General features: G+C 40.0%; 2 protein-coding genes across 7 annotated transcripts; one reads left to right on the top strand and one right to left on the bottom strand.

Moving 5' to 3' along the window:
* Window positions 1–12,535: 12,535 nt before the first annotated feature.
* On the bottom strand, window positions 12,536–99,308 carry ATL2 (atlastin GTPase 2). 6 transcript variants are annotated; one of them, XM_081067873.1, is made up of 14 exons: window positions 65,383–65,524; window positions 42,379–42,623; window positions 28,618–28,752; window positions 28,026–28,130; window positions 24,945–24,995; window positions 24,579–24,635; window positions 23,080–23,172; window positions 20,881–21,019; window positions 19,949–20,076; window positions 18,775–18,831; window positions 17,771–17,842; window positions 16,683–17,114; window positions 15,159–15,173; window positions 12,551–15,060 (listed from the first exon to the last, which is right to left on the bottom strand). In XM_081067873.1, the coding sequence occupies exons 1-14, from the start codon at window positions 65,498–65,500 to the stop codon at window positions 14,953–14,955; spliced, it is 1,755 nt and encodes a 584-aa protein (XP_080923999.1). In that variant the 5' UTR covers window positions 65,501–65,524; the 3' UTR covers window positions 12,551–14,952. The 6 variants fall into 6 exon arrangements, 5 of the variants coding, with proteins under 5 accessions (XP_080924000.1, XP_080924001.1, XP_080923999.1 ...); XR_013994569.1 differs by lacking the exon at window positions 15,159–15,173 and having other exon boundaries at window positions 12,555–14,572; window positions 14,828–15,060; window positions 16,679–17,114; XM_081067876.1 differs by lacking the exon at window positions 65,383–65,524 and adding an exon at window positions 99,296–99,308 and having other exon boundaries at window positions 12,562–14,572.
* Window positions 38,650–39,697, top strand: LOC308505516 (heterogeneous nuclear ribonucleoprotein A1-like; the record flags this gene model as incomplete). Its single annotated transcript, XM_081067877.1, has 1 exon — window positions 38,650–39,697. The coding sequence occupies one exon, from the start codon at window positions 38,650–38,652 to the stop codon at window positions 39,610–39,612; it is 963 nt and encodes a 320-aa protein (XP_080924003.1). The 3' UTR covers window positions 39,613–39,697.
* Window positions 99,309–133,793: the final 34,485 nt, after the last annotated feature.

The following is a 133,793-nucleotide window of genomic DNA, read 5'->3' as shown; positions in this document are numbered from 1 at the left end:
GAGTATGAGTGGGGATGCAATCGATTGTAACTGCGAGGAATACAGAAGCGCACGGGCACACTTGGCATTGCAGCTATAGAACAATACAGGATAAAAGAACTCTTGTCTTATCACGTGCATTTTTCTCTATGAGATTTATGAGGCGAAAGCATCAGGGCAGAATCTGAGCAGAAAAAGGATTTTAACAATCCAATGAGAAAGAAGGTATAAAATAGCCCCTCAACTTACCAGAGAAACGTGGTAGAGTTGTTTGGCAGAGCTACTTCAGATTTGTGGTAATGCAATTTAAGGTACTTTAGTCAACAGGATTCTGTTATTTTTTTCTATTCCGCTGTTGGATTATAGGTGCAAGTAATCAGAGGTAGGCTTATAAACAGAGTTGAAGTATTTCCAGGTGAGTACCACAGAAGGGCCAAGGATATGTATAAAGCAATGGTTGTAGTGCTGACCACTGCATCTAAACTGAGTAAAAAGGGAAGTGAGATGGAGTGGGATGGGGGTGGGGGTGACATGTATGAAAAAGTAGTAGGGCTAAAGGATGAGGTATTGATAAGATTAGAGAATTGCTGGAAAGAGAATATTTGAGTAAATGAGTGAAAAAGATTAAAGTGATAGCTGTTGAAAATCTAGATTTGGAAGGGTATGACATAAGTAGGTGGACATAGAATGAAAAAAATGTCACTGGAGGTGAAAAAAAATCAAGGGATGGGATGGGTCATTTATGTGGAGTCAATGTTGCCAAGAACACCACAGGAGGAGCAAAAGGAAAAAGACTGGAAGCCAAGTGTTACGGTGATCAATGAAGGAGGGGAGAGCCACAAAGAGATCAGCGGATTGCTCACAGTTAAGTTGGGATGATGACTCTAAAGAAACTGTTTTGTCTGTTCAATACAAAAAAAAATTTGAAATCAGCAATGGAACCCCAGGACATCCAACACTCTGTTAAGACCAGAAGAACGTAAGATGTGGAAGAAAACCAGCCTTGAGAGGACTGCAGCGGAGACACTCTACCTGGGGAGTGGAAGAGGACACCAGGTTTCAGCTAAGGTGAGAAATGAAGAGAAAACACAGAGGGAGATAAGGTTTTAGGCCAATTTGCTAATACCAGAGAGTAGATGGTAGAGACCACAGAGGGAGGGGTGGAATGGCAGAGAAGGGTTGAAGATGGAGTTCGAGTAGGTAGTGGTTTTAAGACCCAGGTGCACAACAGAATCACCAGGGGAACTTCTAAAATACCGAGGGAGGGGCCCAGAATACCTGAAACACAATCTCCAGGGTTGGCTGAGGTGCCGTGATCCTGATACACAGAGTTGAGAACCCCCAGATTAAGTGATATACGAAGCAGACTGGAGATAAGTGGCTTAGTTTTCTGATGGTGAATGGGTGAAAGGAGTTGTGAGGCATGATGGGATTGGTCCCAGAAGCATTGTTGGTGGAACAAGTATTCTCAAGTACTGTTAAAGAAGGTGGTGGTACAAGACTTCCAGAGGGCACAGATTCTACTTCTAGGAGTTTAACCTATCTCCTGGTTATTAACAGAGATGTGCATAAAGATGTAGTTACAAGGTTATCCATTGCTGCATTATTAACACGTCAAAGTGGAAATGTCAAATATTCAGCATTGTGAAACTAGATAAATTATAACAAAATTAATGCAGCCATTAAAAAACTTAAAATATGACTTACTATCATGAAAAAAGGCTCATGATATATTAAATTAAAAATACAGGTTAAAAAAACATGCATAGCATGGTACCAAACTCAAATATATACTTATTTTTACACACTAACACAGATAAGAGACTGGAAGGAAATCTTAAAAATAGATATCAGCGTTCATCTTTGACAAGTTCAAAGAACTAAGAGTAACTGTTTTTATACTTGAAAAATTTTTTGCACACATTTTATATTGTGGGACAGATTTTTGGAGGGTTGTTTTTTTTGGGGGGTGTAGGGTGCTTATTTTAAAGAAAGGGATTTATAATACAGTCCCAATTCCCACTGTTTATAAGTGGAATTTAGGATGTCTGACCCAATCTGTTTCTAGCGATAGGAGCATGACATGGGCTTTGAAGTATTAAGAAAAAGTATCCAAAACTTGGAAATAAGCAAAAGACAGTAGAGTATGTCCTTTCAAAGTCATACTGAGGCAATAACATGCCTGCCAAGGATATTTCTTAATTCAGGGCAGTGGATTACTCAAAATGTAATCCAAAGACTCCTGGGAGTTCCCAAGACACTTGGGCGATCCTGTAAGGTCCTCCCTTTTCAAGTAGGTACATAACTGTGTGAGGCCAGCTTGTCTTCATATACTTCAACGAAAGCAATATGTTGTAACATATGAATGTAGAAACTGATGTGAGAATCCAGCTGTCCTCTGATAAGCCAAATTAAGTGTTCTATTGGCAAAACTGTAAAACAATGCCTATTCTCAAAATATTTATATCTGAAGCTATTTCTCATTAAAAATGTTGACATATATAATGGGGCTTATTTTTAAACTAATATTTAAACATTTTGTTTTAATTTCTAACAACGTAACTATTGATAGACCATTTGAGGTCCTCAGTTTTTAAGTGTAAAGGGGTCCTGAGACCAGAAGTGTGAGACTCGCTGATCTCGGTATGCTTGACTGCTATTTACTGTAAAGGGCTCAGATCACTCCGCATACTCGTTTCAAAACGACCTTCCTGGTGGATTACATAACTCCTGTCTCCTCCAATTCTGCTTTGAACCAGCTTTGCCACGTTATTGGTTTCCTCATTAAGGAGGCGAATAAATTTGATTTATGTACATTTGTATGATGGTTGTTTTTTTGAAGATTCTACTTTGACAGGAGGTATAATCCCTGCTGATCTATAGATACATACGACTTAGCCCTAAGGTTCTTTTCTCTGCATTCAAAGGCGGGTGAAAAAATAAGGAACACTAGGAAAAGTCCCATCATTTTTAAACATTTCCCTAATGAAATGAAGTAAGATTGCAATGATCAGCTGTTTGTTGTTTGTTCCTAACTAGTTTGTTCCTCAAGGAAAGTATTTTCTTTTTCCTTTTTAAAGTAATTTGATTTAATTTACTTAAGAAAACTTAACATTATATTGGTAAACAAAGGAATAAACAAATCCCAAACATATAAAATCTTTGATAATTTAGTTAGGCATCGAAAGCAAGACTATTATACAGGTTGCATCATGCCACATATACCCAAGCTGACACAGCTATATTTTATTTTTAAAATGTTCAACTGAAAATCATGTTTAAAATATTAGTCCCCACATGCTTCTATTTTTATATTAATTCTTTCATAGTACACCACCTACTCTAAAGTCTTTAACAAATACAGTTAATGGAATAAGGAACCAATATTCACCACTTTTTTTCATTTACCTTTTTATGTCCTATACGATATACGAATGTGGGCCCCCCTCAATATTTCCAATGCAAATAGAGAAACCAAATTCATTCTGTTCTCTGACAAAAGTGCTGAAATTTTTCCTTTTTTCTATAGCAGTAAACTTGAAACAATCTCTGTTGATGTGGTGAGAAAGTAAAGGAAAGTATTTTAAAGGACAGAACCAATCCAAAGCTTGTGAAGCTGAGTGGCAGTTTTTTTTTTGTTTTTTTTTTTTTAATTAATTTTATTGGGGTGACAATTGTTAGTAAATTTACATAGATTTCAGGTGTACAATTCTGTATTACATCGTCTATAAATCCCATTGTGTGTTCACCACCCAGAGTCAGTTCTCCTTCCATCACCATATATTTGATCCCCTTTACCCTCATCACCCACCCCCCACCCCCTTACCCTCTGGTAACCACTAAATTATTGTCTGTGTCTATGAGTTTTTGTTTCTCATTTGTTTGTCTTGTTCTTTTTGGTTTATATACCACATATCAGTGAAATCATAGGGTTCTCTGCTTTTTCTGTCTGACTTGTTTCACTTAGCATTATTCTCTCGAGATCCATCCATGTTGTCACAAATGTTCCTATATCATCTTTCCTTAACGCCGAATAGTATTCCATTGTGTATATGTACCACAACTTCTTTATCCATTCATCTATCGAAGGACATTTTGGTTGTTTCCATGTCTTAGCCACCGTAAACAAAGCTGCAATGAACATTGGCGTACACGTGTCTCTATAGAGAAATGCTTTTATATTTTTGGGGTAGATACCCAGGAGAGCGATTGCTGGGTCATATGGTAATTCTATTCGTAATTTCTTGAGGAACCTCCACACTGCCTTCCATAGCGGCTGCACCAGTCTGCATTCCCACCAACAGTGTATGAGAGTTCCTTTTTCTCCTGAGTGGCAGTTTTTGAAGAATGTCTAATGTTAAAAATGGGGCTTTAAATTTGGGAGACAATATTCACTTTAATATGGAAGAGTATATTTTTCATCAATCATCAACATCTGTCCTTCCCAACACAGGCTCCACCTTCCTCTCAGGTAAAAGAATGCAACACAAAAATTTCAGCTCTCTGCAGAAAGCTTTCCTAGTCAGAAAAGTATAAAAACAGCAGGAGAAATCTTTAATCCTATTACCTACTAGGAATGTGCCTTTTAAAACATGCACTCCACGTGATTCTGGTTAAAAAAATAAAACCACATTTTGAGAAACTCTCCCAGATTACTAAGATTACTGCTTAACTGTTTGTTCTCTTCCATTTTTCTAAGGATCACCCACACATGCACCCTTAACATCTAAACGCCAAGTAAGGCACTTCACAACTCACTGGTCTGTCTTCACAACTTTCTCTTCCACCACATCCATCTCTGCCCTACAACCACCCTACATACACTGGAGCCAAAACTGGGCCACCTCTGTGGTCCTCCTTATTGACCTCCTTCTCTCTTCCTTCCTCTGACTGGATAGGACTATTTATTCGTCACAGCAGTGTAATAGGGCAGGCGAGATATGGCTATGCGGACTCTAAAGCCAGTAGACCTGGGTTCCAATCCCAGAGGGCATTCCCTTTGGTAGACGGGGACAAACTGCCTAAGCATCAGCTGACTCCTCTATCAAAACTAAGGTAAAAGTACCCACCCCAAGGGTATTGCACCAGCATTGGCAGCATCTAGTCTAGATGTTAAATGCATTCATTTGAGGGGGGAGAGGTTCTCCTGTAAAACTTTAATTCTTCCCAGAATTCACTGCTCTCTCCTCTGTTCTAATCAATGGTAGCATTCTTAGAGATACACAAATGAATATAGTAAAAACTCATCTCACTGTACAAACCTGTGAACCCAATTCTGGAAGAACTTAAGAGCAGATACTTAAGAAGTTGCATCAGATCAAATCAGTAGTTCTAAAGATAATCCAGATCCACAAGGGTAGCCTACTCTCACCCTAGCTGTTATTCTTCCAGATATATTTTTAGTTAATGATCATGTTCGTTAGCATTTTGAGGCCAAGGGGAGAAAAATGAAACCTTTAGGAGCCCGCCAAATCACCATCTAACTCACCTACAGTAGATGGTCTATGTCTAAGTATGGAAGATGAGTGGAGGGGGTGAAGTTGACCATTCCAGCCTATGTTAAAGTACTTTTTTCGCGCATTTATCATGCACAAAAATATTAGGTAAAGTGAAAGGTTAAAACCTGCATAAATTATATATTTTATCTTTCCAAGGAGCTTACTTCAGTTAAAAAAAAGAACTTAGTGACACACCGATTTTTTTCCAGACAAAACATCAATGACCACCTGTTGTGCGGGGTGTCCGGCAGGGCGGCCTGCGGGGTCTCTGCTCCCACTCCCCACATAAGAACGCAGGACATGGTGAGGCCAAAAAGGAACACCCACAGAGACATAGGTAGGGAAGTCATACCACTATGGTCTCACTGGAGGCTGGGTCTACACGACGTGCCACCTGCTGTCCGCTTTGCTGCCAACCGACCAACTCTCCTCGACTCTCCTTACTCTCCTTCAGTCTCCTCCTTCACTCTCCTCGGCTCCCCTCCGTAGCCGCGGCAGTTATATCAGTGACCAATGGCTTAATGGCCACAGCTGATGGCCAACCAGCCACAGCTGACGGCCATCCACTATCTGAGCCAGCACCTCTCCACATGAGGCCAAGAGCCTGGAAACTGCTTTCTGGGGCTCTGTCGCCACACCACCACCCTCCAAAATTCATTTATTCTCTTCAGGAAGCAAAGGGTGTAAGATTAAAAGTCGGAATGAGTTGAAAGATAGATGCATTTTTCACAAATATCACCCCCATAAAAGGGATTCAGAGGAATGTCTACCAGGGTTTAGATAAACATTCTCATCCCATCCTCCTAACAACCGGAGATAGATGTTATCTCTCTTTTATATATAAAGAAACTAAGGCTTAGCTGTTGCATAAATGCTTGGCCAAGTTAACAAAGCTTCGAAGTGGTGGTGCTGGGATCAAAGCTCAGTTTTAACTCCAAGGTCCATCTCCTTTTCCCAGAATTGAAATTTAAGTATTCTTCCAGTTCTAGGTAACACAAGTTTTTACGTAGTCTTCACATTTTGTGACTGGGAAGTCTAAACTGACATTTTGTTGACCTCTTTCTTGCTGTGAGTGGCTATAGATCCATTTTCCTCCAAAATAACTATGTTATTTACCATATAAATTTATTCCTCAGAAAGTTAAAATATTTTCTAGGAGGGTGACCCACCCTCCTGTCCACTCCAACCCCACCCCACCCCACCCCATCCCACCCCAGTTGGTTATGGACACGCTTCAGAAAGTAGTTATCAGACTATCAGCGAAATAGAGCTAGTAAATGGAGTCTTAAGACTCATAAAATTGAAAATGCAAATTTTCTATTCCGGTACCTGCTTCCCAAACACTTTCACATTTTATAATCTGATTCTCTCACCAATCCCATAGTAGAGGGGAAATTGTCATTAAAAAAAAAAAAAAAAAAAAACTTAGCAATGATCCAAGGTCTAGTGTCCTCTCCTCAAAACCTCATCTACCCTCAGAAGTATCAAAGCAAACGTGAGCATTAAGGAATTACTTAATGGCCTAGAAAATTGTCCATATGAAAAAAATGCCACATACAGGGTAATCCTATTTTGTGTAAGATAGAAGAGTATCTTTTACACATATATAGACATGCCAATAAGCACAGGAAAGATTTCAATAGCAAACACACCAAATAATAGTTATCTCTGAGGTGTACAATCAAAAGGGCTGGCAAATTGTCACTGCTTGCTTCAACAGAATTTGTTTTTAATGTAATAGTATGGGTGATTCTTGCCTTCTTTCAGCATTAAAGAAGCACGGTTTTGTCCAGCTTTTAGTGTTTTTGAGAATGCAGTCAAGATAGAGTTTTCATCTTGAGTTGGGGACATTACTCATCTTTGTCTGAAACTTCATCTGATTCAAACCCCTGGGAGGTGTGTGGTAGATAGAGTCCTGGGTTTGCAAGCCTGAGATACTTGAGACACCTTTTTTGGATAAAATGGTTTCCTACCTATCTCACAGGGATGTTGTATGAAAAGCGCTAATATATGTGGAAATGCTTTACTGAGCTACACAAAGGCTGTAATTCCCTAAGCCTTTTTATACACACGTTTAGGTACTTCTGACCTGGTCTGCTAGCTTTGACTCTGAAGAGCCCCCATCACAAACCTACGAGAACATATTAGGAGTCTGTATTGCACTCAAGTATGTCAAGGGTAGATCAATTCCTCAGTCTAAACTCCAGCAAACTGCAAATCTAAAGGAAAGGAAAAATTCCTAGGATCTGCTCTACGACTTAGGAAGAAAAAAGTGACAATTCTCTCTCTCCTGTTTGGAGAAGCCCTAATTTAGCTTTGTTTGTCCAGGAGCCAACTGGAAGATTCTTCAAAGTTAAGCTCTCTCTATGACAGAGGTTCCAGACTGAATCTAAGTAACAATCATTTAATTGGTAAACCTTGGCCAAGTGAGAAGATGGCTGCCAGAAGCACAGCTGCCAGCTCTCCACGCTGATTTTAATCATCACTCACAACTATGACAAAACAGGGAGAAAAACTTAAGTGCACAAATCAATTCTAGTCAAAGTATGGGAATTCAGGCCATGAATGAAAAACTGCTGAAAGTATGTGCAACAGATGCAAGCAACCCGTGCTAGCGTGCCGCATTTCCCCGAAAGTAAGGCCGAGCCGGACCGTCAGCTCTAATGCGTCTTTTGGAACAAAAAATTAATATAAGACTCGGTATATTATATTATATTATATTATATTATATTATATTATATTATTACATTATATTACATTATATTATTATACTATAAGACAAGGTCTTATATTATATTGAAATAAGAGTGAGTCTTATATTAATTTTTGCTCCAAAAGACACATTAGAGCTGATGGTCTGACTGGGTCTTATTTTGGAGGAAACACAGTGTAAGCAAAGCATCTAGTCTAAATGGCCCAATTCCCTAGTTAAAAGACTATGCAACTGCTGAAAAAGACTTTCTGAAAGGCCATTTTGCATATTTATATGGTGGATCACTAACCGCAACATCACAGCATTTTCTGAAATTTTATGGTATATTTTTAATAGGTCCTTAACCAAGACAAAATTTTAAAATTCCATAATAATGAAACAATGTAACTAATACCAAAGCACTCATACCTACAGCAAGGGTGAAGTCGCCAGATGTAAAATAACTAAAACTAGCCCAGCTCAAAGTTCTCTAAAAATGTAACCCTTGAAAGTGAAATACTGCTGAGTGTCCGTATTCCGGGTTTTGTGGAGGTGTTTAGGATTGTTAAGTGCTATGGGACACGGGTTCTGTGAACCCTAGTGACAGTCTGGGCATGTACTGTGGACAGTCAAGGGGACACTTCTGCTCCAATGTGGGGGTGATTAGGGTATCACCCCATGTGCTCTGGGGCAAGGATCTGCGGGCAACAGACCAAGCTCAGCCATTGCCTTAGGAGCTTCTAGACAGTATAAGGATTTATAAAACTTATTTATAACAAGAGAGTTCCAGTCAAAATGGCGCAGTAGGTAAATGGTATGCTTACCTTCTGTCATGGCCACATCAAAATTACAACTAAACTATAAAAACGCCATCATTGAGAATCACCTAAAATCTTGCTGAACCGAAGCCCTACAACTAAGGACATGCAAAAGAAGCCACCTCGAAATGGGTAAGATGGGCAGAGACCGGAATGGGCTGGTCCCACACCCACATTTGACCATTAAATATCAGGAGGGATATCTCAGCTGTGGAGATTCCCCCCAGACGAGCAAGAGGTCCCAGCCCCACCCCAGCCCAGTGTTCCAGTGCCAGGGAGAGGTCTCCATAATTTATGGTTGTGAATAGCAGCAGATTATGACTGAGTGAGTGACACGAAGAGCAGCTGAAGTCCCAGCTGCTCCTCCTTAACGGACCGCACAAGGATTTATTCACTGACAGAATCACTGGCTCTGAGCTCCAGCACTGGGGCAGCAGCTGGAAAAGTGGCAGGAACAAATGGTGGGGATCTGAGTTGTCTGGCTTGGGACAGCGGCTGGACAGACAGCTTTCTCCTGGATGGAAGAGCTGGCAGAGGCCATTGTTTAAGTCCTCCCTCTTCCCAGCATGCATATGCAGGCAGCCACCATATCTGAGTCTCAGCAGTTCATTCACCACGCCCTGGTGAGACCCTGACCTGCCCACTTTTCGGGCACACCCAAGCTGCTTCCCGTGGCTTTTTTATATAAACCACCTGCCTTAGCTCATGCTGCAGAATTACCTAGAGCCTCTCAAAGGTTCTCGGAACCCAGACAAGCAGCACCTGGCTTGAGCATGTCCTGTACCTCTGGCTGAGCAGCCCTAAGCTCGGCACTAGCCACAACCAGCCATGGTTCACAGCTTGGCCTATTGAAGCACTTACAGGCATGGCACAGATAGCAGCAATCTGCAGATTTCTTTGTGGCTCCTGCCAGGTGGCCCTGGGTGAGGCATGGGCTGCAGCTGAACTTGATCTGCAGCAGATCCCCTCCAAGGTGGTCCTCGGGCTGGTGCCCCCAGTGGCCAGCTTAGAAATGAGCTGGAGCATCACCCAGCCGACTCCAAGAACCACACACCCAAGGGGCAGATTGGGCAGGCACCAGAGCCCTGCTGAAGAAGATTCTGCTCTGTAGGGTCAGCCTCTGCACAACTCCTCCAACTCAGTCACAGCCAGTCCTCACAACCAATGAGCCCAAGGATCAATCCCTCCCATTGATGGGCAAATAGCAATCAAGGCTCAACTACAAGAGGGCACACGCAACCCACACAAGGGACACATCTGGAGTGCGAGGCTCAGATGATCAGAAAGGCTGCGCCAATAAGCCCCACAGCACACCTACTACATAAGGCCACTCTATTAAGACCAGAAGACCTAGCAACCCTACCTAATATATAGAAACAAACTCAGGGAAGGAGCCAAAATGGGGAGACAAAGAAACATGTCCCAAATAAAAGAACAAAGCTCCAGAAAAAGAACTAAACAAAATGGAGACAAGCAAAGTACCAGATGCAGAGTTCCAAACACTGGTTATAAGGATGCTCAATGATCTCAGGGAGAACTTCAACCAAGATATAGGAAACAAAAATGGAGATACAAAACAGTTAAGAAGCAGTCAGAAATAAAGAATACCATAACGGAAATAAAGAATACATTATAGGGAATCAACAGATTAGATGAAGCAGAGGATTGAAATTAGCAATATAGAAGGTAGCAGAAATCACCCAATCAGAAGAGCAAAAAGAAAAAAGAATCCAAAAAGAATCTTAGAATCCAACTGAGGAGAGTTTAAGGGGCCTCTGGGACAACATCAAATGTACCAACATTCAGATCATAGGGGTACCAGAAGGAGGAGAGAGCAAGGAATTGGAAACCTATTTGAAGAAATAATGACAGAAAACTTCCCTAACCTGACAAAAGAAATACATATACAAGCCCAGGAAGCACAGAATCCCAAACAAGATGAATCCAAAGAGGCAAACACTGGTACATTGTAATTAAAATGACAAAGGTTAAAGACAGAGAAAATCTTAAAAGCAGCAAGAGAAAAGCAGTTAGTTACCTACAAGGCTGTCAGCTGATTTCTCAACAGAAACTTTGCCGGAAGGAATTGGCAAGAAATATTCAGTGATGAAAAGTAAGGACCTACAGCCAATATACTCTACCCATCAAAACTATCATTTAGAATCGAAACACAGAATGAGCTTCCCAGAAAAAACTGAAGTTCACCACCACCAAACCAATATTACAAGGAATCTTAGAGGGACTTAAGATGAAAAAAAAAATGAATAAAATGGCAATAACTACATACCTGTGAAAAATTACTTTCAAGGTAAAGGGATTAAATGCTCCAATTAAGATAGGAGGGCTCAATGGATAAGAAAACAAGGCCCACACATATGTTACCTACAAGAGACGCGCTTCAGATCAAAAGTGCCTCTTATAAGACTCAGTCTTATATTAATTTTTGCTCCAAAAGACACACTAGAACTGATTGCCCGGCTATGTCTTATTTTCAGGGAAACGCGGTATACAATGGAATATTACTCAGCCATAAAAAGGATTTTTTTTTCCATCTGTGACAACGTGGATGGACCTAGAAGGTACTATGCTGAGTGTAGAAAATCAGACAGTGAAAGACGAATGTCATATTTCACTTATAAGTGGAATCTAAAGAACACAATAAACACGAAACAGAAATCAACTCATCGATAGGGATTAAGAAGTACAAATTGATTGTTACAGACATGGGGATGTAGGGTATAGCATAAGGTATAGCATAAGGTATAGCATAAGGGTATAGTCAATAATATTGTAATAACTACGTATGGTGTCAGACGGGTACTAGATCTATGGGGTGATAGGAAGGAGGTTTGGGGGACAGGGCGAAAAAGGTGAAAGGATTAAGAAATACAAATTGGTAGCTACAAAATAGTCATGGGGATGTAAAGTATAGGGAATATAATCAATAATATGGTAACTATGTATAGTGCCAGGTGAGTATTAGTTGGGGGGATCACTTCCTAAATTATATAGACGTCTAACCATTATGTTATACACTCGAAACTAATGTAAAATAATATTGAATGTCAACTAATTGAAAAATGTAAAAAGGGAGGAAGATCAATATTATGATAGCAAGGCACAGTGTCAGATGATTGCTGGACTTACCATGGTGATCACTTCTTTGGCACAGGGAATATAATCAATAATGTGGTAATAACTGTATAGTGCTAGGTGTGTACTGTTGAATAACTGATGTACACCTGAAACTAATATTGTATGTTAGCTATGTTTTAATAAAAATCTTTCAAAACAAAGTGAAATACTGCTATTCAGTTCTACAAATAAATAAGAGTATTTTCACTGAAGCAAGGATGATCAGCTATCTTCATGAGAAATACATAAGGAATGCTCAATAGCAGGGTCACAAATGATTGTCCTTTCCACAAAAGTAATTTATCTAATTAGGAAAACAGTTTGCCATTGAGTATTTCTTTTTAAAAACCGACCTTGTAATATAGATGACTAAAATATTGTACCACAGAAAATATACTAACACCAAAGTTATTCAGTCAACAGTTTTGAGTTAGTCTTTAATTCCCTTTTATTGCTTCTTGCTTAACAATGTACAGAATCTTCCAGCTAAAACCTAAGTGCTTTCTTGGAATCCTTTATAGAAGTATATCTTCTCTGGAGAAAACTCACGCTTTCCAACAAGAAATACTAAGAAATCCAACGGTCTAGATTTCACAACTCTTTAGTTAAAAAAAAAAAAAAGCTATGTCTTTAATTTCAGAAAAATTGCTATTATACAACAAACTTTTTATTTTTTCATTCATAAAAACAGTCCACAGCATTCATAAACAGGGTGGTAGAAGAAATAAAAAGACACACTTTTCAGGTGGATTTTTTAAGTTTAAGAACAGATGAGTTGGTAGCAATTTAATACAGACGGAAACAAATACAATCCATATAAAAACAGGAATTAAAAGGGGGAAAAGAGATATATCAACCAAAGCAAATTTAGAGCTTTCAGGCATGCAACTCAACATCTGAATTTTCTTCACTTAAAAACCAAACCAGGTGCTTTAATAGGTGTTCAAAAAGAAAGCTACAAAAGTATTGCAAAAATGTTAGCCTTACATATACCACACACACAAAAAGAAAGAAATTAATAAATCCCCAGCTATACCTAGGCTAATCACAAATTTTCCCTAAAAAAGACAGACAAATAAAAATAACTTTTTACAAGCTTAGCTATGAGGTACAGTACCTTAGAGCTCTCACTTGGGTGTTTCCTGCTCATGCTCTTTTCAGTATAAACAAATATGATTTATGTAATGAAATACATACTTGAAGAATTCCTTAAAAAAGAATCACAAGTTTCATTGTATATATACAACAAATTTTTAATTATGTACTGAAAATAAATTACAGGAAATAAAAACTTTAAAATGCAACAGAGGACAAAGTCACGATAAACATTCCCATTGGATTCCCTTGGGGGGTGAGATTGCAGTGTTCAAGATAAATATCACAAATATATCAAAAACTTCAAATTGTCTATGCATTCACACACTGACATGAGCCACAAACATTCCTTCACAGGGACTGTACTTATTAGCCTACCACAGAACCAGATTTTGCCATAAACTACAAAACTTTTAATACAAAATTGTTATTTATATATTTATAATTCATATACATGCCCTATCTGTGATTTTAGAAAATAAAAACTACACAATGTACAGACACTCTTAACTCATAGCTGTAGGCAACAATTTTGGATGGAATTTCTCCCCCAATAAAATTAATGGCATATTTTATGTACATAAAGGCTAAACTGCATAATGACAGTTCAGTTTCCCAGATATGCATCTCCTTTTAGGGCAGGTTTATAAATTTGAAAAGGCAAGACAAATGTACACCTCAGAATCACTTTCTTAGCTACAAGAGTTGTCCTGTGATTTCTGTGAAGTTTCTGACACATGCATTTATGTAATACTGGTATTGAAGGCAGTAAAGCAATATATACTTTAAATGTAGTGGCTCAATAAAGGCTTCATTGTCATTCCAATCTGATTCTTGATACAGTGATTCATACCTTCTCCAAAAATTAAAATTTCAATGGGACACTGTGCTAGAGACTCTAAATAGATTTCTTAAAATATATCCCTGAAATATCCTTTTACATAAGACAAATTTCACTAACATTAGATTAAAAAGGAAAAAAAAAAGAATTAAACATGGCACAAATGTGCATGATAAACTAATGCTCCTTAGCCAATCTTCACGCCTTAGGAGCCGTGAACAGAAATCTTAAAACCAACAAACAATTTTCACACTCTGTGGCAGCCATCTGTGAAGCCAGTTATACTAAACTACTTCTACAGTTGATTGTAAACTTTGGTTTATTTTTATTTGAGTTCTCATTGTACAGCAAGCATGAAAAAAAGGGAGAGTGGAGTCCATGAGGAGATGAACTGTCAGTCTGTCTTTAATCGGGCATGATGAGACACCTGGTCAGTCAGGCCTGCTTTGATAGAGTTTGTTACAGACTGCCTTATGTTTTCCTCCATCAAATTATCACCCAGGGGCTTCAATACCTGTGGTATGAGAAATGTGCAAAACAAATAAAAACATGAGGTAAAAAAAGAGTTACATATAAAAATAGATATAAAAATTCAATTCAAAGCAATGAAGAAAATAACCAGGAATGTGGGAAATAAAAAGATGCTTCTCCCAAAAAATGTTATGATGCTACAAATAATGCAGTTAAGACATTTTATATGCAACAAAAATCACTTTCCTCTTATTCAAACCATTTACAATTCCTATGAGATGGATGTGCAATTCCATACCCTATATGCAGCATCAAATCTGGTATGTATACAGCATTTATGCAGACCGGCCCAGACGGTCCTGCTTATTGTCCTACATGTATAAGTGTGAACACTTCAGATAGAGAAAAAGTTTAAAATACTGTCTAATTTTTCTTCTTGTTATTGTTGGATGACAGTCTCTGTCGCTGTGCTGATGAAAGAGCACGATGAACCATTCGACGTCTAGTAACTTCAAACAGTTTGGAAAACACCTAAAACATGGAGTGATTTGTTAGGAGAATGACTCAGAGTGCCTTGAAGTTAAAAGAGTTTAAGACTACAAGAATTTGAGACTTTGTAGGTTTCTCACCTTCCTGGGACTCCTCTGAAGCAAAAGAAAAGAGAAATGCAAAAAAATTTAGACAAGGTTTGTTGACACAGCACAGATCTTCTCTGACTAGTGACCATCTTACCTCAACTATACTTAAAATAATTTCACACCCTTAGTGTATTCCACTTAATTGTTTTGTAATAATGGAACCTCTAAAATCCTAGAATCAATGCTGCACAGATGACTGATTTTCAGCAGAAGACATCACACAATTATTGAAATTCATGTTACAGAAAATTAGTTAATAGTCCAAAATTTTCAAGTGGATAGTATTTTTTTTAAAGTGAGGTTGTGATAGCTTTTCATCCACCTTCTATTAGAAGATATCAAAGGAATATGAAGAGTATGAATTTTGAGATAAAAATTTAACGAATATCCAAACACAAGCTTCCAAATCAGATCTGGACAAATAAGCATTTCTCTAAAGAATATGTACAAAATCCAAATTAATATAGTGTGCGTCACTTTGTAAAATAACAATGACATTATTATAAGAAAAGTCAACATCCAATTAACTTTCTTTAAAAAATGGCTTACTTCATCAGTCTTTGAATTTAAAACCAAAACCAACATGAACTTGCATATTCTACATTGTCAGATAAGCCCAAAACTTCACGGGCCCAGAATGGTATCTGAAAATGCCTATAATACTGTCCATCAGTAATAACTGTAGCTTTCATTCTGGTCCTTGACATGATGTTCAAGTATTTCACGATGATCATTTAATGACAATTCCTTAAATGGAATTTTCTGAACACAGGCAATTAATTCCAACACACACAGGTGGCCAATATACAACATGGCTTTCCTTAGTAGATACTTGTCAGGCCCGACTTTTGGTTTCTGGTTTGAGGTAAAAGATTATGATGTGAATTCTGGTTGAAGTAAAAGAGCATGATTAAGAGAAGTTAGTTCTGTTTGTAGCACTTTGCTTTGTTCATTAGCATTTCCATAGTACAGAGGTCAAACCAAGTTTTTTTTGCTGTAAGCAATCCTTCTAGGACTGTTCCTTGTAGTTCGTATAACAGTAAATCACTACTATCTTCACAGAAGGCAACGATCACCCAAATACCATCTAATATATAAGCATGCATCGCTTCTTGCCAATATTAGTAAGAAACTTCTTTTGCTTTTCTAAAGCACCGTACTTCCGATCTTCTTTTCCTTACCTTTGTAACTCTTTCACCGATATTTTCTTCTCTCAAAGAAAAAAAATCCTTAGAGACTTGCCCTGCCCGTTGTCTGGTATGGTCAGACCTATGATTAAGAATCTATCCAAAGGATAGATTTAAGCAAACCAAAGCACTCTATAATTACAATTTTAAAGAAAAAACACTCTCCTGTTCATACTTTATATCCAGATTATACATCCAAACAAAACAGAAAACATCCTTTTGACATTCCTCATATAAAGGAAAAGTAGATGTGCAAATACTGTGTGCAGGGGAGAGGGAACCACAGGGATGAAATTAGTCACTGAAAAACCGAAAGACAGATACCAACCTGTTCCCATAGTGTTTCAGCAATCTGATCAATCATTGTTCCAATTTCTCTGAACTCCCCAGAGTATTTAACATATGCCCAAGTACAAAGAGAAGTCAGTGCCAACCCCATGACAAGGTTACACAAGACGGCTATGGAGTTCAGGCCGATGAAGCCAGTCAGTCCTGAGATTATATACATAGCAAACATGACTGCAAACAGCGTGGCAGGGGTACGAGCAGCATAGAAGATATTTTTGCCATCATTGTGCTTTATAAAATTTGCATAGGTTTCTTCGATTTCAGCCTCCAGCTGGTCCTGATAACGACGGCAGAATTCATCTCCACCCATTTTTTTTACTGAACGAAACTGTTTAATCGCCACTTCCTTGAGGTCCAGGTGTTTTCGCTCCAGATCCGAAGGCGCAATGTAAGGCTTGTCCCCGCCACATACCTGTACAGACACGATTACAGTGGGACAGATTACATGCTAGAAACAACTCTCACTCAAAAGCTCCCTTCTCATAGTTTTCAGTCTCAAAAAGTCAAACCACTATCGGTTCAGTTTTAAACTTGTTCATAATACCTACACACATAATTATAACCTATTTATTTCTTACATGTTTAACTGACTCAGGCAAAATAAATTTCCAAATATGACTAACACAAGTAAAGACAAAAAAATTACACTGCAATCTGTACCTGACTTCACTTGACCCATCAATACATCGTAAGAGTACAAAAGGCTGCTGGCAAGAGAGTGAGTAAAAGATAACATAAAAAAGGTACTTTGATGTTCAACTTAGCGAACTCAGCATAGAAATTGCTACTGGCCTTCACCTAATGTTACTTACATCACAAACTACTAATAACAGCTCAACCATGTGTCAGAAAATATTTCAGTATGGCTTGTATAATAACTTATCACCCATATGCTACACTCGAACTATGTGAATTATTTTCTTACTTTATTGCCAGCAGAGATGATACACGGAAATCAGGGAATGATGTAACGTAACAGTACATAAGGAGCACAAATTAGTTCACTTATTTTAAATATAAAAATCTTCTATCTTACTCTAGTGTCAAATTTAAGTTTTATTTACAAACCTGTTCCATACTTTTGCAATAAATCTCTCTTGCTCCTGCTACTGCAGCAAGATTATTAGCTTCAGCTGTTGCCTAAAAAATAAAATACGTACCAATTTTATGCAAAACAATACCTGATGACTCTATAAATTCTGATTAAAACAATAAGTTAATATACAATGAACACATCAGAAAATGAACCAGAGAATATATTACCAATTTCCAGCTCTCCTTTCCAATGGGAGGGAACACCAGTATAAAGGATATAAAAATTGCTTCTAATAGGACTGCCTGCCTAATTTTGCTTTGCTTAGGTTTGTTAAAATGGGTTTGCAGAATACCACATATGCTCAGGAAATTACAGAGAATTAAATAGATACCATCCTAAAACATCTCCAGATGTAAAGAATCAAGAATTATCCATGTGGTTCTCTCTCTCATAATCAGTATTACACAAGAGACATTTTTAAAACCACAAACAGCTCACTGGGTGAAATTTATGTGAAAATACTGCTTAATCCACTATAAACCTGAGAAATTGCCCAATGTGACAAATCTTTAAAAACATGAATTAAGCTAAAATAACACTGTCCCAAAAAACCGTATTTTTTACAAAGCAAGGACCCATATTCATTAGGAACAGCTCTAAATCATTAATACCAAGGGAAAATCAGCCTTATTTCAAACAACATTCACTGTCAAAGACTCAGAGAACAGAAGAAGCTTGGTTCAGAGAGGCCCATATTAAGCTATCTTCTGCAAAGAAGTTTTCCTACACTTTTCGAACAACTGAAGAGAAGGTACCGAGGATTCTTATTTCTTCTGGTGGCCTAGATGTGTGCAAGGTCTGTAATCTATAGTTACAAAACAAATCATATAAAAAGTTCAGGACCCATGCTACGCTTTGCCTTAAATATCTAAAATGTATTCGCATGCAAAGAAGCACCACCCCATTCCCAGCATTTATCTCTAAAGCAAAGATGTTCCTCCTTCCTAAATAAATATATGTACAATGCACACACTACCTGAAGCATGGACTTCGGATGTGGAAGTTCCTCTCCTTGATAAATTTTAATGTAAGCCTAAAAATACAGACGACTCATTAGACTGGTAGGTTATGCAATTTGGCTCTACATCCCCAAAGAAAAAACAATCATTAAATATAAAAATGATTCTCACTATTAGAAGGAAAGTCTAGGCTTTAAAAATCATCTACTTTCATGCCAACAAAATTAACCCTGAACTCAATATTATTAAATGTCTGTGTTGCCAAATAGTGTCCTACAGAAACAATTCTAAATATAATTCCAACTTGCATAAAAGTTGTACCTCATATTTAGAAGTCATATATAAAATGTCATCTACTTTATGAAAAGAAATCCATACTTCTCCCCTACTGCCAAGGTTTCAACTAAATGTTAGAAAACTTTTTAATTCAGTATTTTACTTTGACCAGCTTAAATTATATTTCATTTCAAGAAAAAAAATTACATAATTGTGGTTTAAGAGTAAGAAGGCAAGATGGGAGTTTTTAGTTAAGTCCATATAGGAACTTTCAGCTGAACTTTCTCCTGACTCTAAATTAAATTCATAATTAAACAAAGATAGTATGAAAATAACCAAGTGTCCTTAAAATGACCAAAAACACATTGCTGGTTAACTGTATTTTCCTTCTACCTATCCATAACTACAATGAATAAATATAATCTTCCGTAAGGGTCTTGCTCTGGCAATCAAACTATAAAGACTAGAGATGAGCAGAGGAAAAAACATGTATGAATAATTTACTTGAGCTCAGAAACTAGTTTTGATACTTTTAGCTGCTCTTATCAAGTCCTCAAAACTCTGAGAGAAGGCTTTTGTAAGAATCAGACATGCAGAATTATGATCCCAATACCTATTATCATTCACAAATGATAGAGCTGTATTACAATAATATGGTAAATGGTTTTTCTTTCCATATCAGAGCTGGTGAACAAGTAGGATAATTCTGTAAACAAAATCACTGTGTAGAAGATACAAGTTGTCTGCTAATCTTAAATATCCTTAAATATTGATACACCCAATTTGAGGCAGAAAAATAAATCATAAATTTTACTCTTTTGCTTTAGATAAGAAATTTCTTGTACATATAAATGAGTTTTAAGTCAGCTATATTTCTAACTTAGACAAAGTCATTTAATATAAGAGTTTTCCTACCTTAAAGTATTCTACAAGATCTCTACAAGTGACTTTAGATCCACTTATCTCTTTTTCTACCAAATTTTCAGGGGCAAGCAACAATGGAACCAGATTTCGAAGCTCTCGTTTAAAGTCTTCATCAATATCTAGTGGACACGAAATTAGTCAACATGTTAGTCAAAAAAAAAAAAAAGCAAAGAAGTCCCCATTGGTAAGAGTTCGTAAAATTCTGTTTCATGAAATAAGAGTTCACAGCATCTATTACTAAAGTAGATTCATTTTAAAAACGTATCCAAACACGTCATTATCTCCTGGAAAAACATACATCCCCCCTCCACTCTACTACCCCATTTCTCCTTATCCCCCAAGAATTATCTTCACTCAAATAATAAATAAAACAAATTGTGGACTACCCAAACAAATCCCACGTTAAGTATTAACTAACCTACCCTTTTCGATGGCAAATAATTCATGAAATTGTATTAAATTTTAATACTAGATTTTGTTTTTCCAGCCATACTGTAAATTTCATCAAACCTCAAGCCTTTTACCACCATGCTCTAAATAATCCGAAAACACACACAAAAATTATACTATCACCCCTGAAACAGAGGCTTAAATCTGATTACATCAATAAAATAACTGGTGAAGCTTTTCAGCAGAAAGTAATCAGATGAAACATTGAAATGTTCTCAGCCTTCAGAACTTTTAAGACATTGGTGCTGAGCAGCAGACCACATTAGAACACGTTAATCAATATGCTAGCTGTTTGGGGAAAAAAAACAATGAAAAACTAGAAAGACCAGAGAGCTTTACAATCACAGCATTAACAATGCATCTAAATGTCCTCCAGTACAAGACAGAAAATGTAAGGAATCATGTATTTTTATAAAAAAACTTTCAGCCCCTAAAAAATAAGTTCTGATTTTAGCAAGAATGGGAATTCCCACCTTTCAATCTCCCATCAAAACTAGGATTAGTTGCAACTTTAAGACCAGGATGTGGTAAAAGGAAGCAACCAAGATTTGAGAAACAATTGTGAATGTGCTTCCTTACATTCTGTAGTTCTTCGTGTTGATTTTGTTTTACCTGAGGGCAGAAGGAGACAGAGTGAAGGTGCAAACAGGAGAAAAAAAATTTTTTTAAGAAAACATACTCACATGCATACACACTTAACTCAAATGCTATTCCAGATAGGTGTTTTTTGACAATATAAATTTTTACTAAAGACCCATTTCTCACCATTTTGGTAAGACCTCACTTTTTCTTAACCCAGAAAAGATGTTCATTACCATGTTAGCTGCCAAGGATATGAAAAAATAGTAATAATCACAATATCCTACACCAAAATAACAAGTTGTGGTTGTTATTTATAAACCAGATAATAAATTAAAAATTTGCCTTTAAAGTACTTATAATGGCGAAAAGAAAAACAAAGTATTAATTTGCCTACAAATAAAAAGGTCAGCCCCTGAGCAAAATAAAGTGAAACACTCCAGTGCAGTTCAAAGAAACTTAGAATTTATTAGGATTTTAGCACTCACTCCAAATGATTATTTGTGATTAAACTGTGTAGTTATCAGTGTTTTGGGAAGAGATATTGCTATGTATTTTTGGAAGAAAACCCTAAATTTAGATTTTTAATAACTACTTATCCCAATATACTCTCTCAAAGACACTTCTCAAAAACTATTCTAAAAACACACATGCAAAACATACACCATTCATAATCAACAAAACCTGGAAACTACCTAAATCTCCACCAAGAGGAGAAAGGAAAAATTGTCTATTCACACAATGGAATACTGCATAGCAGTAAAAATAAACAAAAACTACATGCAACAATATGGATTAATCTCAGAAACATAATATTGGGCAAAAACAGCTAGACACAAACAAGTACGTACTGTGATTTCTTTCATAAAAAATACGAAAACAGCCTGTCAGAGGTCAGGATAACAGCAGAGGGTTTATGGGGTGGGAAGGGGTCGGTGGATGGAGGGTAGTGCTTCTGGGTACTGGTTACATGACTATGTTTAATTTGTACAAATTCATCAAGCTGCACACTTATGATTTGAGCACTTTTCTTTATCACTTCAATAAGACATTAAAAAACCTTCTTGTCTTTGCAGTACATAATTCCGAGTTTAGTCTATGACTGAAGCGCTTTATGCTAATTTCTTCTAAAGAAACCAGAGAAAACTCTTGATGACTGAAATTATCTCTGACAGCAGGGTCTAGAAATACCTTTCAAATAATCCAAGAATGAGGAATTGGTTTTAATCTTATTTTAGGAATAATAAAACTATATTGTACCCCAAGTCTTTGAACATGGTTGTGAAACTAAATGCATCATTGCACAGGCAAACAAAATTTTCTTAACCAAGAGAGAGCCCTCTTACTTATGCATAAAGGGACCTTTATGTTTCTTTTGTGTATGTGAGTGGATGCGTAGTATCTGATCTGAGTGTTCCCCAAGTACTTCCATGGGAAGGTGGCTTTAGGAACGTAGGATCATGTTGGTGAGATTATTTCCCAGGAATGTCTGGTGTGGCATATTGCATGGGACTGGAGTCTAGATATTTGGGTTCTAGTCCCAGTTATCAATAATTAGTTAAGTGACCAAAATGCAAGTCATTTTTCTTGGTTCCAGTGTCACTGTATGTATATAAGACTGAACTAGATGATGTTTAAGATCGCTTTTCTAGCTCTAATGCTGTCATTCTGAGATAGTATTCCTTGGGGAGAGGGTCTCACATCATCCAATGCATGCACACTTTATTTATTACCCAGGCTCTCCCAAACGTTCAGAAACTCAGCTGGGCCAGAAAGAGACATGCACACCATCTACGTAGGTCCAAAGGTTAGTCTCCTTCAAACTTTTATCCTTTGAATATTGATTTACTGAGGGGGCAGTTGACTCTGGAGAGAACTATTTGTCCCTTCATTTCTATTTGAGGGCTTTGTCCTCTTTGGCGGGAGTGCTACCAATGTACTTTTCATCAATTATGTATGGAGTCATCTGGGCTACTTGGGATACTCAATTTATTCCAATGACAGAGCTTGGTAGTCTACGCAGCAGTGCAGGCAGCCCACTCCTTTACCTGGCTTGGTGCTTATGCTCTCTTCTCTAAGAAATGGGGGCTTACCTGCAATCTCTTTTCAAGGAATTGTTTTCCACCTTCCAAACCATATGCATGTTCATAAGGATAACTCCAATCTCGAATCAAAAACATTAATGTCTATACACAGAAAAAAAATCATTTCTTATAAAATTTTACAAAAAATCACTACTTGAACAATTAAAGCCTCCCTAACTCCCCTAAACAATCTTTATCAAAAGATATAGTAACAAAATGGTTAATACTGTTCATAGCTATATCAAGGACCCACCTAAACCAACAACACCCCCAACCCCTATACCACGCAACTGCCTCCATTTGCAAACCTCACTATGTATAAAGTGTCATCACAGGAATACAGGACTTTTTTTAATAAACAAAAGGCCTATCAGGGCATACACATCACAATTTTAAGTCAAAATTGTATAACTAGAAGACCAGCTAACCTAATTTTCACAGAATTTTTTTGTTCCTATATCCTTAGGTGTCTCAACGGCAGCCCTGCTGACATTCTGGTACTTACGCATGGCTGCCCTGTGCACTGTTGGATGCTGACAGCCCTGCTGGCACATTAGAGGCCAGTAGCATTAACCTCTCCCCACCCCAAAAACTGTGACAGGCAAAATTGTCTCCAGACATTGGCAAAAGTCCTCTTAGGGGCAGAATTACCCCAGTTCAGAAAAACTAAAATAGGCCAAGTAGAATATATTTCACCCTTATACACAAAAATGAAGCCATAACCTGCCCAGATATTTCATAAAAGTGATTCTTTGAGCCAGACAAGGCTGAGGCAGAATCAATGCAAACTCACTCATGCTAAAAATCACCAGCAATACTATCACACAGGAAGGACTTCACCCTGACTAGCACACAGGGTGGAGTCATTCTCACCTACTGTAACACAACTGACCAAATAGCACTAATGTCAACTGATAAATTAGCTTTGTTCTTTTAATCTGTCATGAAAGGACTCCAAGAAGCAAGCAAAGCTTCTAAAGTAACTCCACCCAAGTTAATTTCTGACTTTATATTCTATACCTAGCATTTAAAAGGAATAAAAAACATGGGGATAGAGGACTTGGAGAAGGAGGAGAAATATAATAAATTCTGGAATTTTCTATATGAAACCAAAATAAAGAATAACAGGACTAACCTCAACTTGTAATATACCATAAAAAACTAATTTTGAAGTAGTTTATCATGTTAAAAGAAATTTAAGTGACTGTCTTGTTTTGGAATTAAGTAACATCTAATTAAGAGAAACAGTATTAAGCTCTTAATCTAAGTATTAAGAATCAATACATATTCATTTGTTCTATCTCCTATCCTGCTAGCCTACTACTGATAATAAGTTGGTGATGACATTACCATAAATTAGTATCAACTAAATTAGCATTTAGCTAATTTCGCTGAATCTGTTGCTAAAAATGAGTTTATTGTAATATCCTCGTGTCTTCAGCTACAAGATGAGGTGGTATGATAACTTTGCACAGGTAACTTAAAAAAATGATAAAATATTTATTTACCTGAAATGGTTTCTGGTAGATTTCTTCCATTGCAAGCCTGCCATACTCTGTAAATAACTATTAAATCAAGTTATTTAAAATAATGGCCCCAGAGAGATTGAAAGACATCTGTAAAGCTGTTCCATATCAGACTACTAGATGTCAGAGCCTTCAAAATCATTTGAAAGGCAAGCATTAATTTTTCTAACTGACTGGGTATATATTAAAATTTAATTAATAATAAGTTTAATAAAAAGCTAAGTCATATCAGTTTGAAATCATACAATATTCAATCTTATAATATTATAGGCTTCTAGATATAAAGTCAAAATAAAGTAGGAATTAAATTTTCAATACTTTGATATACATTCTCTGAGACATTCGTACCTGCAAGTGTTGAAGATCATCTTCTTGAATATTCTGAGACAAATTATATACCTGTTAAAACAAAATGTCAAAAGACAAAATTTTTATTAGCATTTTATTTTCAAAACCCAGTTATGTATAACTTTACTTGTGGAAATAAATAATGGCCATTTTATACCTCAGCACAAATGAATCACTTAGCCACTATCTTAAACAATGGTACATGAAAAGGATACTTTTTTTTTCTTTAACAGCCAGGATAAAATATTAAGAGGGAAGCAGTGGTGGTAAACTGTAAAAATCATGAATACAAGCATATGGAGTGGCAAACGTTAAGAAAAAAAGTGCATTATGTAGTTTCTTTTTCTCCTTCTCAAAGTTACTTTAATGTTATGAAATGGTCACTTTTTAAAAAAAAGTGAAGTTTCCACAATTATTTTTCTAAGTCAATGAATATGAGGAGCACAGCTTTAAAAGATAAATTCCTTCCTTATACAATCACAGTATATACCAGGGGTGCCAAAAAAACGTATACACATGACTTGTATTCATCTTTTGTTACCTGTATATATTGAGTGTTACAATTTTAACACGATTTTTTTTCTTTCTTAAAATGTGTGTACATTTTTTTGGCACCCTCTATAGTTTATAGTTATTCAGTGGGTGTCTCGACTATCATCAATTCTAATATGGTTCTCTTTTTAGTTAAGTAAACTCATCAGTCTAAATAATTTAACATGGAAATTTTACTGGCCTGTGGTAATTGAAAAAAAATAACAGTAGGTGGCACTCTTGCCCTTTCCAGAATTTTTAATGAAGCTTTCCAAGGCACAAACACCAGAGCTGATAATATAAAGACTAAGTACTCTCAAGAAAGGAAAATTGGAGGAAAGATTCACCGGGTCCAGTTCTTGATTCAGGTCTTCAAAAGGTGACCTAGGCCTTCAAAAGTGGGTGTCCACTTTTGAAGATGTCACCTCTACTAAGAAATAACTTACGTCTAAGAAAATAGGGTTATTCCAAAGATAGAACAATTTGTTCTAATAGCAAATAAGTGTTAATCTAGTTGAATCACTAGGTCAAGAATATAAACAGCCAATATAGGTCAACAAAATTAAAATGATATTCTCAGCTGACTAACTCTAAAAAGGGTACTTAAAAAGTAATTAATGACTGAAGTGATTGAACTCTAAATTTAAACTTAAAACCTGAAAGCACGACTAATCTATTTTTACCACATGGGCCCTAGTTTTTAGAAGAGGTCCAGATCCTTTCATTGTCAAGGCCAGGTTGCAAACAGCAATGAGAGAAGACTATTTGTTTATTTAGACCATTAGTAGTATTTAGCATACTGTGCTGTACTAATAGATGGTCAATAATTATTTGTTGAAAAAAATAAATAACGAGGATCAATTTGTCATTGATTTATCAGCCAGATAGTTTATGTAAGGAAGGTGTAAGAAATCTAGCCTCAAAGATCAGGAAGAAAGCAATAAATTAAATACATACATACCGATATACATACATACTTTAAATTTTTTTTTAATTATTTATAGTTCACCAAGCACTTTTTTATGCAATTATGTCCTTTAGAGCTCAATCTGACTGCACACCACAACCACAAGTGAGAAAGGCAAAATAGGTAAACCCCTCATTTTATAGATAAGAAAGTAGCTGAGTGGCCGGCCTTAAGTGGTTGTCCAAAACCAGGCCTCCTACTATCACAAACTTGAATAAACAAGAGAACACCAAGGTACAAGTTTTAGGACAGAGCACTCCCACATTATAATTTAAGGCAAGCCACAGAGCTAGCTAATCTGAAGGGCTATAATGAGATAATATAAACACAAAGATGTGGCTTCTGCTTGCCTTAAAAGAGCGGCAGTTCTGCCATCTTGTAAGAGCAGAGAAAAAGAGGTAGAACAAAATGGAAAAAAAGAGACTTTGAGAGTCCCCAATCATATCATTTAATTGACAGTGACAGATATCCCAGCTCTACAGTAAACAGAAGTCAGGCTGAAAATACTCTCCTTTTATCTCATAATATCCCAAACTTCTTTCCACTCTGATAGCTAGATATCTCAAATTGAAAAAGGATGGGAATGGGAACTTAACAGAGACTGGTCATATGTTCCAGAAATTACTGGAAAGCACTACAAAACTTCCAAAACACTGTGACAGTATCACTAATAATCCACCACCAAGAAGAAACATTTCTTATGTCAGGAAGAGCACATACTTTTTTTTACATTTGCAAATATACTTCTGGATACATCATCACCAGCTGGGCCTAACCATCATACTTCAATAATTCATTTTTCATCCAGAAGTATTAACCACAGACAATCTCAGAAAAAAGAAAGTAAAGAAATTTTTTTAATGAAATGTGTTTTAATTCAGTCAAATTATCTACATTATACAGAAAAGAAATGGCCTACCCTGAAGAGAGTGAACTTTATTGAACACCAGACACAATTAGATAAGGTATAAAATAAGTGGAAAACAGAAAGGATTTTACCCTTTTCTAAATGAAACAGGTGTTATAAGTCCTTAGTTTATTATAAAAACATCATTTAGGTTTCCAAAGTTAAATATGAATTGATTCTTAATTCTTACTGTAATTAATTCTTATAAATTCATATTTAACTCCACCCCCATTAATTCAAATAATCAAGTACTAGTTGCCATACACATCAAGTAGAAAACTAATTACTTGGATTTTTTTGTTTGTTTGGTTGGTTGGTTGGTTGGCTTAGCCAAAAACAAAGATATATTCTACCCCTTATTGTATCTGGCAACCACATGACTAAATTCAATTAAGGATAACATGCAATAATACCTTTTCCTTTTTTAAAAAAAGCATTAGACGCTATGATGAAAAACCAAAGGGACTGGCTATTGGTTTATTGCTCCCTGAGTAAGCATTCAAAGTATGAAATTTCACATTGTGAGCCAGAACAAGCATGAAATATAAATGACCAATAAGAAATGTAAATAGCTCTAATTTTATCCTTTTTTTCCTTCAATCAAAAGCCATTTTGAGAAAAAACAGAGGTATTAGGTTTATCTGAACTGATCATGCCAGTCACCTCGTTATCTCACCTGGACAGAGCTGGTCATAGTGCTGAGAGCAAACACTGTTGCACAGTCTTTGATAGTTGACTGGCTATCAAAGGCACCTTGGGTATCCATTAGCAGCACAGCCACCTAGGAATAAAAGTTTAAAATACTTTGTAAAATATTCTCCAATAGTGACTAAAAACATCAAATGTAAAATGATAAATGTCAAAATTAGTAATTAAGTCATGAAAAGTACTCTAAGTGCAACATCTCAAACATTTTGACATAATAATCTATATACTGTGTTTCCCCAAAAATAAGACCTAGCAGGACCATCAGCTCTAATGCATTTTTTGGAGCAAAAATTAATATAAGATCCAGTATTATTTTAATATAAGACCTGGTCTTATATAAGACCAGATATAATATAATACCAGGTCTTATATTAATTTTTGCTCCAAAAGATGCATTAGAGCTGATGGTCTGGCTAGGTCTTATTTTCAGGGAAACATGGTATGTTAAAAGTTATCAGACATTAATAGTTCTACGTTGTTTTGATCTTTAACATCAGAAAATAGCTCAAGAGAGAATATGAGAGAAAAACACAGTAAAAAAAGTACAAAGAGAATTTTACTTTTGTTCCATTAGGTCTGTCGATCACAAACACTTCATTCCAGACTTGTATGCCTGTGGTTTCTCTTTCGCAACCGCCTCGCCATGTAAAGCCAGTCAATGGTTCATTGTTTCCACCAACCCAACTTTGAGAATCCTGTTAAAGTCAAGCATGAAAGTAAAATAAAACACAAATAATTAAGAACAAAAAACAACGTAAGAAATAACCCACTCTTTATTTTACGGATGAGGAAGGTTAAGTGGAGAGAGATAAAATAACACTAACATTACACAATTACAAAACCAGTTCTAAATCCCATCAGAGGTGGTTTGTTTTAGATGTACTCTCTGCTACGGACCTGAACCTTCTCTAATCTGCTCATGTTTTAACTCTCTGTACTTCTAGATATGCTTCCACTTTTCCCCATTTTGGAAAAATTTCCTATGTTTTAAAATCATAAAAAATAGATACTATCTATTTTGACATCTCTTATACAGATGAGCAAAACTAAGTTCCAAACAGAATGGCTGTCAAAAACAGCACTGCTCTTTTAGAATAGCTTATACTAAAATGTGTTCCCACTGTCTTAATTTTATTTTTAAAAAATATTGACTTTAAAATAACCACAAGACTTGTCAGGAATCTCATTCAAGCCATCCAACTGTAAAAAAGTATTTTGCAAAACCAAAAGAGAAATCTGAGTCCAGAGTGGGTATATGAGATGCTGTTAAATCAGGATCAAGTTGATTGTTGGTGTGATAATGGCATTGCGGTTGTGTTAAAAATAATAATGAGTTCTTATCTGTTAAATACGCAAGTATTTATGGTGAAAGGATATGCCTGGCATTTGCTTAAATATACTCCAAATATATGGTGATGAAAGGAGAACTGACTCTGGGTGGTGAGCACACAATGTGATATATAGATGATGTAATACAGAATTGTACACCTGAAGTCTATGTAATTTTACTAACCATTGTCACCCCAATAAACTTTAATTAAAAATAAATTCCAGTGTGGGGGATGAGGGAGAATAAAAGAGCAATGAGGAAAACAGACGAAACAAGATGTTGACAGGTACGCTGGGGTTCATTATACTATGCTATTTTGGGGTATGTTTAAAATTTTCCATAATAAAATGTTTTAATTAAAACCACAAGGCTGAATTGCTACAATTAAATATTATTAAATAATGTAAAAGTACACATAAGGTAATATATCTGAAAAATTAAACCTGGGATAAAATAAATGAGCAACTGACAAATATCAAGATCCCTATACTTCAGTATGCTTAAAGCCCACATACCCTTTACTCAAAGTATTTCATAGGAAAAATTGCTTTGTTTCTGAAAGACTTCTAATAAGCTTGGATGTACAGTCCAAAGCAGATAACAAAGCTCAAATCAGCAGTGGAGGAAAGATGTTAGGGTAGGCGCAGTGAGAGACAAAGCAATTTAAAAAAAAGGTATAAGGGAGGGAAAAGTGTTGTCCAGACCATCACCTAATGTGAAGATCAGCTTTATACTTCAAACCAACTATTATAATTATTATTCCACAGAACTCCCATCCCCAGGAGGTTACCAATCCTATCAATTACAAAATTCTCTTGGAAGCGCTTCTACTGAGGCCCTCATCTCTCTGTTGGTCACAGGCTGACACACGGCACAACTCGTCACACTACATACTATGGACTTGTGCGTCAGTAGACGCCCTTCACAGGGATTAGAAAATCAGTGGTACCCCTAGATAAGCCCAATGGTGGTCCTGCCTCTGAATTGTATTTCGGATGCGCCACATAGATCCCTCCAACCCTCCCTTCCCATAGTCACTTAATTTTCTCAACAAGAAATGGAATCATGGCACTGTCATGCCAAAAAGTCATCCGTGGTTCCCTATTACCTGTAGGACCTTCTGGAGAGCTATTGCGTGTAATCAACCTTTACTTTTCCTGTCTCTGCTCCTGATATTCTCCGTCAGTCTCCCTGTCACCACCACACACCTTCCTGTTTCTACCATACCCAAAAGTCATTACTGCTCTACACATATGTTGTTCAGCATATCAGTATCTATCTATACCTTCGTTCCACGTGTTCTCTGCAGACTGAGCCAGCAGTCAAGAAACTCCAACTTTTCTGAGCTCTTAAAGTGTATCACTGACACCACAAGTGGCTATCTTTATGTAGCTTTGTACTGCAGTTCTGTGAGTCTTGAGCACATCAGCTGTAAACTCCATCTTTGTTTACAAATTGCTCCACTAAAGTGCCTTGCTCTCGCATGTGGCATTGCATTCCCCAACAATGTCACAGTTGTATTTAATGAAGTAATTATTTTTAAAGGGTCCAACCTACACAAATAATTTTTTAAAACCTACCCTGTTAATCTGTTTTGTCTACATTTTACTTATTTACATTGGTTCTCTATCTCTTCAGTTCCATGAAGAAAGAAGTTTTGTTTTGTTTAGTTTTTTACTCAGAAAACAGACTAGTGCCTGGCTTGTAGTAGGCAATCACAATATTTGTTCGTTAATTAATACCTTTAAATTTCATTATTAGCATTTTTTTTTTGATGATTGCCACTTTTTTTTTTAACAGGACTTTATTGGGGAACAGTGTGTACTTCCAGGACTTTTTTCCAAGTCAAGTTGTCCTTTCAGTCTTAGTTGTGGAGGGCGCAGCTCAGCTCCAGGTCCAGTTGCCGTTGCTAGTTGCAGGGGGCACAGCCCACCATCTCTTGAGGGAGTTGAACTGGCAACCTTGTGGTTGAGAAGACGCGCTCCAACCAACTGAGCCATCCGGGAGCTGAGCAGCAGCTCAGCTCAAGGTGCCGTGTTCAGTCTTAGTTGCAGCGGGCAGAGTCCACCATCCCTTGTGGGACTCGAGGAATTGAACTGGCAACCTTGTGGTTGAGAGCCCACTGGCTCATGTGGGAATTGAACCGGCAGTCTTCGGAGTTAGGAGCACGGACCTCCAACCGCGTGAGCCACCGGGCCGGCCCTACATTTCATTATTAAGCTTCACTGTGTTCCCTTTTGAGCATGGGTAAGAGATATGGAAACAATACAATCCTTTTTATTATTCCTAGAAATAACACAATTGCACACACAGAAAAAATAATTTTTTTAAAGTATAGATGACTGAAATCATAGGCTAGCATGTTTGTTAACCTTACCCTCTCCAAAAGAAACTTTAAAAAGAAATGGTATCTCATTAAAAAAAAAAAAATCTATATATCATCTCTTCTTATTTACCCTGCAAGGGAAATGTTTAAAAAATGCTAAATTGATAAAAGGATGAAAAGGTAAATCAGAGAAACTAGCTAATCAAAACTAGTAAGTTTTGATATTTCAAAACTTGAAGAAGTCTGCTATTTCTCTAACATAATGAATACTGATTAACTTTTATAAAATACATTCACATTCATTCGACAAATATTTATTGAAGCCCCACCATGTGCCAGCTACTGTTCTAGGTTCTAAGCACAAGGCAGAGAACAAGAACAAACATTCTTGGGCGGCAGGATGGCTCAGTTGGTTAGAGCACGAGCTCTTAACAATAGGGTTGCTGGTTCAATTCCCACATGGGATGATGGGCTGTGCCCCCTACAACTAACAGCTGAAAACGGCGACTGGACTTGGAGTTGATCTGTGCCCTCCACAGCTAGACTGAAGGACAACTACTTGACTTGTAGCTGATGGGCCCTGGAGAAACACACTGTTCCCCAATATTCCCCAATTAAAAAATTAAAAAAAAAAAGAATGAACATTCTTGCCACAGACATTCTTGCCCACAAAGAGCATTCTAGGGAATTCTAGAAGCAGCCTCAGTGTAACAGATACTGTTTACTGTCATAAGTTACTAAAAGCAAACCTAGAACTTGATAAACAGTAATCTGGTATTACTGTGGAGACCAAAAAAGGCCTTAAAAGTTGAAATTCCAAAAATAACCTTATTTCTCCAGTAAAATAAAGAGGGAAAGAGAAGACTGTTATAGAATAAATCTCAATTACAAAGGCAACCCGATAATACCTGAAATTTAAAGGTAGCCAAATACTATAGTAAATAAACACAAGCTTACTAATGTAATACAATTGCCAACAATAAATAACCCCTACCTACTCTAACTAATAAATTCTTATTTCACCAAAGGAAAGATAACATTCCGTAGAAACAAAGTTAAACAAAAGCTAGGTACACTTTAAACACAGAGCTAGTGGTCCAGCCAGGTCTCATCTCCACGTATCAAAGCACAAGGAGCTCCCTGCTTGAAGGCCTCCTGACTCCAACAACCGGCAGGCTAGAAAAATAAAGGCCCGTCCAGAAGCCATAACTCATCACAGCTAGGAGAAAAGAAACAAAAAGTATGAAATTAAAGATCCAAGCAACACTATAATAAAAGAGAGCCTTCATAGTTGTGAGGCATTCTCCACAAAAACACCACAGATGAAGAAAGTCATCTTGTATAAAACTGGTACCTAATTCAGGAGGTAGATTATTAACACGCAATACCCAAATTCATGGATAGAATGAATGGTATACACATTCTGACCACCAAGCAAAATGCAGTGTTTTCATCTGAATATGTATATACTCTGTAAGTCCCAGAACAAATTAAGAAACATTAAACTCTTAAAAACAGTTTAAAACTGCCTAACATCTTACAAATCCCCTTCAACTCCTCCCTGTTAAGACTAGACAAATAGATGCCTAACATGACTAATTTACCAAGCCACAAGCTCAGACAAAGGACAACTCTATTAACTTAGATACACACTAAAAAAGAATAATTTTTTAAAGGTTCCGTTTAAAAGGTGTCCTTGACTTGAAGACATTATTAAGTCAAATAAGCCAGACACAAAATAACACCTATTGCATGATTTTACTTACATGAGGTACCTAAAGTAGTCAAACTCATAGGGACTGAGGGAATGGGGGGCATGGGGAGTTTAATGGGTACAGAGTTTCAGTTTGGAAAGATGGAAACGTTCTGGAATAGATTGCAGAAGATGGCTGCACAATAATATGAATATACTTAATGCCACTAAACTATATACTTAAAAAAGGATAAAATGATAAGTTTTGTTACGCATTTTTTAACCACAATTTTTTTTCCAAAAGGTGTAGTTGATGAACACACAATGGGATTTATAGATGATGTAATACAGAATTGTACACCTGAAATTATGTAATTTCATTAACAATTGTCACCCTAATAAATAAAAATAAATTAAAAAAAAAAAAGTGTAGTTAAGTGCTACCAGAACAAAAAAAGGAAATACCTCTAGTGATTTAAATAAAGGTTTGACATGGACATTTGACTTGATAGTCTTCTACTGGACACTACAGTTTCAATTATCCCATGTCAAAATCCAACAATCACTCCCTTCCTCACAACAAGAAAAAAGCTGAACGAACTGAAAATGAATGACTTCTCTTTCTTAGTTCAGAGACTGAGGTCACAGCACAAATTGTCACCCCCAAATCTGGAGACATGGGCAAATACAAAGAATCACAAGCTGGGGCGGACGGGTGGCTCGGTTAGTTAGAGCACAAGCTCTGGGCAACCGGGCTGCCGGTTCATTTCCCACATGGGCCAGAGAGCTGCGCCCTCCGCAACTAAGATTGAAAGGACAACTTGACCTGGAAAAAGTCCCGGAAGTACAAACTGTTCCCCAATAAAAGTCCTCTTCCCCTTCCCCAATAAAATCTTTAAAAATAAAAAAATAAAAAAAGTTTAATAAAAAAGAAGAATCACAAGCTGAGGTCATTTACCAGTAACAAGCTGCTGGACCAACTGGTAAGAACACTTAAATGGTAAACTGGACAAACTGCTGGAAGCTGAGAGGAGACTAGTATGACAGTTAAGAACTCCTGGAGGCTCAATCTTAGAAGGCCCCTACTTTCCTGGGTTTTACCTTTAGAAGCTCCCTAAGGTTCTCAAGGTAAAGATATGAGAAAACTTCTCTCAGAACTCTGGTAGGGAATGGACAACAAAAACCATTTTTAAATACACCCAGGAGGGTAAAAGAACCACTTTGAATTACATACACCCAGAGTAGTCACCATAACTAAGGCCTTCCCTCCAAGGCAATTCACCAACTGGAACCCCCTCTAGCCTTCCTGTCTCTGTAAGGCGGAAAAAAAGTTAAGAAACACTTCTGAAGATCATTGCCTGGGGACTTAGAACCACTTAAAAAACTGCGATTTAACCATAAAATGATATAATGCTTCCTTTCCCCCACATCTTACCACCACATGAATAGGGGTGATGATGATGGATTACAACTGGGAAAGCTGCAAGACATAGGTGCTATTTAAGAAGTTCCTTTTAAGGAAATCCAAAGATAATGGGGAATGAGAGGAAACTGAAGTCTCTGGGACCTACAGCTACAGAAAACATTAAACGCAACTCATCTCCTCGCTAGAGTAACATAAAACCTCACACTAAAAGTCTAATTCTTCAGTTCCTATTAACTGATAGTTTGTGCCCAGCTTTCAACAACAACAAAATGACAAGCCATGCCAAGAAGCAGGAAAAAACAGACTGATGAGACAAAGCAAGCATCAGAAGCAGACTCAGATGAGATGCAAATTTTGGAATATAAGATAGTAATTTTAAAATAACTATGAATAATATGTTAAGGGCTCTAATGAAAAAAGTAGACAATATGCAAAAACTGGTAATGCAAACAGACAAATGGAAACTCTAAAAAATAATCAAAAGAAAATGCTAAATTTCAAAAACACAGTAATACAAATTAAAAATGCCTTTGATGCACTTACTCACAGACTGGACACACCCAAGAAAGAAACAGTGAACTTGAGGATATGTCAATGAAAATTTCCCCAAATAAAATGCATTAAGAAAAAAGGATAAGAATAAAAGAATAGACCATGCAAGAACTGTGGAACAATTACAAAAGTCATATATAGGTGTAATGGAAATATCAGGAGAAAAGGGAATAAGAGAAACATCAGAAGTAATAACGGCTGAGAACTTTCTAAAATTAATGACAGATACCAAACAACAGATCCAAGGTCAGAGAATCCCAAAAGGACAAATACCAGAAAATCTACACCAGGCATTATCAGTATAGATGCAAAATTAACAAAGACAAAAAGGAAATCCTGAAAGAGGCCAGAGACAAAAAAACACTTCACCTATAGAAGAACAAAGATAAGAATTACTTAGGACTTCTCATCAGAAACCACACAAACAGGAAGAAAGTGGAGTGAAATATTTACAGTTCTAAAAGGAAAAAAGCCACCAACCTAAAATTCTGTATTCTGTGAAGTTATCCTACAAACATGAAGGAGAAAAAAAGACTTCCTCACACAAAAACTGAGGGAGATAGTCACCAGTACACCTCTCTTGCAAGAAATGTTAGAAGTTCTTCAAAGAGAAAGAAAATAATACAAGTTCAGAAACTCAAAACATAGATATATAGAGTGTCAGAGAAGGACTAGAAGGTAAAATAAAACCTTTTATTCAACTGTGTGTTCCAAGTACTAATAGCAATAATTTACTGGGTGATTATGGTATATAGACAGGGGAAATGAACGACAGCAGTGTTATCAGGGACAGGAAGGAGGCACCAGGAATACTCCATCATAAGGCACCTGCACTAGTATTTTAGAATAGTATTATTCTAAAGTAAACTTAGATTACTTGTAACTGTATGTTGCAAACCCCAGGACCACTAAAAACAATTTTTAAAGAAGTACAATGGATATAGTCAGAGATGATAGAAAATGAAATCATGAAAATGCTCAATTAAAGCTATAGATGGCAAAAAAAAAGAGAACAAGATAAAAAAAAGAAACAAAGAACAGGTACAACAAATAAAATAGTTGCAAATGTGGGAGATATTAATCCAACTATATCAATAATCACTTTAGATGTGCATGATCTAAATAAACCAATTAAAAGACAGAAACTGTCACATAGATTAAAAAAAAAGACCCAACTACTTGTCCACAAAAAAAAGTTTAAATAAAGACACATGGGTCAAAGAATAGTCTCAATAGAAATTTTTAAGTATTTTGAATAAAAGAAAACAAAAATACAACTTATGAAAATGGGTGAAATGCAATAAAAACAGTCCTTAGAGAATAGCATTGGGTACACACAATAGGAAAGAAGAAAAATCTAAAACCAGTCATCTAAATTTCCACCTTAACAAACTAGAAATGAACAGCAATATAACTTAAAGCAAGCAGAACTAAAGCAGAAACAAATAAAACTGAAAAGTAGAAAACAGGACATCAATAAGGGGGGGAAAAAAATCAATGAAACCAAAAGCTGGTCCTTTGAAAAGATCAATGAAACTAATTTGAGAGAGAAAAGATAAATTAATCATATTGGTAATCAAAGAGGAGACAAAACTACCAATTCCATGGACACCAGAAAAGATAGTAAAGAAATATTAAGAACAACTCTATGCTCACAATTTTGATAACTTAGTTGGACTGGACCAATTCTTTGAAAAACACAAACAAGCAAACACAAACACAAAAAAATAATCATCTAAACAGGTCTATAGCTACTAAAGAAATTTAATCAATAATTAATAACTTTCTAAAAAAGACTGAATCAAGCCCAGAGTTTCACCAGTTAATTCTACCAAACACTTAAGGAAGAAATAACGCCATTTCTCTATAAGGTCTTCCAGGAAGTAGAAGCACAGGGACTTCCTAACTTACTCTATGGTATTATCTGAATAACAAAATCAGCTAAAGGTATTACAAGTAAGAAAAACTACAGACCAACTTCTCATGAACACAGGTGCAAAAATATTCAACAAAATATTAGCAAATTAAAATCAGCAATGTATAAAAAGGATTATATACCGTAACTAAGTGGGATTTATTCCAGGATGCAAGGCTGACAATATTTTTTTAAAAAATGAATAACAATCATCACATCATAAACATAAATAACATAAACATCACATCAACAGGCTAAAGGAAAATCACATGATCATATCAAAAGATGCAACAAAAAATTTGACAAAATCCAACATCAATTCACAATTTAAAAACAAACAAACAAAAAAAACCTCCCAGCAGACTAGAAATAAAGAAGAATTTCCTGGCTTCCCGAATTTGATTTTAAAATATCTACCAAAATTCCTACAGCTAACATCATACATAGTGGTGAAAACTCTGATGCTTTCTCCCCTAAAAATCAGGAAAAAGAATGTCTGCTCTTATCACTCAACACTGTACTGGAGACATCAGGACAACTAGCCAAGAAAAAGAGAGAAAAGGTACTCAGACTGGAAAAAAAGTAAAACTAGCACTATATGCAGATGACATGATTCTGTATATAGAAAACTAAATAATCCATTAAAAAGCTATTGGAACTAATAAATGAGTTGAACAAGGCTGCAGGACACAAGATCAATATACAAAAATCAAATGTATTTCTTCAAATTTCCAATGAACAATCTGAAAGTGAAACTAAGATAACTCATTTATAATATCATCAAAAAAATAAATTTAACAGAAGTGTAAAACATTATGCAAACTACAAAACATTTGAGAGAAATTAAAAGATATAAGTAACTGGGGGAAAACCCCATGTTCCTGGATTGGAATATTTAACATTAAGATGGCAATACTCCTCAAATGAACTTTCAGATTCAACCCAATCACCAACAAAATCCCAATTAACCTCCCATAGAAAATGACAAGCCAAATCTAAAATTCATATGAAATTGCAAGAATCTAGAATAGACAATCTTGAAATAAAAGGACTCTCACTTCCTGATTTGAAAACTAGCAACAAAACAACAGTAATCAAGACAATCTGGGACTAACTTAAGAATAGACATATAGATCACTGAAACACAACTGCGAGTTGAGAAGTAAATGCATACATCTACGACCAGCTAATTTTCAACAAGGGTGCCAAGACCATTCAATGGAGAAAGAAGTCTTCCCAACAAATGGTCTGGGACATCTGGATAGGCACATACAAAAGAATGAAGCTAGCCTTTCTGTCGGTGGACGCCACCGAGTAAGCATCGTTCAAATTACCCCTCCCGCGGTCGTCATGTCTAAGTCAGAGTCTCCCAAAGAGCCTGAACAGCTGCGGAAGCTCTTCATTGGAGGTTTGAGCTTTGAAACAACCGATGAGAGCCTGAGGAGCCATTTTGAGCAATGGGGAACGCTCACAGACTGTGTGGTGATGAGAGACCCAAACACCAAGCGCTCCAGAGGCTTCGGGTTTGTCACCTATGCCACTGTGGAGGAGGTGGATGCAGCCATGAAGGCAAGGCCACACAAGGTGGATGGAAGAGTTGTGGAACCAAAGAGGGCTGTCTCAAGGGAAGATTCTCAAAGACCTGGTGCCCACTTAACTGTGAAAAAGATTTCTGTCGGTGGTATTAAAGAAGACACTGAAGAACACCACCTAAGAGATTATTTTGAACAGTATGGGAAAATTGAAGTGATTGAAATCATGACTGACAGAGGCAGTGGCAAGAAGAGAGGCTTTGCTTTTGTCACCTTTGATGACCATGACTCTGTAGACAAGATTGTCATTCAGAAATACCATACTGTGAACGGCCACAACTGTGAAGTAAGGAAAGCCCTATCTAAGCAAGAGATGGCTAGTGCTTCATCCAATCAAAGAGGTCGAAGTGGTTCTGGAAACTTCAGTGGTGGTCAAGGAGGTGGCTTTGGTGGGAATGACAACTTTGGTCGTGGAGGAAACTTCAGTGGTCGAGGTGACTTTGGAGGCAGTCGTGGTGGAGGAGGATATGGTGGCAGTGGAGATGGCTGTCATGAATTTGGTAATGATGGAAGCAATTTTGGAGGTGGTGGAAGCTACAACGATTTTGGCAATTACAACAATCAATCTTCAAATTTTGGACCCATGAAAGGAGGGAACTTTGGAGGCAGAAGCTCTGGCCCCTATGGTGGTGGAGGTCAATACTTTGCCAAACCACGAAACCAAGGTGGCTATGGTGGTTCCAGCAGCAGCAGTAGCTATGGCAGTGGCAGAAGGTTTTAATTACTGCCAGGAAACAAAGCTTAGCAGGAGAGGAGAGCCAGAGAAGTGACAGGGAAGCTACAGGTTACAACAGATTTGTGAACTCAGCCAACCACAGTGGTGGCAGGGCCTAGCTGCTACAAAGAAGACATGTTTTAGACAATACTCATGTGTATGGGCAAAAAAACTCGAGGACTGTATTTGTGACTAATTGTATAACAGGTTTACTTTCTGTTCTGTGGAAAGTGTAAAGCATTCCAACAAAGGGTTTTAACGTAGATTTTTTTTTTTTGCACCCATGCTGTTGATTGCTAAATGTAATAGTCTGATCATGACGCTGAATAAATGTGTCTTTTAAAAAAAAAAAAAAAAAGAATGAAGCTAAACGCTTACTTCATACTATTATTATATATGTATCATGTATTATTATATATATATTCATGTATTATCATATACAATTAGTGAATATATTATAAATTATATTAATATAATTATAGCATTATTCATAAGCTAAAAAGTGGAACAACCCAAATATCCATTAACTAATGAACAAATAAAATCTGGAATGTAATTGTCCTAAAAAGGAATGAGGTACTGGTAATGCTACAATATATATGACCCTTTAAAACATGCTAAGTGAAAGAAGCTTGTCACAAAAGACCACATATTATATCATCTCCTATCTTCTTCAGCTAGCATTCCACCTTTGCAGGTATATAGGTTAATGAAGTAAATCCAAAACTGTCCCATTGTTATTTCTCCTTCTTTTATCTCCTAGGAAAAGCATGACCCACCACTAAATTAGTAGAGGCATGTTATCCCAAAAGTCAGACACTGTTTTATACAATTTTCAATTAAGAAAATACTACGACTTATATCCAGAATTCTATATGGAAACTTTATGAATGAAAAGTAATGAAGGTATTTCAACTTACGCGTATAGGCCTCTAACTAGGTGTGTAACCTCACGCAGGCCCTCATAACCTTTCTGTGGCTTCAGTGTCTCCCCCAAGAGAGAGGGAACTCTGTTAGCTCAGAAACTGCAAATACTTGACACATGTGTGGGCTGCCACTCCCCCTCTGAACAGCCACTACTAATTGATCGCAGATGGAATCAGAAACGGCACCTGAGGTGGAACTTATCTGTCACTACTAGATGTGATCTAAGCTTTCTTCCTCTTCTAACATTCTACTGTCTGTAACCTACTTGGAATCAAATACATTTGCAGTGAACAGCTCAGAACAGATAGATTATATGCAAAATAACTTAAGGAGTTCGAACCTCAAAATGCAGGAATTCTTTATCATCTTTAAAGGTACAATATTCTTTTAAAAGAATTTGCCACTATTTATACATTTCTCTACTTCAGATGTAAAACTCTGGGTGAAAAAAATCAAGCCTAAATGGAAAAACTTTAAAATACTATTACCTTTCTCAACTTCCTATATACGTACAATAGTGTTCTTTAATATGAATTGCATTCTTGATATACAAGCATAATTAAACATGCCTGAAAAGATCCCTATGAAAATAATTTTTTTGAAAAGCTTCCTAGAAAACCAACTGGGAATGTTTACCGTACCACTTAACTCGAGGCAGATGCATCTGCAGTTACAGGTTTACATAGAACTCATAGAGGTGAACACCCTGACATGTTTAGACAATCACATAATTCTGTCAAAGTGTTATTTCTAGCATCTTCACGTGGCTTCTAAAAGTCAAACACCCCCTGGAAAGCCCTCCCCACGAAGTGCTCCATTCCAAATTTCTAGTTCCTTCTTAGTCCCTATCAAACTCCCATTCCTTCAGCACAACTTTCGAACTGCTAGAAAAACATTCAGTTTCAAGTGAGAAAAAAAAGTGCTTCTTTTTTCAGGGAAGAAGGTCAGTCAGACAGGGGGAGGGGCCTAACAATTGTCTGCTACCATTAAAAAGTGAAAATGTATAGAGAGAGGAACATTCATCGGCCAAAATAGAAAATAAGTGTTTACTACAGGCCAGCTATTGTGATAGGTGCAGGAGAGATGGTAATCAAGACAAGGCCTACTCCTCACAGAGGTTAAACTAGCCAGAAAAAATAAACAACTAAAGGAGCATCAAAAAAAAAAAAAAAAGCAGTATCAATGAAACACGAATGGTACCATGAGAGCAAGGAGGACATAACCTAGTCTTAGACATCAGGGAAGACCTCCTGTGTAAAGATAAGCCAAGGTACAGCAACATTTGAGAAATAACATGACACTCTTGAGGAATTACAAAGACTATAGTATAACTGACAAACAAAGACAAGAAATGAGGCAAAGAGAACATGGAAGGCCGAGGAAGCCACTATAAGGAACTGGACTTTATCTCTGAAAGTAAGAGTCACGGAAGGTGACTTAATTGAGGAGCATAGGTGTAATTTTACAAAAGTCTCTATCAGTCCACTTCACCTACTGTAAAGGGAAAGGTGTGAGGAAATAAGAGAAAGGGAAAGATGAACCGTACTTCAGAGACTTTAGAGAACACTCAGACATCTTGGATGAGAGCTATAACGCCTGGAACACATATGCTCCATCACATGCACCGACAGGTACTATATGCAAAAAGGAATTATGGAAATGAAGAAGAATCAAGAGCTCAAACAAATACATTACTGTCTTAACTGAGAACTATCAAGAACTATATTTTTATAAAATAAAAGATAGAGCTCTTACTGTTTTTTGTCTATTTTTTTAAACAAGATTAGTTGGTTGGTTGGTAGTTTGGTGCTTCTAACTGGGTTCAATTTAAAAGACACTATTCACCTTGTTATACATATATCTAAGCATGAAGTCCAGCAGAAATGATTTCCCTTTACGAAAAGCTCCTGCCACGGAGACCACTACAATGTTAAGGTCACGAATGTGCTCCTGCAGCAGTATCTGCTCCAAAGCTTCTTCATCAAGCTCAAAGTTATGGTCATCTTCATGAGCAAGAACAATCTGTACTGGACATGGTTTCTTCATAACCTCATCAGAGTTTACGAGGTCATCATCTTCATAATTCTCATCTAAAATTAAAAAAAGAAACGTATTTTAATTCCTGCATTACAAACTTATCCTAAAGGGTCACAACTAAAGCGAAATTTCAAATAGCTTCCCACACCACCTCTCCACCCGTCTTATGATCACTTGAAAATTGTTACAAGTGATGTTCAAGAACATGTTAGATTTCTCATTCCCTCTATAATAGGATCAAGAACACTGGTAGGATTTCCCACTACATATACAGATAAGCAGCAAACACTAAATATGGCCTCTATTTCAGTTAAGTCTTTAAGAGCTAAATGTGAACAGTAGCTGTTCTGAGAACTGTATTATTCTACAACAACTTTTGCTGCTATACGCACACAAGAACTAGTTGGAGGTGAGGGAGGAGGATCAATTTCACCTAACAATTCATATTCCAATTTCCCTTGTAGGCATCACTTAGAAATTACTCCAAGTTACAAAGATTAGAACACATATGAAATGTCAACATTATTTTTCATTCTGAAACTTAAAGGGCTAAGTTAAGGTCCTAAGAAGTCTCCAAAAATGACACTTTTGATAAAGCTAACGAATCCCTAATTTGTAAGAGTAACCCAATAGTACAGCTTCCCATTTTAAAGCAAAGCACAGGATTAATGACTAATGTTTCAGTGGAAGACACAAGAATGGTCTGTGAGGCGCAGAGTTATAACTTAGTTTCATGTGCCTCTGGGGCACATGACCAAACACCACAGCCACCATGTCAAAATTACACAGCTCCCAAAACAGCTACATAAACGCTTCCTTTGTTCACCCAGCACACCAGATAACATTTGCAGAAATTTACTGTTCAGTGATGAAGAAATAACTATAGAATGTGTAACAGCCGAGACAAATTTTTAAAGCTGAAGTTTCTGTTCTTTAAAAAAAAAAAATCTAATAGTTTTAGAGGCTATGTAGCATGTCTGGTTTTTTTCCTTTCTTGATCCCACATAGCAACAAGTTATTCCTGGGGGACTTCTCATCTCCCACATTTTTAGTATTTATCAACATTTTAAAGAGACTCTCCCCTTGAACCTGTCTACTAAGTGTCAGTTTCCAATCTAAGAAACATACAGTACCCACTTTGTTCAATGCAGTGGGAGTCCCTCCTCTCCCAGGAGACACAGGTCCACTGAACAGTAGGTGGTACATTAGTCAAAAGTGTGACAATACCTTATCCAGATTACCACTATTCTCAGAGCAAAGATTACATACCTACATTAACGAATTTTTAATCTCTTCACAGAAAAAAAGTCTAGCTTATTTGATTTGCAAAGCCTTGACCTGTACATCATAAGGCACATTTGACTGTACATAGCAAAATCAACACTCATTCACAATGTGCTGCAAACAGTGAAAAATACAATATAAAGAGCAAGCAATTTCACAAGAGAATCTTTGAACATAGAAGCAATCAGTATTTAATTAAATGGGATATTATTACTACCTCCTTCAAAGGTATACAGATATAGCTAGGTATGCTATTTGAATGGACAAAAAAGTAAACTTTCCAGGAAAAGAGCAACACGGTTAAATTCCAATTTAATGTATCACTAGGTGAATCCAGATAAATAACAAAATAATTTTATTATTTTATTAACCCAATATATCCAACATATTGTCACTTCAACTCATAATCAATATTTTAAAAATTAAGATATTTATATTTACATTCTTCTTAGTGTCTTTGAAAGCCACTGTGTATTTTATACTTACAGAACATTTCAATTCAGCAACTAAATATTTATCAAAAAACACTGATCACTTAGATTTCATAAAATTTACAATTGAAAACGTAGATTCACATACACAAATTGTTCCAAACATAAAGTTTTCCAAAAACTGAATCAAATATCAAAATTCATTTTCCATTCATATTTGCATCCATACTGAAAAAACTACTTTAGCTTTTCTAAATATAAGTTAAATTTTAAAATTCAGTTCTTTAGTCACACTCTTTAGCTCTAAAAATTATTTGAGGATTAGGAAGAGAATTTACTGGCACTGAAATTCAGTGAGAAGTATTAAATGCCATTACAAATGCACTGAAGAATTTTCCAGTAACGTTACCTGAAAGTTGAGAAGAAATTACTATTTGAGATCACTGTCAATAACACAAAACTTTTCAGAAAGTGAATGCATTAGTAAAACCAACAAAGAAAGAGCAATGCATAATTTCAGAGCAAACTGGACCTAACTGTTAGAATTTCAAACTAGTTCAGCAACAAAGCACTTTAAAAGTGGAAAAGGAATCACTGAAGAAAATCACTGAAGAAAAACTCTTCTCTAGCATTTGTTATTCAGTTTTAGACCATCAACAAGGAAAATATGAACCAGACAATAACTTAGGATATAATTATAAGGTCTTTAAAATAATATACAATATTTCCCCCAAAATAAGACTGGGTCTTATATTTTTTGCTCCAAAAGACACATTAGGGCTTATTTTCATGGGATATCTTATTTTTTCATGTACAACAATCTACATTTACTCATTTATTCATGTACAAAAATCTACATTTATTCAAATACAGTCATGTCATTTGCTGAAACATCGTTATAACTCTCCAAACCCCAAATTCCGCCTTGAATTTCTTGCAATCTCTCATGTCCAGCAATAGAGCTCTCCTTAATGAGCACTTCTTGTCCACGTCGCCTGGTAGTGCATTGGCAACACAGCTGTCAGTCAGTGATTTTATCCCATGAATTCTTCACCCAAGTCACAACCTCTTACAGGCCAGGCTTCACAAAGTTTCCACGCTGATTTCTCTCCATTCTATTTTCAATGCAGTCATTGATTTCCATGTGCAAATGGTCCTTGAATGGCTTGTTTACTACAACATCAAGAGTCTGGAGATAAGCAGTCATTGATGATAGGCAGTCATTGATTCCCTGCGGGAATCATTATTTTTCTACTCTCTGCAAGGAAGTTCTTCATGTCTTTAGCACGGTGAGAGCTGGCTGAATCCCAGACTAGCAGACCTCTTTGGCCACCTCGCAAAACAAGTGGCAGCATTAAATCGACACACTTCCTTATAACTGCTGTGTGCACCAGGTTTTTTCGGTTTCAAAAACATAAATGCCTGAAACACATTCAACCTTCTCTTTCTTGCCCTTAGTGATGATTAGAGGTGGGGCTTTCTTTCCATCCAGAGAAATTGCCAAAATACAGGTAACACGTGCACTTTCGTAACCAGTGGAGGAAATGCAGATTGATGAGGCACCCCTCTGATCAATTGTCGTTTGAGATCCCTGGCCCATAAACACTGCAGTTGCATCCGTAGCAATCATGTTGGAGAGCTGGTATTTAGAATAGAAAAGTCAATGCCATCAACAAAGGACTGAATGCAAGTGCACGTTTAATAACTTCAGTATCTTCCAGCTTGAATAGTGTTGTCGATCTTACAGACAGTTCATATCGCTGAAGGAACCCATCTCACCAGTGTTGTGATGCTTTGAATTCTTCTGGGGGATATTTCTAACTGTGGTACCATTGCAAGGGCAAATGCTTGAATATCAGCCCTGCACACGACCAAAGCCTTTACTCTCCTGTCAGCAAACCATTCACAGATGATGTCTTCTGGCTCAGGAAATAATGGTTGCCGACCTGATCCACATTTGCGCTTCTTAGCATTTCCCTCCTCCACTTGTTGACTGAGGTTATGGTACTCTGCTCACCATTTTCGGACCTTTCAGAGATCCAACTTCTCTTTGCAGAAAGCCGTAAGATTCTTGCCCTGGGAATCCTCCACGATTCCTTTCTTGTACTCAACGAAATAGCTCTTTTTGCACTCATCTTTTCTGGGGGTCAAAATAGTATTCCCTTTACATCTACCATTAAATCAAATGTTAACTGAAGACTAACAAGACAGGCATGGCAACAAAAACGATGACAGATAAGAATGATGGTCCACACAAAAGCAACAAAAAATTGCAGGCACCAAAATACAGAAAACGTTTCTTTATTTCACACGAGTGCATTGAGTACATCAGTTACAACACACGACGTATTGAATTATGAAGATTCATATTAGACACTACCATGTCCATTTGTTATCAAGTGTGCACGTTATTCGTGCATTGTGTCTGTACTCCGATTGGTCATTTGGCAATAAGTCTCGAGTTCAGCTGTTTAAATAGGCGTTTGTTTACCTCTCGTCCAAAGGCGTCTGCTTAGGTATTTACAAGTACTTAATTAAAATTTATATTATAATTTATTTGAAGTATTAATGTCAATATTATGCACTTATATTTAATTATATATTATTTTATAATTCAATACGTCCATCATGTGTTGCAACAGACGTACTAAATGCGTCCATCTGGCTGACAATCTTAACTGGGGCTTATTTTTGTGGTAGGGCTTATATTATGAGCATCCTTAAAAATAATGTTATGGCTTATTTCCAGTTAGGTCTTGTTTTCAGGGAAATACGGTAGACCCCCGATGCTTGCTAAAGCAAACTCTATCAGGGAAAGGGAATATCCTGACTTGCCGCTTTATTTTGCTCTTAGAAGAGCCTTAGAAAAAGCTTTAAGGCGGCTCAATTAATTCAGCCAACCTAATTCATGAAGAAAAATTCCTCTATGTACAGTGTCAGATGCGTAGTAGACTTGTTGGGATTATCACTTTGTGAGGGGTATAAATGTCTAATCATTATGTTGTTTTGTACACCTGAAACTAATAATAAAAGAAATAAAAATCCTTAAAAGGTTGTATTGGTATTAAGTATATAATCATTAATAACAATATATTTATATGGGCTATCTAGTTTATGTTCTTAAAAGTGTCTGTAAAATTTGTCCAGTTTTTATTTATTTTCAAGATCAAGTATGACATAGAATGAAAGATTTCCTAAAACAAAATCCCAATTAGAAATAACACACTTTCAAGAACTAACGATCTGACTTAAGACTGTTTACCCAGGAATCAGTTAAGTAGTATCTAAGGTCCTGCATAAATAGAATCCAGGTAGTCTTCACTTCCTAAAAATCAGGACTTCAAAAAGGCAGCAATGCACAATGATTCGTAAGACTACTGGATGAAAAGCTGATGGGACAGGTATAAGGGATAGATCAAACCCCTAAGCCCCAATCAATGTTAACATTACAAAGAAACAATCAGACGTTTTGTGGCTCCTGAGGTGATGTATCAGGAAGCACAGGACACCACTAATGATGTATTTCTGGGGAAGACATTTTTAAAAAGTTAACCTGATCAAGCTTCTAGATCCAACATCAGGGAAGCAAACATAGGAGACACGTTTCCCAGCACCACAGAGATGGAGTCCGAAAACTCCAGAACACGGGAAATTCCACTGGACAAACAAACCTGAACAAATAAATTGCAAAAGCAAAGAGAAAAAAAAAGAGAACCTATAGAAAAGAGATGTACCATGTTTCCCCTAAAATAAGACCTAACTGGAAAACAAGCCCTAGCATGATTTTTCAGGATGACATCCCCTGAACATAAGCCCTAATGCGTCTTTTGGAGCACAACTTAATGTAAGACCTGGTCTTATTTTCGGGGAAACATGCTAAGAGGCACATCAACCAAATGTACTGTGTGGTCCCTGTTTAAGCAAATCAACTATAAAAATTTTGAAACAATCAGGGAAATATGAACTCTGAATATTTGATATCAAGAACTCATTTTTCTAGTGTGATAATGGTACCATGCTATGTTTTTTAAAACCTTTAATATTTTAAAGACATAAAATACTTATAAAATCCGCTATCTGCTTCAAAATAATCAAGTAGGAGGCTGGCTATGGGAGAACAGATAAAAGAAAGTGGCCATTATATTGACAATCATTGAATCTGGAGATGTGTCTACCTGGTTCCTTATGTTGTTCTCTTCACTTCTGCACATATTTGAAAATTTCCATAACAGAAAGGTTTTTAAGTAATGAGGCTAATAATGAGGCTACCCTAAGAAACTCATTATATAATCAGTTGGCCAACTAAAAGAAAACTGAAAAGGTTTCCGTTTTATACCTTTTTCAGGTTTAAAAATCAAATCCATTAAACACCTTACAAAGAAAACTTTGGGCCCAGATGGATTCACTGGTGAATTCCACAAAATATTTAAGGAAGAAATTATGCCAATTCTGGGACGGCCTGGTGGCTCAGGTTGTTGAATCGCTGTGCTCCTAGCACCAAGGTCACGGGTTCGATTTTCGCATGGGACAGTGAGCTGCGCCCTCTACAGCTAAGATTGTGAACAACGGCTCCCTCTGGAGCTGGGCTTCAGTGAGCAGCCAGAGGTCAGTGTGGGCTGCCGAGTATTGCCGTGGGCTGCTGTGTGTTGCCAGGAGCGGCCGGTGGCCAGTGTGAGTGGCCGGCGGGCCAGCGTGAGAGCTGCTGTGAGCTACTGTGGGTGGCTGACCGAGGACTGGTGACCAACTGCCTCAGTTGGGGGAGCACAAGGTTCATAATACACAACTAGACTGAGAAACAACAACTTGAACCAGAGTGGGGGGAGGGGAAGCATTAAAAAGGGGGGGTGAAATTATACCAATTCTATACACTCTTACAGAAAAAAAAGGAACATTTCCCAATTCATTTTGTGAAGCCAGTATTATTATCCTAATATCAAAACCAGACAAAGATTACAAGAAAACAAAACTACTGACCAACATCCCTCATGACAGACATAAAAATCATTAATCAAAACACAGTATTCAGAAAATATAAAGAACTCCTGCAGCAACTCAATAAGAACAATTCCATTTTAAAATGGGCAAAAGATTTTAACAGAATCCTCAGTAGCTGAATGGATTGGTTTGTTGTATCAGAGTATTAGCAGTCTCCTAGAGACAAGAGACAGCCTTTTATATCGGGGAGGGATTTTTTTATTTATTCCCCAAGTGTTTTAAGATTAAGCATCAATTAAAGACGCATACGCTCCCTAGACGACATAACATGTGTCAAGACATGAGGGCATTCAAGTTCTAGTACAGTAGGGCCTCGGTCAATATTGTTTCATTTAACATCGTTTCATTATAATGTTGATGAGGAAAAAAAATGTATCCATTCCAGATTGGGGCCGCTATGTGGAGTTTGCCCGTTCTCCCCACGTCTGCATGAGCTATCTCCGGGTATTTGGGTCTCCTCACACGTCCCAAAGATGTGAATGCTAGGTGAACTGGAGTGCCTACACTGTCCCAGTCTGACTTGAGTTTGGTTGTTTGCGAGTGTGTCCTGCGATGAAGGGCATTCTGTCCAGGGTTGGTTCACGCCTTGTGCCCTGAGTTGCCAAGGTAGGTTCCAGCCACCATCGACCCTGAACCGGAATGAGCAGGTTGGAAAATAATAATCTTGTTTTTATTACTTTTTTAAATGTATATATAGCTCACATCTATTTCAGTGTTTAATATTAGAAGTGTTTGGGGTCTTTCTTTAGAAATGTGATGATGTTTTCACTACATCATTTCACTGCAGTTCCAGAAACCTATCAACACTAAATGAGGACTTATTGTACTTAAAATTAAATCTAATATATCACTCACAGGGGTTTTGGATATTATGCAGCAAAACTCACTCATTTTAAAGATAAGGAAAACACGTGACTAGACAGACCACTGTTGAACTGGCCAGGCCTTCTTATTTAGTGTTATTTTCTCCATAGCAGTGCTTCTCATACTTTTTTAACATGCATATGAATGATCTGAGGATCTTGTTACAATGCATATTCTGATTCAGTAAATTCAAGACGGTGCCTGAAACTGCACATTTCTAACTCCAAAATATCAACACTGCTGGTCCTCAGAAAATAACCGAGTACCAAGGATCACAATATTTTACAGGTGTTTTATATGTAAATATCATTTTATTTTATTTCATGTAGTTTCTAGGATGTTAGTTTTCACAGAAGAAAAAAGTTTTCAAGCTAAATTATAACCCTCCACTCTTCCTAGGAGACTGCTAGGATTCTGAAAACAGGCAGTGTACATACACATCACTACTTTAAAAATGTAAATGTAAAAAAATGTTTTAATATGTTGACATGATATATAGCTAGGGTTTAAAATTACTGGTCTGCAGTCATCAGGCATCTGGGCGAGTTTTATAGCAGTGCTGGCCTTCCCTCCCCATGCCCGACAGACACAGCCTGGAATAAGAATATTGACAAACACTCCAACTTGGACTTCAATCAAATGTTTTTTTGAAGGAGAGGAGTTATTAGCTAATCATGTACTACAAAAAAAGTTTTAATTACTTTTAATATTTAACTACTTTTAATATACTTTTGTATTTGCTACTATAAAATGTTATTAAGAACTTATAAAGATTAAAAAGAGAAAAAACAAAAGGAAGAAAAAAAGAACTTAGAAAGCTAAACTTATCTCATATAAAACTTGAACCACACTGCAATGCAAAAATAAAAACTTAAAAGACTCCTGAAGAGGATATTAACAATGTCAGATATTAGATATGTGGGGAAGGAAGAAATTTTACTCTACCCCTCTAGGTTCTTTCTTGTGGTCTAATAATTAAATCAACATGAGAGATTAACAAAAGAAAATAACTAAATTTAATTATATGTTCATTTATAATGTGCCTGAGAGGTTCGGAGACAGAAAGGTAAAATGAGGTATACATGGCATCCTGAGGCAAGGAATGATGCCCTGGGGCTTCAGGAAGGTCATTCAGAGCGGAGGAAGGTCATTGGCAGGATAAAAAGAAGTTCAGTAATTAGAAGTTTGTCCTGCCCTACAGACAGGTTATAAAATGCTATCTCTAGTAATAACTCTTACTATGCATGGACAAGGACTCCAACATAGATTCTTCTACATAGTTAAGAAGGGGCAGAAGTTTCTCCTGAACCTAAAGGGTCTCGAATGCCTTCAGCTGCGGCTCAAAATAATCCACAGACCAAAGTGGCACATCTTGGGGACGCCTATTCTGAATCCCTTCAGACACCTTCCCCCATTAGCTTTGCCACTTTGGCCAACAGGACCATCCTACATCACCAAGCTTTAAAAATGCTTTTTAAGAGTATATAATGTAGTTCATCTCCTTCCTTCATTGCTATCAAATCAGAAGCTAAACAGAGTTGTTTTCCTATAAGATTTACATATTATTTTCCACTTGAACTCTACTGTTTCCATAGTAACCAGCACTGATGTTTTAATAGAATTTTTGCTACTCCCATTTAAAGAACTGAGTCATAAAAATGCCTTTATGCAGTTATCTAAATGAAGAAAAATGTAAAATAGATTACAAATGTATACACTCAAAGTATTTTCCCAAAGCTTATCATCAAATATTAACCAGTTATCTTAAAGCATACACTTGAACATAAGTGTACTTGGAGATAAAACATTTTCAACTGAAGTAATTTAAATTAGATATTTAAATGAGGTTGGAGTTTTTGAAGTCAATTTTGTTGGCTAGTTAAGAGATGCTGAAATGAATAATGGCTCAGAAGATTACAAGCAACAAGGTAGAAATTCAGAAAAATTCTATTAGGCTCTGCAACTTGAAAGTCCACAAAAAGGTTCTTCTTTTTCCAATTTACTGGGGAATATTGGGGAACAGTGTGTTTTTTCCAGGACCCAACAGCTCCATGTCAACTTATTGTCTTTCTAGTTGTGGGGGGTGCATCTCAGTTCAAGTCAAGTCATAGGGTTTTGTTTTTTGGTTTGTTTTTTTTTTCAATCTAGTTGTGGAAAGCACAGCTCACTGGCCCATGTGGGAATCGAACTGGTGACCTTGGTCTTACGAGCACTACACTCTAACACCTGAACCAACCGGCCACCCCTCTCTTCTCTTCTAAAGGGAAGTCTTATAGAAAATCTCACCCAAGTCACACCAAGAGTCTTGCATCTGCTCGTAAAGTACTATTTTTTGTTTTTTGGTGGTGGTGGGGATATGCTTTTGTTCTGTAGTCCAAACGTTTAAAAAATTAAGAGTACACAGTACTGAAACTTTTTCAATTTTTAGGTAACTTGTTTACATGCTCAAGGAATTCTTATACATGTGCACAGGAAAAAGAGCCAAGGCTCCTTATTCACTGAAGTATTGTGTGTAACTGCAAAATAAAATTTGGAACCTAAATATCCATGGATAAATAAACTCAGAAATAGAGAACCGAAATTAATGAATGAGATCTAAGTATGAACACATGGATAAACTTCAAAACCGATGTCAAATGGAAAAAAAAAACAAACAAGCCAAAAATACATAGTTTAAGCCACTTACTTAATAAATGTATTTTTCATTAAGTTTATTGGGGTGACAATGGTTAGTAAAATTACATAGGTTTCAAGATGTATAGGTTTATCGATATACATCATCTATATATCACATTGTGTGCTCACCACCCAGAGTCAGTTTTCCTTCCATCACTATATATTTGACCCCCTTTACCCTCTTCTACCAATTTTAATACAGCACGATACTAAATATTTTTATGAAAAAAATATAGATATGACTACTTAAAAACCAGAAAATATTTATACCACTTCAAGATAGGTGTATATCTATGAAGGGAGGGAAGATAAGAAGAGAGAGCTGTTGGGAGAACCCTTCAACTGTACAGTAATATTATTTCTCTTTAGGAAAGATTCTAATAAATATGGTAAGTAGTACGTATTAGATGTATAAAATGGATACTTGGGCATCTATTATATTTTTCTGTCCTTTTTAAATTTTGAAGCCATAAAGGGAGACTCAAATCAGTCCATATTTTTGAATGACGCTTATCACTGAAAATAAAATTCCTGATATCACCTCATCTATTCTTATGAGTAAAAACTGACAAGTACAGATTATGTGTGGGTTTAAAGGGTTTGATTTTGTTTGGGAGAAGTGGACTGACAAACATTTAGTATTTGAGATTTCTAGATCCTTAAAGCTCTGGATTAAATTGGATTTTTAAACAAAAACTAGAATAACTAAAATAATCAAAAATTACAGATCTACATAACTCTTCATTGACAGATCAACCGGGGAAAAATGTATTTGCTACAGAATGGTCAATTCATCTGTAATTTAATTATACATGGGTCTACACCTGAGTTACACCGTCAATATTTAGCCACAGCCCCACCATAACACAGTGAGAACCACCTGAGTGGCGTGTTTAGAGTACATATTCTTGGACCTGACCTCCAGAGCTGACAGGGCTGATCAGGTGTGTGGGGTCCAGTAAGCTACATCTGTAACAAACATCTCATTAATAACCACCAAGGTAATTTTGATCCAAGGAATGAAAGGACTACAAGTAGAGGTGAATAAGCCTTTAGTCCTTCAATAAATATTCACTGAACATCTACAACATGGTTCTAAGAACTGCAAATTCAGTAGGAAACAAACAAAACAATCCTGCCCTTAGGAGTTCATTACATCCCAACAGCTAGGAAATAGGAAACAAATATATGACATCAGCTGGTGTTAAGTGCTACAGAGAAAAAATAAAGTAGGTTAACAGGGGGGTTGGAAGCAGGGGGTGCCATTTTATAAAAGAATGGTCAGTCTAGCAAGGCTTTCTAAAAGACATTTGAGCAGAGAACTGAAAGAAGTGGTTATCTGGGAAAAGAGGTGAAGACTATTAGAAACTTTCTGATTCCTGGAAATAATTTACTATATGAAATCATTTCAGCTGTTGTACCTTTCACTACAGAAGAAGAAAAAACACTTATTTAGTTGTGTTAGAGTGCCTACTCTGTGCTAATAACCATATACTATCTCTTTAATCCTCAAAATCACTTCGTGGAGTAGCAATGCATTTTCTGTTTGTGTAAAGGAGGACAGTAAGGCTCAGATTAAGCAACTCGCAAGGACATACATTTCGTAAGTACTCAAATAAGGATGCGCAGCCAGGTCTTTGTAACAGTCAAATCCACCATCTCCCAGCTATGCCAACGAGCACGTTTGTTGAATAAATTCAAAGCTGAATTCCTATGTGTTCAAGATTTCCAGAAAACTCAAAGTTACCAAAAACACAAGTTGTTAACAAAAAGGAGTATATTTCTCATCTTTGTAACAAATCTTGGCATATGGATATTTTCCCCTTTACTTCTCCCAAAAATTTCCTTGTCAAAACTTATTTATACAGTCAGTGTATCATTTATACAATCAATCCCCCAACATTTGGGAAACAAGTTTTTTTCTTCATAATCTTTCTTGAAGGGCAAGTTTTAAGCTGCAGACTTTTAAAATATAAGATGGAATAAAATTGTATTTGCCCATCTTTGGTAAGATATGCATTGCACATACGAATATATGTAAATAAATGTGCAACACATTGTTTCATATTCGTTGACACAATGCTTGGTACGCCTTAACACAATGCTTGGTATGCCAACTCGTATCATGAATAAGTAAGAAAGGTTCCCCACCCTACCTACTTCAAGCCAGTAATTAGAGAACAAGACACTATTCTAGATACTAGAGAAGTACAATTTGCTAATAATAGTTCTAACTCTCAAGGTTCTAACACAAACAAGCATAAAAGGTCAGTAGAAAGAAAGTGCTATATTAGATTATTTAAATGAGGGTTACTGATGAAGACATCCCGGAGAAGGCTGCATCCATCTGAGATTAAGGCTAATAAGATTAAGGCTAACCTGAAAAATTTAGGCTGAGTGCTGGGCATTGTCATGAGGAGAGAAGCCATGGAAAATTTTGAAACAGAGGAGTGATAGGATCAAAGCTGTGTTGCAGAGATAAACTGAAAGTGATGAGTGAGTAAGAAGTGTAATGAGAGTCTAAAAACAGGGAAATCAGATATAAGGCAACTGTAAGAAACTAAGTATAAGCCCAAAGTCAGGAGGTTACGGTAAAAATGGAAAGCAATGCATGCACGAGCTAGCTAGTTCTTCAACATCCTTCTTTGGACGATGCAACAAATAACACTAAATTATTCCTTTGTTGTAAGAGGCATTCTCTTTTCTTACAAGCATTTAAAGTGACAACGCACTAAATTTTCACTACAAAGTTTTGTAACATGGATCAGGAATCCATCAAAACCAGAGTAGGTTTTCTTGACTCCTTTTTTGGCCCAAAAACTAACTGTATAGTAAGTTAAAACATATTAAACCCATTGAAGAGCTATTGAAATTTGTGATAAATAGGAAAGAAGTCATTTAAAAAAACACACACACAAGGACCCAAACTTAAGTTTAGAAAAGGCTTTTCATGACAAATCTCAAACAGATATCTGCCAAGACCCTGGAAATAAGACACTAAGTTACATTTTGCCACAACTCTACCTCAGATGACTCATTAAAGCAGCAGATTAAAAAAAGAAAAGTACACACTCAAATCCTACACTTGGCTCAATACCAGCAAAATTCCTAAGAGAGCAGCTGTAAAAAGAAGGGAAATAATACCAAAAACAGACAAATAAACATCCTTCCAGCTAGATAAAATGTGACTCCTTTGAAAAAAACAAAAGGCATAAGAAAGTCAAAGGTTCTCACAATACTCTCCTTTCATCCCTTCTCTAGTTTGACAGTTTTAGAGCACATGTCAGGGTTTCTTGTGGTAGATAAATGCACATGCTCAAAAACGGGGGAGGGGGAACACATCTCCACAGTTTTTAACAAGTCACATTTGGCGCTATTCAGTTTTTTCAGGAATTATCCAGTTATTTAAATCATTTCTTTGCTAGACTTGGTTACAGAAAAACAGCCCATATTTCCTTTTTTTTTTTAATTAAATATGCTCTAGATGAGGTTTTGTAAAAGGGCTCAAATATATAGTGATAGAAGGAGCATTGACTTTGGGTGAACATACAATGTGATATAGATGATGTATTACAGAATTGTACAACTGAAACCATGTAACTTTACTAACAATCGTCACCCCAGTAAACTTTAATTTAAAAAGAGTCTAATGCCATTTGATCTTTAAATTGCTTCTACCTAATTGCTTTTAAATACTTTTTTAAGCAACTCTATTAGAAAACTTCTTAGAAAGGAGGGACAAATGCTTAAACTACTTCGTAAAAAGCTTACCAACACACTGCCTATCTTTTTTATCTTCAAACATGTGGGACATCCTACACTCTGCTAAGATCCCCCCCCCATTCTTCAAGTTCCTCTTCCATGAAATCTTCCTCACTAGCACACAGTAATTTCTACTTCTGAAATTATAAACTTAATGATCAACTTTACTCACAAATATGCCTAAGGTCTATCTGATCTCCATCTACATGAAAGCTTAGAACAGAGGTCTGTTCCACACTTTTCTACAGTAGGTATTCATTACAAGCAACTGAAAAGCCCTTTTATAAGGTAGGTGCTCAATATCTTAACTGATAATATCAAAGGAAAAAAGCTAGTTCTTTGTCTAAGTATGGTCCTCTATCTGCTTGCCCTCCTTCACCGCTTCACTCCCCCAAAGAAAACTAATCCCTAGCCCCTTCAAATTCTCCTTTACCCTGAAGAGAAGAGATGATAACTTTCTTTGTATACTCAATACATGCCAAGTGCTTTTACGACATTATCTTTTAATCTTAAACTTCTAAAGTAGGTTTTTTCAGTTAAGGAAATTGATGTTTGGTGGTGGTGGCAATTTGAATCCAGCTGCTAAGCCTGGAGCTCCTACCACTCTACTGGACAATGAAGCAGAAGCCCATCCTGAGGCATTAAAAAGAGACAGGAATAAACAATCGATAATCTCACAAAGAATTTAAAAGTTTTTAAAATTTTTTTATTAAAAAAAAAAAAACTCCAGTAGCATATCTAAAGATTCAGAAGAGACTGACACTAAGTTAATAAATTGAAAAGTTGCCAATTTATTTAAGAAAAACTCTCATATGGAACCATTTTAAATGTTTTTAAACATACTATTCCCCCCAAACACCCCACAAAATTAAAAAGCAAATATGAAAAGAATTTCTTGTATGCAAAAGAGCTTTTACAAAACATAAGAGAAACACTGAGATGGTCAAATAATACAAAAATGTAATTAATAGAAAGAATTCACATTCAGTTATATTAAAATTTCAACATAAAGTGTAATCAAAGAAATGCAAACTAACAGTAAGATCCCTATTTTTACCTAAGTGTTGTTATTTATTTTAAAATAACACCCACTTGTAAACAAAGATATTTGTAAACAAGCACAAACCTAATCCTAATGGGAAACAGAATAAATGGATACAACTTTTTGAAACGGATTTGTTGATGTATGGCTTCAGTTTTGAAAATGTATATGCCATTCGACCCAGAAATCTAAATTTTAAGACTTTATCTTAAAGGTCAAGATTTATCTACAAAGATACTCAGCCAGCATTATTCACAAGAAATAACCCCATATCTAAAAGGAGGATCAGCTTACCATATTTTGCTGTGTGTAATGCGCACTTTTTTGCCCAAATTTAAGGGAAATTTAAGGGAAAACTAAGGATGTGCATTATACATGGATAGTACAAATTCGGTATCTATATAAATGTTTTTAATTTTTATTTATGCTTATGAGTTAAAAATGTAAGTCTAGAAATCAATAACGATATCCATATGCAAAATACCCTGAATACGATAATCGATTTTGTTAAATTTATGACGAACTTGTAACAACGAAGAGTTCTTGGTATTCTATGATGTGTAAATATCATAAATGTTACCGGTATATAAAATTTCTTGTACCTTGTCTCTGTTTTTTTTATGTTGTGTAATTATTTGTTACATAAAATATCTTGTCCCATAATATGTTAAAAAATAAATGCTAAAATTCCTTTATAATACAAAAAAACAAGTACCTAAAGGTAAACAAATAAAAATTTGAATTAAAACAAGATTTTTCCCCTGAAAGTGTGGACCAAAAACGTAGGTGTGCATTATACACGGGAGTGCATTATACATGGCAAAAGACGGTTAGTACTTAAAAAATCATGTTGCAGAAATTATTTAATCACATAGGGTAATACAATATGAAATAAGAAAGTAAATTACAGTAAGATCCCAATTTAGGAAAAATGAAATTATGCATTTAGAAAAGGATGTAAACTAAAAGATGAATACTAAAATGTTAGCAGTGGTTATCACTAGTTGTTATGATTTTCACTTTCCTTTTAATTTTATTTATTGGGGTGACAATTGTTAGTAAAATTACATAGATTTCAGGTGTACAATTCTGTATTATATCATCTATAAATCCCATTGTGTGCTACCACCCAGAGTCAGTTCTCCTTCCATCACCATATATTTGATCCCCTTTACCCTTATCTCCCACCCCCCACCCCTCTTACCCTCTGGTAACCACTAAACTATTGTGTGTCTATGAGTTTTTGTTTCTCATTTGTTTGTCTTGTTCTTTTGTTGTTCGTGGTTTATATACCACATATCAGTGAAATCATATGGTTCTCTGCTTTTTCTGTCTGACTTATTTCACTTAGCATTATACTCTCAAGATCCATCCATGTTGTCACAAATGTTCCCACATCATCTTTTCTTACCGCCGAATAGTATTCCATTGTGTATATATACCACAACTTCTTTTTTTTTTTTATTTATTTATTAGTTTCAGGTGTACAAGACAAGGTAATACTTAGACGTTCATCATTTATATCCCACACACTGTGAACCCCCCTCCCCCCATTCACTATCCCTCCGACCTCACACTGAACCATCACATTATATATATAAAATTATAGTTGGCATTCATTAATGTTTAGCTTCTGGTGTACAATGCCATGATCAGGTATCCACAGTATCCCTGAGGATATACCACAACTTCTTTATCCATTCATCTATCGAAGGACATTTTGGTTGTTTCCATGTCTTGGCCACCCTAGACAAAGCTGCAATGAACACTGGAGTACAGGTGTCTTTATGGATAAATGTTTTCAGATTTTTTGAGTAGATACCCAGGAGAGGGATGGCTGGGTCATATGGTAATTCTATTTGTAATTTCTTGAGGAACCTCCACACTGCCTTCCATAGCGGCTGCACCAGTCTGCATTCCCACCAACAGTGTATGAGGGTTCCTTTTTCTCCACAGCCTCTCCAACACTTGTTACCATTTGTCTTGTTGATGATAGCCATTCTGACTGGGGTGAGGTGGTATTTCATTGTGGTTATTTGCATTTCTCTGATGATTAGTGATGTTGAGCATTTTTTCATGTCTATTCCTTTTTAATTTATTTGTGTTTTCCAAGTGTCTACAAAGATTTATTGCTTTTCAAAAAAAGATTAAAACTTTTACAACCAAGTATGAATTACCATATTACTCTATTAAATAAAGAGCTGCAGTCATAAGCCCTGTTCAATTATGAGTATATCTGCAACTTAAAGGCAGTAAATTTCTATCTTAATATCCAGTTGTAAGACATTCGGCATCAGCTACATTGTTGAACCCTCCCTCCACCTTCTAGCCTATTTTAGAAATTGAGAAACAATATCCAAATGCACTGCCATTTTCCTACAATAAAAAGCCTCTACTCAACTCTACACAAAAAATTGACATAGCCAATTCATACTGTCCTATCTATTTTAAAATAAAGTGTTAATGAAAAGAAAACAGCAATTTCTGAGATCTGATTAATAACTGTCTTCAAAAAAAATGTAAGAGCAAGGGTGATTTTCCTATCAAAATTTCTCTCTGAAATATTCAAAAAGCACCCCCCATTCTGATAAAAGTGAACTTAATCCAACTTTTAATATCTCATAAACCCACTCACTCAAATATGAAAAGAACAGCTTCTTTAGTGTGCCAATTTCAACCCCTTTAAAGAGAGTCTTTATGGAAGGCTTTAAAGCTTCTATAGTGCCTTCACAGATTATTATCTATTTAATAAAAAAAATTTTAAGATCTGTAAGTTTGCTAGGGTAGGTATTAACCACCATGAAAGAAAAAATATTACCAAGCTAGTATTAAAATCCAAACCTCCAACCTAAATCCATTCTAAAGGTCACAGGAAGTTTATAGAACTCAAAAGTCCTTAGTTAAAATAAGTATATTCTAATCTAATCACTACCCAGGACTTTACTATAAATGATTACATGAAGGGAAAAAGCTTTTTATGGGAGTCACGATTACTGTGATTTCAAGTCAATCATTTTTTTAGGCATTCTTGTGCATAACAGACCCAAGTTAGATTTTGTATTTACTGTTTGAAAAATCAATACTCTACTTGGAAATTGCCACGACCTTAACTAAAAAATTGATTCATACTGAATCATGTAATTGACATAATTTCAGAAGACTATTTTGCCACATGATTAAGTGATTCTCTAAAACGCAAGTTTATTAAAATGAAGACAGCTGAGAAGCATGCTTATTTTTATCTTATAAAAACTGAACAATGGCCTTTTAAATCAACTACTTTACAAGTTAATTTTTATTTCAAAGTCTCATCTTTGGATAACCACACATTATAGTAAAAACTATCATCAATAGAAAGTTTGCCAATGGGTTAAGCATTTTTATCACATTTAATACTCACAATAACCGTAATCATAAACCCATTATGAGTATTTTACAGATAACGTTACAAAATTTTAATTTGCCCAAACTAAACCTTTGTCCACATTACAGGAAAAAAAAATTAGAAGACAATTTCTGATTGCAAATATAGACATAAATTAACACAACTAGTCAAATTAGCGCTTCTTACATATGTGCAACTCTGTCTTACACAGATTTGTAATTTACAGCACTTGTGCCCTGTCATCTCATCTGTATCCCACAATAGCCCTGTTATGGGATTATTATCACAACTATATGTGAGGGGTTTCAAGGCTCACAATTTAAGTCACTCAGCTTTTGATTCCTCATTCTTTGTCCACTACACAAACTAGCTTGTTTTTCTCTGAGTAAAGAAACATTGTCCCCACAATCTAAATATTGTGCAATAAAAAGATAAAATGTATTACTAGAGATCCTAGGTAGCCATCTTTCGTCAGTCACCTATTTCACCAACAAATTATTAGAGTTACTGGTTATTTTGATGCCAATCAAATAAATACAAGTTGCATGAATAATTTTTATTAAGCTTGTACCTTAGCAAGGCAATCCCCTGGATTCCACTGCTACTAGCCAGAAGACTACAAGCACCGTCAGTCAGAAGTGCACACTATCTCCTTGGGAATACAGAGGATGTATAGTCTTTCATGACTTACCAGTGGTTTGTAACACATATCATCTGCCCAGAAAACCAACTACCTTACAGCCATTTGCTCCAGAGTAGGCAGCGAGGGTGTCTACTTTTGTGTACACGTTTCCACAAAAATATACCCCAAGCTTCAAATATGTGTACACCTAAACACAGAGATATGTTTACCAATAACTTGAAAAATCACTTGTAAAATAGTTATCTTGGCCTGGCACTTCTGAACACGTCACTCTTCTCAATGTCCACAACAAGCAAAATTGTTCTACTTCATTACTTCTATATCTACCTTTTCCCTTCCTACTTTAAAATCTCCCACTCTACTTAATGACTTGTTCCATCTTTACTTTTCAACTGCCCTTCTCATTAGTATGATTTCAGACTTCACTCATTCAACGAAGTTTTACCCAGTCATATCTAATTACATGTGATAATTTTCAGTGAAGAAAGGGCCCCTACCATCCTCCAAGTCTGGTGAGGAGCAGTAAGAGTGCTTCTAAGTAGTAGTTTCTGTGACTGTAGAAAAGTCACAATCACTCCCTCCAATGGGAATAACTTCATTCCCTCACAGGAAGGTTTTAGGAAATGGAATCAAAGCAAGATTTTTAATGTGCTTTATAAAGTAGCAAGTATTATCTTACTGTCATCATATTTTCCAGTTTGAAGTTTTCCTGCTATACATTTTAAAGCTATTAAAAAAAAGCCCTCATTCGTCTGTATGTGGTGAGGAAGAGTAAAGAACAGGAAGAAACTTACATGAGTAAGCAATTCATCGGGGGATCAAGTTTAGTTATTCTATATTCACAACTATCTTTCTTAAGTTAAATAATGGTCAATAAAGTAAACAACACACCTGGGCTTTCAAACCCCGATATGGCTACACAATTAGACTACAGTACCACTACACTTTAAAAAAGGAAAAAAAGAAAGCTGTTTCCCAGCGTGGGTGCCTGAGAAAACCTTCTTCTGGAAAGCTGTAAATTACCATTACAAAAAAGTTTAACTTCTATTCCCATCCCTTACATTTCTGGCTCTTAACTTGAAGGAGAACCTGCCAAAAGGCTTCACTTACAACTGTGTGTCAACAGGTCTTCCAGTTGAGCATAAACAATTTATTTTTAATGTATATTGGTACTAAGTCTCAAAAATTTTTAAATGTCTTGACTTACAGCACCAAAAGGTGACAGTCTTCCGGGTACTCTCAGCAACTGCTTAATATCAGACACCTGGACAAAGCACGATTTTAGAAAAGTTCTAACAATTTCAAGAAAGCTTTCACTTGTGAATATTCAAAAACTTTACCCTATGGTTAAAACGCCTGCAGTAAACTAAAACAGAATCCCAAAAAAGGCGCATTTGACTTGAAGGCTAGAATCTCATATTGATTTGTGGTTTATTTTCCTTATAATAAATCTCTTTACTGTACGGTAGCTCCTTCTTCCCCAAATAAAGAATTTAAAAGGATTTCAAAACACTTGACTAAATAGGTTTAATCACATCCACAAATTCCTATCATCTAACAAAGTCATTAAAATGAGTGTTAGGCTTTATAAAGATCCTATTCCTAAAAAAGAAAAGAAAAACAAGTAAGCATTTTTCTTCAGAGACGCAAACCATCTTCCTAAGACTAAACTACTGTAGCGGCACCTGACTCACTCCAGCTTAGCTCTTCAACTTTACTTATTCAGAAAGCAGAGGGAGACAAAGAGTTTCTAAAATAAGGAGTCCCTATTCATTGACAGCCTGTTTGCTGATTTATAACACAAATCTTAACAAGTTTATTTGGTTTTTAATGTAATAATGGGTAATCAGCAGACTGTTTTAAGCAGTCATTTGATAGGAATGACTATCAAGTGAAGTCTAACCACAGGAAAAGAAAAAAAAAAGACTAAAATCTGTGAGCAGCATACAGCATTTAATAAATGCTGAGCCCTATTTATCAAGTCTTAAAAATCACATCTCTTCTCAATGTACCACAGCATAAAAATTTTAATAACCATGCCTGAGTCATAAAGTTATGCTTTTCCTGCTTAGGCAAGTACATAAAACACTCTGAAACTACATCTATCTAATAGTTACCTTAAAAAGATAGATTAGATAGACAGACAGATAGATAGATAGATAGATAGATAGATAGATAGAGGAGCACCACACACCCCTTAGGGTCCTCGATTAGATACGTTAAGATATAGATTAAACAGATGAGACAAATTAGATAGGTAGATAAATAAAAAGCACACACAAGCCTTAGGGTCCACAAAACCGAAATGAATCCATCAGCATTCCAAAACAATCACTTGCGAGTTCCAACCAGAAGACAACTAAGGCAAAACCTTATTTCTGTACTAGTCGTTTTTCCTATGCAAACAGTTCTGCCAAGTGCTTTGTTTGGTAGCAAAACAAGCTTTATTTCCTGTTCTCTCTCCCTTACCTACAGTCTGTCATCCCCGCTGACATACGCTCCAGGTCCAAGGGTTACCACGACTGATGAAGTGCATTTCGCGTCAACGTCTCTAGTACAGTGAGTCTTCACGGTTAACACTTGATCAAAACGTGTTACATTTCATCTCACAGAATCAGACTGTGGACGGAGAATTCTGAAAACCCAAGTTCCTATTTAGCGCAGTAACTCTGACCTATGCCGTGGCCGCGCTTACCTAACCGTAAGCCTTGACCACGCATAAGCCTCTGAAAACCTGTACGCCTCTAAGTACCCATCCAACGTCTCCATCAGGATTTCAGGCGTTCCATTCGCACCAGCGTGAAAGATCAAAGGCTAACCTCCTAAAAATAGGGGTGTTATCAGCGAGAGGGACACACCACCCTCCGCTGCCAGCCAGGCGCGTCTCCGAGGGGGCAGTGGTTTTCCTCGGACACGTACAGTAAGCACTCAATTCAGCAAAAGCCGGGGGCAAAGGGTCAGGTGACTTCACAGCAGGGCCACTTTCGGTCCGATCGGGCCTCCGCGGTCGGAGTGCCTCGTACACGGCTCCTCACGCCAGTTTGACAACTACACCTACACTCGCATCCCAGCCGCGCGCCAGCCGAGCGGACGGGTCCAGGGCCCCAGACGGCGCGCGCCCGGCCCGGCTCCGGCCTGCGGACGGCGCTTCTCCCCTGGAAGGCTGTCCCGGGAGCTCTCCGACTGGGCAGCGCGGCGTCCGCTCCCCACCGCGCGCCCCGCGTCCTCCTCCTCCGCGGGGCCCATCTCGTCCTGCAGGGTTACCGCTGCCTCCCCTTCCGCGCGAGGCACCGAGGGCAGCAAGCGCCCGCCGGCGGACAGGTGGTCCTGCGGCGTCCGCGGCGCTCCCGGAGCTCCCGGAGCGACCGCGCCGCCGACCACCCCGCGCCCAGCTCCGCGGCCCGGGCACAAGGCCGCCCCCTCAGGTCGGGGCGGACGCGGCGGCAGCCACGCGGCGGACGGACAGGGGGCCGGGCCAGGCGCAGAGGCGCGCGCCGCCCGTTCGCCCGACAGCTGCGGGAGCCGCGGCCCGCCCTTTCAGGCCGCGCGCGGCGGGGGCACGGGGCGCGGCGGGGACTAGGCCCGGCGGCCAGACGCGGCGGCGGGAGGCGAGCTGAGCCCGCCGCGGACTACGACCCCGCCGCCTGCGGCCGGTGCCCGCGAGCGAGCCCGAGCGGCCCGCGTCCTCTCCCCACCCGGGCTCTGCGGCCTCCGCCCCGCCGGCCCGTACCTAACAGGGTCGTGGACGAGACGTGGTTAACCCCGATGCTGCAGTCGCTGGTCTGCCGCCGGCGCCGCAGCCCCTGGTGCGGCGGCTGCCTCCGCGCTACCTCGTCCCCCTCCGCCATCTTGTACCGATTTAAAATTAACTCCCCACTGACGTCAAACGCCGCCGCCGCTTTATCAACCTCCCGGGAGCCGGCGGGGCGCCGGCGGGTCCTAGCACCGCCCTCACGGCTCCTCCCAGGCCTCCCCACGCCCGCCCCTGTCCCGCCCATCTGCGCTGTGCTCCGCCTCCACCCGGCGGCCGGCCCCTCGGCGTGCCTGGCCTTTCGCTGGGAGGAATCGAAGTGTGCTGATTCCACCGCGCCGCCTTGAGCTCAGGGCCACATCCCCTTAGCTCTGGGCTGGTCTGTGTAAACGCAGAAGGGATCTCCGGAGGACCAAATCCCTCCTTCCCAATTCAGTAACCCAATTCTCTTTACAGCTCTTCTCCATAATCTTCGACTCGTGCCCTGCACGTGAGGTCGCTTTCACACTGCCTTCCTTCTCTCTTTTTTTCTCCCCACCTCCTCCACAGCTATTCCCTTCTTCCCTCCCTACCACCGCCCGCACAAGCTATGGCTTGTGCGCTGCTTTCAAGTCCCTAATGTTGCTTCCCCTCCAGAGACCATCTTATGGTTTGTTTGCAATAGCTCCCATCTACTTATGAGACCCTTCCCCTATCTTTTTAACTGTGCATACCCTTGCCCTCCCGCTCCTAGCATCTTGCAGTGGCAAGCCAGAAAGCACTTTCATCGGAAAATGAATGGTATCAGGTTGCTGCAAAAGTAATTGCGGTATAAAAGGTTAAAAATAATTGCAAAAATCGCAATTATTTTTGCACCAGCCTCATTGCAGGTCCTCTTCTAGCTGTGACGAACTTTCTTGTAGGGATCCGGTGGCATCCTGTAGAAAATTCAGGTCACTTTTTAAAATAAATAGCCTCTGGAGACTTCTGTGAAACATGGTCCCTATTCCTTTGGATTTTTACCACATCAGCAGCTGCATTAGAAATTCCTTTTCTCTGGTAAAGACAGGTGTCCAGATGTCAAAAATCACTGTTTTGTCCAGGTCTTCTCACAAGCCTAAATCTGCCAGCCTTCATCCTGCATGATCTCTAGAAAAGCGTTGGTGTCGTGAAAGCTTGCAGGGTGCCATTCTAGACGGGGTTGTGTTGGGCTGTCTATTCACCTGTTTTCTGTCTTTATGGAAAGGGATTTGGAGCTCCTCCCGGACTTCCTAACCCCTGCATCCTGATTCCATGCCCTTGGGGAAGCCTAAGCCCCAAGCCATAAGCCTTGCTTGATGTTGGATTTCCTTTCACAATCTCCCTATGTGGCACCTATTTAATATTGTCCAGTCTGTTTTATGCAAGGTATCATCTTGGGCATGAGGGAAGATATAAAGACGAGTACTTTTGCCATAAAAAAATAAACTTCCAGTTCAAAGTATCAGTTAACTTAGCACTGAGTACACCCCATCAGAGACCACCCCCCCCCAGAAAGTTAAGGCTGCACCAATTGGCCTCCTAACTGGTGTCCTTTCTACTACAGTAGTCCCCCCCTTATCCATAGGGATATAGTCCAAGACCCCCAGTGGATGTCTGTAATTGCAGATAGTACCAAACCCTATATATACTATGCTTTTTCCTGTACATACCTATGATAAAGTTTAATTTATAAATCAGGCAGAGTAAGAGATTACAACAATAATAATAAAATAGGATAATTATAACAATATACTGTAATAAAAGTTATGTGAATGGCTTTGGGGCCATTATTAAACAAAATAAGGGTTACTTGAACATAAGCATCTAAACCAGTGCCTGGTATATTACAGAGCCTCAAAAAATATCTGTGGATATGAATGAATGAATGAATGAATGAATGAATAAATAAATAAATAAATTACACTTTCAATTCTACCAATGATTCACCTAATGTTTCCAAACCTCAAGGTCCTCATTTTTTATTACTAACTATATAACAGGATTCTTATGCAATCAAATTGAATAATGTATCAATAGTGTTTTCTTGACTGTAAAACAGCTAACATTTATGGACTACTTACTGTTCCAGGCACTGTTCAAAGTACTTTTCATATGTTGTCATTTAATCCTTACAATAATCCTAAAAGGTAAATGCTATTGTTATTCTAATCTTACAGATGTAGAAACTGAGGTGCCAAGAGGTTAATAAAACACTACATGGCAGGACTGGTATTTGAAAGCAGGCAATCTGGGTCCAGAGCTTATGCTTACATCTGTTGTGATTGGTGTTCATCTTATAGGTTGTGAATTCCTAGAGGGCAGAATCCATAGTAGGTACTTTGGGATTCTGCCTTGAGTTAGTGTAAATTTTATTAAAAGCTATTTCTGGCAAATAAACAACTTAAATTTTTTTTAATCCTATTAATACATGGGCTAAAGACATTCACAGAGAATTCAAAAAAAGTTATAAAAACGGAACTTAAACATATAAAAAATGTTTAGTTTCACTCATAATAAGAAAATGCAAATTAAAACAACACTGAGATACTATTTCTCATCCATCATGTTGGCAAAAATTCAAAAGCTTACAATTAAACTTCGTTGGCAAGGATGTGGGAGAAAACAGGCATTCTCATACATTGCATTCTCATTGGGAATGCAAAATGCAACAATCCATAAAGAGAGGAATTTACCAATATCCAACAAACTGTATTTGCATTTACACTTTGACCTGCCAGTCTCACTTCTGGGCATTAACTCTGAAGATACAACTCCAATAATACAAAAACATACATTTGTACAAGGTTATTTACTGCAGCATTATTTGCAATTGCAAAATATTAGTAACTATCTATATATCCAAACATAGGTGATTGGTTAAATACTCATGATGGAGCACTTGGTAATTGTAAAAAAAAAAAAAAAAAAAGGAAGATCTCTATGAACTGATATGGAATAATTTCTAAGAGTTTAAAAAACCAAACTACAAAAGAGCATATATAGCATGCTATCTTTTGTGTGAGAAAGAGAAATAAGAAAACATACATATATCTACTTAACTGTCAAAAAAGAAATTCAGGTTAAACAGAAAACAATAAAGTTAGTTCCCTCCAAGGAATAGGGTGATGGATGATAAGGGAGAAGGAAGACAGAATGGAGTGACACTTCTCTGAATGTACCTTTTTGTACAGTGTTGACTTTTGGAGAAAAGGGGGCTCCTGCTGGCCATATTTGAATTGTGTTCTACATGATCAAAAAATAAAATTAAATCAACAGAGTTGGGAAGTGGGTACTAAAACTGAAAGCAAACTAAATAAAGATCTTGACAGTATTTTAAATGAATAACCTAACAACACTGAAGAGGAAAAAAGATACCCAACTAATCCAAGTAATTTACAAACAGAGGATTGGACTATAAGTATTTCTCAGTCTTGGTCAGGGTGGAGGGAGAACATCAAACAAATCCTGAAGTCTTTTTAGTAAGCTTGTTTTTGTAGCAGCATGGACAAAGCAATTCTGAACCTATTTTAGATGTACTATAGAATTGAACAAGTGAGTAAATATCCTGATACTTTTGAGAACTAGAGTTCTCGATTGAGAAGAAAGGGCATACAAATAATGAAAGGGGGGAGGCAAAATGAACCCTATGGGATGGATTAAATTGGAGGTATTGATATGAACCAAATATTTATCAAATATGTATAGGTATATGTGTGTGTTCATGTGTACAGATGTATGCATACACAGATATATTGCCTAGCTCTGTCTATAGAAAAGAACTACAGCAAAGACACCCAGGTAGCAATGATCATACGTAGTGTCCAGTCCTGGTCTCTAATGCCATTCCCTACTAAATAGGAACAGGAGTCCTTAGAGGCTGATTCTAGTGCTGGAGCAGGGTTGGTATAAGATGAACCAAGAGCATCATCTTTGTGGCAGAAATTAAGGAGGGACTCAAAATATAGTGGGGCACATCACAAAGACACATAAGTCAGCTTGAAATGGCTCCCACTGGTCAAATTTGGAACAATACAATTTGAGCAACAAAACAACTAAGAACAATTATGAATTATAGGTCTTTGGGAAAATAGCATCTATGAGTCTATACCAATGATTGATTGATAGATAGATAGATAGATAGATAGATAGATAGATAGATAGATAGATAGACAGACAGATAGACAGACAGACAGACAGACAGACATAGATACAGATGTGAAGGGAGGACTCTTGTTTACAGTAGAATGCTGAGGGTAGACTGGTAAAAGTGAAGAAAATACTAGAGCTGGAAAATCATCAATTTGCAACCGTGATAACAAAGATTGGTTCTGACCATCAATGTCATAAAAGAAAAAGAAAGGCTGTGGAAGTGTTCTAGATCAAAAGGCTAAGAGATATGACAACTCACTGCAATATCTAATCGTAAACTGGATCCTGTACTGGGGAGGAAAATGCTATAAAGGACACCATAGAATCCAATGACAAAACTGGAATATGGATGGTAGATGAAAGTGTCACATCAGTATTACGTTATCTGAAGTTGATAACTGTACTATTGTTATGTATGAGCATATTCTCACGTATATAAAATACATACTGGAGTATTTTAGGGGAAAGAGCCAGGATATATGCCACCTTCTCTCAAATGGTTTAGAAAACTTTATCCTAACATTAAAATACAGTGGCAAACTGAAAACAAATCCCAAAATAAGTGTACTCGACTTATAGCCAGAACCTCATTTTAACTGATGGAGCACTAATGAACTTGACCCAATCACTGGCTTCTCTCGGGGGATTCTGCAGGCTCCTCTCATTGACATCAGGGGTAATCCTTGTAGGATCCTAGATGTGGGTGCATGCGTCTCTAACGCAGCCGTGTGTGTGTGTGTGTGTGTGTGTGTGTGTGTGTGTGTGTGTGTGTGTGTGTGTGCGCGCGTGCGTGCGTGCGTGTCTTGAAAGGCAATTGCTCCATGTGGAACATTTTGGGCCGATGGGCTTCCACCTGAGCTTGCTGTTCAATATTCGGTGTCCATTTTTCTCTAGAGCAAAGGACAGCTGTCCCTCATGAATGCAAGAGGGAAATGCCCCTTCCAACCCATAAGCATCCTCAGAGGTAATGACTGGAATTGGGACACGTGATCATCAGTATCACTTTATGAAAAGAACACCAGCTTCGGGGTTCAGACCCCAGCTCTCCCCCTTGGTTTTATGACCTTGAGAAAGTTGATTAACCTCTCTAACCCCATATCCTCCGCTGTAATGGTCTCCTAACATTTTTGTCAAGATGTTTAAAGATAATGTAGACAAAATATTTAGCCCAGTGACTGGTACACGGCAATAAATAATAGCCGTCATGATTACTGCTCCAAACAAGTCTAAGAAGACGCTGAAGAGCAGGAGCAAATTAAAAATAATAATACCTGTTCCTAATTTCATTTAGTCTATAAAATACCTCTATGAAGCAAGGATTATTGGCATCATCAGCTTTTACAGAAGAATAAACTGCACCTTTAAAAGCTTATATCATTTGTCCAAGACCACATGACAAGTAAATTGAGATTTGCAGTTCTGTCTGCCTCCAGAGTCTATAATCTTAACCGTTTATCTCCAGAAAGCACACTGGTCTTGAGGCTGGGCACTGCACACTCTATAATCGTAAGAACCATTTATGAAGACGATGAAGTAGCTAGAAACAGCTTCTGGGTGTCCAGGAGGTCATTTCAGATAGCTGGAGTGGAGGCCAACACTCAATCCAGGACAACGGTCCCCATGAGCACCGTGACTCACACTCATCGAGATGCAATGAGAGCAGCTGCTTGAAGATCGACTTCGGTGGAATTCACAGGTATCTCGTAGTCGCTATAATAGTTTAGTGGAGGGAGCAACAAGCATCCAAACCCGTGAACTGGACTCGCTTCAGTACATTTCAAACAGCAGGTAAAAACTGGTTTTTAAATTAAGATCGCTGACAGGAACTCTTTGGGAACTCTGTCCTAATCTTGAACACTTTTGCAAAAATAATCATGAAGGAGTGAGTGTAGCCACTAGGGCACAGAGAATGTGCTTGTAGCTGGAAGCAAACATTGTCAAGTGCTTTGGACTCTTCTGAGAACAGGGTAGTGAATGATATCCACCCCAGACAAACTTACAGACACACCTACTGTCCTCCCCATGAACCCCCTCCCTCAGGAATGCCTTTGAGGTCAGTGGAAAATCCACACTTCACAGAAGGAACTGCATATTTTAGTCTCTTTTAAGATTAAGGCAATATTTACATTGGCTTTATTACATCAACATATTTTATTTGTAACGGGAGAGCAGCCAAATCTTTCTTTCTCATACCCAAGCCTAATTCCAAACTCCCAAAAGCTGACTGGCTAGCTGACAGACAAAACACACCAAGTTGACAATGCCCTTAGATGTAATCGTCCTTGTTGTAACTTCTTAATTCTTGAATTCACTGCCACTAGAGGAGTTTCATTATATTTTGAGGGTTAAACCTGCACCTCATCTCAAACACTTCCAACAGCTCCAGGCCATTTCTCCCCTCCCTCAATATTCTTGGCTTCTCTCTTCAAATATAAACACTTAGATTGTGATTTCCCTCCATTTATTTCTCACAACAGTTCTTTGCTCAAGTTGAGATATCAGTGGGTAATGCTACTACCCCCGATCTGCCTGGCAAATATTTATCTTTCAAGCTTGTCCTGATCGCCATCCAAGAAAGTGAGATATTATCATAAGACATAATGAAATGATTGTGTTTTAACACATTATGTTTTGGGGTAATTTGTTATATACAGCAATAGGTAACCAGAATGCATGCACATGGTGTAATAATAATGTATAAACATATGTGTAGTAAAAGTGTAAACAAACACAAAGCAATAACAAACCCTAAATTCAGAATATCACTCATTACTAATGTTACTTGTTTGCTTCTGCTGTCTGGAATAGTGGTTTTTGTCATTGTGTTATTTTATTTGAAAGTGATACAAATGATAAAGGGCATTTGCTTGCAGGACACATTGCCACAGGCATGCCCAAATATCCATTGGTGACCCCTGTAAATTAGACTCTTGGCCATGCAGCTCCCATCAGGAGCAGATCCAGGATTTGTGAGGCCAAAGGCATCTACAAATTTGGGGAACTTCTTCAAGAAAGTAAATTATGAATCAAAATTAGACGTGAAAGTAAATATTTATTTAGAGTGAGAAATCACAAATTTTACAGAGCTAACACCACCAACATACAGAAAAAACATTTTTATTGATTAAATTCATGGTACCCCTCTCTAATACATTTTTTCTGAATTTTTTGGCCGCATAGTCTTTGATCGGCTCTTCAGGTTACACCAATTCTGAAGAAAAAAATGACGATTTAGTTTTTCCTTTGGCATAGTTAATAAAGTTTTTCTTTATGGACAGCTTAGAAAAATCTCAGCTTCATAACAATTTTACTGTTGGCGTCATGTAAACTTATGGTTATTGTCAAATATGGGGATATCTCTATCAGGTCTCTTTCATGTAGGAGCTCCAGATTTCAGGGCATATCAAGTTTTCTTTTCAGTGACTAATCTCAGATACACTTTAAATTGAAAATGCATGGGGCATTTTTAATTATATATATTGCATTTTGCAATAGATTTCTTAACAGGAGAGAAATTCCATTTTTAATCATCGTTGATGTAGACAAAATCCTCCTTTTACAGTTTTACCCATATAGCGATTGGAAGAATTTTCTATAGACTAGTTTCTGGCTCCATGCTTTTCAAACATTATTTTCCCTCCAATCACCACATACATAATGTTGGTGCTGGGTACTATAGGACAGTCTTACTTCTGACTTTGTACATGTTCCTATCAAGTTTGAGTCTGAAAACACAGGAATAGAGACAAAGGGTATGTGGGTTCTTGTCTGTCCTTTTAGGGTGTATATCCAGGAAGCCAATGCTAAATACCGGGGGTGCCAAAAAAAATGTATACACATGACTTGTATTCATCTTTTGTTATCGGTATATATTGAGTATTACAATTTTAATACATTTTTTTCCTTTCTTAAAATGTGTAAACATTTTTTGGGCACCCTGTGTAGATTGAAGGGAAAACAGAAAGCGAAGGGGAGTTTATGCTCCTCTCCCCATTTAGAACTCAGGGAGGGAACTGCCCCACAGAGTGTTCTTGCTCCTTCAAGAAATGGTCACAGCAGATTAAAACCAATGGTGCATAGGAGCTAGGTGGAAATGGGCCTTATTTATCCCTTCTGAGCTTCTCTTAGCTGGTCCTGGAGGGCACCACACATGCCATGGAGGAGTAGGAAGACAGTTGAGTTGGGAACTAGAGGTCTTTGTTATGAGTACAGAGCATTCAACCTAAGTCAGACATTGAATGAATATTGTAGGTGAGATTCAGGCAGGTACGCCACATTAGGGTGACCTGGATCAGCAAAAAAAGAGTGTCGGGTCCTGGACCACAACAAAGAACAAAGCACAGGCAGGTCAGCTCCAACTCCACGGAAAGTGGAACATGCCCAGGGACCAGATTAGCCATGGCACCTCACAGCAGAGCCCAGCGAGGCCCCAGACAAGAGTCCCAAATTCCTGGCATGTATCCCAGGCCCCCTTTCTTTGCCAGGTGGTCACCCAAGTAAACTTTCCACTCTGTCTGCAACCCTGTTCCTTTTACTGTGTTTTCCTGAAAATAAGACCTAGTCGGACCATCAGCTCTAATGCATCTTTTGGAGCAAACATTAATATAAGACCTGTTCTTATTTTAATATAAGACCAAGTATAATATAATATAATACCGGGTCTTATATTAATTTTTGGTCCAAAAGACGCATTAGAGCTGATGGTCCGACTAGGTCTTATTTTCAGGGAAACACGGTACTTTTGTTCTGGGAGGGAATAGAAACAATGGTATCAGAATTTGATTTTCAAGTCACAGGGGAAGATCCCTGGAATCTACTATTAATACTTACAACAACATCAAACATTGATCAGGTACTTAGACATGTCTGGTAATTCATATTATCATAATGAGATAATATATACACAAAAGTCGGAACTATGTATAATATACTAATATACTATGTACATTATAGTACTTTTTTTCAGTTAAGCTTCACAATAACTTGTAAAACAGAAATACTATTACTATGTCCATTTTACAACAAGAAACCTGAAGCCAAGAGAAATTAAATAATTTGCCCAAGGCTACCCAGCTTATGAAATAAGGGAGCTGGGCTTTGAACACAGCGATACAACTTGGGCTTTCACTCTGGGAATGACTAAATTCTATTTTCCTGGAGCAGCTTGAGGAACTCCAGCTAAATGATACCAATAGCTCCTTGGGGTCGACCTGATTATCCCCTACCACAAGTCTCTTTCATGTCACCAGGTGACATCAATGGCGATAAAGTCATCCCTGCTCCAGTGTATTAAGTGTAGGCTGCTTCTCAAATCCAAGGCTCAAACTGCTTTGGCAGAGGGCATGTGTTGCTGAAGAAGCAGTGCACATCGGCCATCACTCACTGGACAAGCTGGCAGCAGCCAACCATGCCCTCCGTCTTGTACCCATTCTCTGCTGCATGCCAGAAGTCTCTGGGGCCCCTTAAAGGCATACTCACTCCCCACACAACCATGTGGTACCTATTTTAATCCATGGAAATTCATCCTTAGAAATAACCACGCTTGCTATGCAGCAGCAGGGGTCCAGACTGTAATTCTGACACTGTGACAAGAATCCTTGAAAACGTCTTTAACCTTTATGTACTTTCATTTCCGCAAAACTGAAGGAGGTGCAGCATACCACTATCATTTTTAGGCTGGTTTGTTTGTTTTTTTCTTGGGCAAGTATTCATGTTCAATGTACTTCTCTGCCCAGCGTTGCCATCTCCTCCAACACCTCCCTCCCTTCAGCATCTGCTTTCCTTAGAGCTCTTGAAGACAGAGCCATCTCCTTGCTGGTGCTGACAGTGCCCATGGAGAGCTAGGAGCTGTGCCAAGCATGCAGACTGCTGATGCTTCTAGAACCTCTGGTACACTGGGTCCCACAGCTGTGAAGATGTCATGTAGGGGCCATGAGATCAGCCTCCAGCCATGCTTCGTTCTAAGCAGTTCTGCTTGTGCCTAAAGATTCCCAATGTCTCTCCTGAATAGATACTTTGCCGTTTCTTCCTCTCACCTCTTGCTGAGAATGCCTCAGAGTCTCATGAAGCCAATTCCTTTGTTTCTAGTCTCATTCTTCTCACCGAGGGTCTCCTGCAGCTTCCAAAAGGATAGTCAGCGAACATATGATATGCCCCTCCTCTGCTATTTACCGTTCAGGCCCTACTCTCAACTAATGTTACGGGTCCTACCCCTCAAGGGCACTGGATGTTTTTTTTACCAAACCAACACAAAACAATCTCACTAGTGATAACAACTTGTGCAAAGCTGAAAGGGACTTGAAGGAGAAATGTCCTCACTAACTGTATTTTGGCCCCAGCTCAACAGGGCAAAATTTCCCTGTAACAGATGTTAAAAACAAAAATACTTAAGAATTTTAGCATGGATTAAATATTTTTCTCCTGTTCTTATTTTACATGTGTAACACAAAAAATGTGCGTGTCATGCAGAAAACAGCATTTTTAAGTTTTAATTCATGGGCATATTTAAATCTGAAGGTCATAATTAACAGCAACCTATAACCCATATTCGTACTCTTTCCTCATATATATTTATATTTCATCCTTATCTGATGGTGACTGATAGGATTTATCAAATTCAGGTCAATGAAGAGAAACTATGGGCAGTTCACCATGACTGTAGGTAGGGGATTTGTTCTTTACAAGTTAAGCAGGTGATTCCTCACGATAAAAATTGCAATTGTATAAAAGAACACAGAATCTTTCAGTCTCATATTTTAACAAGGGACACAATGACAGAGTGGTTTTTCATCATGCTTCTGTGAGAACTGAGGAGCTGGTTGCTGTTCTATGGGGAGGTTGATACATGATACATGGCTATTTTCCAAAATTAAGTCAGGAGAGTTCTAGAAAACCACCGAAATTCCAGGTGCACAGCCATTTGCTCTGGGGAGGTTGGGAGGAAAAAAATAACAGTGGAAAGTCAGAAAAAAGGGACAATATGGGATAAAGAAGCTAGTTGTATGCAGTCAAGAATGGGAGAGACCAAAGGGAAATTTGAGTTATGAAGGTGAGAAAATGCCCATTGTGAATCAAGAGGGAGGAAAGAGAAATTAGGCAACAAACATTCAGGAACCAGAAAAAGGAAAATAAATGGAATGTACAGAATCCCATACGAGTCTGAGGAATCTGTATACACTCATTAAATGATGGTGTTCCCAAGCCCCACAAGCAAAGAAATGAAGAATAAGAAGATCCTGGTTTCTACTCTACCCTCTCCAACATCCAGTGAAGCAATCTGGCCAGCTATTCCCTCCTGGGCGGCAGGCATGGGGAGAAGGATGCAGGCAACAAAGGTAGGAGGGAAATATAAAGGACAATAGCAGCACATACTCATATTGTAATAGAGGAGAGAGTTGGGAGGTGCTGCTGGGGAGACTTGAGAGATAAATGTAGGGTCTACCATGAGCTGGGGATCTATGTGGTAGCCTGCAATGGGCTTGGAAGTAGTGACCATAAATTCTTAGGCATAGATCCTTTGATAATTTAGATCATTGGCAGTTCAGTGAGCATGGGTGATTTAAATCTAAGACTGATTCTCCAGGCAATGTACCTCAGGATATAATGTTGGTGTTGGGTACAAGCTGCCAGTTCCCCATAACACCCAAGATAGCTCTCTTCTCCTGCCAGTGAGACTTTCGATCACACTTGTAAGTCTTCAGCAGCTTCCTCCACACAGACAGTTGTAACCTGCAGAGACTTCTTTGAGCATGAAGGGCAACATTAAAACTCATAGGCTGGGTCTACCTTTGGAGGACATATATTCTAAGTGGAATAATAAGTGATCATTTGTTAGGATGCTTTAGGCTGAAAATAACAGAAAACCCAAACAGGAACAGCATCAACACAAAGGAGAATGTAGTAGTATTTCATGCAACAGTAAGTTCAAAGGTAGGATGTTTTCAGGGTTGGTCACTGTTCAATGACATCATTAAGACATGTGTTGTGCTTTGTTTTTTCCAGTTTTCTACTTTTCCTTCCTCTATAAGTTGACTTTTGTCCACACCTTTATCATTTATACTTGCAAACTGGATGCCCAAGTTTTAAATGCTCCATAAAGATGCCACAGTGTGAGCAGAAGAGGGTCTGTTTCCTGCCTTGAATCTCTGCTCATTGGAAGGAAAATTTCCCTTAGATTTTCTCTTAATCTCATTGCTCAGAACTGCTACACATGCCAATTTCTAAACAAATCTCTGACAAGGAAAATGGACTTGCTATGATTGATTTAATGTAATTAAAATCCATCTTGCTTTTTTGGATGGGACCAGCTTACCCTGAGACATATAAGTTGCCTGATATCTGAACAAAGTTGGCATATTATTAGCAAGGAAAGAGGGAAGAGTGGCAGATGGAGAGGCAACCCACAGTGTCTGTCACAGATCAGAACATGGAGCATGACTTCCAAATACACCCTGACCTCCCAGCTCCTCTTCTTCTGTTCCAACAATCCACCTGCCAAGAGGAAAATGAACCCACACCCACGCCCTCAAATTTGGGCGTAGCTGAAGTACCGAAGGCGCTTCAACAACAGGCCAGGAGCAGCCTGGAAGCTGTGACCCAGTCAAGAATTCTACAATTACCAGAGAAACGAACGTGAATCATAGGCAGCTTATGTTGAAACATGCCACCGATTGAGAGGCATACGTTACATCATCAGTGGTGATAAAGGACTTGCCAATTCTCAGTAAGTACCAATCTTGTGCTGTTCTTGTCCGTGCCTTGACCTGGGATGTTTACAGAGCTCTTGGCTTTTTATGAGACCTTGTTACATGGTTGGAAATTCTGTTTATCTTATTGCCACACATATCCTTATAATATAATCCTCAATAACTTGAAGTGACTTGAATAAATTGGGTTTTTCCCATCAGAAAATTGTTTAACCTAGATCTTTGGGAACTGAATGAGACCTGAAGATTTGTTTTGTTTGATTCTTGCATAGCTAGCTTGCAAAGTGATTTTATTTCTCACTTTAAATTAATCAAAAACATTTAAAAAAACAGGAAATTACACATTTTTCTTTTTAATCTGGGTTTCTGGCTTTTCTTGAAAAAAATCAGATCTGATCACCTGGGTCATACTCCTTATTAAACACCGCAGTCACCATTGTCTGAAGCTGACTAGTGGGTTCTTCTATGGAAGGAAAATAGATTCTCCAGCTTGCCACAGACCCCATTTCACATTCATGCTGCCTGCTTGATCCATCCCAAGCATTTGAGCTATGGCTCCTGGCTACCTAATTGATAATACCCATGGAGTTGCCTAATGGACCTGATTTAATAAGCCCGAGTCATAGCCAGTTCAATCTGAGATTGAAAAGCAAATATATTTATGAAGAGAGAGACATATATGTACGTGATACATGATCTCATATTAGGAGATCTGAGACATGAGGTTCATCCCCAGTGGACGAGCATTTTGAAATTCAGCCCTCCTCCCTCTCCCCACAAATCTTGGGAAGCTGGCCAGCCCCGATGGGAGAGAAAGAGGAGAAACTCAAACATCCCATTGTGTTTTTGGTCTAGTCTACAACAATCACTGTCGTGGGAGGCCCCAGAGCACTAGATCTGATTACCTGCTGCTCATGATTTCAGCTTGCAGAGCAAGCCTGTTCTCATTAGTGGCTGTATACAATTACTGTCTGATACGCTTTGGGGATCCTACCACAATACTCTTCTCAGGGACTTCTCATTTCTTTTACCATCCCCTACACACACACACACACACACACACACACACACATACACACACACATTCTATTTTGATATGCCTGATAGCAGGTGACCCAAATGGACTCTGGAAACTGGCTCAGTTTTATCAGCACTTTATACATGTTTCTCAAAGTTCATATTTTCCTTCCTTTTTTGCACCCCACTTTATGACCCTGTCCATTAAAACTCATCTTCCTTGCTGAATGTCAGGTCCAAAACTGAGAGAAAGTGTTGGGGTGGGGATAGATATTTCATCAATTATTTTCAGTAAGTGCATAATTCCAAATTAAATCAGAACTGTTCAAGTGTCCTCACTTAACATCTCTGGATCTCAGTCCAGAAATGGCCAATATTTAATATGAACAAATGTGCGTATCATAACACAATGCTGCATGTTGCAAGGGGCAATTGAGTACAGATTCTTTAGCTGATGAGATGACAGAAATAGTTCTTAAAAATTAGGACAGATGAAAAAAAATCAGTCAAAAAGGAAACAAAGTATCCTAGAGATTGCTGTGGCCTTTGGAGAAATTTCTATCAAACTGGATACAGCCATAGGGAAATCAGGTTAGTGTAATAAGATCAGACATTTTGAGTCCAAAGCACCCCTTCAAGCATGGAAGGACACAAACAATGCTCTCTCCAGACAACTAGGGTAAGACAGTCTTCTGTCTGTTCTACTTTCTGGTGGACGAAGTTACCGCCTTTGGAAAATCCTGTTGACAATAGAAGGGCTCATTTTACCTAAAGAGTTTTAGCACTTGGAATGGAGGCTTTAGAGGAACACGAAGGAATAGAACATTTTCTAGAATTCCTCTCTCCTGGTCCTTTCACCACCCTAGGAAGTGCCTGAAAATAGAGTGATTAGGTGTGGAACTATTAACAAAGAAATATTCCACAGTCCTTGGTGGGTTTGCCGCCATCATTTAATTCAGCCCAATTCAATCAGAATTTACTGGATACCTACTCCATGCCCAGCACTGTGCTAAAGGCCACAACAACTATGGAAGAGGCCTAGAACAAAAGCTTTGACCTCAAGAAACTTGCCATCTTATTGGGTGGGTTGAACCTATACATATGAAAGAATTAGAGAACAACATAAGAATATAATTGAGCATTAACGAAAGCAAAGCATTTGGAACTCTCATATACCAATGACAAGAGAATAAAGTGGTAAAATCACTTTGGAAAACTCTATGAATATAAGTATATCTTATGATCTAGCAGTGGTACTCCCAGATTTATACCCAACTAAAATACATGTATACTTTCACAATGCCACATGTATGAGAATGGTCATAGCCCTATTCATCATAGCTCCAAACTAGAAACAACCCAAATGACCATCAATAGTAGAATAGATAGTAGCATATTCAGGCAAAAAACTACTACAGAGCAGCGAGATAAGACAATCTACAACTATACACAAGGATATACATGAGTCTCACCAATATAATGTGGAGCAAAAGGAGCCAGACAAGAAAAGACAACTGCATACTATGTGACCATTTGTATGAAGTTCAAAAGCAGGTCAAATCAATCTATGGTGGGAGAACTCAGAACAGTGGTTCCCTTTGTTCAGGGAGGGGAGTTATTAGAATGAGGGGCAAGAGGGGTGCTGGTAATGATCTATTTCTTGATCTGGGAGCTGATTGCATGCGTGTAGTTTACTTTGTGAAAATTCATTACACTCTGTATGATTTGCACACTTTCTATGCAGTTTGTCAAAAAAAAAATCCATGTGAGTCACATTCAACTATTACAAATGCATCAACATTTCCTAAATCTTTCTATTAATGGAAGCCCAGAAGAATTGTAGAAATTGACTTCCAACAGTTTTTGAGTGGAACCAGGAATTTCTAGCTTCTGAACTCCCTGTTCTGTCACTGCTTCTCTAGACAATTTTAGAAAAACATTACTTCAAATACCTCTATTTTTGAAAAAAATAGCAAGGTTGGCTTTCGTTCTTTATTCAGTATCTAGTAGATTTGCTTTTAAGGGTGAAACATGTGAAATTGTCCCGCAGTCAATGCTTTTGTCATTAAATCAAAATGAAAATTTAAGTCCCTCATCAGTTTCATGATAGGTAATGAAATCCTACTGCACACAGACAATGCACTGTTGTTGTTTAAACTTAATCGTTATCACTGTGTAATAATTAGCCTGATTCTCTGCCGTAAACCTTTACGTGGAGTCCAGGTTCTCTTTTCCTTCCCTATCAGAGGATGGGGAGAGGTGCTTTCTCATTCCTTCTATGGATAAATTCTCTTGCTCCGAGGAGCTAGGAGAACTAACATGTACTAGGAATATGAGCCAGAATGAAAAGAGAGTTGGTCTTGATGGGAGGAGACCTAATGTGTTACTTATTAGCTAAAAATTTTAAACCATCATCCTATCTCCCTAAATTTCTATTTACTCATGTTTAAAATGGGGCCATAACAATCTCTCTCCTACTTACCTCATTGGTTTGTTTTGAGGTGGAAGTGAGATTATATATGTAAGAGTTTTTCTGAAACTAGAAAGTGCTGTACAAATGCAAATTATTACAATTACATAAAAATGCTATCAGCAAATTCTGTAGGCTTCTTTTCTTTCCTTTTCTTTTCTTTTCTTTATTTTAGTGTGCGTGTGTGTGTGTGTGTGTGTGTGTGTGTGTACCACTCCAGGTGCTGAGGATGCAGCACAGTGAGCAAGATAAACAAGGTCCCTGTGCTCAGAAGGCTTATGTGATAGGAGAAGACAGATAGTAAAAAGGCAAACAAAAAATAAGATGACTTTGACTAATAAAAAAGTGCTGGGAAGAAAACAAAGCAACGCAGTGAGATGGAGAGTGACTAGGAGGTTTCTTTAGGCTGGGTGATCAAGGAAGGCCTCTCTGAGGTGGTGGCATTTGAGCTGTGTTCTGAATGTGACAATAAAGTTCTGGGGAAAGAGTGTTCCAGGTAGAGGGAACAGCAGATACAAAGGCACTGAAATAGGAGGGAACTTGACACCTACGAGGAGCAGGCAGAGAACCAGTATGGCTGGAGCAGGGGGAGAGGCAAGAGGTGGTCAGAAAGACAGGCAGGGTCTAGACCACAAAAGACATTGTGGGTCATGCTAAGGGCAGGGCCACCAATGGAAAGGGTACACATAGAAAGGAGGGCACAGGACTAAGACTAATTTATAGCAGAGGAAGAACTGGCAGCAAAAGAATTTTCTCTCAGGGAAATCACTGTGAAGTCATAAAATCAAGCCTTACTTCTGCCTTGCAATATTTTGTATAAACACCATGCAGGTTCCAGAGGTGGCTTCACTGTGAAGCTCATGAAATGTAAGCCTCAGAGCCCCTCACTTGTACGAGGCTCTGCCAAGGCCATGGTCCACACCACTGTGCATTCTTGTAATCAGATTTTGTATTCTTTTTCTTTCAAAGATCTCCCCAATTTTGCACCATAGGCCCCTACATATATCCAAATGCCATTGCAAATTTCTAGAATCAGAGTATCAGCAACAATCAGGACCTGAAGGTTTATAAATATGCCTCCCTTTGATTACCTTGGTGTCCCATCCAACTCAGGAAGTCTGAGATTACATTTCTATGGGCAGCCCTACTCCCTTCTTCCCTTTTCCGTATTAGACCCTGGAATCATACTTTCTGCAATCTGGCTCCTGCTGATCTTTCCAGCCTCATTCCCCGTGGCTTCTCCAAGCTTTCTCCCTCCTGTGCAAAGCTCTTCCGACTTGTTCCTCTTCTACCAAAAATCCTCTCTTGGCTCCATATTTTTGCACATGCTGTTCCTCATGACTTGAATGCCCTTCCCCTCTTCTGTCAAACTCTTGCTGAACCCTCTGCTCTGTAAAGCTGAAGTCTTCTTGTCCTCCTCCTCTGATTACTGCTCCCATGACGATGTGTGCATCACTGGATTAAGGCACCAATGTCATTGTATTAGACTTCTCATGTACATGTCTGTTGTCCCCTTGTCATGCACCCCACACTGGACCAGTGAATTCCTTGAGAACACATTCTGTTCATCTCCTGCATTCTCCTGCCCCATCCCAGTACCTAGAACAACATCAAGTAGTGAATCAGTGGATGGCAATCTCCCAAATACTTAGCAGGAGAGAACACGAGTACTTGAGGAAACTTCTAGTTTTGCCAACATACCTCCGAGTGTGTCACACATTTATTTTTTTATTTTTTATAGATGCATCTTTCCCAGAAAGGCTAATGCCCAGTACATGCTAGATGTTCAATAAGTGATTGTCGACCACATGTGCACCTCACAATGCAAGGCATGGTTGTGGGCGCTGTTGGAGAGGTCCCCTGTCTGTGGGAAACCTCGCATTCCAGGCAGGGTGGAATACAACAGTTACTATAAACAAAAATAAGTAAATAAGATAATTTCAAAGAGTAGTAAGTGTTACGAAGACCATTTTGGAAGAGCTGTGCGTGGGGGAAGGAAGCTTTGGATGCGGTATCAGGGAGGACCACGCTGAGGAATAAGTGATGAATGAATCTTGTGACCAGGGGTTGCTCGAGAGACAAGAACAAAATTGTCTGGCTCTCTAAGGGGGCATGGGCTTGGGGAGGAGGCAGATCTGGTTTGGTTGGGCTTGTTGCCCTGAAAAGTCTTCCTGACGTCCTGCACGAGGAGCAAAGCTTTCCCAGAGCAGTCACAGGCCCTTTGTCAGGCCACTGGATTGTAGAGCTGGCCTCAGTGTTCACTAAACAAACCAAGTGATTAGCCTGTCAAGATCTAAAGGACAAAAAACAAAAAAAAACAGAGCATAAATACAAGGCCACCTCTTCAACTGAAGCCACAAACCAGGGCAAGTAAAAGGCTGAATATAAAACAGTCAGAGAGAGTTTTAATAAAAGTGAGTTACATAATTTGAGACTTGCTTGAGACTCAAACAAAGGCGTTCTTATCTCAAGGTTAAAGAAAGGAATTAAGATTAGCAGCAGTTTCCAAGCACTTTTCCTATAGACTTCCCGCCAACACGAGACTCCGCCTTGGGAACTAGGGGTGACAGATGTCTGTACAGCTAGCCATTCCCTTGGGTTAATTGGGATGTTTTCTGGCAAGCTGTGGATCCCTTCTGGTGGTGGAATCATGGGGCTTTCAAAAGCGTTACTATTTCACAAGAACTGTTCCAGTTGGAAGCAACCTTTGAGACCATAGGGCCAACCCCCTCCTGTTATGGATAAGAAATCCCAGAGGTCATCCAGCCAGTTACTACAGGACAGCGACTAGAACTCCTAATGTCAGGCTAGTGCCACTTCCACTTCACCACACCACCTGCACCTTCAGACACATCACAGACCTACAGTCGGCAGCTGATTGGGGGGTGGTAGGTGGGGGTAACTGGGCACACCCCACCACAACACACTCTCTGAGGCTAGCCCCAAGCTCCTCACCTGAAGACTTGTCCCCCTCCCTTTGCTTTCTCTTCCCCTCTCTTTTTTCTTCCCCTTTTAATTCTTCAACCTGGCTATATCTTCAACCCACTGGTGGCACAGAAGAACCTTTAAGCCTTGTGTTGTCTTGCTAGTGGCACTGGAAGGTAGTGCCGTGCGGAAACCAAATGTTTCTTTCTCTTTCAACCACTTCTTCTACCTCTCTTCCAACCAAAGCCTTGTCCCATCTGGGGGTCCTTAGCTCACCCCGCCTTCACCAAGCCTACTACCAGAAAACTGGTCATGTTTAAGGCAGAACCCGCCACAAGGTAATTGCATTTTAGTAGGGCATTCTTTAATACCTAACAGCTTTCCATAAGAAACGAAGTCCCGACAGTGGATGTACTTGAAGACAGGGCCTTCTGGACCTCCCTCAGACCGTCATTTAGAGGCAGCCCAGTTATGTCCAAAGGGAATCAGAGCTGCCCAACTCCCCGCAGCTCCTCCTTCAGGGAGCAGTAGGCCGTAGCCAGTGTCCATCACCCTGGCCAGGGGCTCTTCCTTCAGTGGAACCGACATTTGTTGTGCTTTGGTGCTATCCTTGTTGGGGACATACAATACTAGTCATATCCTATGTGTCCTGTACTTTGTTATAGACGAAGAAAAAGGTAAATGCCCAATGCAGCTTAGAAATCCTGACTTACACAAATGAGAAAACACTGAACCTATGCCAATAGGTGAGTGGCTTATAGCTTTAAACCCAGCAGAATGTGATCCAAGCTGTTTCTATGGACAGTGAAGTGGTTCTTTGTTTGGGGGACCTGCTAGGCCAGATTAAAGTCGGAGGCAGGCTCTTGCAGGGTTGGTAGGCCCCCAGGGGTATTGGGATTACCCAATCTCGTACTGGACAGACAGGCAGAACTGGCAGGCTCCCTGGAACAGAACGAGACCTGGGGAGAGCTTTTTCCCTGCAACACTGCCAGCAGCCCTCAATATTCTGGCTTTAGATCTGGGGACTTTAAACAACAAAATGATAGGTCTGAAATTTATTTTGCTACTCCAAAGAAAAGTGTAAGACTACCCACGGACTCTAAGATTTTTAGAAGTGTTAGTTTTGAATAACTGGCTTTTCCAAAATCCTGCCACATCAGCAAAGCATGCCAGAGAGAATGAAAACTTGTATTTCTGGGGACCAGGTCTGCACTGTCCCTTTTGCTTTACTGGACATCTGTAGTCTTAAATTTGCATCAAAGCAAATGGTACCAGCACACAACTCGTTGGCTGTCGCTGGATTGTTTTGCATTTTTCCATCATCCTATTTAGAAAGCAATAAGATCTTTTCATTCAAAACTTTTAGCTCCCTCCAAGTGAAATGGTCTTTCAGATCCAGCATATTTTGAGATAATGGGTCAGAGAGAAGGCACAGGGTGTATGGGAGCATGTGTTTAAATTTCTAGTGTTGTTTTTAGAACAATCCAAGAATAAAGTCTTCCCAGGTTGGTGTATTGCTCTCAAAGGGAAAAATTTTACAGTGAGTCAGCCAGAAAGCAGGGGTGATTAAAACAGGGAGAGGGCTACTTCCTCAGTGGCTTCCAACGGCTGGGCCTGATGACTTCTGATTGAATTTCTGGAAACTACCATTCACCTCCACTGAGTGTAGCCATAGGAAAGAGCCACAGAATAGCTCCCTGGTATCTCCTGCATAGATATCATTAAAAACGTTCATCATGCAAGACCACCTTTATGAGGCTTCTCAAGAGAAATTTCATTCTGGTACTAATACCAAGGAGACGTATACATCTCCTGAACAATTATGCTACCTTCTGGGATTTTGTGCATTCTTGCAAACCATTTGTTCTGGGTAGATCCTGCATCAGTGGTTCTATCAGGGCTGTCCGGGGGGAACTGCCTGCCCAGACCCTCAAATTCCAGAAGACACCTCCCAGGGAAAGCCAAGCCAGACCCAAATCTTCAAGAAAACTGACCTGAACCCCAAAGCAGATTCCTGGATCTGAGTTTCTGTAGACATATCATTTGCTCAGTAATAAATATTTCACATGACAAATATGTATATAGTACCTACTGTGTGTCAGAGGATATGGCCATGAACATGACAGGCAAAATTCCTTACTTTTCACACAATTTGCAATTTAGTAGATTTTTTCCTGCTGAATTCACTAGAATTTGCAGATATGTGAATGAAATTAATAGGCAGCTAAGGAGAAAACCTCAGAAAAAGACCAGGGGACCAAAATAACAACATAAAAAGCTGATCTGAGTTAGAGTGAATAGAAAGGACAGTAGAGAAAGGGGAAGAGTTATATTTGTGTTAGCTGTGTAACCTTGGGCAAGTGACTTAACCTCTAAGTCTCAGTTTGTGCTATCTAAAACATGATGAAACCACAAAGGCTTAGAGCAAGAAATAAGCAAAATAACATTAATTAAGCTCTTAACACACATTGATAAATCTCATCAATGTGCTCAATAGACTCTGGCTCTTATTACTTTTATTATCACCCAGGTGTTGATGGAGCCAACGAATGCCAGGTTCTTGGGTCCCAATGTCAGAAATGAACTCCCATATGAAACTCAGCAAGCAAAGCTTTAGGGAGAGATAGCTAGTGTACCAGGGAACAAGCAAGAAGGAAGGCGCTGGCTGGTTCCTGGTGTTTACTGGCTATATGGGGAGGGGTAGAGGGAGGGAGCCAGGGAGAATCTGGCGGGCAGTCCCAGATCATTTCCCTGAGGTCAACAAGCAATGTCTCTATCTCATGGTCAGCAGGTGTCTGTTTAATATCATCCCACTAGAGGGTTTTCTTTCAAGTTGTATAAAAACAAATTTACATGGGAGATTTACAATTTATGGGGTGCTTTTGTGTTTTTGTTTTGTTTTACAAACAATGATTGACTTCATGAGAATGGAACGTGCTGGTTATTTTTACAAGTTCTGGTGATTGTATTGTGTTCTCTTCCCTTCTTAGTTATGTACATTCAGGATGTATGCAGCAGGTAGTTTATCAGTGTCTCAGGCTTTTTTCCCTTTGCATTCCTGACTTTATAGACGGAGTTCCTGACTTTCAAGATGGAGTCTGGTTTTAAAATGGAGTCCCTCCTATTATACCTTATACCTATGCTAACTGACAGGGAGTGCTGAGGAGAGGAAGGCTCTTAGCATGGGCATTTTTGACCATGTCACCAATTTCAATCTCATCAGTGTTAGAAAAAGAAATGTGGGGAGAAAATGGAGGTTCGCTATTCTGTAGAGGTCATGCCCATGATATCACCTGAATTCTTATTATTTCCTATAGAAACTGTTTTTCCTCTTATACTTTAATAATTTCCAAACAGAATTCCTATATGCACCCTCTTTTTAGGTAAGAAGATACCTTTTTAGGTCCCTTCCATTTTACTTATGAGGGTAGTTCCTATTTTACTCATCTTGGCCAATGTTAGAAAGTTAGCACAGACAGAAAGTCCAGGCCTTCCAACTTACATCTCATGTTTGTGTATTATTTGTTTTGAATGGAGGAGGAATTCAATTTGTTTTCTTCTTTGTTTCTTTTTGGCAGTATCAAGCAGTATCACATGCCACAGACAAAGGTCTAAACAACACACACTCTAATTTTAGAGTTCCTTGCAACTGGCTTTCAGTTGTTACTTCTCTAAAATTCCTAGTCAAATGTCTCACTAAATGTAACATCTAAGTTACTGTTGGTTGCAGCTCTGAACATAGAATTCTGGGATGCACAAAAACAAAAATTAGGCAAGTTCCAAAGATGTGGTTCCTGTGTCAGCCTCAGTGCATGACCCACTTCCATTTCCAAGGATTGATCTTCAAATGTACAATCCGGGCAATGAAAACTGCATTTCAGATCAAGATCCTAAAATCCCAAGATCTTGAAAACCCAGTCTCCTCGCTTCCGTGCTTCATCATACCCGTTACCTCCCACCCACATCCTTTGATCCATCCCTTCCCACACCTTCCTGACCCTGAAGAACCTTCTCCAAGACCAAGTAGAGTGTTGCTCTATAAACAAAGTGGTAAGTGAAAGGGAATACCCACATGACCCACTCCCATCCCCATCTTCCAGGAGTTGAGAGACACTTGAAAAAATGGCCTTACTGTAGGACAATCAAGAAAGGCTAGGAGATGATGGAGAAATAGTATGCCACTTATAATTTCTACTCATGCAAAATGAACAGAGATGAGTGACATAAGTAGGAGAGGGACAATTCTCAAGCCCTATGTCTTTGTTCTCCAAAGACCTTTCAGCACAAATGAGCTGATTATGGCATATCCTCTTTAAGCAAACAGGCCAACCAAGGGCTTATTTCTCTCAACTGGCTGAGTTTGGGTACCTAGGAGTAGAGATCCAGAAGGACTGCAAAACAAACTCTCTGAAAAAAAGGGCTTTTTTCACTGAAGCTGTTCAACTCTTTCAGCGTGCTACTGTCCCAAAATTCAGCAGCGCTGCTCAGTCCACAGAAAAGAAGGCAAAGGGGTCAACATAATGCCAATTAAATGACATTCGGTTACCTTCAGGGGATTGGTGGGCCCCTCTAACACAATGCTGATGAAAACTTGAATGAAAGAAAACCATTGGGCATAAGGTGTAGCCTGTAGGACTTAGAGTTAGCTGCACTTATTGTCAAGAGATTTTGGACAGAAAAAAAAAGGTTTTTAGAAACCTACTCTATCATTGCTCTGCACCATTAATTCAAGAGACTCCTGCCCTTCTCTTATCTCCTGCACCTTGTCTCTCATGAACCACTGAGTGGTCATCAACTATTCATTCTTGTATAGTAATAAGGAGGACTGCTCTTGTTTTCTATAAGAAAGCCTGTGTTTTCTGTTTTCATGCTGAGCAAGTAGCCACGAGCCTGGGTGATTTATCAATTTATTACTCATGCCAATTTTGGAAGCTTGCAAATTTGAATCAAACCAGCGATATTTGCTATTGTACAAACCTAGGAAGCCAGCATAGGAAACTACGGAGAGAAAACACACCAGGAGTGCCAAAAAATGTATACAAGTGGACCCTTTGGTCAGCATTGCTCAAGCAGTAGTTTGCCATAATCAGAAGTGTCTGAAAGCTGATGGTAACTGCTTCGAGCACCTCTTGTCATTGCAGAAGTCAAACGTGACTTGTATTCATCTTTCATTATAGGTATATATTGAGTATTACAATTTTAATAGTTTTCTTTTCTTAAAATGTGGCACCTCTGTATATATATCCCCTTTGACTAAATTACTCAAGTTGGCATCATCCCACCTCACAGATCAATTGCTCATTTCACCACAATAAGGCATTAGCCTTATAGCCACATGACACTTCAGGGAGGGCTTAAAAAGCACGTTCTCATTTGTTATCTCCTGACCTCCCAGCAGTCCTCTGCAATGGGCGTGCCTGTATCACAGAGCAGGCTCTGGACTATGAGCCAGAATAGCAGAATAGGGCTCTAGCTCCAACCACTTCATTGATTGACGTCCTTGGGCAATTTCACTTAAACTCTGAACCTCAGTTTTCTCTTCTGCACAAAGGCTCTAAAACACCCAGAGATGGATAAGACTAACAAAACTTTAGCTTCAGGACCTACCACTTCCACAGGCTGTGAACCTAATTTTGAATTTAGTTTTGTGTTCTTTTTCTTAAAATTCCTTAAATTGTAAAAGCTTCAAGAACCACAAAACCTAGATCAGTCTCCTAATAATAGTTGCTCATTCTATTTCCAGGAAGCCAGAATATGACAGGCATCTCTATGGCCTCATGGCTCCCTATGGCTGTGCCAAATGGCCCTTGTTGATCACCATTCATCCCTGTGTAGTAGGTAAACTTATCAGTGCCCACCCTAGATGTCTGTGAAAGCATCACAGCTGGCCTCTTCTTCAGAGAATTGCCCTTTGCTGCATGGAAGCCCCTCACCCTGGAGGTTGCACCACCACTTATCTAAGGCAGCCAACCAATGTCTAATTGAAGGGGAGTGGCCCTCTCCCTGTGCCAAAGGTTGCACCCCTGTCTCAAGCTCTGTGGTACAATCAATCCATGCTGCTTGAGATCAGACCATAGCTCAACTCCAGCTGGGATGAAATCCTTGTTTAGCTTCTCGTTCTGTCTCATTCTGCTTCTCTCATTTCCTTTCTCCTACAGCACTGCCCCACCAAGATAGGTACACCTGAATTCCCATCTGCAGCTCGGCTTCTAGGGTACCCAACCTAAGACATAGAGTGATAAGAGAAGTGTCATTACCTATGTTAAAGCCTGTCTGGTCCATTTTCAAACACACTCAAAAAGCCATAAGCCTCCAAGACACTGCAGCTGATGTTCAGGTTACTGCAGAGATGTGCATCTTACCTCATCACCAGCATCCTGTCCTGAGGCCCATCCTGGGACCCGAGCAAAGTCCACAGATTAAGAGTCATAAGTATGTTTAGAATTTGGCAGTGGGAAGGTAAAGGTGGTGATGCTGAGTATTCAGTAAAACCCTACACTGTGGCTATCCCATCCCATCCTTGGTGTCTTCTCTAAAATGTTTGTTTTGAATGTTAGGAAGGAGACCAAAAGATGAAAAAAAAATGTTCAGTATCATCATGTCTCTTTTGATCATTGTTGGGAGGAGGTGGGCCCTTTCTACCTGCAGGAAATTTATAACTAGTTCTTTGTCCTAGCTGAATAGCAGAGGAATCCAGGCTCTCCAGTGTTCCTGTCATTTTAGAGAAAGACAGAGTTTAGGAGTCAGAGAGATATAGAGCCTGTTTCTAACTCACCTCTGACTTGGTTTGTGACTTTAAATGAATAAATTTTCACCTTTTAGCACTCCCATGTGTGGCATGGAAATTTACTTCCAAACCCCACAAGGAGCAAAGACTCTGAGAAGGATCATCATAACAGCAAGACCACTATCCATAAGACAGACATAATTTTAAATCCTCAAAAAGACACACAAGAAATTCTTCATGAAAGGAAATAAATGTGGGGCAGGAAGAAAATATTCATTTCCTAAGTGCTTGCTCCCCCAGACTCTAGGCCCTGAGGGATCTAGAGATAACTTGTCTATTAGTTCCTTCCATAAAAGAGACTGGTAAGGGCTTTGCAAGCAAATTGTGAGGACCTAGGTCCAAATCCAAGGGCATCATTCCAGAATGTGACTCTCAGAGGTTGGAAAAACCCAGTTAAAGGACTGGAGAGCCAATAAGCAAGGGCCCAAGGAACTCACCCAGGCAAGGTTCTTGGCGCCCACCACGGATCTCAGCAGAACCGTGGACTTCCTGAACCAGCAGCTTTCTGTAGATATCGTTGGAACTGATCTCAGCATGTGGGCAGCCTGAACTTGAGTGGGGAGCAAAAGAACAGGATTAACTATGTGACCTTGGTCAACTTAGTTGACCTCCATTTCCTTATCTGTAGTAATTCCTCCCTTACTCATCTTTCTAGGCTGGTGTCAGATTCCCTTTGAGGCAGTACTGTATGAAACTGCTTTGTAAACTACAAAGTGACAACTGTAAATGTAAGACAATAGTCTCTCCAGATAGATAAGGAGATAGAGAGAAAAGAAAGCTCTTCATAATAGGAAGATAGGAGCTGTAAGATCTGTAGGCTCATTCTGCCTGAACTCTGAGCCAACGTGAAACTAGGCTTGCGGTGCATGTGGAGCCTTCCCTGCTGTTGAGAGGGGGCTGGAAATAGTCCCATGCCCAGTGTCCGGTGTTCCAGGAAAAAATGAATCTGCCTTTGGTTGTCCACAGAAGTGTGGAGCTATAGTCTCCCTTTCACCACATATGGTCCATTTGTCTGGCTGTCTTCTGCCATGACTTCTGGTTCCAATTCCCTCTCCAGCTCCCTGTTGGGACCACAGCCGATCCCTGAACCCTGGTTCAATTGGGCCCTGTTCATTCTAGTCTCTTCCTTAGGACAGATGGACTATCGGATAAACGTGTTAGATACACATAATGCACCTAAACTTTCCTTAGAAATTCCACCCTGTGCCTTACCTGCTCAACCAGATAAAACCTCTCACAGGCCAGCCCAGCCTAGATCAGACTCAGCTCCACTCCCCAAGCTTAGTGGTTTGGACCATCAGTTCTACTCCTGGGGGAGGAGAGAGCCTATAACCATTTCCATCCAACTATTTCTCCTCCACCCCCAATTTAACATCAGTTGTTGCAATTCTCTCTCTCCTCCTCCTCATTGGGGGCCCACAGTAGTGATAATGATGGTTTTTAATATTTTTCTCTAAAAATATCAGCAACGCCAAGAAAGATATAAAAGACTCAAAAGAAATATGAAGCATGTACTTTTAAAGTTTTCATCCTTCAAAGGAAGAATCAAAGATAATTAAAATATAGTGAAGTAGATAAGAAATATATTTGCATATTCTTTAGATTATAAATTAGTGTGCTGCTCTGAAAAACAAAACTTTCTACTTAAACAACTCAGCTGATGAAAATGATAAAGTTATGATTGGCGATTTTATACTGTACAAACTTTGTTGATGTGCTAGGTAATCCTCAAATAAGCACAAAAAAGATATTAAGCTATTAGGCCAAAGTGAGATTGCTTTTGTTCTCCATGTAACAGTTTAAATATGATACGTGATGACTAGTTTCTCTGCTGGACCAGGCATGCGTGGACTGTGAGTGGCTGAGTGAGAGGGGAGAGTCCCTTGAAGTATTATTCCTGAAGCACACACGAGTCATCCTAGAAGCTTCATCTCAAGACCCCCAGTGCCAAACCGGGCTCACTGTAAACTAAGCAGCAATGGTGAGAGGTGGCTTCATGGACTTGGATTGAACATGTGAGAGGCAACATGGGAAGACATAGGTGGGACCACAGACAGGAAATTGTCTACTTGGGAAAGGGGCTGGAGCAGCTTTCAATAAAACCTCTGTGGCCTTGGCATGGCCAGGGAGGGAGCCATTTAGGCATCAAGTGGGCCTGGATATTTCCCTTCCTCCAGAAGCCTGTGTGAGAGGGCCAGGTCCCCAGAGGGTGGAGAAAGCCTGAGGACATCTCTGGTTTTGATTCTAGCTCACCTGCTGCTCAGCAGCCAATCAGAAAACAGATGACTTTCTCCTAGTCATACCTCATCTCTAAAATTCACCATTCTTGCAAGGATGGGCACAGCCTACAACTTAGAATATCCAAGCAGCTGGAACAGGGATTCACACTTTGCTTTGTTCAGTGGAAAGTCTGTCTCTACTTCTTTTATCTGGACTATAAAGTAACACGGTTGACCATTTTGGTCAAGTCTGGTAAATAATGCAGGTAAATACAATTTGGGACTCAAATCGTGCAGGCTGTCTGATATGAATGTGCGGGGACCCTGACTTGGATGGCTCTCAGGGGTTTTGCTGGAGATGGCTGGTTATTAACCAGGAGAGCAAAAAGCACATCTCCTCAGAGGTCAAAGATGACCAATGAGAGAAGAGGAGGAGGGACCCTCATGGGGGTCAAAAGCTAGAATTGCCAAATATTGTGCAAAAAAGATTTTAAATAGGAGAGTAGCAAAATTCATTTAATTATACACTTAAGTGGGTGGATTTCACTCAGAGTCATACTCCAATAAAGTTGACTTTAAAAGAAAAAAAAAGAACTGCCGTAAAAGAAAATAGCAGACCTGGATCCTGGGTCCTAGCTTTTCTACTTATTACCTTCTATAAACTTTGGGCAAGTCACTTCACCTTAATTCCTTTGGCTTTAGAATGTGGATTATAACTGTTTCTTATTTAAAATACTAGATAAATTGGAAATTGACCTGCCAATGTAAGGTCTTATTAGGCACATAGGCCCAATTTCCCAAGAATGAACCTCAAATATACTTAACCCCAAAATATATTAAGCAAAAATCACGTCTTGGTTTGATGATTCAGAAGCCACTTCAACAAGTGTTTCAGGCTCATCATAATAACCATTATTTACCTTTGCACCAGAAATGTATGTAATTTCATAAATATCGGTTAATAGAAAGTTCCAGGTGAGAGAAGGGTACATAAGCCAAGTTTTGAATGAAATTGTATTGTTTTTTAATTGACACACCATGGAACAATCTAATGAGATTATCGTCAAAACTGCTTTAAGGTTTCATGAGTTAAATGCATAGATAGTTATAGCTGGAAAGGTTTGTTGCAGCTTTGTAGGTTTAATTGCCATTTGCTGGTCCTGAGTGAGTTTGGAGGGATGTGTGGTCAGTGAGTCACTCCCAAATCATTGTTTTCAGGCAGGAGATTCAAACATTTGGGCAATTAGCCTTGTAAAATTCTTATTTATAGGGAGGTTACAGAGTTTTTAGGATTAGATTCATCCAAAGAGAATGTTAAAGGCCTTCATTGACTGCATGTCTGAAAATTCCTGCTTACCACAATGACATAGAAACTGCATTCTAGGAAAAACATCAGTCTTCCTCCAATCTTTCTGGAAGCCACATATTTTGGTGAACATTACTTCAAAGAGAACTGGTCTAGGAGCAGAACAACAACTGTCCATCAAAGGTATAAATTGAGTCTAGTCTAAACTCATCCACCATTAGATTTCGTTTGTAATTTTGTTCTGAGATGGAACCAGAGAGAAAAGGAGGAAGGCTGTTTGGTACAAAGACTGAGTGTTAAATTCTTTAGAGAAATAAAACCTGTTTAGAAGAATTGAATGAATGAGTGGGAAAGGACTGGAAAAGAGGTTAATAAATCAAAAATCATGGTGCAAGGGAAGGAGAAGCTACTGGAGGGACTTTGGGAATGAAGATAACTCCCACACAAAACTTTTGTAAAAGTTTCCTCGTTATGGACAGGAAGACAAAAAAGCGTCATCTTCCTCTTCAAATTCAAAAAGAAAGGTCACGTGTAAAAATCAACATCTGCTTGTGTCTACTTGGTCCAAATTCAAATACTCAAGTACATCTCTACTTTGTCCTCATTCAAAGCATAAACCAACCTTAACTCATAAGTACATCAACAATACAGTTAACACTGGACCCCAGAAAAAACAGTCGGCAAGAGCTCTCCCCACAAGATCTATATTTGTGTCATTTGTTTATACAGAGCCCTAAGTGTACACAGTGCTCTGCAGGGGAACATGCCAAGAAAAGAATACAATGGCTGCCCTTTACAAAATATTTTTCTTTTTAGCCCTAGGGAATAGCCAGGGTGGGGACAGAACTATGAAATCTTTGGATCAAAATATATGAAATGAATAGAAGGAAGCCATAGGTATTTGTTACCTATGAGAGGCCTCCAGACCTCTCTAAGAAAACAAGCAAGACTTTCCCAAACAATATGCATGAGCAGATTTTTGCTATATGTAGAAACAAGCCTTCAATTATAACACACACATACACACACAACACAGAAAGGAAATTTAAAGGCATTTCAATCAAAGATATCCATTTAAAAAGTAAGTTTCTATCACTGTGGAAGAAGGGGAGGACCAAGTTGGGGGGGACAAGTGAGTGTCCTGACCACATAGATATTATCTCCCTGTCACAGCCAAACAAATAGACTCAAGTTATTTGCCAAGAACTCTCAAGTAACTGGGTGGAGATTTTTACTCTAACACTTCAGTCTTTGAAATTCACTACAGGATAAAACAGCGAATGCATTTTTTAAAATATTTTTTAAAGTTTTGGAATAATTTTAAAATTATAGGAAAATTGCAGACCTAGCTCCAAAGGCTCCTGTATAATCTTCACCCAGCTTCCCCTCATGTTAACATCTTACTTAACCAGGGTACATTTATCAAAACTAAGGCATCAACATTGGTACATTATTATTAACTAAAGACTTTATTCGGATTTTACCAATCTTTCCACTAATCTTTTTCTCTGTTCCAGGATCCCATATCAAATACAGAAAATGTCACAGGATAGTTATCAAGCACCCTCTCTTGGTAAGAGAGGCTCAGACATACCTCTCAAAAGAGGTGGGACCCTCCATGAGCCTGGAGGGGCAAATGGTAATTTCCGGGCAGACAGGGTTAGGGCAGGCATCTCAGTAATATCCGGTATAGCTCAGTGTGTGCTAACTGCCCAAGGAATTTGTAGTTCACCCTGGACAAAGACTGCAAAGCTCTAATTATGGACCCTGAGACCAGAGAGAACCACAAGAGTTAGCATCTCCATGCATGAGAGAAGAGCTGTTCCCATGGCCTGAAGTTGTTTTGCATGCCCTGCACACTGCCCTGCCCTGCACACTGGGAGCAATGCAAAGCCTTGGGACCCAGGCTGATTTCTGCAGCTACTTCTCAAGAAAAAGGAACAAAAAGAATAAATTAAATATTTAGACTTGCCGCTTCTCCGGATTCTCTGTTCTTTGCCTCTCCAGGGGCCACCTTCGCCCAGAGGCTCCATGACTGCTGGAGCAGGTTGTGGCACGGAGCAAACCACAGCGGGGAGGGAGAAAAGTTGAGTTTTTGTCAGCACTGCCCCGGTACCCTCGGGGGTGTCCCCTCTCTGACCTTCTCTGCTTCGAGTTCGCTGGTCTTTGAGCTGGAATCAGTGCCTAAGGTAGGCTAAGACTGGCATATTAGCATTCCAACTCTATTTAACTTGGAATAAATTCTAGGTTTAGCTCTTTGGCTAGGATCGAATTTTTCCTCTTCCCCCTCCCTTCCCTCTTCCTGCCTCAGAGCCAGGTCCAGGGTGACAAGCAAGTGAAGGGCATAGAGCACAAAACGTAAGGAGGCCCCTGCATGACCTTGAGAATGAGCCCCTCCTTCAGTTCCGCACCCGAGGCCCTTGAGGCCCTTCGCTTGCCTTATCCCAGTCCCAGGCCAGTTACCAACTCCCCACTCCCCCCTGCAGTCCCTCCACACCCCTCATCACAATGATTTAGCACCTACAAAATGAAAAGCGGTCAACAAAATCCCAAAATGTCTAGCTTCCCCCAAGTTACAACTAATACAGTTTTAAATGTTCCAACTTCCAGCTTTGAAACAGGACTGAATATGAACGGTTCCCCTGCCAGCCCCTGGTGAGAGTTCAGAGTCAGCAGATTGGGCCGTGGAAGTAGCAGATGGAATCCTGGACACTGCCCCTTGATGGGTGGTCCCAGGTAAGGCACCCACTGCTCTAGCTCATCTACCAAATCTATAAATTAGGGGCTTGGAAAGATGAGACATTCTGGAATTTCTGAGATTTCTGACTTAGAAATGAAAAACCAGAGAAGGGAAGGAAGTGGGAGAGCAGGCAAGTGGCCCAGAGAGAGCTTACATGGCAAAAAAGAGCAGAATTTTCTGTTTATTGTTTTACTGTTTATTTCTCCAGCCTGTTGGACACACTGGCCATCGAAGCAGGGCTAACATCTCAGAACTGCCCCCCAAACACCTCAGTCCTAATTTTCTTATATGAAAAATAAAAGAATTTGAATTACTAAATATTCTCAGCCCTGAGGACAAAGCCTCAGGAGGGGGCTTTAAAAACAGCGGTGCCTGAGGTGCTTTTTAATTAGTCAGGCCCAGCCATCAGCACTTTTTAAAATTCCTCAGGCGGTTCTAATATGTTGCCACACTTGGGAACCTCTGTGATAGGTGACAGCTAAGATTCCACCTCTGACATTCCACAAGCCTGAGCAATAACAGGAATTGGTTTTTGACTTGGCTTCTCTGGATGAGTATTCCCATTAAAATGACCACAAGTTTTTTAAAAAGGTTAAGGGCTTCTAATTAAGTCTCTGGCCCTCTGGCAGAAGGAAGTTCGGGAAAAGATATCCATGATCGCAGAGTTAATGAGTAAATTTTCAAGTTGCTCCAGAGGCTCACGGCCACAGTGGCAGCTGAAAAGACCAAGTTAAGTTGCTTCACATGCTCAGAAGCCAGCCCCAGGACATGGCCACGTTGCTTTAACGGTTATGCAATTATCCAGCTGCCCCCTAAAGATGTGCAAGACCTTGGGTAATCAGCCGGCAGCTTGACCTCCTGGGAGGACACAGTGCCAAATAAACTAGAGGTCACTGGGTCTGAGAAGGTTGATGGCCAACCTGGGCTGTAAGGAGTAGTAAGTGAACAGGAGACGGCTGGACAATAGCTATTAGGGCCTTACGTAAACTGGTCACAGACTGGAATATAACCGAAAGGTCCCCGGAAGACTGGGCAACAGTTGGACCAAAGTCCCAGGGCAGAGAGCTATGTCTAGCCCCTCGCAGTAGATAGCCCCATAGAGCAGTCTCTTGTCTAGAGCATATTTTTTATTCCTTTCCTACTTTTCATTACTCTCCTCTGGACTTCCCATGTGTACTGTGAACACTGAGAGCAGTGACCACCAACTGTTGCTTTTGAAGAGACTGCCATCTCAAGGCATGCTGTGAGGAGTCTTCTGGCATGGAGGGGAGCAGGGTGGAATTCTCAACCTCAGCTGCACATTGGGTTTAGCTGGTCTGGAGTGGGGCCTGGGCATCAGTATATTTTAATGTGCAACCAAGGGAGAGAAGCATCAGGCTAAGCTGTGCCTGGCTCAGGTGAGAAGATGGTGGGAGGATTGGGAGGGAGCCATGGCAAGGATCTCAGGGGGGCCACAAAGGAGATGGAAGGAGAGGACCAAGACATGGAGATTTGAAAAGTCTCTAGAAGTCACGTGCTGATGGCTGTTAAAGCTAATGCCATACTGAGTCTCATTCATTCATTCGTTCACTCACCAGTTACCGACCATGGCTGGGTTCCAGGGCTGTAAAGATGAAGGCAACCCCGTCCCTGCCCTCAGGAAGCACACCGTCTGGTAGGGGAGACAGACCCATAATATAATTATGTAACAGAAGTTGGTCATGGACTGTATATGTATTTGATTACAAGCGCCCAAGGGGCACCTTGGGGACCTGTGGCACCTGTGGCACCTTGTGGGTGAGGGGCAGGCTCAACCCACTGTCAAGCATGCTGCGAAGAGGCAGAAGCTAAAATATGCATTGAGAGCTTGGAAGGAGGGCCTTGGACAGGGAGAGGAAGGGGCTTCCTGGCCTTTCTGGGCTTACTCTCTAGAGCCTGTACCCCAAGAAGCCTGGGAAGTAGGTACATACAGGGATACTCTATTGAACAACTCCAGGGGGTGCTACTTATGTTGCATTTTATGAAAACACTGCCTTCTAGAGTTGTGCCTATAGTTGACCTTGTCAGTGGTAGTGGTGGAAGCTGGCTCTGACCAGGGAGGCCTATGAGGGGAAGGCTGGGGGGTGCCTCTGGCATGTGACAGGAAAGCGCCTATACGGAAACATGGGATCTGGGCCTGGGGGCTCTGAGAGCTTCCATGTCAAGAGGCAGAGGTTTCTCTATTTCCCATCCTAGCTCCCTAGAGCCTTCAGTGGAGTAGAATTGACAGGTCATTGGCCACTCTTTCTGCTGGTGTGGTACCCAAACCAGCATTGTCTGGGGCCAGGGTGCTGTGGCATCCCCAGAACTGCAGCATGGGCAGTGACCAGAGTGATGAGGTCCCATGAGACCTCACCTGAAGACCCACACTGGAAGATACTAGATGGCAGGGAACCCAGAAAGGGAACTTGAGGTTCTGCCACTATTTGGTGGGGATTTATAGCCAGTGAGCTTTGGCTGTAACTGTAAACGTGACCTCATTTGTACCCACAATCTATTGAGGCCTGGGGGACTGTGGAGGTGGGTTGAGTATCTTCAAGTGACATTTAAGTGCTGCGTGAGAAGATAAAGCACTGTGCATGCGCAAGTGGAAACCCAGCGGAGAGGAGTCTCCCGGGGCAAAGGCTCAGGAGAGTCAGGAAATGCCCTTCAGTGATACCCTCTGAGTTGGGTCTTAAAAGATGAGTGGAGCTCAGCCCAGTGGACTGAGAAAAGCAATCCAGACAGTAGACAGCATTCACATGGGTAGAAGAGTCTTCCATGATCCAGTAATTGTTTGTGGCTGGGACGTGGGATCTGAGGCTGAGAGAGGCATGTGGGGCCACATTGGGATCTAAGCTAAGTGTACACCTGCTTAGAAGTGTGGTCCTTGTCTTGTAGCAGATGAGGACCCCCAGAGAATTCCAATCAGGATTGTGACATAATCTGATGGGGAGAAAGATCTGTCCAGCAGCTGCCCGGCACTGTTGCCAGGTAGTGGGAAGACCTTGAGGAGATTGAGAAACATTCCTTGCTCCCTGTGCCACATCCTGCTTTTGGAGGAAAGGAAAAGAAAGGTGGATTTCTGTGGAACCACTGATTCCCCACTGTGTCGCCGTAGCTGACAGAGGAGTGGGCCACAGTCTCTTGCATTCTCCACTGCTCACCACCATAAAACAAAGGATGCCTTTCAATTTCCAGGCACTGCAAACACCTTACTTTCCTTCCCTCTGATTCAACTAAGCTTTGAACTTCAAGGGTCTGCTTCCCACATGGGAAGTGAGAGCTCGCTGAGTGAGTTTCTCATGCACCACCCACTAGTTCCACCACCCACCACTTTGACTGTCCTTTGATGGTCAAACCCATTTCTCTGGACCCCCAGAGTGGTTCCCATCACTGTTCAGGTCAACCTTCTGCTTCCTTCCCCACAAGAAAGCAGCATGGAGCCCCTGGGCTTGTTGATTCAATAACCATTTCTATATTTTATTTGCTCAGATCAGGGAAAAAAAAAACACACAAAAACAAAACTCTTTGACTGTGAGAAGACACAGACATGCAGACACCATGACTGCTAAAGTGAATGTCAGAGAGAAGCATTATTTATTCAACTGGCTTGATCAGTGAGCGCCAGACAGCTATTAGAACAAAAATCATGTTTTTGGGCGACTGTGTCTATTTATGTCACGGTGAGCCTCCATAAGAGCCCAGATAATGCTTGTTGTCTTTACCCACAATAGCCAAATGTTTGGATAAATAAAGATGTTGTATGAAATTCCCTATCTGTCACTTTAACACCAATTGGCATAGCATGGAACACTATTAAATTGTATTCCATTTTATGGCTGTGTGGTTTATATGGTCAAAGAAAGGATGAGGAGAGGGCTTCCTGGAACTAAGGATCTACACAGGAATTCCTGCTTAACATGCTGCCCTTCTCTTTGCCCCCTCTGTGGTGCACACACCAGGTCCTTCCCAAGCTGCTGGTTCATTGTACATTAGGTAACCGAATCCTCGAGTGGTTGCTAGAATTGTCCACCTGTAATCAGTGGTTTAATCTACATAGACCGATATACAGGTCAGTGTACATCAGTGAAAGTCGTGGACACCCCAGTCCCACTGGCATTCACTTTCTTAGACTGTCTACCTTTGTTTTCTACCTGGCTCTGACCCCTTGCTCCATTTTGGTTTCCAGCCTGATTGAGAACCCTTGGGCTTTGTGTCTGGTTCCTGGGTCCCTGGAGAATATGATCTAATTCTGTTTCTTTGCTTTTGACTGTCAGCACTGGGCTTGCACTAACCCTGAACTTCCCCTGTGACCACACCCCAACATACGTATGGGCACCGGTGAGCCCCCCACTGAGCAAGTTCTATTTTCCCACTTGGAGAGTTGGACGAAAATGGAAGATGAGTCAGTTGTTACCAGAGGACAGTTATTGGGCCCTCCTTGGGCCCTTCCAGGGAAGGTTTAGATATCTAACTACAACACAGAGAACCAAAAGTAGCCAGCCCATTTTACTAGTCAGGCTTCATAGACTAAAGAGCCACGCTAAGATAGAACCATTTTTTTTTTAAAAGCAGCTGCAGACAAAGGGGGCATAAACACCTCCTCTTTATGAGAGATTCTCTATTCATCTGTTTGAGCCTTTATACATAATTGCCCATGCTGAGATAGACTTAGCACCTAGTGGTCACTTTTTTATCTCCCCCCAAATCATTCTCATTTTGAAACTTAGGGGCCAATTACTCTTTAGAGGATCTGGGAAGGAGTTGATTAATTAGTCAGGACCAAATTCAAGCTATCTTAAGCAAAGAAAAGATTGTATTAGATGGCTACTAAGGGCATTTATAGCATCTTGGGAAGAATCAAAGAATCCGGGCTTTAGAAAGGCTGGGTGCAGTTGGGCCTCACATACAACTAAAACCAGACACCCCATCTCTGCCAGTCTCTGCTTATCCCTACAGGAGATCAAGTTCCTATTCCTCTCTGAAGTCCAGCTTTCTCCTCATGGTAGAAAACCCAGCCACCAACAGCTCCTGACTATTTCATCTCGCAGCTTCATTCACTGGAGAGAGGACCTCTACCCACTCCCTTCTAGTCTGCCATCCTAAATCTTCAGAAGGAGCTCAGCAGTCCACTTTGTAACATGACACCTTCCACTATAGTCCCTTAATGGGGCTGGGGGTATGGCAGGGCACGGCATGGCATGACAGCCCCACAAAGAAGGGAACTGCCACAATAGCTCCGAATAAGTGGCTTTATCATTTCATCTTGTTCCGGAGCTCTACGAATCCCTGCCCCACAAAGAAGGGAATTGCCACAATTGAGAAGAATAAGCCAGGGATTTTATTTCATCTTGTTCCTGAGCTCTACCAATCCCAGCCCCATCTAGCAAAACAAGAATTTCCCTGTTGTGTCCCAGCTATGTCAAAAGACAGGGGCTGCAGTCTGTTTTAGATAATTCACTTGTGGAATCCTTACCAATTATTGGCTTGTAATACAGAGGATCTCTTTTTATCACTATCTAATGGAGAAAAAAATTGAGCTACTCAGTCTGAAGAGTCTCTGTGTCTTAGACAAAGACATTGTTCTCTATGCTGGATGAAGCCAATCCTTGACAAAAGCAGTATGACAGAGAGGTTAAGCTCAGAGGTTGTGGAGTTAATGAAGGCCTGAGTTCAAATGCCTGCTCCAACATTTATAGCTGTGTGACACAGCCCGGTTTTACCATCTATGAATGAGGACAGTTGATACCCACTTCCTGGTGCTGGCGTGATGATGATTTGAGACAATGCACGAAGAGCACCTAGTCTGGTGCCTGGCACACAGAAGGCTTTTCATGACACTGTACAGATTTGGTCTTCAGTAACGTCCCTTTCTGACATCTTTCCCGGCTGCCACTCCTTGGGACATCCAGGGCTCTGCCTCCAGCTCTGCCCCCAATCCCCAATTCTTCCTCCTCCATATGATTTCCCAAAGAATCTTTATAAAATATATGCCCCCCCACTCTAATTTAAAATCCTTCCAAGTTCATTAAAACAATCTAAATAAAGTTGAACTCTTTATCATGGACCCCAAGGCAACTCTCAGTTTGGACCCTGTCTACCTCTCCCACCTCACCCTGTCTACTCTGAGCTCTCATCACACTTGCGATTGCCCAGATATGCCATGGTCTTTCACTACAATGCATGTGCACAAGCTGTCCCTTCTTCCTGGAGTGCCTTTCCCCGGGCTAACTCCACCTAGCCTAGCTAACTGGTTTTCAAGATTTCTGTGATTGGTAAATTCTCAGGAACTTCAGTGGCCCTAACCCCCATTCTGAATTAGATGTTTCACTTGCCTCCATATATGTCCACGCGTGCCTCTATCAAACTCCTTATCACGTTGTATTCACTTGTCTCTGCTATTCAATTCTGAGTTTCTTGAGGGTCAGACTGCATTTCCGACACCAAACACAAGACCTGGCATAAAAGAGATAGCTGTTCAATAAAGTTTGATGCCTGAAACACCAATGACATAATTGTGAAACTATGTGCACTGGAAAGGATGAAGATGAAACACACAGTCCTTTTCTCCATGTGCCGAAGTAAGCCAGCTGGGCGTACGAACCCTGACCTTGTCCACAATAATCCAATTGGCCCTTCTAGCTGCTCCACAGGAAACAGAATCCAGCATTGCGTATAAAATGTTGAATTTTAAAGTTGGAAACGTACCTGCGCAGTCTCTACCTCTTATGATTTTGGTCAAAATACTTAACTGTGTTTTCTTTGCCTATAAACAGTGTTTACCGTACTTGGTTATAGAAAATGAATGAGACAATGCCTATAAAATATAAAAGCATCATTGAAATTCCTTCTGTGTGGCATTGTCATGGTTACTGTTAGAAGATGGCAAATAGCCCAATCTCTAAGCCAAGGTTAATCCCGTTTCTAAATATCATATCATTGTCTGTCACAAGATATGCTGGTCATCATGTGCATTTTTTTCTCTTATTTGGCTACTGCATCTCAAGTAGAGACCTGGGGATACATTTTACACCCCTCATGACTTTCAGACTTTATAGTATTCACTGGGCTCTGAGTGTGGAACCAAGGTCACACAGCAAAACTCCTGCAATGAGCTCTTTTGCACAGCCAGCAAAAAGCAACCCTCAGATCAGATCTAACCTGTCCTTACACAAATATTTATACTTTCACAGGTCGGCCTCTAGTGAGATGAGTAAGAAAAAGGAAAAGCTGAAATTAACTGAGGGTAAGGGTTGCATTATCTATCCATAAGGATTATGTATTGGGTTTTAACAATACATATATTAGGTATTGCTATGCTTCTTCCTGCTTATAATTATTAACAAGTTGATGAACTACTCAGGTAATTATCACCTGGAAATACCACTCAGGGCACAATTCTCAGGGTGAACTAATTCCTAAGGTCGGGTGACACTGAGCAGGAATATCAAAGTGTGCAGTATATAAAATAATTAATAAGGTAACCATGAACAACAAGGCCATAAATTCATCATTTGAATGACCCAGCCTAAGAAGGAGGTACCACAGCCTCATTCGGATTTGCACATTTCTGAACTTTGTTCTGTCACTAATGGTGCAATTTGTAGTCAGTGTCCCCTAAGGTAACCCACACATAGGACCCAAAATGTAAACCTGAGGCAGAGTGGAACTCAGAAAGCCTTCATTCGTTGCAGAAACATTTAGGAAGCACTCACTGACTACCTGGCACAGCAGCAAGTCCATTAAGATAAGTTCCTGGCCCAGCAGGGGAGGTAAATGTGTAAACCAATGTGATAAGGGCCATTCCAAGTATTCACAGAGGCCCTCGAGGGCCCAGGGAAAGGAGTGGCTAATTCTTATTGGGAACATTGGAAAGGGTAACTTTGAGGACATGGCTTTTAAGCTAAGTCTTGAGAAGCTCCCCTGGCTGAGAAGTGAGGAAAGGTCATTCCAGGTGAAAGAGAAAAGCAAGTGCTGTTGAATTCCTGCTCACCAGGAGCCAAAGTGGGCCCCTCAGGGCATGGGCCAGGCAAGTTGGCCAAGAACCCCAAAGTCAAGCCAAACAAGGAGTGGGGAGAGCCAGAAAGGAGAGCTGGCCAAGCTGGGAGGTCATCGCCCACACAGTCCAGGTCAATTGGCAACAGAGTCAAAGTGTCAGAAGCTGGCACAACAGGAAGCGAGAGGAGACCCAGAAGAGACAGCCGCTCCTGTTCACTGGTAGCAGCCATTTGGTGGGTTGGTCTGGTTTAAAAGCGAGGGACCAGAACAGATTAATTTCCAGGCACAGAGATGGGTATTTGGGGACCAGTAAGTAGTCAGCAGAACAGAAGCATGTATTCTTGAGGAAGTGAAGAGGCAGGAGGAAAACCCCAAAAGTGGGGCAAGATTTAATCATGGTGGGTCTTTCCTGTTAGCTGATGAATTTGGGTTTCACCTTGTAGTCAATGGGAACATATCGTATTTTAAGCTGGGGAGTGACACAGAATTACTTGAAGGGTAGTAAACACCCACCCCATTTCACCCCACCCCATCTCAGAACACCCTGGATGCTTATTTACAATAAATAAGCATCATTTTAGCTGCGCCCTAGACCTGAATTCATATTAAATGGGGAAATCTAGACATCTGCATTTTTTTAACCTATTTCTCCCTGGTAATTTGGAGGCACACTAGAGTCTACAAGCAGTCATCTGTTCAAGAACAGACAAGGCCTGTACTGAAGAGGAGACTAGTAAAGAAACATGGAAGCAAAGAACCTGTCACACAAAGTAGATGCACAGTAAGTGGGACAGATAAATGAATGAATGGAACATAGACCAGTTTCAGAGACTAATGGGATGGAGAGAAGTCACCTCGAAAGTGTAAGGTAGAACCATATGACATTGCCATTTTTGTGGGTCAAAACTGGATGAATACTGGCAATTCATGCAGTTCAATTTAATAGTGAAATCAATAAAAGCTATGCCCTTATGATATGTTTTTTCTATCAGTATGGTAGTATGTTACTCATTTTTCACAACTGGGGGGACCTCTAAGGGGTGACCATAGGGACTTTAGCTCCCTTCTGTAATCTCTATGCCAGTCTATATAGGCTTTGAGGAATTTGGGACTGCTCATGGAAAAAAAACATGACCACTGAAGGCAGTAATTTACAAGCTTTGTTGAGCAGTGCTTGGACAGGGTTGCATGAGAGGGGAAGACTATACGAGGCTTATGGTGAGGGAACCACTGTCCAGAAGGGGAGGAAGACATGAAGAGAGGGGTCTGAGATGGAGCTTTCATGTTCAGGTGATGTCACTCAGTAGCACTTACATGTCCAAGTGATGTCACCCAGGGGAGTCTCTGGGTTAGAGAACTCCAAAGGACCATAGCACATTGGGCCATTTAACCACATGGCTCTATCTTATCAATGGCCAGCAGGTGCTAGGTGAGGTTTCACTGGTGTGAAAAACAGGCAGGCTCTAAACAGCTAAAAACATCTGCTTGTTTGGGCTATTTTTGAAATAATAGGATGTGTAAAAATTTGAGTTTAGTGTTGGCTGGCTAATGTGTCCAGCCTGCAGTAAAGAAATAATCCATCTAGGGGCCAATACACAGAGGTCATCCTTGGCTCATTTCTATAACCCAGTTCTGGCCTGAATGACCCGCACTCCATTTCTCCCACTTCCCCTGCCCTGCACAATGGGGCAGGAATTCTTCCTTGTTACACTGACTGATAGTAGCTGGATTAGCCAATGGGAGACACTGGCAGAGATTGGAACATAGGAGAAGCTGGAGTATTTCTCACCCTCGTTACTGTCTTAGGCTGCATTGATAGCGGGGGCCACTTTTGTACTTGAGATGACCGCTGCCTCTCGGCTCTGGGAACTCACCTTCTCCCTTCGATTATCCCTCCAGCTTACAGGTGATAGTGACACCCAACTATTGCTAGTCTTCCAGTTGTCTCCTTGTCCCCTGGTTGGTTTCTCAGTTTCATCCATCACCTTTGTAACTAATTCCCCCTATTCAATTCCCTCTATTTAAATACTCTGGGTGGTTTCTGATTTCCTAGTGGTACTCTGACTGACACGAACTCTTAGTTCTCCCCAGGCCTCCAAATCATGATAATAATAGAGAAAGTCTTTAACAGAGACAACTGATACTTTCACAATCTTATGTAAAATGTGAATAAAGGCATCTGTAAAAAAGTTTTTTCTCTGTTTCTATCTATCTAACAAATACAAGGTAAGGAATAGGATATTAACAGGCTCAAGATAAGGCACCCAGTATGCTCACACTTCCCTGCACCCCTAAGCAATCCTGTGCTGAAATTCTGAAGCCACTCTGTTCATAGCAACCGTTCTTCACGTTGCGAGGCAGCCCGTGATCACACACTTTGGCACTGCAGGGAAGAGGAGGGTGAGGCCACCAGAGTGGAAGCTGTGAATGAAAAAGAGGTTCTGTGGAAAGTAACTTCACAAGATGATCTTGTCATAAATTCCTTACTGGGCAAGTTGGGGTAGGTAGTCACGCCCAGTCATATAACCTTTTAGTAAATGTTTACCTTTGCCTAAGTAAGCCTTGTCCATTGTTTTTGTACATCTAGTTTAAACACATCTTTGAGATAAGTATAACCATGTTCAAGAAAACAAATAATCTTGTTAACTATCCTGTAATCCAATCCCCACCTTGATTTCTCTCACCTCCATTGTAATCTTCCTATTTCTCTCCTTACTTTCAAATGCATAAAAGAAACTGCAGAACTGTCATTCTCTGGAGTATCTGAAATCTTGCTTCCCAGCAATTGTCATCAGTTGGGCTTACATAAAAATCTTATAAAAATTCTTTATAGGTTTGGACGCTTCTTATACTGAAAGAGCTCAGCTCTTCCGGACAATAGTACATCAACAGTTGAGAATTTGGCAATCCTTGGAGAATTCTCTGACTCCTAAACTTGGCCAGCCTTACTTAGTCATCCAATATCCACTTTTATAGCTGCTTCCTAAGACAAAGAAAAACAGTAAAATCATCTGCAGTCCCATGGCCAGAGATAACCTCCTGTTAACACTTCAGCATACAAAGTCAGACAATTAAGTTTGCGAACTTTCTGTCATGTAAGTGCACAGTGGAAAGTTCGTGAACTTAATTGTCTGACCCAGTTTTTTATTTTTCCTGTAAGTATATAATGGTTCTTTTACTTAAATAGCAAATTGCTCTAGAGTCTGATGTTTTTCCCTTAGAATGTTGTGACTCTTTTCCATAACTTATGAAAAACCTTCTGCATTATAATTTTCAGTGATGCATAGTGCTCTAGAAGATACAGATGTCTTACCATTTTATTTATCGATCCCCTTGAATTTCCAATACTTCCCTGGAATTAACAATGTTTTGATAAACATCCTTGTTGTGCACACCCTTAAAAATGTATAAATGCCTAAAGTGGAAATTCTTTAGCAGAAAGGGTGCACATTTTAATACTTAATGGTCATTATGCCAATAGCTACAGAGAGGTTTCTGTTTTATTTTGTTTTGAGTTGCTTTTTAAGATTTTGCTTTTTTCAAATAACAAACACCAATGCTAGTAAAATACAGAAAAAAACCAGCTAAGTTATCACTTCTGGAAAGCAAGGACCTGGGTGTGTCTATCTTGGCAGCAGTGTCTATCTACCACAGTCCAATAAATGTTGAATTTGAAACAAAGATTCACAGGAGTATATTCAACCTCTGTGAATTATTTTCGAAAATTAAGGCAGATGACACTCTGTAATGTTATTCCAGTGGTTTTCACCCTGACTGCACATTAGAATCACCTAGGGCACTTTTCAAAGTTATGGGCGCCCGGACCCCACTAAAGATGATTAAAAGAATCTTGGAAGGAGGCAGGCAGTCCCAGCAGCAGTTTATTTCCAAAGCGTCCCAGAGGATTCTAATGTGTAATCTAGGTTAGGAACCGAAAAACGGCAGATAACTAAAAAAGGAAAAGTGGTTTTGCTCCTTCTCCTTAATCATCATAGAGAATATAAAAATCATAGAAATGGGGAAACTCAGCAATTTGGGGACTATATGGACCCAAGGCTGATTTCATAGTATTTCTCTGAGAGCTAGTTTAATATCTTTTAAAGGCAGTATGTTTCCCTCTGCTCTCAAAGTGCCAGGCTTTCAAGAAAACCCTATCTTTTTGTTATCCTTATATGGAAACAAGGACACCACAGATGGCAGGAAAATGGATTGTGTCTGCTCAAGTTAGAGCTGCTTTTATTTGCAAGGCATCAAATTCATATTAACTGTGGGGACAGACTAACGTGATTTATTTCAAATAAAAATGGAGGCACCATGGGCTCTGTCTTTGCACATTACCATAAGACAGAGTCTTATCTGTGATCAGGACACACTGGATTGCCAGTCATAGAAACTATTTGCAGGGGCTGCAAGAGGCCACTCTTGTTCTGTGACTAAATGTTGGAGAATCTCCATATGCCCAACTGTCTGAATTTCATAGCAGCAAGGGTTCCCACTCAGAGTCCCACTGCTCCAGATCAGTCAGCAAAATACAAGGGAAGCACCATTTATATTTACTTTTTACCATTAATGCTTTAATTACATACTCCTACACATGCTCTCAAAGCGCAGCATGACATTTGGAAAAGAAAATGCAGTAGGCGCAGTCCATTCATTCCTGAAAGAAATCATCTCTAGTGATGATTTCTTTACGTAGGTAAAAACAGCCCCAGCCTTGGGCTTTCCAGGATTCCACTTCAGCTCAGCAGTGTGACATCAGCAGGGAGCCTACCTGCTGCCTGAACTGCTCTCAGCTTCTTCCCAAGGCTGGCTTACAGGAAATCCCAGCCCCAGGGGAAAAGGTAGGGCAGAAGACACAGTTTATTTCCCCCACCTGTCAGGCAAAGAGCAGAACTGAGTCCCAGTAGCCCACTATCCCGCTCTGACCTGGGAATGACATTTCAAGAAGGGTCAGTGACGTGGAATGGGCCTCAGAAATCTTCTGGTTCAGAACTCCCAATTTACAGATGACAAAATGAGACCAGAGGAATAACTGATTTGCCCAGGATCCTGCAATGACTCAGTGACAGAGTTTAGGATACAGGTCTCCTGATTCTCTGAATTCCTCCACTTTGCTTATAAGCTCTCAAGCTTGACTTCGCAATAGAATCGCCTAGGGAGCTTTTAAAAACCCTGCCAAGCCCCACCCTCAGAGATCCTGGTTTAATTGACCTGAGGAGGGGCCTGGACAGGGGTATTTTTACAGTTTCCCCCCCTACCAGATGATGGTCATGTGCACCCAGGCCTGAGTAACAATATAAATATAAATAAGTAACAGCAGTGATTAACGAGGCATGGGAAGGTTAGGGGAAGCGGCATTTGAGTCCACATTTAATGGATGAATACCAGTTTGCTGAGAGGATAAGACTCAGAATCGTTTTCCAGGGGGGAGGGAACAGCATGTGCAAAGGCCTGAAGGCATGAAACAACACAGCATATTTGGTATATCAAAAGCAGGGTGCAAAGGTGGGTGGGAGCAGTGGCTACAGAGCTAGGGAGGCAGACAGGGGCTGGATCTCAAAGGACCTTATACTATAAACCTTTGTAAGCACTGGGGATTATCCTGAAATAGTGAACCACTGAGATGTGTCATGCAGAAAAATGACAAACTTGCATTTTAGGCAAATAACCCTAATGGTAGTGTGGATAATGAACTGGACGGGAGGCAGGGAGGCAGAGAGACCAGTTGAGAGGGAGGCAGAGAGATGATAAGGGCTTGAAAGAACTAGGCAGTGGCAAAAGGATTGACAGACAGGTAGGACCTGAATTCTGAATTCTGCCCCTGATTCATTGCATTTCAAAGGTGGAATTGATAGGATGAGGTGGTTGATTGGCCAAGAGGTGAGAAGGAGTAATTCCAACCAGATTTCCCTACTCCCCTTCATATACTCTGAACCGCATAACTCCCCACTTTCTTTGATTTTGCTGGTCTCTCAGCCTAGGATGCCAATCCCTCCCTCATCTCCAAATGTCCAAATAGGATACATCTTTTAGGTCTCAAGTCAAGGCTGCTTCCTTTGGAAATCTGGTTTTTACCTAAAGGAAGGAAGGAGTAAAGTTCAGCACGTTCACGCTCCATGTTCTCAAGAGTAAGCCATTGCATTTTGCCTCCTGAGAAGTCTTCCTTCTCATCTGTAAGGCAAACTACTATTCCTTCAAAACTCTGTCCTGGGAAGTTGCCCTTGACACCCGTAGACCCAGGTGGTGTTCCCATAGCATTGTTGGATTCTTCTGTCAGTATTTAGAGAATTGTTCCATGTTGTCAATAATTATTCCTTTGCCCATGCATTTCCCCCTAGAGTAACATAAGCTCTTTTGAAAGTCAGGGGCACTGTCTTTTTATTCTGTCTCTTGTCCTAACACATGCACAGAAGAAAGATATTTGATAAAAGTTTGTTGAATGAATGGTTGTTGTAGGCTGAGTCGCTGAAATCCAGGGAAATGCTCGATGATGAGGAGGAGGAGGACACTTACAGCATGCTTGCCTGGAATAGGGCACCTCAGAGTTAACGCACCAGCATTATTTGGAGCCCAAGGGTGGAGTAGATACCAAGGAACCACACCGGTGTAATTTGAACCAGTCTGCAGACCATTTGGAAGACTTTCTAAGACCACAAGGCTGGGAACTAAACTTTGAGATCCGCTTCTAGGATGTTCTCTCAGAGGACCCTTTAGCCATGGCAGGGAAAGGAAGCCTGCGTGAGGCTTTTCTTGTCATTGGGCTATTTTCCCTTGGGCTAGGCCCTCTTTCACCTTCCTCAGATAACTACCGTGTTTCCCTGAAAATAAGACCTAGCCGGACAATCAACTCTAATGTGTCTTTTGGAACAAAAATTAATATAAGACTCGGTCTTATATTATTTAAGACCTGGTATTATGTTATATTATACCCAGTATTTTATATTATATTATATTTATTATATTATATTATAGTGTATTACATTATAATATATTATATTATATTATATTATATTATATTATATTATATTATATTATATTAACCCTATCTTATTTTATTATAAGACCAGGTCTTATACTAATTTTTGCTCCAAAAGATGCATTAGAACTGATTGTCCGGCTAGGTCTTATTTTCAGGGAAACACGGTAGTGTCTTCAAGAAGCACCTCCTTCTCCAGGACTTCTGGGTCTTCGCTGGGTGTTTTGAAGAAACTTCTGATTCATTGCACACTTAAGGTGTGCACCCAATTGTTGCTATCTTAATCCTCCCACACGGTTACCTTCATAAAGTGCTGCAAGATTCATGGGAATTTCAGATGCTATAGCAAATTGAAGGGAAAAATTTAGGCCTCAGTAGTGTCCCCCGGATCCCCTACCACGAGGGAGATATATATATATGAGAGCTATTCCAGCTTCCCTTGAGTCACACATCCGGACAAAGAGGTCCAGATCTTTAGTCTGAACTGACAGCTGAAGGATGGGACCTTGAATCGGCACAGCAATCAGATTTCTCTGCTTGAGGGCAGCATTGTGGAAACTAAAAGGAATTAATTTTATCCGGAACAGTCTCTCTGCACACTTGTCCCCCTGTGGCAATTGTGATGTTCAGGTTACGGCTGTATACTGGGGCTGAGGGGGTAGTGGAGGAGATGGAGAGAATGATGAGGAAGAGAAGGAAGGGAAGCCCCTCCTACACACACATGTACAGGGAGATTGACCAGGCACTCTGCTGATGCCGGGAAAGTGAACCCCTTCCAAACACGCCGTGTTTCTCCCTGGGAACCTGAGGGTGTGAGCAACAAAATTCCCCCAGAGGCTTTGGCTCTGCAGCAAGTTCCTGGCTGTTCTCTAGCAACTGCTGCAGATATACAGGTTGGGCCAGGGTAGGGCAGGTGGGGTGGGCCCAGCCCTGCATCTCTCTCAGACAAGTCCAGACTAGAGGGGCCTCCTTCAGGAGGGCAGCTCTGCTTGGAAATGAGGTCTGCTGGAAAGTCCCACACAGAAAAGCCTCTCTTCCTGGGAGACTTGTCAGCTTTAAATCACCTAGAGGAAGTGTGGGGCGGAGGCCCGACCTGATACCCTTAAAGCAGCTACAAGTAAAGGGTATAGTGAAATCCTGCTGAGGGCAAGTTTAGAAAAAAGTTAGTCAAATGGAAAATACAACATCCGCATCCCAAGTGTTGCTACAGCACCTGTTGCCCAGAGGAGTGGATGTGCTCTCTCCAGGATATGCTTGGAAGGCTCCAGAATTTGGTCTCCATCACACTGCCCAATCTGATACTATTCTTTAAGGCCAGATTCTTTCTAGATCTTAAGTTTGACCTCCAGCATTACTGGATTGGGTTCTCAATGTAGACCATTTGAATTTTCAGTGAAAAACATCAATCCTGTCTCGGGAATTTTCTTCTTGCACTCTGATTTTAGACGGAGGGTACCCTGTCTCCCCAGATCTGACTGTAGAATCTCACTACCACACTCCAGCCCCAGAACATTCAGACTGCCCCCAGGGTTGGGTTTGGGTGGATCCAAGGTCCCATCCAGCAGGTCACCCCTTTTCTGGGGCGTGCTCCATCCAATAGAAAAGCCATTTTCCAGATGGCCTTAAAGCTCCCCGCTAAGTGTCTCCTTCTAGATTGATTTGGAAACACCCATTATGTACTAGGCACTTTGCTAGGCCCTGGGAATACAAAAAGAGTAACACTAGAGAGAGGAAGCAGCAAACCAGAAGGTCCTTTTCTCTGTTGAGAGCGGAGGACTGACCATAAACTGTGACATTGGCTTGTGAGATAGGTTTAACTAGAAACTCTCAAATAGTTTATGTCATCAGAGTTTCCCAGGTCTTGCTTTCCACCTTCTCTGCAGTTACTCTTGTAGGTGTTGTTCCCCCAGTGACAACTAAGCCGAACTCTGTTGCAGTTTTCCATCTAGCACAATACACATCTTTGAGCCTGGGAGAGATGTTGTGAGAGGAGGGATCGGAGATGGGGAAGGCCAAGGCACGCAGGCATTCCACCTGTAGTTGGCAGTGCCACAACCTTGGTTTGTTCCCCTGTTCAAAGCCTACCACTGCAGTCTTCATGACCTACCCTCTCCCTGTAGAAAGGGTTAGGAATAACAACTGTGCTAAAACCAGCCTGAGGGGCTCGGTCCACTTTGAGGGGTGGCCACACCCATGCAGGTGAAGGTATCCTGGGCCTTTAAAAGAACGAGGCAGGTAGCGCACCTTCCACTGAGCTCAGTGTGGGGAAAGTGTGGTCTCTGCTTCTTAATATTTTTTTGTGCTGCCAGAGTCCAAAGACTTGGAGGAATTACTGCAGAACAGCTCACTTTCCCATTCCCTCACAGAACACAGCAATGTTGGAGCAAACATCAAAGTCTAAAGAGTCATTATGTTCAGCGTTACAGTAATAAACAGACATTTTCACTCCCTTCCTTTCCAGTTGGTTTCATTCCTCAGGTCCTCAGTCCCTGGCCTGGGGCACCTGCTCTGGGCAGTTCCAGAGACCAACAAGAGCCATTCAGCAGTAGAGTTTGAACTACAGATTGTTCTCTATGGCTCTTCACGGTGACTGTGTTTGCAGTAATGAAGAGTTAGGCCACCAAGTCCACGTCCTCAGAGCGTGGCCTTAGACCTAGTTGTAAATCTCACTTCTGCCACTACTAGCAATGTGATCCTGGCCAACTTAATTTCTCTGAGTCTCAGTTTCCTCATCTGTAAAATGAAGTTAACAATAGTACCTATCTCATGGAGTTCATGTGACGATTGAATTGCACACATGTGAAGAGTGTCGCACACATGTGGCACATAATTGGTGCTCAACCAATGGCCCACTAATGTACTGTTGGTCTGCGATGGAAGGGGCATAATATCCCTTTGACAGCCATTATCTATTAACCAGGACAATTAAGAAAGCAACAATTTTGCCTATTAAAATCCCCACACTTCTTTTCCCTCTATTTAGCCCTTACTTCATTCTTTCTTCGTTGTCTGCCTTCTGCTCCCACAAAATGTAAAGCTCATTGAGGACACAGACTATGACCCAATGGTCAGCAGAATCTTTCTATGTTAGCAGATAGTCCATAAATATGTGTGCATGGATGCATGGATTTTTTCCAACTGACTAGTTGAATATGACTTCTGATGCTTATGGGTATCAGTACCCAGGAAATATAATACATTTGAAGGCTGGGTTGACATGGGTTTAATATTTACTAACATTTTCCCTTGCTTGCCACCTATTTCTTTTGAAGCATTAAATCCAGTCTTTAGATCTGGCTGCTTTGCGTGACTGGGTTAGGTTGCAGATGAGAATTTTGCAAAGCAAAAAGGATACATCACACGAGTTTGCATCTCAATTTCTGTTCCTCTCAAAAGCCTCAGAGACCCCCAGCAATAATCACGTGCAAGGCAAAGAAATAAAGAACTCTGGCTAAGAAGACACTAAATGAGTCTCTGGAACATAGTAAAAGACCTGTCTGAGGGTATATCCTTCCTCTGGATTTCTTTCTGGCCCCTGCCACAGACTCTAAAGAGAACAAGTACTCATAGGGGAGGTTCCTCCTGGCTAATGAGAGGAGACACATTAAAAATCTTGTTTCAAATCGCTGCTTGGCACTTTGGATTCATTATATATAGGTCAGATCACGTCTATGTGCACAGCGGTGGGTACAAAGCTTCGCTCCTGATCACAACACTAACCTATAGTACAGAGTTTTTATGGCACAGAGTCCCTCAGTGATAAAAATCTGCAGGCCCAAATAACCAAGGAGTTCCCTTAATCCCCCTTCATCAGCCTTCCAGGGAAGGTCTACTGTGCTTCTCCCCTCCAGTCTGTTAAATCGTAGTGACGATGAGACCTTGGGAAAGGCAGGTGGTTGACAATATGAGTGCATTATTATAGCCCAGCATTGTTGTATTAAAAAGAGGAGTCTGGTTGAGAAGGAAGCAAAAGGCCCAGGCTGGATTATAATGACCCTGAGGGCATCAGAATTCCAGGAAAAGAATCCAGAATAGGGCTTTGTTTGTTTCTATTTGTTTTAATAATTCTCGAAAAGGTCTCAATGCCACCTGCAGATTTATTGCCTAGGGGAGAAAGACTCCACCAAGGCAATGATGAGATGTCCCCTCTCATCAGGGTCATCTGTCTTCAGTAAAACCTCAAAGCCTGTAACCAAAGCTTTGCCTGCCCAGTGAGCATGCCTGGGTCACTGCCATTCCGATTTTCAAAGGCCATGTCCCCTGGGAAGCCCTGCCCAGCTGGGTGGCCCCACCCGGTGTGGTGGTCCAGGTCACCCCAGAAAGCCCTTGACCTTCACCTACCAGAACATGAGGCACCCACATAACCCAGAGTTTCCCTTCAAATATGTCACCCATCGTCCCCAAGATTAGACTTGTGTCTGACAGGTGTTTTCAGTGGGGGAGGATTGGAATCTATGACCACCGTAAACATCCCTGTAATAGAAATGGATCGCTTTTACCAAGTCCCTTGCCTCCTTCATATCCACCCTCTTCCGAGGCCTTCTCCGAGATGCTTCCTGAAAGTACAATTTGCTTAGCCCCCTCCACCCCCGGTACTCCCGAGCTCCTGTTCCTGCTCTATTTTTCTCCACAGGATGTACTACCTTTGACATAATTCACTTTTTATTTGTATGTTTACCATCTTTTTCCACTAGATTGTAAGCTCCAAGGAGGCAGGGATTTTCGTTTATTTTATTAACTGTATTCTCAGTACCTAGCACAATGTGTGGCACATAGTAGGCGCTCAATAAACATATTTTTGGAATTAATACCTACTGACAGGGAAGGGCTTTGCATTGATTACAGCCTCCAAGCCAACCCTGCAAGTGAATATTGGCCTCTGAGAGAACCTAAGTGTCCTCCTCAGAGGAGCGCTACCCCCTCAGAGGTGTTTTAATGACCACTGGGTTAGTGGGTAGAGTCACTGCCTGGTTAGAAGGCTCAGACTATGTGTATGTTTTCCTTTCTTCTGTTTCTTTCTTAAGTCTAAATTGGTAGAAGAGCCAGACCCTGCTCCCCTTTCTTTCTTTCTCTCTGTTGGGCTTGCATCTGGCAAGAAATCTGCAGAAAGAAGTCAGTCTTGGCCTAAGGCTTGATCTCCTGGAAAATGGCTGGCACCCCTTATTCTTATTCTCACTGGGAGAGGTGGCTCAAAAAATCACGGTTCTTAGTTGAACAACAGAAATCCACACTGACAATTCGGCACGTGTTCGTCTTGGCTCCCACCTCTCCAGCCTCTAGCGAGCCTCTCTGAGCTTCCATCAGCCCTGATTCCCTGACTGCCTTAGCACCCCTGCCACCTGAAACCCGCCCTGCGCCCACCTGCTTCATTCCACTCCTGTCTGGACCCTGGCCTCATCCTTCCCCCTTGGCTCTCCCAAGAACTCTTCTTAAGAAATCTTGACTCCAAAGTAGGCAAAGTTTCCTTCACACCTAGAGAGAAGGGGTGATTGCACAATGTGCTGAATGCAATAAATGCCAGCAAATTTTATACTTTAAAATAGTTCATTGTATTTAGATGAATCTTACCTCAAAAAAAAAGTCCTTTCACCCTAAACCGGTTTTATTCACTCCATTATCTTACCTATAGCCATCATCAAAGCCTGGCACTCCCTTGAAAGAGTGTTCCATATGTCCTAATGTACCTTATCTTCAGCTTCTTTTGCAACCCTTTCCTATTTTATAAAAGTTCTTAATATGAAGTCCACGAACATCCCAAAGAAGTCTATGAACTCCCTGAAGATATTTGCAAAACTTTAAACATTGTACATAGCATTAAAATATTTTAAAGGAGGGTGTAATCTCCAAAAACATTAACGTAAAATGCTTCTGTAAAAACAAGAGGAAGAAATTGATGTATATTTGCATATATGTGCACAGAATATATCTAGAGCAGTAGTTCTCAAACCTCAGCATGCAGCAGAATCATCAGGAGGGCTCGTTAAGATTTCTGGGCCCCACCCCCAAAGTCTTGTTCGCTAAGTATGGGGTATGGCCTGAGAATTTGCGTTTTAACAAGTTCCCAGGTGATTATTTTGCTGCTAGTCCAGGGACCACATGGCTCTTGTGAGGTACATAAAAACTTCATATAATTGCCTCCAGGGGAAGGGAACCTTGCTGGTTGGAAGCAAGTGTAGAAGGAATTTTCACTATGCACCCTTTTGTATCTTTTGCATTTCCATGCATGTGAATATATTATCTACTCAGAAGCAAACTTGAAAATGAAAAAAAAGAAAAGAAAAATATCACTACCTTAAACCTGCCCTGTCACTCATCCAGGTGAGAAGAAGGGAGAGAGATCAGCTTTCTTTACATTCCTAGTGACTTTCAGAAGGTCACCCCTCTCATGCATGCTCTCTCTCTCTCTCTCTCTCTCTCTCTCTCTCTCTCTCTCTCTCTCTGCTTCTCACTGGTGTGGTGTGTGTTCACTCTTTGTTACTTTATTCAAACAATCCCTGCTGCTGAGTACCAGCACTGATTTTCGCCTTCCAAGAGAAAGCCTACTCCTGTTTACATTTTTGCTCTCATACCCACAGGATTCATTGTTCTCAGAGGCTTTTAGTAGTTATCAAACCCATCAATCTCTGGACTTTCCTTGTCCTCAACCTTGGGGAACTTCACAAACCCCCTCTCCTGTCCACAGCAGCCCCAGACCAGCAAGGACTCATCTCATTGTCAGCGTCTCATAAATTCAGTATTGATCATGGCATTTTCTATGTGACATAACTTTGATCATGATTATATTTTTTAGCTGCTCTCCCCAATTCCAATCTCTGCCATATTAGCACTGAGTTTACTTTTTTTTTAAAATGAGTGATGATGTTTATTATATATTTGACTCTGGTTCAACAGGATGAAATCTTGGTTATCAGATAAAAGGTGTATCTAAGCAGAACTTCAGATGATGTCATTATTTTATTCACTGATCTTAGATCAAGCTAGCGATAAGACAAAGACTGATAGACAAATCTCATAATGAAGTAAGTATACTCAGATCATAGTCACTTGTTTTCAGGAGTCACTCATCTCAGTACTGTACAAGCAGTACCGAGAAGTGGAGGAAGGAGGGAGATGGTTTCCCTGGGGAGTCCAGAAGTCTCTCCAGATGTGATAATGTTCCAAGAAATGAAAGTTCATTCTGTGCTCTGTCCATACGCAGAATCCTTCTTCCCCTTTTGCCATCTAGAAGTTCTCAAGTTTGGAGAATCATTTAGGTTTTAAATCATTCTAAATCTCTAAATTTTAGGGACATTCAACCCAAACTTTTGACACTCTCTGAAAGAAAGCCATTAGTAATAAAACCTGTCTAGTTATCTGTAGTGGACACACTTACTGAATAATATAAGACTGAAGTCATTTGAGTATACCTGAAAGTTAGTCAAGCTTTGGAACTCTGCCGTAATGACTGTGAATGGCAAATCCGAAGTTAGTCCTCCTTGAGCCTTGAATTCTCAGAATACCCAGGTTTTTGAAATGTAGCCCATGAGAATCAGAAACCTATAAAGTAGTCACAGTTCCATTACTGAGAGCATTAATAGGACTTTGAGTACCAACTATGCAAAGTTTATTACAAAACTAAACTGAAGTTCATCTTAAACACTGAAAATATTCAAAATAACTAACACAGAAGACAGTTGCCATAACAAACTCTCACTTCCAAAAAACAACCTTTCTTTTTTTTTTTTTCTCCTTTCTTCCCTCTCTCCTTTCTTTCCTCCCTCACTTCCTTCCTTTCTCCCCTGCACCTCCAACCCTCTCTCTTTCTTTTTGGTGAACACTTCTTTTTCTTATAGCTTTGATATTTGAACCAAATTGCATGTGCTCTTTTTTTTACTTTTTTTTTTCAGTTACAGTTGACATTCAATATTATTTTATATTAGTTTCAGGTGTACAGCATGGTGGTTAGACATTTTATAATTTATGCAATGATCCCCCAATTAGTCTAGTACCCACCTGGCATTATACATAGTGTTGCAACATTACTGACTGTATTCCCTGTGCTGTACTTTACATCCCATGACTATTTTGTAACTACTGATTTGTGTTTCTTAATCCCTTCAACCTTTTCACCCAGCTCCTACCCCCCTTCCCTAGCAACCATCAGTGTCTTCTCTGTATCTATGAGTTTGTTTCTATTTTGTTTGTTCATTTTCAATGTATTTTTTTATTGTCTTATTCTACTATGTTCATGTTCAATCCACTTTGTTCATTTTCAATGTATTTTTTATTGTCTTATTCCACTTCTTCCCCTACTCAAAAATTTTCAATACCTGCCCATCACCTTGGGAGCAAAATATAAATTCATTAACTTGGATTTTGAAGTCCCTTTACAGTTTAGGTCTTAATCTGTATTGCCAGGCTAGTTTGTTCAGAAGTATTCTCTAGCTAATTTAATCTACTTGCCACTTGCCACAAACATTGGATACCTCCCCACCTCTGCCACCAGCTATCCTTGCAATTCTTCCCACCCTGTCAAAACTCTACCCATTTTCTAAAGTCTGTCTCAATATTGCGTAAAATTTATTGCCCCTATTGAATTGCATGTTTCTTGAAAACAAATACATTGTCATACATTTCTGTGTTCCTCAGCACTTTCCACATTGTAGGGGAAGGGAAAGAAGTTAGCATATATTGAGTACTTCCTGTGTGCCAGAGACTGAAAATCTTTTTATAAATGGTATTTCATTAAAGCCTAATAGTGACTCTATTCAGTAGGAATTACTATTCTAAACCATCAGTGATAAAAACTGGGGCTCAATGGAGTCATTTGCCCAAAGTCACAAAGCTAGTAACTGGTAGAGCCAAAACCTAAGATATTCCTAATAAATATATTTGAGGAAGAAGGAATGTGTAAAGAATTATTTATGCTCAACAGAAGATAAAATCACAAAAGAAATAAAATGACTAAAAAAATTCACCAAAAAATTCAGCCTTATCAGTTGTCTGTCTAAGAAAGTAAAGCAATAATTAAATACTGTTTACCACCAATCAAATTTAAAGTTGTTGCATATCCAATAATATGTTGGCAAGGGTTGGGGAACAGGAACTTTTTGTGCGACTGATAGAAGTAAAAGTTGGATCGTCCCTGGAAGGCAGTCTGGCCTTTAACAATGTGCAGAGCCTTTGACTTAATTAATTCCACTTCAGATGATGGGCAATGTATGGGTAATGAAATATAATATAGACTGCAACTATTTTAAAATATGGGGCATGTCTTATTTTTAAGTGAACAAATAATACTTGCCTTCAATTAAATAAGTAACTCTGGAGACACCGTATCAATAAAAAAAATTAATTCCACTTCTAGAAATATATCCTAAGATAACAGCAAAAGATGCATATAAACAATTATAATTAAGGATGTTCACCTTGGTATGAAAAACCAGAACGAAACTCAATGTCAAACAATCAGCATTTATTAAATAGTCTGTGCTCACATCTACCATGGAACCCAGTACAGCAATAAAAAAATCATACTATATAAAGATATTTAATGACATGGAAATGTGCTAACAATGTATTAAGTAAAAACACAAATCAGGTGACAAAATAGCATTGCAATATGATGTGATATGTTTAGAAGATTGTGAACATAGAATGACTCGAAGGATCTGTTCTAAAATGTTTGATAGAGGTTATCTCTGAGTAGAGTGATTACAGGTGGATTTTTATTTTCACTGGGCTTATCAGTATTTTCAAATTTTCCACATTGAGTGTATGCTACCTTTATAATAAAAAAAAATGGGGGAAGGGGTTTGCATTGATATTAACTATGCTTCCTAGTACGAGAACAAACAAGACCCATCAGATATGAGGTCTGCTGAAGGAGAGCCCTCCGGGACTCTGTCAACTGCCCACCCCTGAGATGCCACACCCTTGAGTTGGGCAAGATTCTGGCAACAGTGGGAAGTACGGGGGTGGGCAGTTTCCATTTCTGCTGCTGCTGCTGCTTATCAGGACTGCACCAAGGGCCTGGGGGAGGCACCATGGCGGTGCCCTACCTGTGGCCAGGGCCCCAGCCTGGCCCTTGCAAAGCCTTACGTGTAAGAATCCAACTAAACCAGTGACTGAGGGTGAAACACGGGCTCAGATTCCAAGAGAAGGACTTTGTCTTGGAATGGGAGGTGGTTTGTGGTTAAGCTCACCTCCGCAGGAGCAGGGCAGGCTTGAGGCCAAGTGAAAGCAGAGCGTGTGAGTGAAAACAAACAAACAAAACAAGTACAGTAATCAACACAGACTCGAAACACAGTGTAAGTGTTGACAGAGATGGGGGAGGAGATAGAGACTGAATTCAGCTAACTTTGAAAAAGAACCAGTTTTTCCACCAGGGAACTGATCTTTTGTATGTCTTCTGTAGTCCCCTAGCTCACACAGAGCCACTATTTAAAAAAGAAAAACAGAGAAACTAATTTTGATTGTAAGAAAATGCCTAATCCAAGAATATACACTAGTCAGCCAGCCAGCTTCTCATGGTGACTTTTTAATATCTTCAAAATCCCTAATGTACTCCCAGCCGTTTTCTAAAGTAGACTAGCATTGGTGCATCGTCCTCAGATTGTAAAAACGAAACAAAACAAAACAAAACAACAGGAATTAAAGAAGTTTCCACAGCTCAACCCCATGTTGAATTATGACTGTATAGAATCTATCACGTTGGTTGGTTTACTGCTCAAGTAAAGTTCCAAGTCCCAAACTCTGAACTTCCACGTGACAATATTTTTTCTGCTGTGGATTGGCAGAAGGAGCACAGGATTTGGAAGAACTACCGGCTACGCAACTCTGCAATTCTCCCACTACCATGCAAGTTTGAGTTCCAGCCCCAGAACTCTGAGAGAGGCAATTAACCTCTTGAGCCGTGGTTTTCTTGTAGGTAAAGTGGAGTTCACTCCTCCAACAAATCTCTACTGAGCACCTACTATGTGTCCGACACTGTGCTAGGCAGCAGGGACACGCTGATGAGCCAGTTCCCACCCTCACAGGGACTGGCAGTCTGTTGCCACAGTCTGTCTTTGTACGTTGCCAAAGTGGTTTTCGCATTTTTGGATTAGCAAAAAAAAAAAATTTAAAGGGTATTTTGTAACTTGTGAAAATTATATAAAATTTCAAATGCAGTGTCCACAAATAAAATATTATTGGAACACTGTCCCGTTCATTAGTGGATGTCATGTCTCAGCTGCTTCCACGCTCTAATGGCAGAGCTGAGCAGTTGTAGCAGAGTGGACAGCCTACAAATCTGAAAACATTTACTATCTGGGTCTTTACAGAAAAGCAATTTGCTGCCCCTTGGACAAAAGGAGGGAAAACAAGGTAATTACAGTCTCAGAAAAGCTCTATGAAATTGTTACATTGGTGCAAAAGTAACTGCAGTTTTCACAATTATTTTTAACCTTTTAAACCGCAATTACTTTTGCACCAACCTAATAAAAGGGTGGCAGGAGTGGAATTATTCAAGACGGTTTCGGAGGTGAAAACGAAAGTGCTTGATTGCTCTACCTTGCACTTTGTTAACTCTCCTATCTGGAGTGTCTCCAGGTCTCACTGGGCTGTGAGTACCAATCCAACGACACAAACAGGTGTATCCGGACCTTAACTGGTTCCTGCCTCCACCTACACGATGCAGGCCTTCCAGCCCCACTCAAGTCCCACCAGTGTCCCGGAGTCTGCGAAGGAGACCCATGTGCTCTCAGGCTGACCCCTGGGAATAAGCCCATAAACTTGGCAAGGGCGCTGTTTCCATGACACCACAGTTGTAGAGGCCAACATGGAGTTACACTCCCTGCTCTCCTCTTGCTCAGAGAGGTGCTTTGCTGCACAGAGCATAAGGGCAATGCCCCCCCTCCACTCAGTGTCCCTGGGAGTTCCTTTGGAACCAAAGCAGACAACTGTGGCCTTTGCCTCCGTGAGGCCCAAAGAAAATGGCTCCTTCATTTCCTTCCTGCCTCTCCCTCCCACTGGCCTGGAAAACAAGATCAGAGACCAGCACTGCCTTGTATCTGTGCAAAACTTTCCCTTCCACCATCTCTCCCCACTTGTCTTTTCCTTCCCTTCCCCCATGCGAACGATTCACACAATGGGTACCTGTACTGACGAATGACAGTGTGTGCTGTATTTTTGTAATCTGCTGTATAATCTGTATGGTGTCCAGATGGCATTTCCTAATCCACCTACCAGTTGGCCACCCCATCCCCTTATCTTTATCCCACCACAACTGTCTTGCACACAAAAAAAGAGTCAAGTATTTGTTGATTTGACTTGATGGAACTCAGGGTCCAGCAGCCCAGGTAGTCAACCCCAGACTCCCTAGACCCCTCGCAGTCGCTAGAGGGGACCCAGGCAGGTCTGTCAGTGCAACAGGCCCAGCGGGTGGAAGGAGGTACCATGCAGAGCCGGATCTCAGCCTGCAAAGGAGTCTCTTGTCTCTTGTTGCCTGCGGTACATGCTGGCCTGCCTCGGCCATCAGGTTGGGGCCCTGATGTCCCAACTGGCTCTAGCCCCTGCCCCATGGGCTAAACCCTGTCCCCTGACTCCTCACTCCAGCAACTCCCACCTGCGCAGGCTCTGATGGGGACTTTCTGCTCTGAAGGCCCAGTTCCCCATTTCTGTGCACCTCCTGCCACAAGGTCATGTCCCACCAACCAGGACTTACCACAACCATGACTAAACCTTGCCTGAGCCTGCTGTGCCCACTGGGTCCCTCATGCATGTCCTGGCTGGGCAGCACTTTTCATCATTCCCTCTCCACCCTTGCTTCCTGCCTCCAGTTTTTGAGAAAGATCTTCAGCTATTCTGTTTAGCCCAGAAACACCCCAACTTGTATGAGATTGAGGATTTAACATGAGCAACTCTGCTGCCCCAATGGGTTAACTTTGGCCTTTTCCAGATTGGCTTCCTTCTCTGACACACCTGTGCCACCAATGTCCCAGCATAGCTCAAGGCCCAAAGCCACCTAACTGGGGTCAGAGCTTGGTTCTCAGCTCTAGCAGAGCAGAACAGAAGGTGGGGAGACAGATGGAAAAGGCAACTATTAACGTACATTATAGTACAACTATTAACACTGTCTCTGGATGAGCTCAGAAACTGGGGTGGGCCCAGCTTAACGGAACCTCAAGCAGTGGGGAAGACAGAGGGTGGAGGAAGGATACAGAGCAGTCCTGCTCCCTCTCCAGCAGGAGAAAGTGGGGAGTTGCATCTTTGGAGAGAGGCAATGCCTACATTCTGTTTCTGTACTTTTAAGAAGACAAGGAAGCAGACACGAGGGACGGAGGAAAATGTGCCCATGGGACTCCCAAGAGATAATCTCCCTGGCTTTTCTGCCCCTACTTCCAAGTGAACAGATCCAATTTTTGGCTGTCTCTCTGTCCCTACTAATCCAGTATATAATGATATTAAACAGATTAAAGCCATGTAATGCCTGCTGTACCTCCAGAACCAGTTTTGCAAGAGTCTACGTTCATTTTAATTCCATTAGCAAACTTGAACTTGCTGATACTAATTTCTGATTCTTGAACACAAAAATGAAAATCACTGCAAAAATGTATGGAGAATTTGTAAACTGTGGTACTCTTTGTCCCTACAGGAGTGCCCTTAAAAAGCAAGCCGCCAGAGGCTGATGATCAGGCATGTCTCAGAACAAGTTCTTTCATTGGGTGGGAAGTTGAAGGGGTGACTTCCAAGATCCCCTCTAACTCTAAGTTTTTATGACACCAAATTGCAGAGCAAGAAAAACCATGTGACAAGAGAGATTTAAAAAAGACTTGACAATGTGTTTTACCCAGAGCAAAGTGAGCTCAAACATTGCAAACCACAGCTGTCCAAGAATGTGTTTGCAAACCAGACAGAATTTAAAATAAACTTCAGCGGGCAAATGATAAACCTTCCCTAAAAAGGCAATCAGATGGTGAGCGACCCAACTTTGGAAGTGGCATTAGGAAAGATTTCTACACCTTTCAAAATGCTTTCTTTTATACTTTTAACTCCGAATAGGCCAGCATACTTGTACGGGAGGGGGGATATCAAAAAATTGAAAGGTTAGGATGATGGCATCCTACTCAGCAGGCAGCCGTGGGAAAACAGCAAGAAATTGAGCATGTGGCAGCAGATCTTAAAAGGAAAGGAAACAAGCTAAATCCTGAGGATTGTGGAGCAGGAACAAAGAGGTACAGAGTGGGCAAGCTGGAGTCCCAGGACCAGGTGAGCAGGAGGTCCTGGGGAGAGGAGATAGCAGAACTCACCTCAGCCCCCCTGCTGGTGCCCAGGGCAGGTGGGGAAGGGGCAGGGGCTGGCTTACCTTCCTCCTTTCCGCCTGAGACCATTCCGGACCTTTCCGGCACCACATTTGAAAAAGATCTCATTTTTTTGGCTCAAACCATTTTTTTGGTTGCACTAACCTCTACCTATTATTGGCGTGCTGGCAGGAGAGCTTTGGCTTTGGCTGAATAGACTTTTTAATTTTTTTCCTTGTGAAATAGATTATACTTATAAAAGTATGCACATGACATAAAGGTACAGTTTAAAGAAGAATGATAACAACCAAGTACCCACCACCCAGCTTAAGAAATAAAATATTGCTGGTACCCGGAAGCTCCCTCTGTGCCTTCCTCTTCCCAATTGTCTCACTCTCCCTTCCCACCCCATGGCAAGCCACTGACCTAACAGGTACTATTCACTCCCTTGCTTTTCTTTACAGTTTCATGTATTTCTAATGGATCCCTAACAGCTAGAATATTGTTTAATTAAATGCCTGGTTTTGAACTGCACATAATGAAATCATTCTAGTTATAGTCTTCTCAATTTGTTCTTTATACTCAACAGTAGTTCTGAAATTCATCCATATTGATACGTGTGTTACATGCCAATATGTGTAGCTGAAGTTCATTCACTTTCTCTGCTATGTACGATTCCACTATATGAATATACCAAGATTACTTCTCTAGTCTGTTGCTTCCTTTTTTAGTTATATAAACAAAGCTATTAAGAACATTCTTGTACTTGTTTCCTGTGGAATATGAACAAGAATTTCTCTGAGCCAAAGCTACTCAAAGAGTGGTCTGCAGACCCACTGCTGGTGCTCAAACAGCCACCACTTTACAATGAGATAAGGAACTTGCACCAGAATGTAAAGCAACTACAGTATTAAATATAGTGTGTATTCCAACTGGCATTTTTTCATAGCAGGACTCTATTGCGAAGGAGCAGTTGATTTATAGTCTGACACAAGCTCCTCATTTCTTCCTGCCTCTGGTGCTTTGCAGAGAACTTGGCACCCTCACCTTCTTCTACCAACCTCCGGGTCACCTTTTCCTAATCAGTGAAGACTGAGGCCCTCCACTCAGCCTCTGTTTTGCTCAATAAAAATTTGTTGGATGAATGAATGAGCGAATGAATGAATGAATGAATGAATGAATGAATGAATGAATGGTTTGTCCTTCCCCACATCTACCTCAGGAGCTTCCATGTTCTTCCATGAACCCCACCTCCCCAGCTAATTTGTCCAGGGTAGAGGAAGCACTGACACAGCTGGGAGAGGCAAAGTTCTTCCCAGCATTTTTCATGCTGGAACCAAGAAAGGGGGTCGGTATATCTCCAGTGACAAGAGCTAAGATGTCATTCACCTGCTCTGTCAGCAACCTGTCTGTCACCTCGGAAGACGCTGGTCTGCAGTGACAGAGGACAAACTGGAGGCACAGTGGGAAAGAGCAGAACAACAGTAGGAGCGAGAACCTGGCAGGATTTCAGTCCCTGATTCCAGGTTCTTGGGTCTGATTGCATCCTGCCCTTTCCACAGTGTTAGTCAGCCCCATGCCTGGTTCTCCTTTTTGCCCAAGCTGCTTGGAATTGTGTTTCCATATCTGGAAATAAAATGAATAACACACCATACTGAGCCCTAGTAAAGGTGCAGAAAGCTGGAATCAAAGTTGACCTTTGGACTGGAAAGCTGGTTTTTATGGATAGGTTTAAAGAATGGTTGTCAGTCCTTCAGATTTGTGTTTGCACAAGCACCAAGCCAACAAACCCCAACACCAAAACCAAACCAAACAAAAAACTCAAGCAAATGGGAGATCTGAGGTCACTGTATTGTAGTGTAAGGGTCATTCCCATCTTTCCTGCCACAGCTCAGCTGTCAGCTTGATGGTTTTGCTTGGGGTACACCCAGGACCACACATGTCTCAACACTGATCTCTCACAAGGCCTGCCGAGGCCCTTTTTACCAGGGGTTTCCACCGTGGTACATCATTTGGAGTGCCATGTGACACCACCAAGAAGGCTGTTTTCCCACATCCAAACATAACCCACATATGTGGAGGGCAAGTCAGCTAAACAGCTAAATTCCAAGAAGAATTTCTGACAGCAGCTGGGACAGCTGGAGAGATTCCTGATAAAAGGAGACGGGGAGAAGCATTAAGCGAAGGGCTCTAAGAAAGAGCAAGAGTTTCCTGAGGAACATTCAAACCAGAAATAATTCTTTCAAAAGCCAGGAGGGGCTTTTAAATCATTTTACCACCGAAATCTAAAGTCCCTGTGGGCATTTCATCTGCTGCAGTTCAACCTGAAGGTGGACACAAAGCAAAATGACGGTCACCATCACGGTGGCTGGAGTGGGGAGAACAGATCCACAGGTCTCCTCCACCCACCCGATGCCTAGGTGAACAACTGAGGGTTTTGGGGTCACCTGGCCACAGTCTGTTTTAGGATCTCCCCAACTTGGGCCTACCCCTGGAGTAGATGGTCTTGGTGCGCCCCTCCCCATTCTCTTAGATCCCTTTTGATGGGCTCTGTGCCCTCCCTTCAGGATGTTTTCTCTGTTTTACAGGACTGTTCTCGGGCTACTGAAACCCACCTTGCCCACATCTAGAATAGCTGAAAGTGGCTGGGAATTACAGCCCCCACCTGGTGGCCCTCAGCCAACGAAGGCGGGTGAGGGAGTATGAAACCCTGCTCTCCCGACTCAGGTTGGGACAACTCTATCTCTCCCACTGAATGCACGGAGCAGGTATTTGAGAACTCTGAAAAGTTAACAGCAGCAGGTAAACCCGAGAAAAGCCCTGAATGTAAAGCACTACCAGACTGGTGGTGAGATTGCCATTATGTTTTCCTCCAATATTTCCCTTCCTGCACTCAAAGTAGCTCAAAGCCCAGACAGTGGGGCACAGACTGTGAGGGCAACCGTGGGAGCACTCTGTTTCGGGCTCAATGCAGAAAAGGAACTCCTAACGATCAGAGAGAATGGGGGAAACCTCTCAGTTGCCTGTTTTTTCTTTTTTCCTTTCTATTGTGCCCCAGGCCCCAAGCCGTACCATGGCTACAGTGCCTGGTATATGGCGTTTAACTCAAGGATGACTAGTGATTAATATTGATGAATAATATTTGTTGAGCACTTGGCTCAGGACTGGTTATCTCAGGTGGGGATGAATAATGTCAAAGCTGGAAGAGATGCACTGGGAGAGAAAGTTGTACTTCTTTTGAGTTTTAGTTGCCAACTCCCACTTGAGAGCATACCACATTATTTTCCTTCCTCCTTCTCTTTTCTCCCTTCTTTCCCTCTGTCAATCAAAAGAACAAACAAGCAAGCATCTGAAAGCACACGCTTTGCAGGAGTTAAGGAAGGACAAGACCCATTTCCTCACCCTCAGCTTCAAGCCCAGACTGAACACTATTAAATAAGCCACGAATAATGAAAACAGAGAGTGAGTAGAAAGCTCTAGACTTGTACTCAGAAGCCCGGGATCCAAAGCACAGTTGTGTCTCTCATTAATTAAACGATGGTGAGCAAATATTACCTTGTCCTTACAGGCCAGTTTCTGGGGCTAGACTTTTTGAGGCAACTCAAGCCAGACCCTCTTCCACTGCTGTCTACCACACTCTGGAATTGCAAGCTACCACCAAGAATATTGTCCAGGTCTCTCTAGTAGCAACATGTTTGCACATGTCAGTCAAGCTGCACAAGAGGGGCAATTGGAGATGTCAGCTTCCCCTTATGATTGTACCCCCTTCTATATTAATGGTTTTCTCAAACTCCCATCACTCACTGGAGGTACATTGCAAGGGAGAGGCACACAGTACCCTACCCACTGGGTCAACACCTCTCATCCAACTTTCTGCCACTTTTTCCTTCTTTTGTATATGGGACAAAGGTGGATGATGGGCTAGGGTTTTTGAGGGTATCTTTTAGCAAGTCCTAGCACCTCTCTTTAGGATATAGGGGTACATAACACTTCTTGTTCACCTGGGGACCTTGCTAAGACCAGGAGCATATTTAATAGTCTGTCACACCAGATTTTTTCATCCTGGAATAAGTGTAATTTATGGGGAAATAAAAAAAAAAAATCAGGGGCGGCCGGTTGGCTCAGTTGGTTAGAGCACAGTGCTCATAACACCAAGGTTGCCAGTTCAATTCCCACATGGGCCAATGAGCTGCGCCTTCCACAACTAGATTGGAAACAACGACTTGATTTGGAGCTGATGGGTCCTGGAAAAGCACACTGTTCCCCAACATTCCCCAATTTAAAAAAAAAAAAAATCTGAAATTCAAATTTATCTGCCTGCTCCTTTGTTACTTATCAGAAAGGAAGAAATCACTATGGATCATTTGAATTTGGCTCAGTTAGCAGAAGTTTGACAGACCTCCAAGAGGACGATCCTCTCTGATCAATGGTCTGGTCCTAACAGGGTGGCAATCATAGGCAGTGTCTATCAGAAATCTGTCCCCTTCTACTTGAGCAGAGTCAAGGAGCAAAGGGCCTTGCCCACAAGAGGGATGCCTGGAGGGTCCCTATGCCAACCAATGAACCATCTGCTCACTTTCTTACTTCTGGTCACACACTAGATTTAAATGTCTCAAAATTTTTGTCTTTGTAAAAGAATCACAATGCAGATGCTTTTCTTGATTTGCTTTGTACAAGAAAGGAGGAGTTGGGTTTCCAAGATACTAAGATCCCCTTCATAGTCTAAAGACAGAAAAGAAAGGAGTGGGGGAAGAGAGAGAAGAAAGGAAACTTAGATGTAACAGGGATATAGAGGAATAAGCATGATGAGGAAAATAAACACCAAGAAGGATAATAGGACTCCTTATCTTGATATGTATTGTAACTTCATACACTGTCTCCTCAAATCCTTCCCTAAGGCTCAGAAAAGTTAAGTGATTTATCTAAGATCATACAGCCAGGTAGTAACAGAACCCAGACTAGAATCATAAACTCTAACGCCTCGTCCAGTGCTCTTTTCTCTCCACTGTGCTGCCTAGGGTCACTTCTCAGAAGATGCCAAAGATAATTCAAATGGTGTGAATTAGAATGTAAAACCAGAGAGAGAGAGAGTGTGTGTGTGTGTCTGTGTGATTAAAAGGTTTATTTTTTTTAACCATTGGTCACTGTCAAAATTCCTCTGCTCTAAGGAATAACTGTTAGCCAAACCTCTAGTTGTTATAGTTAAATTCTTTTATATTCCTCACATTTGTAAAATAATGCAAAAATACTTTTTTTTTAAATGCAATAAACAAAATGTGAGGCTATTTTAATAAAGAAACAATTAACTAGAATGCTCAGGGAATTTAATGTCCTGGTTAATTGAATCTCTTCATTACTGAGGACAAATTGAAAATCCTGTCAAAATGCAGCGTCACAGCACTTTGTAGGTGGCCGAGAACCCGCAAATCAGTTTTCACCGACTCCCTCACTCTCCGACCTGAAGAAGCTGAGGCCCAGAGGAAGCAGCAGCTTGGCCTGAGCCCTGGGGCCAGCTGGGGGTAAAGCCAAGATCCAGGCCCACAGATCGCATGCTCAGAGCGCCTGCGAACTTGAGCTGCATCTCAGGAAATCACCCATCACCCTCGGATTGCTTCTTAAAATAAAACCCCAGCTTTCACCTTGTCTTTGCCATTTGCTTTTTCTCACAGGTCGGTACAGTCGGTTTTACAGAATTCAGAGCAAACATCCAAGCTCTGCTGGTAGCATCAAAAGGTTGGTGTGGTCGAGCGCCCCTTTCTCTTCCTCTCTCTGTCTCGCTCTGATTTATTAGAATTCATTTTTCTCTGTTTGCTCTGATCTTGTTTCTTCACATACATTATTAGTATTCCAGACACAGGGTAAGAGCCTTTTTAAAATATATTTTTTATATTGCTTGAGGCTGAGAGAGGCTGTTTTCATTCTTGGAACTTTCTAAACCATCCCCATGACCACAGTTTGCTACTGTTCCTGCATACAAGCTATTACTGCATTCACTCTATCATACTGAAACTGAAATGCATAGCACCGTGCCTCAGTGATACACACTGTTCTCTGTGCACATTCAGTCTTTCAACACATATATAGAAGCACCTACTACGTATCAGGTACTGTACCAGGAACTAGGGACGAAGTGGGGAAACGAAACAAAAAAATTCCTGTCCTTGCGGAGCTTACATTCTCATGATAACAAATAAACAGACAATAAACAAATCCATAAGTAAGTATATGTAGTATGTCAAATGGTAATAAGTGTAAAGGAGGGGGGCGGAAAGCAGGATGTAGGAGAATAGGGATTGCTGGGGGTGGGCCGCTACTATTTTAGATGGAGTGGGCAGGGAAGGCCTTGGTAATCAAGATACAGGAGGTAAGGGAATGAGGTAAGGGAATGAGGCATGGTACTCTCTGGAAGAAGAGAGTTCCTGGCAGATAATAAAGCAGTAAGTGGACAGCATTTGTAAGTGTCAGGCTACAAATACTTTGCATCAAGTACCAGTGATTTCTGACTTAAAACCTCCTCACCAGTGACATAGTCCTAGAGGTTTTTGGATGTTGATTTAGGGGATAAGAGAAATTGTATTGGTGTATTCCATCCACAAGCATAAGTGCCGAGTACAGGGATTCTGTAACGAAAAATACAGGTCATCCAAGCCCTCAACATCAGTGACCAATCAAAAAATTACTACCCACAATGGTCAGTGTTATGATGGTAGTAAGAATGTTGCCAAGGAGAGAGGTAACAACTTAACGATTTTCCTGGAATAAGGGGAAGGATGAAGGGGAATCTCAGCAGAGGAAGTAACAGCCATAACGGCACAAGTAGGAGGGTGGATGGTGCAT

Source organism: Rhinolophus hipposideros (genome assembly GCF_964194185.1).
Source record: "Rhinolophus hipposideros genome assembly, chromosome: 12".
Lineage (NCBI taxonomy): Eukaryota > Metazoa > Chordata > Mammalia > Chiroptera > Rhinolophidae > Rhinolophus > Rhinolophus hipposideros.
The sequence above is the reverse complement of the archived record's forward strand: the minus strand, read 5'-3'. Positions and strand labels throughout refer to the sequence as shown.

Bases quoted from the DNA above. Each gene is read 5' to 3' on its own strand.
- ATL2 (XM_081067872.1), bottom strand. From the start codon at position 65,500: ATGGCGGAGGGGGACGAGGTAGCGCGGAGGCAGCCGCCGCACCAGGGG. The intron at 28,753-42,378 runs GTGAATAGTGTC...TGACTTTAACAG, and splicing joins TTAGATATATGTATAACAAG to GATTCTCAAAGTTGGGTTGG. The intron at 28,131-28,617 runs GTAAAATTCTCT...TTTTATTCCTAG, and splicing joins ACAGACCTAATGGAACAAAA to GTGGCTGTGCTGCTAATGGA.